This window comes from Diplotaxodon limnothrissa, linkage group LG22, assembly GCF_057381915.1.
Source record: "Diplotaxodon limnothrissa isolate DT_005_m linkage group LG22, D_limnothrissa_male_GT1.1, whole genome shotgun sequence".
In the NCBI taxonomy this organism is placed as follows: domain Eukaryota; kingdom Metazoa; phylum Chordata; class Actinopteri; order Cichliformes; family Cichlidae; genus Diplotaxodon; species Diplotaxodon limnothrissa.
In genome coordinates this window covers 18,886,510-19,030,688 of record NC_140616.1, presented here as the reverse complement: position 1 = coordinate 19,030,688, position 144,179 = coordinate 18,886,510, and the positions used below count along the sequence as shown (strand labels likewise).

Here is a 144,179-nt window from a genome sequence, read left to right as displayed (position 1 = left end):
GCAGTGCTGTGGTAAAAACTGAAGTGAAAAAAAAAAATTAAACATGACTCTCTGGACTCAGTAGGGGAGTCAGACTGCAGTTTTTCCCTATTTTAGTCAAAGGAAGAACAAAGGCAGGTATCTACAGAAACAACAAGGGGAGCGATGAGGAAAGCATGAAACGGGGATGAGGGCCAAGTCATGACACACAAAGCAAAAATCACCTGGAGAAGAAACACAAGCCCTGGGTCAACATGATGACTCCGTCATCCTGACCTAATTTACAGGGAAGGGGGTGGCAAAGACAAGAAAAACACCAGGAAAAAGACAAAAACGGTAAAGGATGGAAACAGCCCCTGGGCCTCCCATCCCCCTCTTCCACTCAGCACCCCAACGAGCTTGGAGCCCATAACCATATGGCATCCTCAATGGGAGAGACAGAGGAGAAGACAGAGTATGAGAGAAGGAAGGGACTTGACATGAGGAAATGCTGGAGAAACAAAAAAGCCCAATTTCTGAGAAGTTTCAAGTCAGGTATGGCCTCAAAATACTTAAAAACCCTATACAATAAACCATGTGCATGTTTTTAGTAGCACTGACACCAACACATTTTCTGTATCTCCAGATTACAGGATTCAAAATGACGGGGGAGCTGAGGTATGTTGGAGAAAAGAAAAAAACAAACTGCAAATATATTTAGTGCCGTATGAATGGCTCTTTGTGAAGCCCCAGCCTGCTTAGCCTGCTGATACGCATACCAGGTACAGGTTTTACTCTGGATTCCAGTAAGGGTTAAAGTGAGTGTTTGATTGAAGAAAAAAAAAAAAGTGTCCAACGCTCACAGAGAAATAAAGACAGACACTCAAACCATATGATTACAGAACAGACGGTTAATAGAAAACAAACTGCTCACAATTTTTGGTAAATGAATGAATGTTTCAGTTATTTATCAAGCACAGATACTCAAAACTAGCTGGCTCTAGAATCTTCTCACACTGGTCGAGTTACATTTATATTATAACATGAATTCTTAACAGAGAACAGTGGTAAGGCAATAGAAAAGACCGCATATGTATCGGGATATCACCAAGCTAATAAGCAACTACAGCTCTACTCCGAACCATTAATCCAGTGATTATAAAGAATAAAGAAAAGGACCAGAAGCAGATTTAGACCATTGTCTGATCCTGCTCCTCAGAGCCAAGCTACTGTTATAGACTACAGTTCAACAGTTCCTGCAGCTGCTTCCCACAAAAAAGCGGCGATCAATTCCATTCACTGGACGGTGTTTCCTGTGAAGCACCTGCAGGAAGAAGCCAACACAAAAATAATTTTATTGCACAATAAAGAAAAAAATCTGAATATGGTGACACTGAAATGGACAGCGCCAAGTCGGGATCTGAATCTTAAATCTCCAAATTTATAATTTCCTTTAACCAATACAATGCAGCTTTATCTGACATGTGTTGACAGCGATGTCAAACTAAATGCAGCAAAGTGATGTCAGCTAAAAGCATTTTCTATTGATGCTGTGTTCTGGATTAAATATAATACAATGGGTTCAATGAAGCTAAAAACTGGTGTAGGCCCACAGACTGTACATGACAGACGGACACAGCCACAAGAAAAATCACTTGCTTTTTTCTGGACTTATTTCTTAGACGAGTCCACAGTTTCATTTATTAAACCTGGAAAACTGTATGCTAACACAACTGATCACACAGCAAACCACATTAATCGTCAGATAACGCATCTTGAATACACAAACACCACAAACATGCTCTTGAGGTCCACATCAGTAACATGTCTCAGGCCCATAGGTCACTGCTTGTGTAGGTCTGCTACCTATGACCTATAAGCAGAACTGATAATGACACAGGTATCACTTAAATATTACCAAATACTAGAGGTGGGAATCACCATACATCCCACGATACGATATTATTGCAATTTTTTAAAATATTTTGCGATATTCAGATTCTGTACATAAAGGTAAACTTTAGCAATATTCATTTTATCTAATATCAAAGTCTCGCACTCAGTCTTTCTCTCATTTCAGTCAGTTTTATTGTTGACAAACTGAACGGTTTGTATTACAGTCTAGTCCAACTTAACTGAATGCAACCATCTGGTACAATTATAGCTATTCTGAACTATGCAATATGAAAACTATGCAGCCCCTTCAGCAACTGAAGAATTTGAAAGTAAATTAAAACAAAATATAATTTTACATTAAATAAAAAAGTTTTAAACTTAATTAAAATAAAACATGTCTTAAATTAAAATAAGTAAACCGTCATGTTTATTGCTGCCAAAAAACAGTTAAACACATTTGGACAGTGAAGGAATGTCAGGATTCTTGCTCAGAAAAAGTATCAACATGCTCTGAAGTCAGAGCACAAAAACCTTTTTGTAACAAAATATCAATTTCTGCTGTCCCTGTATCGATACATTATTAGCAAATAAAATATCACGATACTTAGAGCTGGGCGATATGAGATTTTTTCATATCACGATATGTTTTTTTCATTTCAGGCGATAACGATATCTATCACGATATAAGCCAAATAACTATATTTGTAAGATTTAAATGTGCCGTTGCTCACAAGTAAAATGTGAAATAATCAGCAGCTTGTTTTTATTTAAATATTTATTTCCCATAATAAGTTCAACAGGGTAGATGTACTTAAGGAACATGAGACTTTTTCAGATAAATAAAGGCAAATATTGCAAACTACACAAAAGGCAGCCGCTAAAGCGTTTAAGTTTCAAAATAGAACAAACGAAACAGACTAAATTGTCAATTCCACTTAGAAACAAAATATTAATTCTAAAAATAAATCTTAGTTTGTTTTACAGAAGAACAGACAAAACTGACTAACTTTTGTCAATATCAAATAAACTGAGAACTAAAAGGAAATTCTCAATCTCTCCTTGTTGTATAGCTTAGCTTTTCTAACAGTTTTAACAGTTACTTTAGTCTGACAAAAGCCGAATGACGAATTAGCGCTTCCAGTCAGAGACTGAGGCTACGTCCACACGTACACGGGTATTTTTGAAAACGGAGATTTTCCGTTTTCGTTTTAAAAAATAATCCCGTCCACACATTAAGGCAGAAATGAAGGAAAACGCTGCTATGAACATGCCAAAGCAGCAGGTGGCGCTAGATTCCTAACCGTGCAGAAATGTTGGCCAATCAGAAGTCTAGAAGCCTCGGTGGGAAAAAGTAAACAAAGCTGGGGCATAGAAGCAGAACCGAGTCGTATGTGTGGAGGGACAGTAACTGTGTGTATATGTAAGCATTTAAACACTGCAGAGAGTAGAATTAACAGTAACAGTATTGTAGAAATTCATTTCACCGAAACAATAACGTGGCGCACAGTGTGACGCATGCACCAGTTTATTGTATTTCCAGTAGGGCTGCTCAATTAATCGAATTTTAATCACGATTACGATCTGGGCTTTCAACGATCATTAAAAATGACTGAGCCGATTATTAGCCCCTCCCTCATTTATCCGCGACACCTTAAAGGCCGGTCCGTGAAAATATTGTCGGGCATAAACCGGTCCGTGGCGCAAAAAAGGTTGGAGACCGCTGATTAAGAGGACCCGAGGGAAGCTCGGAAAGCTAAGCAGAAGTTATTTGGAGAGTGACTGCCGTTGGTTGAAAAGAGAGTTAAAAAAAAAAAAAAAAACTTCAGTGGTGTTGCACACTATTTTATATTATTTTTTTTAAAGTCATTGTTAACCCTTTAAAGCCGGTCAGAGCTGCATGCTCCGTTTTGCATAACTATTGTTAAATCCCTGTAGAACCTGAACCGTGTAAGCTAGCGCAATAATTTGTTTTGCATATGAAACCGGAGGAGTTGTACTTACATCTTATGCCATCAGCTTGTCCTCGGTCACGGTTTCGTTCCACATATAGCTTTGCAAAAATTGCATAAAAAGCGCTTGCAGGAACAAAAACATAATATTCCAGAAACACGCTTTGCCGTTCCTATCAGCTGTTCGTAACACTTCCCACAGTGAAATGATGCACATGCTGTTTTCTTTGCAAATTTGCATCATAGGATTGTTTTTTGTTTTTCCTCTCCAAAATAAAACTATGAAGACACTCAAAATAAATTTCCTGTTGTTGTAAACTATTTTTTACAACTTTATTGTATTTAAAGTTTTGAGGGATAAACCTCTTAAATTTCTCCAAGTAGAAATATATGTAAACAAAACAAAAGCGATTTTCAATTTTTTTTGTAGTTTATTGCACTTTTTTGCAATTTATGTAATTACTATGGACTTAATGCATACATATTATTAAAATATGGGCTATAACAGTTGTATTGATGTATAGCAACTTGAAATGCTCCCACAAATGGCACTACAGCATGTAAAAAAATAATATAAGCTCTGGTGGACTTGGTTCTATAGTAGGTCTTAAAGGGTTAAATAAATATCGTCAAATAATCGTGATCTCAATTTCAGTGAAAATAATCGTGATTATCATTTTTGCCATAATCGAGCAGCCCTAATTTCCAGACTTGCTTTCGGCACAATTTACAGTGCACGCTACTCTGTTTTTTTGTCAGACTTGAAATAGCCGAAATACCTTCACACTACGGAACTTCTATGGCTCTTCCGTTCGACAATCTCTCCGGCATTGGAACCATCATCTGTTTTCTCTTCGGTCACGCTCGGTTGATTTTTCTAGTCGGCACACTCATTTCCTCCATGCGCTGGCTCCATTACCCGCTGGCTGCTTCCCAAACAAACACACGTGCGGCTTGGCACTTGTGCTGTACGTAACAAGTCACGCGACGTGACGCTGCGGCTGTGATTGGTTCGGCTCTGCGCTACTTAATTTGGATTGGCTGACTTTTTTTTTATTTATTTTTATTAAGAGGACAAGAGCGGCGAGGTCTATCGCGATAGCTTAATTTCTCTATCGAGTAAAAGTTATATCGCGATACATATCGTTATATCGCCCAGCTCTAACGATACTACACAGTATCAATTTTTCCCCCACCCCTACCAAATACCATTCCTTATTCTAACTGTAGACTGTGGTTATGTTTCTATAGGCATCTATCCTAAAGCATAGACTGTAAATCATAAGTAGATATATTATTATTATTATTATTATTATTATATTTAAATGTATACTTATTTTACTGTATCTGTTTATCTTATCAAGATGTTTGTTTACCATATAGTATTTTAATTTTAGCTACATGCTATTCCACCTATTTAACATATTTGCCTGTTGCTCTTAACTTTATTTTCACAAAGTTGGGATAAATTAAGCTTTTCTTATCTTATCAACGCAAACTTTAGTGTGTGGCATCTCTTACACTCCATTAGACACAATTCAAAGTGTTTGGACAGAGGAGTGTGGATCAGTTTGAGCAGTGATGGGTCATATGGACCTGCTCTCCATAAAGGCAGCATGCAATATTAATATTCTCTCTTCTATAGGCTCTCTAGCTTCTGTACTCTTCTGTAAGCAAATTTGATTTCCTATTCCGTCTACACAAACACACACACACACACAGAAAAGAAGCAGATGAGGCAGGGAGGCGAGGATACATTATTGAACTGATCAATAAGAAAAGGAAACAGTGAAGGGCACACAAACGCAGCCAAGAAACAGAATATTTTTTCCATTACTAAGAGGCACTTGATTGTGACACTCTTTGTGCCTGAAAGATCTCTGAAATGTATTTGTAGGTCTTGAGTTGTGTTTTCCACTCACGCTTAGCCTGTGTCTGACTCTAGTTCTTGTTTCCTTAAATGCCTCCTGTATTCATCTCCTCTCTTCAACTCTTTATCACCCCCCCCCTCCCCCCACCCGCAACTGCTGACTCAGCATGTTGCTTACAGCTTAAGGCCTTCTACCCAACAGAGATCATGAGCATTGCTAAAAGCCTGCTGTATGAAGGCCTCTGGGGCTCCCAACTCACTTGCACATCAGTGCAAAGTGACTGATCTGAGCTCGAGTTACTGGCTGTGTCATCTACATAAAAGAACAAACCTAAACAAAGAAAGATGTTAGCTTATCACAGCCACAGGAGATTAAAAAAAAGGCTATAGCACCATACAAAACCATTCACTGAGCATTTCTCTTCACTATTTTTAACAATAGCAAAAAATTCAGCTTATAAAAAGCTTTCTTCTTGAACATCTAACAGGGATACTAAGCGGACAATTGGTGAAGACTCCACAGCTGTTTTTGTACAGTGCTTCTCACAATACCGATTTCACTATTCCTAAAGTTTCCATGGTACTAAATGGAAATGAATATTAAAAGTTTTATTTAAAAGATCACAAGACCAAAATGACAATAAAGTCCAGAACACTTTCTTTCTCTAGCTGGGTGTCGTCAAATTAAAAATCTCTTCCAGAGGCTCAGATGCTTCCTTACGCTGAGCACACAATTTCCACACTCATACAGACTTTCTGAGTCCTGCATATCAGTGCAGATGAAACTAATCAGTCCAAAAAGCGACTCGAGAGTAATACTGCAGCATGGCTTTAAAAGGGATTTCCAGCTGTTATGACTTGCTGTCTGGACTGGTGTGATGTGCTGGCAGAAATGGCACATTCCTAACTCTGTCTGCAAACCAGCACATTACACACAAAATCCAGGACTTAAATAAGGAGAATACTGAGAAAATCTTGAAGAGAGAGGAGATCAAAGGAGAGAGAGAGAAAATAAAACATGGATCATAACAATGAATCTCCCAACCCCTCCCCCATCCCATCCAATGCTCCAGCAGTCTACAGTCCTAACAATGGGTCTCCTTAACACAGACACGCACACAACCAAAACAGCAGCACAAACCCAACAAACCACAGGAATGCCCCTCAAAAGCACTCCTCAATGCTTGGGTTGCATTTAAAGATGTCTGCCTCTTGTGCTCCAGGATTAGGATGTCATAAAGAATCACAGAGCCTTCTGCTTCTTGCCAGCGCTTTTGTTGGAATTTTCCAGTGCACACATTAATCTCAAAACATTAGACTTGGGTCTTCTTCATATCGTTAACAGGTCTTTAAAATGTTTTACATCATCTTTTGAAAAATATCTCAGTAAATGTCAGTGCTGTCTCTTCCCAGGTACCAGGCAAACCAGTGGAAAACAATTCACGAACAGGCCGAAGGAATGGCTCATACGATGACAGCTCAAGCTCTCTCACCTTGAAATTGCTGGAGTTCACCCATCCCGTTAACTCGTCTATAGTCTTGTCCAGCCGGGGTTTGTCCTGCTCTACGTCCGGGGAGCGATGCGGATCGTTCAGATAGTCAATAAGTTCCTGTCCGACCTGCAACCTGCGGGTAACATCTTTCTGCAGTACCTGCTGGTAAAAATACTCCATGTTGTCATGTTCCTCCATTGGGCACTCAGTGCCGTGCGGCCAGCCGCTGAAGCCGGCCGGAGACAGGAGACAGTGGTCGGTGGGACGGGGTGCAAAGAACTCGAGCTGCGAAGTGTAAACCCTTCAAGGGACAGAGACACCGTGCAGTCTGGACTGCCTCTAACTGATGTTTAGTCATCAACGTACAATCCCTTGCAATATATATATATGTGTGTATAGATCAATGTAGCATAGAAATCATCCCTCCACTTTATACGTTACGACAAAGACGAAGCTGGCTGGTTTCCTTATTAGATACCGTTAACTCAGAGGGAACTTAAACTTGGCGAAACTTCGGGAAACGAATAACCGCAGTGGCCCTCAGCCGGTTCCTTTAATATAACCTCATCAGAAAAAAATAGCAAATATGCTTGGCTGTTATGCTAACAAAAATAGCACATAGAAAGCTAGCACGGCCACCCAAACAAATATGGACAGCTTCACAAAAGCTAGCTCAGCTAGCTACCGTCAGTTATCCGCAGGCCTCAGTCCGCTGCTCTATTCCATGACCGCGGGCTTTAAAGGCGTTCAACGGTCAGCTCCGTCCGGGGCAAAGTTGCACCAAACTTCCACAAAAATAGTTCAGCTCCAGTCCGGGGGTCTCTGATTTCTCTTTAACCCAGGAATAATCGCTGCTGCCGTTAAAGCTGTTATTAGGCGCTGAAAGCTGCGCGTTGCCGGGGACTGCAGTTCACCAGGAGGCGCAACCGATCAACGATCAGGCCGATGGGTCTTCGGGCACTGCACAGCCAGCCTGCATAATGCCTGATGTAAAATGTAAAATAAACAAGTGCACTGTGAACCACATCCGTACTAAAATAGGGAAATATATACGCTTATTAACTTAAGATATATTTTTATTGATTGTGGCTGGTTAATTTCTATTCTCTGTTCTAGAAACGATAAACAAAATTACTGTTTACGTGTGGGCGTGTCCGCTGTCTACACGGCCCTCTGCTGACATCTAGCGGCGTCACGGCTGCACAGTCTCTATTCAAATTGCTGCAGTTTACTATGAAGTAGGTCTTTCAGATAAAAAACAAAATCTCACACTGCAGAGACAAAGCACAGTTACTATTAGTCACCTTTATTTATTTATTTTTTTAATTTATTTCTTTTTCTTAAACATAAAACTGTTAAAACGGCTGTCAAACAGGGCATTAGTATCACAGCCAGTCGAGTCAGCTATGTATCTCAAATCCATCCAAGTCTTCCTTGACCTTTCCATCTGGTCTCTCTTGTTTCAGTCCTATCCATTGTCCTGCCAGTCTCCCCAGTCTTTGAGCACTTGGCACTACACGATACTTATCAGTCTCTTGTTTAACACGATATTAAAAGCTGCTTTTGTTTTGTTGCATTTTCAGTGCGTGAAATGATGGTGTTCATGCCCCATACGTGTGTAATCAGGCATGACGAGACATCATGTTGAAATCCTGTTGATCTAAAGAGGTGCGTGTATACAGTAAAATTAGCTGTTGGTTTGTGGGGTGTGACGGGATTTCCAATCTCTGCTTTTCAAATTACCCCATCACATATGTTTTGTAGGATTAGATGAACCAGAATTTGTCAGGGATCAATTACATACATTGACTGGCAAGTTCCACCAGACCTGTATAACAAACTAATTGCAAATTACTACTCGCATGATTCTTTAAGTCTTGATGACAGCCAATTCATTTATGTTTCTACATCATCTGTAAATTAACATTTACACAAAGCTAGACTAAATGAACCTCCAAGTACATAAATTCATGTGATTGTCAATAAAGTTGAGGTGCCTTTGTTCACAGTCTCATACTTATCTCTAAACAAATTTCCTTTTTGCTTTTGAAGCAAAGTTGCACCAGCGTCAGCCCTGATCCAGACACACACAGCATAAATCTGAATAGTGGGTGTCACAGTCCAGTTTAAAAACAGTTGTATCAGTGTTACTAACCTATTCAGAATCAGTTTAGTAGCTGTCTGAATAACAGTGGGACTGGAAACCTACTCATGTAAACAAGTTAGTCTGTGGCCGCTAACCTAATTGAGGTTGTAAACAAATGCTTAAGTAGTAGAGTAGAAGCTAGACCACAAGGGCTACTGACAGGAGGATTGGATAAGGGCCTGCGAGCTAACGTATCCGCGCAGTTCACGGGAGAGGCCACTCATCCCAGCAGCATACAGTGTCAATATAATGCTTTTAGACACCAAGGGTCTGAATCATAGGTCCTTTTTTGTAACACAGCAACAGTTTTTCCTTTTACATCTCAAAAAGAAACACAAGCGTATCCTCCTCTCTGAATAGACAGGCATGGACAATTACAATAAGCACTGAAAAAGAAACCAAACAAAAAAAAAATATTGGCTTTCCCCAATTTTTGAGTGAGTTGCCATAAATCTTTTTTCCCCCTCTCCATTGCAAAACATTCTCTGTACAAACAGAATTAAAATGTCAACATAGGTTTCCCAGATGCACAAATATGTCACATGTTCCACTTTGTACTTCCTGTTTTGTTTTTTTGTTTTTTTTTTCTCCAGCACTGCAAAACTGAGCCAGCTGTGCCAGAGCTTCACTGTTCGTATCCAGAAGAATCTGTGGCTTTTACCCACAGTGCAGCGCTCCACTTCCTCCGTGCTGTGCGTCTATTGGTCGAAGCAGAATGAATCACAGGATGGTCGTGTAGAGGTGTCATGTGATCAGCTGAGATGATACCTCTCCACAGAGAGTGTCCAACATGAAAATATCTTTCTTTTTTTTTTTAAAGTTTGAACATGAAGCACTGTAGTTTCACCGTTTCACCCTCCCACCCCACCTGCAGCTGTCCAGATGCAGTCCTTTACCCCCGCAGGTGGGGAGTCAGAGATGTGAGGGAGAGCAGAGTGGAATGGAGAACCTGTTCTGGTCTTCACGATGAGAAAGAGAGCACGAGACAGAGAGAGAAAAAGAGAAAAACTCCGTCCATCCGTGTTCTTTCCTCCACCCTGCCACACCGTCACACGGATGGCTGCTGCACTGCTGATCGGTGAGCAAGAGGAGAGAGAAGGGGCGGGTTCAACTGATCAGGGATCAGCGGCAATCAGTCAGTGTTTTGATCAGTGATCAGGAGCAGTGAGTGGGTCCAGCCCCCTCTCTCCCCTATGCCTACCCCAGTTCCCCCACCCCACACCCCCCACCCGACATCAGCCCCCTTCTCATAGCAGCAGGACCTGTAGACAGAGGTGGCCCCCCCTGGCCCTCCACTGTCAGAGGATGATGCAGCAGCGGCACAGACGCTGGCCACCTCCATGTACAGAGGGAGGGGGTGTCACGGGGGCAAAGTAGGCATGGACTTTGATCTCTGGAAGGTGGGCCTGTATGCGGGAGAGATGTGTTAATACAAAAGACCAAAAATGTACAAACCCCTCCCGAATAAAACAAAAAAAAAATCCCAAAACAAAACAAAAAGACAAGGAAAAAGCACATGCTCAGGACTGCCTTCTGTAAAATATTTTTAGAAATGCAGCCCGCTTGTGTACATCATGAGTGAGAGTAGTATTGATTTTTTCATCTAACTCTCAGCGAGAATGCTAACAAGCACATTTTTCAAAATGTCGAGCGATTCTTTTAAAGCTCCGCTCCAATCCCCAACAAGAGCTGAAAAGCAGCATGTATTTTCCCTTCATGCCCACTGACCCTGATGCGTTTGATGCCCGCCCGAGTGACTTGCTGACAATCGTAGAGCTCGATGCGCTCCAGACGGTGGCAGGTCTTCAGGTGCTCGAGGGTCACGTCAGTTATCAGGGGGCAGTTGTCCAGCTCTACCACGGTGAGGCGCTCTTGGCCGCAGGTACTGCTGCTCAGAGCTCTGATGCCATCGTCTGTGATAAGCTCGCAATGTGACAGGGACTGCCCAAGGTGCAGGAAATTGGGTTAAAGATGCGCAAATAGAAAGATTAAACCACACACAGCAACGAAGACGGGCTGAGAAAAAAGCTGATACAGTATCAGACATTGTTTGCTTACCAGTGCTTGAAGCCGAGGGCAGTGGATTGACAGCTGAACCAGGGTGTTATCTGTCACCTGAGGACAGGCCAAGCTTGATTAATGTACTGTTCTCACATGTCTGGGGACAGCTGAGAGGATCAGTTCAAGCATTAGCAAACATGTGATATCATGATCATATCTCGTTCTCAGTCCCAGAACTCTGTCACGTCTTCTATGTCACAACTTCTACTTTTTGCCAAACGTCATTTGACAAAAATCATATATGATGAAGTATGATCTTGGGAGTAGATGAGGGAACTAAAATGTTCTTACCAAAATACATTCTTCTAAGTCCATTTTTTCAAGCTCATGACAGTTCTGTGAAGACAAACAAAAGGTTTTGAACCTGAACTGAACTCAGAACACGGCTGGCATAACTAAAGGAGATAAGAAAACATAAACAAAACACTTACTCTGGCCAGGACAGTAAACCCAGCGTCCGTAAAATGGGAGCATCGTGCAGCTTCAAGGATCCTTAGACAGACAGACACAAAGTTTGGGAAGAGTTTTTTTAAACAGCTAGTGTGAGGAAGGAATACTGAAGATCACTGGAGAACACACTGGGTTGGTCAACAGGTGCAAAATATAAGACTTCTTGTGCACAAAACGTCTAATATTTTGCATGATTTGTTTTTTTAATAGCTGAATTTAGTTGAGAGCCTCAAATAGATATGATTGTACACTATTTTTGGAAGCAACAGCAGTCATATTTCTTGGATGTATGAGAAATGTTGTGAGACGGGTGTGTGAGCTTCTTACTTAAGTCGGGGGCAGTTGAGACCCAGTGCAGTGAGAGAGGCATCAGTGATGTTACTGCAGCCAGAAACACAGAGGTTCTGCAGCTTGTGGCATCCTCGGCCCAGACTGACCAAACCTTCATCCGTTACTTGCTGGAGGCAACAGACATTTAAAAAACAAAACAAAAAAAAAACTGATTACAAAAACGCAAAAGGCATGCAGAGCCTTAGTCATGCATTATTATCAGTTGCTCCCGCTCCGCTTCCAACAACCAAATGTTTGTCTTACTGTGCAAGACTGCATATTTATGGTGGTGAGTTCTGGGCAGTGTTTCTGAAGGTGTTTCAATGCTCCGTCGTCCAGCTGGGTTAAAAAAAAAAAATTAATCAAGTATCAAGTATTTTGACTCTGTAGACAACTGCAAAGTATTTAAAGTGAAACAATCAAGATGTGACTGAAGTTCAGACTTTCAGCTTTAATTTAAGGGGTTTAAAACAAGTATTTATTAAGTGTTGGAAATTAAAGAGGTTTGTATACAGCCGCACCCATTTTCAGAGGCTCGGAAGTTATTGGACAGTTAACTGACAAAGATTTTCGTGGACAGGTGAGGCCTGTTCACTCATTATTCCATGACAAAATAAACACATAAGAGCTGAATCTAAGTGTTGAAGTTGCATTTTGCAGCTTTATACTGGAATTCTCAATACAAGGTCCAAAAAGATTTATTTAAAGTTTAAAGTTTATTTATTTTCAAGGAGAATTTCATGAGGCTGAAAATCAAAATAAACCTATAAGAGACAGCAAAAACTTCAGGAGAGGCCAAATCAACAATCAAAATCGGATATTCTTCAGTAGCCATGTCAGTCACCTGATCTCCACCCAGCAGAGCAGCTTTTCAGTTATTAAATGCAAAACCAAAGGCAGAGAGCATCTAGTGCAGGCAGCCATTCACATACAAGTATTAAAAAACAATCCTAATATTTAGAAATATAATAGTTCATTCAGTTACTTTTGAAAATGAGTGACTGGGTGTGAAACATAAGTAATTCCTAAACTATTAATACTATTAATGTTTTTCATTAAAGAATTAAAGCTGAAAGTCTGCACTTCAATCACATCTTGACTGTTTGACTTAAAATCCACTGTGATGATGTACAGAGTATTTGGATAATGACAGAAAAAAAATGGTGTCATTGTCCAAATACTCCTAGACCTAACCATACGGGTGAACGACTCATTTAAAATAAAATAAACCCCAATTTCACTTTCTAGACTAGATTCAGTTCATGTGGAAAAAAAACAACAGCTGATCACATTTTAGTTCTACACGGGCATCAGGAAAAGAATATACCAAGAAACAAGCAAATTTTCATCCCATTAGGTCTTTTTAAAAGGCTTTATTTTAACACTGTATAATGACTAGGTGGGCTTTTTTGTAATAATATGATAATTGATTATAAAAAGGTGTAGAACTACTTTTAAAAGGGCCAAAGAAGGCATAAAATAACCTGAAATAAAGAAAATAAATGTGCGTACCTGTGTGCAGCCTCTGAGGAACAGTGCTCGTAAACCAGCGCAACCTCTAGCGAGGGCCTCGATGCCATCGCGTGTGATCTGGTCACACCACGACAAGTTCAACGTCTCCAACATTCTGCAGCCATCACTGAGCATGCGCACACATTGCACAATAAAAGAGAAATATCAAGTTAAAGACATGTAAGCCCTTGTGATTTAAATACCGCAGCGAAAACAAGTGTGCTGGTGCTACCTGAGGGCCTTGAGGGAGTGGTTGCTGACGGACACGCAGGAAGTGAGATCTAAGTGTTTGAGTTTGGAGCAAAACTTGCTGAGGCTGAGGCAGGTGCTGTCTGTGATCTTAGTGCAGCCGTTAAGGTTCAACACTTCGATGTTTCTGCAGTTCTGAGCAAAAGTCCTGGGAAACAGGTGAAGTATGGAAGAAGTGAGGTGAAGGGACTTCTTTCTGACGTTTTCACAAGTTTCTATTACAAAGAAAAAAAGCCTTGCTTTGCAAAGAAGAGAAAGTATCGGTTAAATCTGCTGCTTACAGAGATGATAGAAATACATTATGAGATCCAACAGTCTCAGAAGAATATAAAAATTAAACACCCGTGGGGTTTTCTTTTGTTTTGTTAGTTTTTTGTATGTTTGCAGTGAGCAAAGAAAAAATTGGGAATGAAGACGCACACACTCGGCTAAAACTTTAAATATAATCACACAGGGACCGAAACGGAAGTAATCAAACCAACAAAAGGATGTTTGTTGCTAAAAATCAAAGCAGAAGCACGTTTATTATAACGGTGCATGTCAGAGGGTCAATGTATTCTCACTTCATTGAGGCGTCTCCAACGCTCAGGCAGCCCCTCAGGCTGAGCTGCCTCAGGAAGCCTCCACAGCGCTTTGAAATGTTCTCCACCACCCGGCCCTGAGGGCGGACGGACAGACAGAGAGAGTAATATGACTTGGGCTACAGGACAGGGAATCAGCTGTGACGTCACAGTCGGCACCAAAGCCTACTGACCCAGCACTAAGCCTTGGACTAGATAATGCTACTCAACAAGCTCTCACGTCCACACACACACACACACGCAGGAAATGCTCAAAACCCGAACCCTTCGCTCCTTTTTTTCTCTCATGAACACGACCCTCACCTCTATATCCGTCTGGAAGTTGAACAAGTCGATCTTCTGCCAGTTGCTGCCATCTAGGGCCAGGACGTTCCACGCCTGAGAGGGTGACAGACAGGTTGTGCAAAGAGACAGAAAAATGGGTCAGACAGAGGTGGAAGAAGGTGAACTGTGACTTTTTTAATCATCATGCAGCTACGGGTTTGTGTACACATCAACAGTCTCCACTGTCAGTCCTTGTCCTATCTAATGTGAGGGTTTCCTGCTCCTCTCTCTTTGGCGTCTTTGTAAACTGAAGAAGTTACATAATTAAAGATAGTCCGATGTAAAAAAAAAAAAAAAAAAATACATGAAATTCAACAGGAAAGAGATAAACTGCCTTTATAATAACATTTGTTTTGTTTACATGTTACATAGCAAAAGAAAACCTTCCTTGGGCCTTGTCACAGGTAATAAAAGTTTAATTTGAAGCTGTGGTATGAGAGGCTGCCCCAAAAGCTCTGCATTCAGTCAGTGGCTTGTAACAATAATTCACACAGATCATTTTATAAATCACTTTAAGCTGCAGTTCACTGTGGTTCCCTTTACACAGAGCCAGCAGAGGGCACCATATTATACACTTGCCCAGAGAATTCAGTAAGTACAAACCAGATTTACCTCCTTTTTAATAGTAAGGTCTTAATTAGGATGTGGCGTTGAAAGGGAGGCGCTTACCTTGGACACCTGGGCACACCGGCACAGTGTCACCACATCTAAATAGGAGAATATTCTAGAAAGAGAGACAAAGAGGAGGATGAGGTTTTCTCATATTAGTGATCATATGATCATACTCAGATAAGGAGCTCTGCTCAAGCACATGCTGGAACACCTTATTCTTTCTTTGATGCTAGTGAAAGTATGTTTTTTTTCTTATGTCTGTAGGGAACAGAACAATCTGTGGTGTTTGGCTGGTAGGCCCATAGACAGGCAGTGTTTGAGCTATGGGCTGGTCAGCCACAAAGGGCCACATGCAGCAGGCTACTGGGTCAGCTCAATCCATTAATCTGCCAATGAGTAATCTCTGGCACTCAGACAAGCAAGGCCACCAAAAGGCCGGTACAGACAGAGATACAGTATGAGCATGTATAGAAGGGCACACATACACATACACACACACACATGCGCGCACACACACACACACAACAAAGCCAAATACCTCCTGTCAGTTCTTGTGATAAAACGGTCTGTTAAATCTCACAGAAGTGACTTAAACGGAAAATCTTTAGAAAATCTGAGGTGTTAAGAGAGCTGTTAGTGCCAAAGTTTTGAGTGCAGCTGGGGTCTGATTGCCCTTTTAACCCTAGGAAACAGGAGCTGGCCATTGTTTCCTTCAAATAGACACGGACAAAGGCTGTGTGTTTTGATGTGTGTTAGGCCAGGGCATGTCAGGACGAGTCTGTATAATCTATACAAGAGTCTGGTGTCACAGAGTACAGACATCATACAATTGACAAAGCAATGCATATGCAACTTCCATGCACTCTCACGCAGGGTACACAGATCCTGGAGAGGTTGCTGGCACCCAAGGGGCCGACCAATCAAGTTGATCGTACACATTGATCTCCTTCCTAATAACTGGTTAATGGCCGCGATGCTGACCAATGATTGATTGCCCGTTTTAATCAACTACAATCTGACTTTCCACTATGTGTGCGAGAAAGGCCTCTTAGTAACCACAGAAGAACTCTGTTACTCACACTCACAGCGAAGGAATCAGTCAATCTGATTTGGTGAGTCCTGTTAACCTATCTGAAATCTGTAATTGCTACCAGCTGAGAGAGACTGCTGAACACAGATAGATCATATTACCGGTAGGGTAGGACTGACATGGACTTTTTCTCATAAGACACACAAAAGAAAGTGAAGGACGTGACATAATACAGACAAATTCAGAGCAACAACACCATGAGCATGGTATCTTTTTCCACTTTACTACACACAGGAAAGCAATAAGGGCACCTTTGAATGCAGAGCACGAAATAAGAGAAAAGCCTTGGATCACTCTATCAGATCCAGCCTGGGTGTCCCTATTTTTCGGACAAGGCACATAACAGGATTTTCATGAAGCACACTCCCATTTGTTGTCACCCGGCCCTTCAAGCATGGCTAGAAAAGGGAGAGTCGAGCCTTCGCCATAAAGTCTGGGCCTGGTTGTCATGGCAACAACTCAGACATGAATTTAGTGGTAGTGGAGAGGGTGCTGAGTCAGTGCTTCTGGGTAAGAGGACCGTGAACCACCCCGAACGCTCCCTCTCCGGGGCTTGTCTGTCAGACAGGGTTCTTGGATGTCACACAGTTTTCACAGTTTATATCTGCGCTGTGCTGGCCTACATAACGGCTGTTTACAAGTGCACCCACTAAGACGCAGACTGCTGCACAAGCAATTCAGGCTTGCTCGCTAGTGATGCTCTGTACATAAACAGCAACGCTAATATGAACACAAATTAACAAAATAAATAGCCACTACTCCTCGAGCTGCATATTTTCCAACGTGTAACACATGGTGGCATACTGCAGTCGTTATAAAATATGCATCTTGGGTTAATCTGTAATTAGAAATTAACCACAGGCGTGAATGTGAGCACATTTGGCTCTCTGCCCATGGTGTACCCTGCCTGTCACTCCATGACAGCTGGGAGAGGTTCCAGCAACCACTGCGACCTAATTTGGATAATTTTTTAAGAAAATGTATGGACGACCAACCATAAACCAGAAAGGCTAAAAAATGTAGCCCTTAACATCAGCTTATTCAGATCACTAACCCTGCAAACATGCTGGTGCGAGCCCAAGCTGTGTAATTGTGGATGAGCTGTGGGGCAATTGGGTGTGCCCATACAGGTCTGGCAGGTGTTTTGTTCTTTGGGGCCCCTATTAAGGGTTTTCTATTGGGATACTGACTATGGGGTTGCCCACAGAAAACCCATGTAGGCTCTATGTAGGTTAGCCTGTGTGGTCCATTGCAGTTTTGCCCCTCTGGGCCCTATAATGGTATTCTGTGGGCCTTTGGGTTTTCTATAGCTTGCCCAATGAAAACTTATATAAGGACCCCAAAGGGCAAAATTGCGTTTGGCCCTGTGCGGGTACACTCAGTTGGGCTTCGTATGGGATAAGTGTGGATTTGCCCTCCCCGACACAGCCCCATAGTTTGCCCACATATATCCACTGTGGGCCCGCATTGTTCATTATCAATAATGCGCCAAACAACATACAGGCAGATATGACTATTGTGGAGAACATGACCCACAGAACATTTTTTATTACACTGTCTGAAATATGTGGCTGTTAGAAAGCAACTGATTCAAAACCTCAGTAAAATGGAAGTGAAACTACACATTTTGACTAACTAACAAAAGATCGCTGGTTCAAGCTTGGGAAGTGACATAAATCATTTGGGGTTTGGATCAGGAAGAGTATCTCTACCAAATTAACTATGTGGTTACCCCTTGTGAGTAAAGCAGTGGCTAAAAGTCATGTTTTTTCTCAGAGCAACATTCTGGTCCACACTCAGTACCAATTGGTGGCGTATTATGGGCAGCCAACAATGAGCCTCGGTAGTGGCATGAAATGTGGGGCCCTCTCTTCCAATCTTTTACTGCAGCACACTGGGGCACATCTGGCCCCCATAGTGCAGGACTAATACATGTTTTTCTGACCACCAGTGGAAATGCACTGGTCATAATGGGCATGCTGGGAGAGCGTATGGACCAGCAGAAGAGCAGAGCACTGCGGAATTCCCCACTAGCTATGACAAAACTATTTATAGCTCACTTACAGAGACATACAGTTTGCATAGGCCCAGGAGTGTTTCACACATGCGTGCACACACGCATGCACACAAAAAATGCAGCTTTCACAGAGTGCACAGCGTGTCATGTGTCAGCAGAGATATATGCAAGTGCAACCCTTTCCATTCCACATAAACGAGCGTGAAGGATGAACATGGGTGACTGCGCGAGTGATGTCAGATTAATGGGTCATGTGCAGCTGCTGTGGGACAAAATATTGGTCTGTAGGTCACACACAGCTAAAAGAACCTTATTTCAGGCTGGTGGCTGACAAACATCATACTAAACACACAAATGCACCTACACCACCAACAGAGGCAGAGCAAACACACACCGTTTCAGGCTGCTTGAGCTAATGAGTAACCCTGACCTAAGCCCTCGTCCCTGGGTGTGTTGTGTTGTATGTTGTGTGTCTGGTATAATTATTCTTACCTAAGAAGAAGCTCTTTGGGGAGCTTCTTATTAATGGGGGCTTCATCGCTGTTTGAGAACACCTGTCAAGAGATAAGACAAACAGTAACAATGAGTGAGTGTCTTTGTGTGTGTGTGTGTTGATGTGCAGTGATATGAAAACATTATCATCCTCACAAGATTGCTACACTAAACAGAGCTAAACTAAGCCCAGGAATCACATAATTTTATTTCACCAGCTTGTTATACTTAAGAAAAGAAATAGACCCCTGCACAGTTTACAGCTGCTGCTTCCGTAAGCTATGCTAATAAACATGCCAGAGCTGCATTTGGATTTCCATGTCGCCTCCTCACAAGCTTATAATTCTGTTAGCCTGGTCAGCTTGTTGGCATGCTTATCTCAATTAGTCTACTCGCTGGATGTCTGGCCATCTGCTGAGTGGGACACACACACACACACACACACACACACACACACACACACTCGCAGGTGATTCCAGTCAAACCTCTCTGTGTGAAGAACAGAGGCAGAACATTCGAGATCAGGTGGGCTGCATTCAGCCATGAATTTAAATTACGGCAAACACCCACATCCACTGTGCCTCTGCAGACACGCATCCTGCCAGTGATACACTTGTATCCTCAAAGGCTCAGAAGCTGTAGCTAATGAGGGGGGACTCCCTGCTGTTGAACACGCAAACACAAACACCGAAATCTGAGAACACAAAGGGGATAGGAGGAGAGGCACGAGATGAGCAAAGGTTGATTCTGAAAATGTCTCAGCTGTAGTCTAGCCCCCTGACGACAGACGCAACCTCCTCGAAAGAGAAAGCAGCAAAGCGAGAGGGAAGAGGTGAGGAAGACGATACTGAGTGACAAAGGCAAGCCAACGGAACCGTGCTCCAGTCAAGAAGTACTGGAAAAACACGTCTGAAAGTCATCAGAGTGGAAGAAGACGAGGGAGGAGGAGGAGGGAGGAAATGCAGGCCATTTCAGAAGGAAGTGGGGTCAAAAAAGAAAAGGAGAGGGAGTTGGTCCAGTCAAGGTCCGGCAAACGATTAACTAAGCTGGTTTGAACTTTAACATCGCTAAGGGAACAACACAAGAGTGTTGTTGAACACACTTACCAGAAAAAACTCTGCCATCACTGAGGCCCACATGCCCTCGTACTGAATAATGCATCATTACACACTCATCTGAGGCTGTTGAGTAAAGCATGCTGTCATTAACTGTAACATTAAACTAACAGCAAACTTAAAACATGCGTATATCTATTGGTGAATTTAATAGCATTAGAAGGAATGCAGTGAAGGAGACCTGTGGATGGGTATTTGCTGTGGAAGGCTGCTACTTTGACCAGGCCTCTGCTGGGCTTCCTGATTAAATCAAGGTAATAAACATCAGCATGTACTGACTGACAGGCAGGCAATTTGACCTTTCAAGAAACAGCATGTTGACTCAGTGTCTCTGTAAAGCTGTTGGGGGGGGGGGGGGATAGTTTAGGACTAAACTTAGACTTAAATCCGAACCACATCTGTAACACATCACTCACCTTTGACCTCTCTTCCATCACTCTGAGGAACACAGGGAGGCCATGATGGAACGCACTGGGCTCCACACAGCATTACGCTAACATGGAGCATTCACAGAACAATAATATCATTCTGTGGTACAAACATGGTTTACTGTGTAATGAGATCAGGGTTGAAAAATGTTCAGAAATTCAAATTCATCCTTTTACATTACAGTCAAAACAAGCAAAATGACTTCGAAAACAACCTGATACTCCAATAATCATCCTTATCAGAGTTACCGCCTCAGCATTCTGGTGCCCTTGCTCCCCATGCAGGAAGAGCACCATTCCCAAACAGGAAACTCCTCTCTGAAGTCATACCCACTATTCCTAGAGAGGGTGCAACAAGCCTAACATGCAAATCTGGTTTAAAACGCCTGTGGCACGTCAAACAAAGACACCCATGAAGAAATTAAGACTTGGGTCGAGTGTTGCGTTCAATTTTAGGCCTGCAACACAACAACAACAAAAACCATAAAAAGGACTCGATCACCAACTCGTCTGTCAGTTGACCCCCTTCCCCTTTCTTCTCAATTGGACACACCAGCCTGCTTCCCCACCGTACACTGGTTCATGCTAAGAAGCTTAGAAGTCTGCTGAGAAATCCACTGATATGGCAACAGACACACGGGCGCTACTAACGCCGTCTGTTCTGATTCACTCGCACATCAGCACACATGTTCCTACTACTGACAAACATGTGAACACCTGACTGAGGGCGTCAAGTAGCATCAAGTCAACCCCGAAGGCATCTCAGCAATGTGTGAATAATAACTCCTGATAAACATCTCGCATCTATGAGCAGCCATAATCAGTCAGATGGGATGATTATGGTTTGTACATAAGTGTTAAGTACATGGTGATTATTGCACCACAGGTATGCAAAGGTTTATGAACAAAGTAATGTACAAATACTTGGAGATGCTTTGGTTTTGTTTACTTAGTAACATAATGTTTTACACTACACATGATGTACTTTTTTTTTTTAACTCCACAACTTTCAGATCAAAGTTCCATCCATCCATCCATCCATCTTCATCCGCTTTATCCGGGGCCGGGTCGCAGGGGCAGCAGCCTAAGCAGAGAAGCCCAGACCTCCCTCTCCCCAGCCACCTCCTCCAGCTTATCCGGGGGAACACCAAGGCGTTCCCAGGCCAGCCGAGAGATATAATCTCTCCAGCGTGTCCTGGGTCTGCCCCGGGGTCTCCTCCTGGTGGGACATGCCCGGAACACCAACCCCAGGAGGCGCCCAGGAGGCATCCTTGTCAGATACCCGAACCACCTCAGCTGGCTCCTTTCGATGTGGAGGAGCACCGGCTCTACTCTGAGCCCCTCCCGGATGACCGAACCTCTCACCCTATCTCTAAGGGAGAGGCCAGCCACCCTTCGGAGGAAGCTCATTTCCGCCGCAAAGTTTTTGTTCTAATAAAAGACGATTATCACGGCTCATATTTTCAGTAATATCTGAAGTAATGCAAATGTGTTGCTTTACTCAAACTGCTACAGCACAAAAATGCTGCACAGGCGTGGGTAATAACACCCAGTAGTGCCACACATACTGTCTGCAGTATGACTATTTTTTTTATATCTTGCTCATGAATCCAACTAAAAAAATTTTAAAAACCCAACAACTTCAAATAACCCTGAAAGCTCTGGTGCTTTTACTTTTTATTGGCATGTAAATATGGATAAAGTGATCTGGAGACGTACAGCATTCATCCTATGTGCAGTATTATTACTTCTTGAACACAAAGGCCACCTGTAGTGGCACCTGCCCATCACAGGTATTTTAAGGAGGCTTTAGATGTTTTCATTGCGTGTATTTAACAACAATCCATCCTCTCCATCTGCAGCCCCCCCTCTCTGAAAGCCTGTAACCTCAGGCGCCAGTGGCAACCAGCCTCGGCCCTGATATATTGACTATCCTCAGCCACAGCCCTCCTCCTCCTGTCCCGCAGTCCTGAGCTCCATGTTGTCGCTGTCTAGTGGTGCGGCAGGACAACAACAGGATTTCGGATTACCCTTGACCAACAAAACGCCTCAGCTCCTGACTGCGTGTAAAATTAGGAGCAGAGCACGGTCGACCACACACGCGCGCACGCAAACACACACGAACAGACACACAGAGATATACACACACACAGACTTTGCTTATACAAGCCCACGACTCCCACGTCTGCTAGAAACAAACACTTTAACCGTTGGTGGTCCACTCCCTCTGTCATACCTCGAACCGGCCCTTGGTGATACCGTTCATGTCTGCGGCGGCACGTCCCAGCTACACGCCGCGCAGAAACCACTCGAGTCGTTTGACGGTTATTGTTTTTGTCGCCGTTTTATTTTTGGTCGGTCGGAGTGTAGGAGCCGAGCTGAAGCTGGGTCTTCACACCCTCCTCCTCCTCCGCCTCCACCTCCCCCGCTGAGCCGCCAGCGAGGCTCCCGTACTCCGGGTCAGTGGGGTGACGGTGAGGGTGGTGGTGGTCCGGGGCGGCCTGGGGCAGCGTTGACACTCGACGTCTCGAAGACCAACGGCTCCCCAGCAGCCCGTCTCATCACAGGGCTACCAAAATAACAATAATAACATGGACGGTCTGTCAAGTGACTTCACTTCCGCCTCTCCCTTCATCGCTTCATCGGCGGTCAGCTGGCCGCAGATCGCCCAACTTTGCTGAAAACACACGGGAATCGTTAGGCCGATGTCCGCCTTTACTCGTTGCACCGCACGGTTCCCGCAGCGGACGCGCGTGTGGCGGCTGACACGAGCGCTTTCCTCAATGTTTTCTGTTTACTTGCGGGGAAGGGGGAGGGGCGACGTGACGTCATTGCTGCGGGAAAACCACGCGTGGTCGATTTGTTTTGATTGTGGGCTTGTTGCAGGAATTTTAGGAAGGGAGGAAGAAACCAAATCATAACTAATTGGGGCTCATTTACCAGCACAGGCAGAATTTTAATAAAATTGATTTTAAAAACCCCCCAAAAGGGATGGAGGGGGTGCCCTGACACGAACGCGTGGGTTTGCTTAGAGGGAACGTTTGAGCTCCACGAGCTTTTCTGCTGTAACACAGCCTGTTTCAGGCACGCCTGAAAGACACACTCAAAGCAGTCTGGGCTGAGTCCTTTGTCAAACATCAGTGCCAATAAAGTTTCTAGATTCAAATACAAGTACAGAAATTAAGTAACTAAAGGAATCGTCATGTTATTATAAAATGATTACTACGTGGCCAGCATGTGTTGGTCAGTTTAATCTGAAACCGAAAAAAACCGATCTCCACAGTAGTTCTGTCTAAGTCATAAGAATCCTATTTTACAGTACATTAAAATTCACGCCCCTATACATTCAAATGACCCACTAAATGCAACCCTCAACAAAATAGTATATAACTCAATAAAACATAACAAAACAAATATCTTTGTAAGGTAAAATTGCATTAAAACAGTTTGATTAAATTAAGTAGAAAGTTAAATTTAATTAGTATTAAAAAAGTAACGTAGAATAAAAATAATCATCATTATTTTTAATTAAATTGGCCTGCCTTTTTTTTTTCAACATTATGTTTATTAAAGTTTTACATATATACATATATAAAGTACATACACAAACAAATTTACACAATAAACGAAACACAAGGTACATTCAATGAAAGCACTTGAGTCCATGAGACCTCTGACAGATTTTAAAGAATAATTTTCACATTGCAGCATATGGTTGTGGTCCTGTACCGGGAATAGCTAGGCTGTCCCTGTCTCACACAGTAAACCAGATAGATCTTTATTCCCAATATACTGGATGTAGCGCCCCCAAATTTTCTGGAAAATTTCTTGTTTATCTTTTACAATACCTTGTGTTGGGGGGGGGGGGGAGTGTTGTGTGTGTGTGTTTTTTTTTTTTTTTTGTCTTGTTTTTATGGACATGAAGTCTGCCAATAAAGATTGAATTGAATTGAATTGAATTTTAGAGTATATGTAATTTTCTCTAATGGTAAACATAAAGACAATTCTTTGAACCAATGTGAAATACTTGGTTTGCCAAGACTCCTCCACGTTAGAGCTATCACTCTCTTTGCTTGTAGTATTCCCATGTTTATGAAGATTTTTTCAAAATGATCTATGTTACACTCTACAGGATATAATCCTAGTAGGAAAAGTTTGGGATCCATCACAAGTTTAATTGACAAAATCTCCTTTATCATTGCTCTAACCTCTTCCCAAAACTCCTTTATTTTTGGACATGACCATAAACAGTGGAGCAATGTGCCCTTATCTTCTTCACATCTATTACAGATATCAGGAATCTGCATATTACATTTGTTAAGTTTTTCTGGTGTTATGTACACTCTCATCAATCAATTAAATTGTAGCAATTTTAGACGTGTGTTCCCTGTCTGTGTTTGGGCTAGCTTACATGCTCTACTCCATTGTTCCACTGTCAATTCCTCCTGTAAGTCATACCTCCAAGCTTCAAGCTTAGCAGCAGATGAATCAGGAGAGGATGTCATCATCAAGTTATATAATTCAGATATCATCCCTCTACCACTGGGGTTTTTGGTTAGGATTTTCTCTAATGTGGACAGCGGGGGAATATGTGTAAAATCATTATGATAAGACCTGATAAAACTCCTAAACTGTAGGTATTTGAAAAAGTGCTTTCGGGGAATATTAAATTTAGAGATTAGTTGTTCAAAACTTAAAAGTCTTCCATCACCCCCGAAAGCATCCTTCACCAGTCCCAGCCCCGAGTCTGCCCACATTTTAAAACCACCGTCCGCCCTACCCGGGGCAAAATAATTGGGACGCTTGTTATTCCATAAAAACTGATTAAACAGTTTTCTTATTTTAAGGAAAAAGTCTGAGGGGGGTGGCAAGGGGATATTCTGAAACAGATACAGAAGCTTAGGGAGCACGTTCATCTTTAGTATATTTATTCTACCAATCAGTGAAATTTGGAGACTCGACCATCTCTCCACTGATTTGGATATGTCAGTCATAATTGGACTATAATTATGGTTCACCACCTCTTCCAATTTCGGGACAATCTGAATACCTAGATAAGTAAACTGATTCACATTTCTAAAATGGCAGGTGTATTTAGGTGGATTCATCCTTTCTTCTGAGTTCAAAAGCATTTTAGAAGATTTTGATTTATTGATTAAATTGGCCTGCCTTTTAATTAAAAAGAACTCAGTTATTTGATGTAAAGTATAAAAAGATCATGATAAGCATTCAAATGTTACTTTCACCTCTTAATTGAAACCGGTCATTTGTTTTTATTTACAATTTGAATGTATGACTGTTACAAATATCAAAGCTTTTCCATTTTTTCATTGGTCCAGGTATAAAAACCTCTTTGCAGGTGTTCCCCACCTCCACGGCTAGAGGGCGCTCTGATGCAGCTGGCCTAACCTCTGTTATCCTAAAAGCAAAACATGGACAGCGTCAGCATGTTCACTCCACTAATACAGTACAGCTTCGTGGAAATTCGACTGCGCATGCACAAGGATTTCCGATTTATCTTACTCTATACGGATTCAGTTTAAATGTAACGCTTATATTCAAGATTTAATAAAGTTACATGAAATATTTAAACTCAACTGTTAACGTTTACATTCAGATGTAAAAATTGATGTTTAACATATAATTGATGTAAATGTTTGTAAATGTAGGTGTAAATAGGGTAACAATGTTTGTATATAATGTTTTGAGCGTAATATGCAATTAATTTTAGCATGCTTAAGTTTACAATTAGTACCTCATAATAAGTGTAGTAAAATTATATATATATATATATTTTTTTTAATATTAGAAAGATTTCTTATTATCAAGCTAAGGAATGTTAGGTAGAGTTTTATTTTGTGTGACAGCCCCAGGATTGGCCCTATCTCCTCCTTCCCTGGTTGAATATTTGTTCCAGGAAGTCAGAAGGTGGTGCTGACACCTCATCATTGATGCAGTAAGTCAGGCTCATGAGCTGATAAGCCTCACTCTTGTTTTCTTGGACTCTGCTTCATACACTCGCGCACTACATTGCACCTCTGAACTTGATCAAAGGTAAAATTTATTTTAAATTTCAAAAAATGTCATTGTTGTGTTTAGTGTGACACAAAACACTAAAACATATTATATACTATATTACAAAACAAGCTCAGGTAGACAAAGCTTTCATAAAGTTTGACCAAATATGTAGTTTTTCATCTTCGCGCCACCCCATACCAACACATTGCTCAGTAATGAGCAATCTCTCATCGACAGTCAATTTAATTAACTCCCTTCCTTGAAAAATCCCACGCCCTTCTCCTCCTGACTCGGCTGTGGCTGGCAGCTCAGTGTTGAATGTGTCCTGCTGGTCGCAGTGACTGCATTGATGTCAAGCAGCACGGAGCCCATCACACACACAGTCTTTCAAATGGAAAATGGACCTCAGCTGTTGATGCAGTTCTTTTAATTTTATTTACGTACATCATATTCACAAGTTTTGTTTTCTTAACCATTTTCATTGGCTTTGAGAGTATTTTACCTTCTTTATTTTGTCTTCTTCTTACTCTTCACGAACCTCTCTTTTTTTTAAAGGTATTAAAAAACATATTAATGCTTATAGCACTGTAGCTTGTATGCTAATTTTATGGTAGTTTTACTTTAATGGAGAAAAACAGAATATCAACCAAAAAATTTTAAAAATCCAGAAAAATTTCATTACATAAAAGTTAAAAATTGAATGGCTTGTCAGTGAGTGAAATAAGTATTTGACCCCCTACAAACCCACCAGAATTGGGCTCCCTCAGATTATAACCAAACAATCAATCAATTTGGGATATAGTCCTAATGTGCACAAAGCACACCTGTCCACAGAGTAAAATTTGGCCATTCTAACCTCTCCACCTCCATGGGTGAGACCAAAGAGCTGTCGAGGACGTCAGGCACAAGATTGTAGACCTGAACAAGGCTGGAATGAGCTACAGGACCACCAGGTCTTGGTGTGATTATGTAAAAATGGAAAAAAATATCAAATGACCATAAATCACCCTCAGTCTGGAGCTCCATGCACCATCCTTAAAGTCGAGCATGGAGGTGGAAACTTCATGTTTTTGGATGGTTTTCTGCTAAAAGTATAGGACGACTTCACTGCATTGAGGGACCAGTTGATTGTAAAATCCATGTATTGTAAAATCTTGGACAAGAACCTTTGTCCTGAGGATGAGTGGGTGGGTCTTCCAGACATGGCAATGACCTAAAACACAAAACCAACGAGTGGCTAAAGAAGAAGCATGCGAGGGTCATGGAGTGGCCTAACCAGTCTCCAGACCCCAGTCCTGTAGAGAATCTGTGGCAGTAGCTGAAGCTTCAAGTTGCCAAGGGGTATGACGTCAGCACGAGGGGATATCGCTAATATAGTTATCTCTGGCACTCAGCTCTGGCTGTGAGCACAGAAAGCACAGCTACCTGCTGTTCAAACCTGCTGTTTGCATTAGACAGCCAATAAGAAACAGGAGGAGTTAAGACAGATTGTTTCAGACAGAGGATGAACTTGAGGGCTACACTTAAACTGTGAATCATGCAAAGCCACTCTGACAGACTCCAAGACTCCTGATTTACAAGAAAAATTAAAGACTGTCAGGAATGTTTTCATTAGCTCTGCAGGAAGACGCATGTTTGAAACATGCGTTTTACAGGATGGTGGCACACACACACACACACACACACACACACACACACACACACACACACACAGAATCAATCATTTCTCTTGAAATAACATTTTCTTTGAATGCAGATTCAGTTCTGGCCTTTCAAAGCTGTCCCTGTTTGTCTGCTTCCCACCCCTCAATGGGGTTTTAGGAGACTGTTGCCATGGAGACAGAGCCATACCTCCATCTGTCCCCGGCTTCCACTGGTATGACCAGAGATTTCCTCCGAGTCAATCACACACCTCCGTCTGGCAGGACATGTCTCACATGGGAAGTCAGCGGTCTCGCACATACTCAGAGGAATTGTGGTTGAGTATTTGTGTGTGTGTGTGTGTGTTTACCTCTACAGCACAGACTACTTAATAGGTGTGTCCTGGAAGTCCTGTGGGATTACACACCTGTGTAATGTCCGGACGAGTGTCTGTCAGAGTGGCCCCAGGACACCTGCAGCAAACATAATTTTCACCCGCCTCTCTGAGATGGTGCAGGTGTGAATCACCATCTCTCTCCCCTCCCCCCGGTCATCCAGAAATAGCCCCTGTACATGAGTCAGGATCCCAGCCCACCTGATCTCTGCGTCCAACCCTCTGTAGATGACATCCGTGACAGCATGAGAGGTGCATGAGTGCTGGCTGAAAGAATGTGACAGGAAATGTAGAGAAGAGGGACTGACATGGAAAAACGTTAGAGAGGGGATTCAAAGCCAGCAGGCAGTAATGGGGGACTCCAGAGGGATACAGGAAACACGGAAAACTACGAAAATGGAAAACATGGGATGTGAAAGAAAGATGTGAAAGAGATGACTAAGTGTGAATCTTCAATAAAGATGGCACCACTCCTTAAGGAATTTAAAAATCAAGTTTTTGTTGTTGGGATTGCTTTACTTGGAGAAAGAGTTCTGTATTTGAGGGTTTACACATCGCTCCCACAGTGCTTCTTAAATTGTTTTCCTCTTTCTGTTCCCTTTTTATTTCTCTAGTTTAGACAGAAACACAGTGAAATGGAAACAGTCCTCTGTAGAGTGGTGCAGCTGTTCACATTCACTCAGTTGAGAGCTGCAAGTTTGTGTTTTTTTTTTTTTGTTTTTTTTTTCACATTTTGTTTAAAATTCAGTTGAGTTTCAGTTAATTTCCAGAGTAGATTTGCTCATTTTGGTAAGTTTCTATTAATGTCAGCGTTAGTTTACTCTTTTGTTGAATGGAGGAGATATGTCAGAGGCAGGATTTAGGAAAACCAGCAGAGGTATTACAGTAAAACACACAAAACCTTTTAAAAGCAGTTGTTTAGATGGCAAAAGTCTCAATAAACACGTCCACCAACGCTTCATCAGCTAAGTTTTGATAACCAATTTTACAAGGTCAACAAGTACTAAAACTAAAGATATTTTTACAAATCTTTTTTATATTACTTGTTAATTGAAAAAATAATTTCATTTAGTTAACTTTCCTTAACAGTCTATTTATTTTTACTTTAATTAACTAAAATGTTTTCTTCACATATATTTTTAGTTTTTAGTTTAGTTTTAGTTAACTATAATAACCTCTGAAAACATTGTCAGCTACAGGTACTTCACAGACAGACAGTCACGGGCTTATAAATTTCCCCCCTAATTAATTGACATGCTGTTTAGAGAAAACAAGCAGCTCCACTCTTTGATATTTTTCACTGTCCTCTTAGACTAATAAATGAGTGAACTCTGTGAGGTCTAAATTTGCATCAGTAATGACCCCGATCCTAACCTAACTCTGTGCAATCAAATTAAATAACTTTTGCTCTTCAAAAAGGTTCTCACAATGACTTATTAAACAAAAAAATCACTTTAACTGGCATGCAGGTACTTATTTAGTTTTCCCCTCAAATTGAATTTCTGAATTCCACAATTTATGAGAGTAGTGTTAGTGCTGGAGTTACAGGCTTAAATGAAAAACGGTCATTAAAATAAAGCTGGCATGTCTTTGATCAATTATTTCGTGGTTGTAACAATGGTTCTTGCTAATAAATGGGATCCCTTTGGAAAGTCTTTTTATTCCCCCTTAAATAAAAACAACACTGTAAAAATAATGCTTTTATGCAGCCTTTCTATGAATAAAGGCACTGATATTTATGGGTTTGTTTGCCATTTTTCTGGAGAATGCATTTGTGGGTTGAGCAGCAGAGTTGAGTGTGTGGGTTGCACCCATGAAAAACTTGCCAAATCTTTCCTGCCAGTGCCAAACACCTTATTCTGTGACTGTCATGGTCCCCGTGCCTGCTCGGCTGGCCCTGTGTGGCTACATGTTATGTTTTGTCTTTTCTCTCTCCTCTCTCTCTGCTTGCTGCCTGGGCGGAGCTCATTGTGAGCTCCCGGCCTCCACCACCTGTAGGCAATCACCTGTGGCTCCTCACCTTGTTTGCTCCCGCTACTTAAGGCAGTGACTGAGAGCACCTCGCCGCTGGACTATTGAGTAACGCTCGTCAGTGCTACTTTAGCCTCAGCCAGTTTTTGAGCTCTGTCCGTGAAAGTTCCGTGCTAACTCTTGTTCTCTGTATGCAGATTTCTCGTGCTTGGTTTGGAGACTCTGGACGCTTTTCCCGACCCCTCTCTGCACCCCTGGGGACCCTGGCCCCCTTCTCCTTCACCTGTATATAGTGCACCTGGAGTGTGTAAATAAACCTGTTTTTCTGAGATTTCAGTCTGCGCCGAGTCCTCCCTGCTCCTCCGTGACAGTGACCAACACAACCACCATAGGTGACTTGTGATAAATGCTGCATTGAAGAATGGGATACCATCCCACAGCAGTGTGTGTGACCAAGCTGGTGGCCAGCATGAGGGGGAGGTGCCAACCTGTTGTGGCTGTGCATAGTTTTTCCACATGGTACTAAGGTCCCTGTTTGTTAAATGAATAAACTGTTAAATCACCAATGTGTCCTATTTCTTCAGACTTCAGACTCTTCATCCAACCCAACAAATGACACCAATCAAGAGTCAATAGCAGAACAAGCTGCTCAACCCACTAATGCCTGTTTCTTACAAATGTCCCAACATTTGAAGGGGAAATAAACGGCTTTCCAAAGGTGTCAGATTTATTGCCAAGAAGCATTGTTACAACACAGGAATAATCAACCAGACACAAAATTCCTTACTTTTTGTGCTAAGTTTAAAATAAAAAACAAATGTCTTTGCATGCATTTAGCTCCACGTCAAGTGCAAACATTGTTACTTACACCTCACTTCATCAGTAATAACAGCACATCCATTTTTCAATGCAATCTTACTTTTGAACTTTATTTAAAAAATAAAGCAGTCTTTATAATTTTTCTAATATCGCCTCAGATTTTCTGATCTGAGTTTGAAAACCTGAGAAAACATCCATAACTCTTAGATAAACGACATCCACTGTCAAAACTGTGTGAGATTGACCATTAGTTACCAATTTACAAACTCCAGACTGAATTTTCAACTTCCAGATATTTAAGCCGTCACTTGTAGATGAGCTTTAAAAGCTGACTCACAGGAGAGCAACCGCTATGCTGCAAATAACACCATCCTCACGGATGTGATTAGATGAAAATGGATATTTCCTGTGTTTCTGTTTACAAACGCATGTGCACGCGGTGATAGCTTTTATTTTTCTAGACAGTAACGTGTGTGTGTGTGTGTGTGTGTGTGTGTGTGTGTGTGTGTGTGTGTGTGTGTGTGTGTGTGTGTGTGTGTGTGTGTTATCTTCACCTGCAGATTCACTGAGACAATGCCTGGATGTTTTTTATGCGCTCGTGTGGGCCATTTGTATTTATCTCCCTCACCAAATGGGACGCGCACATCCACACTCGCACGAGTGCAGCTCCAGTACACCTTAATCAAGATTATTATGGTCTGGGATGTGTTTAGTTTGGGTGTACAGGTCCTCTATTTGTTAGAGAGTGTTTAATATCATCGTAAATGTACATTCACTCCTAGTTTACAGGCTTTTATTTACTCCAGCTCATAAACACTGAGCAGGCTGGATCCCTTTTAATCTGCAGCCAAAGTTTTTCTCTTTCTCTCTCTTTCTTCTTTGCCCACCTTCAAGACACTGTGGCGTGACGTCGCCTGTTTTCTAGCGGGTGCACGCGAGTTTTCACACAGGTGCTCCATCTGCTTGCCAGTGCGACTATTTGGGGCGATAACCGCCTCGCTCCTGAGCAGCTCTGTTAACATCCTCACTTGTTAACAAGCCCCTTACCTTCCCAGAGCCAACCTCTGCCACCCGCAGGGAAATAGCAGGAGTTTGCTTAACCCTGTAAGCCTGTAAATACAAATTTTTGAAGTTTTTGAAAACTTTTTCTTTTCTCTTAAAAATAAGAGTTGACAGTTAGTGTACAGCTGTGGACGGAAGAAAAAAGATGCTGGATCGCTGTTATCACAAACTGCTGCTGTTTGGATGCCTGGTTTGTCTTCTGGTGACTGTTGTAACTGCAGACGGTAAGTAAACATTTGAAATCATTGAAATAACCCGTACACCTCGTTGTAAAATTATTTTCTGATCTAATTTTGTCCGTTTGCTAAAGCTGTGGTGGTGATGTGCGCCAATTACGCGTAGCGCGCCAGCAATTGGCACCAAGCCTGTTAGAGTCAAAAGGTGTTCTAAAATAAATGTTTAATGGCAAAAGAGACAATTACACCACACTATTTCTCCCGTTAAACCCGCACTTTGTTCTTTGTTCTAAGCTGTGTGAGTGGTCTGCTTTGTCCAGCAGTCATTCTCAAACCTTTAGAGTGCACGAGAGAAGATTATTTTTTTACTGCTTTGTTGCTAAAAAGTTTTCTCTTATATTATTTTCAGTGGCTGATTAACAGGGCTGTCTCTAGCCCTTTTTATGCTCTAGGCAACTTTAGATTTTGGTGCCCCCTCGTGGATCGATAGCTATATAGGTTTTTGAGAAATTTCATTTAGTGCAGGCGAGCCCTCCAAACAGCTTAAAAAAGATGCTTCTCTTCCATGTAGCTTAAGGTTACTCGACACACTGTCATAATATCTGAGATATTTATTAAAAATGAATAATAAGCAGTCCAAATTGCATTCTTCTTTTATTTGTGACTTTGGGATCTAAAGATTCAGTGAATGCACAGAGAATAATTTATTTAGAGGAACCTAAATGTAAATGTGCTTTCATTGTTACAGTTGTTACAGTTTCTGTCTTATATAGTTATAGGAAACATCCTTGATGACACTCCTGCATATATGGACCAAATTGAGGAATGAAGATAGAAACTTAAGATTGACAAGAAAGAATATTGTGAACTTAATTAAATGGGTCAAACTTTTATTGACAATAAAACAAAAGTGATCTTGCAGCTGGTGGCAGTCATTGACTGTGACTGCTCACCTGTCTGAAACGTAAAAAACTGATAAGAAAAAATTGTTAACATCATCAAAAATTATTAATAGCTATAAATAATTACAGAACTGCTGCTGTGTCATCTGCTGCAGCTTTTGCCACAAGGTGCGGCAAAAGGACACAAATGCAGGGCTCATAAACAGATGTGTCAAAAATAAAAACCAAGTCCAATGAGGCAAACACACCAATAAATCCAAAATAGAAGCAAAACACACTCAAGAGCAGGTGAAACAGATGCAGATGGGGGAAAATGAAACCGTAAATACTCAGAGACACAGTGAGGACTAATCAGGGGGAGTGGAGAAAAAAAGAACTGAAAATAATTAGGGACAACAAGACAAGGGAAGTAAAAGCAAATACAAAACGATAAATGACTGTCAAAATAAAACAGGAAGTGATCAATCAGGGATAGAAATTTAAGCATGATGCACAGAGACACCAGGGACACTAAACGAATATCGAACCATGAACTTAAAACAGAATAATCGCTGTAACAGAATCATACAAACAAATGACAATATGTCTCCGTCTACAACAGTCATCAAAACTGAGGCTTTAAAATGATAATGAAAAGAAAGCTAAAAGTTCTTAATAAACAACCACAAAACTCAAAATAACCTAAAACCCACAGATGAAAGACAGCTGTCTTTGATCACGCCTCTGCAGATAACTCTCTGAAGTTGCAGGTATTCAGTAAACTCAGAAGAACGACTATAAGCAGCAACTTCAGCTCCCGTGCACAGCTTGTCTCACCAGTGCCCTCCTACAGCCTTTCAGCAACACATTTTTAGAGAGCTTGTCTGGCAGAAAGCCTCGAAGGAAGACTTCTCCTCTGTGCCAGATACAGCTTATTTTGGTTTATCTCAGAGTCGTGTAAATATTTCAAAAACGTGACTCCTGCGATTATGAACCTGGAGCACATTTCTGTCCTGTGTTACTGGACAGCCGTGATGTGAGAACGGGGTGGTAATGACAGGACCGGTATGCTGATGCGATCGCTCCTGCAGTCAATTAATGATCACAGGGGGGTGAGCAAAGCAGATCCTTGCACATCCACGACTGTGCCGCTGAGATTTCACACTCACGAGTGAGGCTTTAAGAAGTCCTTAAAAATATTTACTTCCTACACATTCTGCTATTATCCTGAATTTGTTTGTATAAAATGTTATTTAATGTTAATCTCCTTGCATTTCCTCAGGTCGAGTGTTTGTGCTGGACCTGAGGAACTCCTCTGACCTGCAGGGCTTCAGAGATGCTGAGCAAGCTTGTGCCTCGCACCGCGGCCGCCTGGCATCAGTAGAGGAGCTTCGTCACGCTGTGGTGGAGTGCTACTTCTCCCCGTGCACCCGCGGGTGGCTCTACGGGGGCTCAGTAGGGTAAGAATAGCAGCTGTCTTCAGAGGAGATGTCAGAGGTCATTATGGTGTGTGTGTGCGAGACGGAGGTTTCGGGAATGGATGAAAGAGAGAGGAAGTAAAGAAAGCGAGCGGGGAGATAGAAGAGTGACACATTTCAGGGGGGAAAGAGAAAAAGCAGAGAGAGGAAGCAGAGAGGGAGAAAGACTCCTCTGTTTCTTCCTGGAGGAGGAGGGAATTCTGAGATGGGGTGTCATGTCGACAACTGCCTCCATTTACACCTCTCATCTCCACGGCAACGACACTCACAGCTTTCAGAACAGAGCAGATTTGGGCCTGGAGGAAGAGGGGTACCCGGTTTGCTTAAACGGAGATGAAGCTGACAAGTGGTGATTATAGGGATAAAACCTCATGAACACTGTTACTGCTACTATAGTATCCTACACTGCAGCTCCTAATAGAAAAATGTATGAAGAGTATGAAACATGTTCCTTTTAAATGGACGCAGACACCTGGTGAACACATGCCTGCTTTTAATGAATAATAGTTGAGATGCTTTTTTGGGTCCATTCACAGCAAAGCGTGCTCTTTGTTTGACCAATAAATGGTTAAGTTGACCCTGAAATTCTCGGTGTATGTAAGCCAAAATCCAAATGATTATTAATGGTTGTTCTAAATGACACGACTACGAGTTCATTCAAAACTTTTACGTAAAAATCCCCCTTTTCTCTCAGTGTAAAGACGTTTAACTGCACATTTTATCTCAGTACGAGAAAAAGAAGTTCAGTGTCAATGCCCTCGATCACATTTTCAAAAAACATCCAGTGCGGCCCGGGTTGGCATCTCTGCCAGGCCAATTCTGACCCCCGGGCCTTATATTTGACACCCCTGCTCTACAGTATATTAGAGACTATAAAATACAATTAGTCTGTGAGTGCTGGGGTTCTTTCACAGATTTCTTGAACCTTGTTTTTCATCAAGGTTGAAGGGCATTTAGCATATCCTGCTGTAGTGACCCTTTGTGAATAAGGGAGCGGCCGACTATTCCACCTACAGGGCTGGTCAACCACAACGAAACTCCCAAACTGGAAACTTCGTTATAAAAATGAACGGAGACTTCAATGAAACAATTGAGAAATAAAGCCTTTCAGGGGTTAACCTGGTTCAAAGTGCCCACCGAGTTTCTAACATACAATAATATGCTTGTAACATATCTGGTTAGGGACGTATCATCTTTTCCTTTTATACACCGCTGGCTCTGTACATGTTGATCAGCGGACATCAGCTTTCACACTCCCTTACTGCGTTTCACACTATATCACCCTGCTACCACAGCTCCGTCTGCTGAAGTCAGGAGCTACACACCTCCTTTTTGGACGGCTTATTCGAGCAGTGACAATGACAGACGTGGAATCTGACGTATATTCAGATACAGTGAACTTTTCCTGTAACTTTTTCAGGAAACACAGACAACCTTGGTCTGTGTTGGAGGCAGTTTTGCAGAAAAGCACCAGAATGTTCTTCTAATATATCAGGAAACACAGAGTAAGAAAAGCAGTCCAACAGCTGAAGGTGCTGCAGTCATTCGGACATTATGCGCTGATTATTTATGGGCTGTGAATTTGCAGAGTGTGTGAGGGAAATACGATTCACAGCCGATTCATCCTCCTCTCCTGCGTGGTCTTCATCATAAATAAATCATCACTCTGAAGCGCAGCATGGTGGTTCCTAATATATATCTAGCTCATCAATCAATGTTAGTTAAAGGTAAAAATACATTGATTGCAGGTATTTTATTAATGTTTTTGTCTGTTTTTCTTGTCCCTCCATCCTTTTCTCTGTTTTTTTTTTCCTGTTTTGTTGCCCACCTTACCACACACACTCCCACTGGTTGTGTAAAGGCCACCCTCACCCACTCCCTCACTCACATGTTGGTTGCTTAGATGAATAATTGTGTCGTTGGTGTGTGAACTGTGATGCTTCCAGACTGGCGTCAGTGCCAGTTAACCACCTCAGATGTGTATGACATAAGTCTGTAGGTCTATTAGGAGCTTTAACAAGTGCCTCCTACGCTGACTCTTCCACCTTAACATCTTCTTCTGACCTGTCAGTCATTTTGTACCTCTGTACACCATTATACAAGAAAAATGAATTAAGGCCGTTTCAGATGAATGCATGCATACTTCTGGGTGTTCCCTGTAGCAGTCATGCACTGTCAGGTGATGGATTCTTCTCGGGCACAGATACCTGCAGGGATGAAAGTTAAATTTTTAAACAGTCGTCAGTGTTTTTTGCCTCTCTGAGTGCTTTCTCTGTGATTTCTTCTTTTCTCCTTCAGACTCTCTCCCCCATAAAGCAAAGCTAACATGGCACACGCATGCAGTCTGACCTGCTCCACTCTCTCACTGCACTGCTAGTTAAGCCTTTATCAGGACAGTACGGTTGAAAGATGAGGGGAAACCTGGGAGAGAGAGCAGGAGGAACACATGCAGCAAATACCTTAGGCTAGATTCAGACATGGGCCTCTGCAATAGTCTTACAGTTTATGGGTCGCCTGTTCAATCTGCTGAGCTAAACTGGCGCCCCTGCTAGTTACATTATTTCCAATTAGTGATGCTTTGTTTAGATCAAATGCACACCCAGTGTCTATTCTATAGAATGATTCTTAGTAACTAATATCACCAATCAAACTTGCTGTTAAAGCTCATATTTCTGAATTTTCCCACAGGACTGATTGCTACTGCCAGCCTCTGTGGGAACATAATCTGATTGGCCTTGTCTTATCTGGTGTTTTTGAATGATAAACGGGTTAATAATGTGATTATGCTGCAACATAAATGGAGTATTCACTCAGCTTTAGTAGCTTCTGCAGCTTGTAGGAGCTGTGCTCATTCAGTCCCAGTGGAATATGCGCTGCTTTATGTCCACAATGTTATGACTTCTCTATTTGAAGTTGGCTGTAACCTAAGGCTTGTTCTCTGGGAACATCTATCCATAATGTATCAGCGTGGGATAACACTGTGCCAAAGGCTACAGCCGCTGATACTGCAACATATCTGAGTCATGATGTGTGTTCCTGGACCCTGATGTCATACTGCAATAATATTTAAATGGGCAACAAATCAAGTGGTGGTGAATAAACTGTGTGCGTAGTCAACTTTCCCACATGCGCACTTAATCAGAGGTACAGCTTTAGATATCAGGGGTGGAGGGAATATGTAGAGGAATGTTTCAGTGTTAATTACAAGTTAATGACCTGCATTCATAATCTCCCAGAAAAAAATACAAAAATAAAGCCAAAAATATATATAATACTCAAAACATTTCCAATGCATTGTATTCAGAATTCTACTTTGGAGCTAGCTCTTTTTTACATATTGTTTTAGTCCACTGGTTCCCAGCATGCTGGTCAGGCCTGTAAATAAATGATGGCAGACTGGTAGACTGTAAATAATTGATGGATATTATTCATTGGTTTGCAATCCACTGCTTTGAGGCATTGTGGACAGTCTTATCTTGGCTTTTTTAAAGTGAGGTGAAGGTCTGACTAAAGAACCAAGAGCAGCTACACAGCCTCACTGTGAAATACAGCCAGACATTTGACCGCTTCGCCTTGGGCATTTTTAATCTGTAGCTCTGCTCTAAAAGAACGTACGTACCTGGGCCTGCCTACTATCCTTGAAAACGTAAAATGATTGGCTAGAAGTGTATCACAGCTCAGGAAAAAAAAGCACCGAAATAAAGCACCGAAATGTGCGCTGGTTACTACCGTTTATGTCAGAACCGGTGCCCTTCCCTAGTCACAAAGATGCTATAATAAACTTTTCATATCTACTCAGCAAACATTTCAACGCTGAATGACTGTAGCGATAGTTCTTGTTCACGGCTGAAAACTAGTTCAAAACTAAAAAGCAAACTCGATGTTGGAGACACGACCTCGACACTAATTCGAGGTACTTGTTGAATGTTGCCTGGATGTTTAAAAAAGATAAAACTTGTGTTCTACAATCTTGTTATCACTTAGATGAAACAATTAAAAAAAGAATCTGATAGAAAGAATGAGAAGAGAAATAGCAGCTCTGTGGTCATTTTGACAGCAAATTTTGATTCAGTTTTATTAGTAGTTTTTAGATTAAAACATTAATTAGTTTCAGTTGACTAAATACCATAAGATTATCCTAGATTAAATCTAAAGTTGATTCAGTTGACTAAAATGTAATGCGTAAAATTCTGTCATGTTTTTACTGGTGAGAATTGCTCCACATTGTTTACAAAGCATCTCATTTGCAATGCACCAATCTAATCTATATTTATCCCTCACTAAGAGATGTTCAAGTCAGACCATCTATTTGGGAGTGCAAACAACAACATCTTGTCCAGGTCCTGCTCAGTTTTTGGAACTGAACTGCAACCAGGTTTGACCTGGGAGATGATTTCAGGGTTTAAGCCATGTTTGCTGAATTACTCTATTGAAGTGAACATAAGTGTTCTGATAATGCTAGCAAGCTTTGTTAGCAAACTGTGCAGGTACATCACACACGGACAGAAGAGCTCAAAAATACTAAAATTATAGTAGCTAAAATTAAAGCGCAAACCTCTTTGGAGGTAATTAAATAGAATTAAATAGACGATGACTAAATTAAGAATGCTCAAAATGTGCACAAAATATAGCACAGCTGTTACAAAGAGAAAGAATAGCAACAGAGACCAACAGACGCAATTGTGAAATGCTCCTCTATAGTCAAGTCAGTGTTATGTCACGTTAATTAATGAGAGTGTGAACATGTGACTTGATTTTATGCAGTATGGATATCATGTCTGTTTATTTCCAGGACCACAGTGTGTAATGTTGTGGGCGGTGTGCTGAAAGCTGTAGAAGTGAGGACAGAAAATGGCACAGAGGACGCAACGCACCTGGACGCCTTCTGCATCAAAGACAAAGGTCAGTAAACCCACACGAAAACATACACAGTACGTAAGGATCGTAGAAGAGGAATGGTAGTAGCGATCAGGACATGAATGACTCAGGTTTGTGTGTGTGTGTAAATGTAAATGTGATGTGAAACAACTGGATCCATGAATGTGTGTTAGTTCTGATGCAGCTGAAACTAAAAGACACACATCACATCTGGCACATCATTGCCAGGTTTTGGATCAAAACTTGGAAGATTTCTCTTGTCCATGTGCCACACACCCTGAGGTTGGCAGACACTCTCTGCTGTGGGAGCACATGTGAACACTTCACATCCATTTGATACAGGCAAACCAACTACACAGCTTATTGTCTAGTTATGGTTGGGTATATTAAATACAGGATCCCTGGAGGCACCATTGTCAGGGAAACCCACTCACACCGTTACACTGAACTAATTAAAGATTCCACATTTAATCTGAAACATGTAAAAAGAAGTTGCACTACAGTCTATAGTCAAAATGTCTTTTTGAATAACCATTTGGGGGATTTTTAAACTTTATTTTACATTTTAAATCATATTTTAGTTCATAATAAACAATAAAACACTTGTTATTAGAATTTAACAATATATTATGGATATAATGCAAAACAAACTGTATTGATCTTTAATTATCTTAATTATCTAAAGTCAAGTTGGCAGCAGGGTATCCCAGATATCTTTCTCCCCAGCCACACTTTCCAGTTGCTCCTGGGGGATACAGAGACCTTCCCAGCACAGAATAGATACATAATGTCTTTAGCAGATTCTGAGTCCACCCTGGGATCTCCTCCCAACTGGTGCCCCTGAAAAACCTCCAAAGGGAGGCACTCAGGAGGCATCCTAACCAGAAGCTCGAACAACCTCAACTATCTCCTTTCAAAATGCAAGCGCAGTGGCTCTACTCTGTGATGCCCACAGATGTCTGACCTCCACACCCTCTCTCTAAGGTTAGCCAACCACCCTGTGGAGGAAACACATTTTGGCCGCTTGTTTTTGTGACCTCATTCTTTCGGCCATTACCTGGATTTCATGACTGTAGGTGAAGGTTGGGACGTAGACACAGAGATTCTGCTTCAACAGTCCGGTAAAATGTCTTCATTACTGCTGATGCTGCATCAATGCGCCAATCCATCTCGTGCTCCACCTTCCCATCACTTGTGAATGACATCCCAGGATGACTGGATTCTCTTGCTTGAGGCAGCCTTCCTCCCCATCGTTCCACTGTACTCTGGCAGAGAACCGTTGCCTTGGATTTGGAGGCGCTGATTCTCATCCCACCTGCTTCTCACTCGGCTGCAAACCGCTCCAGTGCATGCTGAAAGTCACGCTCTGATTAAACCAACAGAATCACATCATCCACAAAAGCTGAGGTTCCCAAAGCAAATACCCTGCTCACCTCAGCTATACCTCGAGATCCTGTACATGAAAATAAAAGTAGGTTCAGAGACAAAGCATAGCCTGAACATGCAAAGATGCAGACGCAGAATTCCTGGCATTCCTTCGCCTGAATCCAAAGTTCGACAAGGTTCGAACCTGCTTTCCATCACCCTTGATGAAAACTTTAATATGCATAGTTATCCACAACAATATCCATGAAGATTGGACCAGATTCTGTTTAATATTCATGCTTTATCCTCATGTTCTTAAAATTCACATAATTCTTTTACATAAAAGCTTTTGCTTCATGTCCAGAATTCATTCGTTCATTCTTATTACACATGATATACTGATATTATAAAGCTGATAAGCATTGGTTGACATTTACAGAGAACACTGTTTCCTATGGAATAAGTATAACAGCTCTATTACTAAATACGTGCATCTATATGCTTGTTGCTGATAGATGAGCCATGTGGAGACCCCCCATCTTTTCCTAATGCACGCCTGCAGAGTCACTCTGGGTCCGAGATGGGAGATGAGCTTCTGTACACATGTGTCCCAGGTTACGTGATGCCCGGTGGACACACAGCCTTTAGCCTGCTGTGTGACAGCTGTGGGGAGTGGTATGGACTGGTGCAGATTTGTGTTAAAGGTAAGAGGCTGTTGTGGTCAGAGTTTGATTCTTTGTGTTTGAACAGACTCTCAGTTGTTAGCTGGGATGGAAATGGTGTTACTGGTGCTTTAGCTTGTGTCGCTAATCCTTTATAAAGGCAAAATGCATGGCCTGTGTGGATTATTAGCTAACAGTTAATCATGCTTTTAATCTAAAGCAGTCGTTCATAAACTTTCCAGGGAAAACTACTCTAGATTTTAATTTTCTTACAATATTGGCAGCTATGTTTAGTTAATGGAGCCTCTAAAAGGTCACAAATATCTGTTTTCTACCCAGACATTTTGAGGTCCAGCTTTGATCATAATCTCAAACCATTTTTCTTTTGTGTTTCTGATTTAAAGAACTGGCTGTGTACCAGGGGAACTGGTTCAAGAGTGACACTGACATTTTGCTGGTTTGGAACAAGAATCAGTGACGTCAGGGTCTGCCAACCCAGCAGCCAGATTATGTTAGCTCAGTATGATCAGTGGAAACAGATGGCAATAGTTGGCTCCAGCTAAAGGTCTCAAAATCTATCCAGCAGTGCCACTAAATGTCATTGAAAATACACAAAACAAAACAAAAAACAAACATTTTTCTTAGGTTTTGTGTAGGTTTTATTTTCTATTTCTTGGTAGGACCGTGACTTTTCAGAGCCTTGGCATCATTATGAAGCTACCAAAGAGCGGAGCAGAGAATTTGCAATGCCTATCTACTGGAGACTGCCTTTGGCATCATATTTAATTAAAAGAGGTGGCATTGAATATCTTGGGAACTTTTGCTAACTTTCTTTGAGTCATAAAATAATAAATAATAAATGTAGATACTTGATCTGACTTGAAAGTTTACACATTTCTATTTTGTCTTTCTGCAGATGAGGTGAGTCACACAGACTACGAGGACAAGTTCACAGATTCCTACATAGAGGCAGAGCGCCAACCTGAGACACCATTAGAGGCTCATGGCGATGTACACGAGGAAGTGTATGGAGCTGCGTACCCACATGGAGAGATGAGCGTGGAGCAGCAAGAGACGAGTTTTAGAGCCAAAGCTGAGGAGGACCATCGAGACCTGAGCAGAAAGCTTAAAGTGGGAGGAGAAGTGGCTGAAGATAGTGAAATATTTGAAGGAGCTTTAGTTAAACGAGAAAAAAATGAGGAACGGGCTGGTGAGGACTTGGTAGGTCCTCGGACGAGGCAGCAGGAGAGAACTGAGGTGGCCAAGATTGATACAGTGGAAGCCACAGAAGCACCCGTCTCTCTTCTCTCCCAGAAACACATGTTCTGGTTCCCCTCTGAGACCTTCCAGGAGGAAGAACCTCAGGTCTTCATCAATCCAGCCACGCAGACAACACAGAGAACCTCTGTTGACCGATCTGAGGAGAGCATTGAGCACACGAGTCAAGAAAGGCCCTATCGTCAACATCCCGTTGATGCTGATGATCCTGATCATGAAGGAGATGATTTTGATGATCCTGACACCAGCCGCCATGATGACCAGGACGACATCCTTGAAGATGACCACCATGACGATCAAGACGGCAGCCACCAAGAGGAAGACCACGATGAGCACAAGAGGCAACCAGGTCAAGATGAAGATTTGGACAAAAGGGAAAGCCATGAAAGCTATGACGATCACGAGGAGCATTATGACATGGGCGAACATGAGGAGGACCGTGATCGCAAGGAGTACGACGATCCAGATGATACTTACGACGGACACAAAAGCCAGGAGGATCATGATGATCATAATGGAGAACATCATGAGGTCTCTGAGGAACATCTGGACCAGGATGACCATGATGACCATGATGACCATGATGACCACGATGACCACGATGACCACGATGACCGTGCCATACATTATGACGACACCCATTATGCTGACCTTGATGATCACGATGATTTTGGACACAAAGACGCTGAGAGCTATGACGATCACGATAGCCATGAAGATGATAGTCGTCGGCATGTTGTTTTTTCTGTGGTAGCCGATAAGCATCAGAACGTCACTCAGAGGGGAGCAGACGGAAAGTCAGCCACAGATGACACGTGGCTGGACGGTTACCCTGTTGTTTTCGAAAACGGTGACTCCGTAACAGAGAGGGTGAAACCAGAGGATAAAGACAGAAGGAGATTTGTCAAGACGACGCCCAGACCCACTGAGGTGGAAATTCCTAGACCTTACACCAGCTCGCCCAAGGAGCAAGAGTCTCTCACCACGGTGCGTGAATTCGAACTAGGGGTTTTAGAGGAGGTGTGGCCTGACTCCATCGGGACCCCTGCCCCTGACCTTCTGGAGCCTTCAGACTCTCCTTCATACTCTGAGACCGGAGACTACAGCACACAACAAGCAGTTCCCACCGACTCTTGGATGGCTGACATTACCGATCATCCCTTCCTTGATCATGGCCCAAGCCCTCCAGTGCACAAGGACGGCTTAGTGCTCAGCCTGCCTGGTGAGACTGGGGAGAGGGGAGAGCAGGAAGGGGAGATGGGAGAGACGATCTGTGTGGATGACGCCTGCCCTCCCCTCCCTCCGAGCTCTTCCGGTCGAGGCCCCACTGTGGCGGCCATTGTTGTGGCGATTTGTGTCATCGCAACTGCAGTCATTGTCGCGGTGTGGTGTTACCGACGACAGCAGCAGAAGAGTTCGGCGTATGAGATGAATGGGAAGGGCCAAAGTCAGGCCAGACAGGGCCAACAGATAGAGATGCAGCAAAAGGTGTAGGGGAGAGAGGTTGGCACAGACACTCTTCCTTTGGGAAGGATGGGAAGATTCAGTTGAAAACTGTTGATCTTAGGTATAAACTTTAAAAAAGCTAGCACAAAATATTGTAATGATGCTTAACATAGTGAAACTTGAATGAAACAAGATGGCAATAGTCCTGTCACTTAGTAGTTCTGAGGAAATCCACCAGTCCTTGTATGTTATCCATGATTTTTAAAGCTCTGGCATCTACCTGGACATAAACCAGGCTGGATTCAACTCCAGAAGCTGAGAAGCGAGACTTTAAAGATATTAACATGTAGGAAAACCACAACATGAGGCACAGCACTGCCTGAATATAGGAACTGAAACTTCATTCTCCAAAGCTCTTGGACATTTTGATGAAGATTTCTTGCTGTTGTTTTTGTTGAGTGCTTGTATTATTGCTGATGTGCATTGTTTGATATTCTGTGTATTGTGTTTATGGAAAAAAAAAAAGGTCTAGTTCACCACAGGAGGTTCGCGGGAGGACATGAAGAGTACTGAGAGGGGTGAGATGAAAGAAAAGAGGCTGGTGAAAGGTGTAAATAAGAGGTGGAGTCTGATGGGAGAAATATTTCTTGTCTGTGTTGGTTTTGACATTCAGCTGATGAGACATAAAGAGGCATCCAGATTGCAGACTCAGCCACATGTATGCGTGTGTGTGATAGTGTGCGTGTGTGTGTCGCAGGTCTGTGCAATCCGCCAGCCAGCAGTAAATTATGTTTGAAGGTACCGACCGAGGAAGCAGAGTAGATCCTGACATCAGTCCAACTAACCACAGATTAAACACTGTGGTGAAAAAGAACCACAGCCTCAAATAAATACAGTTTAAATAGAGTTTCAATGCAGCCAAAAGTTTAATAAAAAGTGCATTTAGATTTTCAAATGATCAAAAATAGGACTCCACTGCCCTAAAACAGAGAGATTGATATACACTCAAATACCACTTTACATCCCTTTTATTCTAAAAGGGACTGTCTTAATTCTTCATGGCATAGATTCAACAAGGTGCTGGAAACGTTGCTCTGAGATTTTGGTCCATATTGACATGACATCATAACACAGGTACTGCAGATTTATCGGCTGTAAGTCCATGATGTGAATTTCTTGTTCCACCACATCCCAAAGATTGCCTGTTTGATTGAGATCTGGTGATTGTGGAGCCAATTTGAGAACAGCTGACTCATTGTCACGTTCAAGAAAGCGGTTTGAGATGATCCGAGCTTCGCGACGTGGTGTGTCATCCTGCTGGAAGAGGCGTGCACGGGGACGAACATGGTCAGCAACAATACTCATGTAGGGTGTGGTGGTGAAACGGTGCTCATTTAGCACTAAAAGGGTACAAAGTGTGCCAAGACAATGTCCTCTACACCATTACACCAGCAGCAGCCTGAACCATTAACGCATGGCAGCATGTATCCATGAATTTTTATTTACACCAAATTCTGATCCTACCATCCTAATGTGAAAACAAAAACTGAGACTCAACAGACCAGACAACAATTTTACAGTCTTCTCTTGTCCAGTTTTGGTGAATTTTGGCCTCAATTTCATGATCTTACCTGATGAGAGTGGTACCCAGTGTGGTCTTCCTCTGCTGAAGGTCATCTGCTTCGAGGTTTGACGCCCTGTGCAAAACTTGGTTGTAACGAGTAGTTATTTGAGTTACTATTGCCTCGCTATCAGCTGTCACGTTCTTAAATCACCTCTTTTCTCCATTGTGATGCTCAGTCTTAACTTCAGCGCGTCATGTTCGCATGCCTAAATGCCTCGAGCTGCTGCTGTGATTGGCTGATTGGATAGTTCCTTTAATGAGGAGTTGAACAGGTGACCGGTGAGTGTACACACACATATAATGGCGAATGTGTCATAAGTCATTACACTATGAGCAGTTACAGAGGACTGGACTCTGGGAATATTTGCTCATGTCTGAGTAGATATCAGTGTTGTGACAATTTCTGCCAAACAGAGATGAATGCATTCAGGATTTTTAAAAATACTCTATCATTCTTTGTTATCGATGTGCCATCTTTCCATATGTGCCAAATATTTAGAAAATGTAAAAGAGCAGATGTAAATGGATACAAATAGTCATGTTTGTGGTCAAATTTCAGTGTTTTACAGTAGGAATGTAAATAAAACAGTATATAAGGGTAAGAGCATGGGAAGTGATTATAATTATTGTCAACAGGGACCGCTGATTAATAAAAAAGAAACTTAATGGTAAAGAATTTTCTTGCATAATTTCAAAATCAATAACGAACTGATTTACAGGAAATATCTTAATCTGTTTCCTTCATGGTGTCTGAAAATGAACTGACGTTAATGTGGCGAGGCCACGGGGAATTATTAAGTACCTGACGTCTGTGTGTTTCTGTGCATATGATCTGTGACTGTATTGACTCGCTGTACATACGACAGCATTACCAGTATGTGGAAATACCTTGTTTCTTGTTTCACAGGTGGCATTACAAACCACCCCTCATATCTTACACAGGGTACGCTCATCTCCGCGACGTCTGCTCGACTACCTTTTACTTCAGCTGTGATTACCGCGACTGTACTCGCCCACGCCGTAGGTTATCAAGCAACGAACTCTGTGGCAAAACAACAGGTTTGCCACATGAAGGATGCCTGAAGAAGGGTCATAAAAATAGACGTTGTTAAATTAAAAGCGTGACTAGTTATTTGCAGCATCGTCCTCTCAGCCTTATGTGATTTATGACAAGATGAAATGTGTACTGTATGTGTCTTCACAAATAAATATGTGGTATAACTCTGGCTTCTAGTTTACTTTTGCTCTGGGTCAACTAGATGCACTAACTTATAGGAATCTTCAGTTGTTATCTTTCTTTAGTATTCACAGCGGACACGGCAAAAGATGTTACTCTGTCTTTTCGTCAGGACATTTTTAATGCTTCTGCTTCTCCAAGCAAAAAGAAGCAGAAGAGAGAAATTGGTGGGATGAACTACAGCTGAGGAAGAGGTAATGAAAGAAACAGGACAGAAGGAGAAGGCGAAGAGTTGGAGAGACACAGTAATACAGAGGGAATGTTCCCCTGTGGGTTTTTAACATCACCATGTGACAAACTGCACAGAGACTCAATGTTCAAACATTATTAAACACCACAGTGTTTTCTCTGGTGGGCTCGCTGCTCAGCTCTCCTGTCTTCTACCTCTGGGTTTCTTTATATTGGGGCTCCAGTTAAAGACCAGTGAACTGGAAACGAAGAATAGCCGAGTAATTAACATTTAAGTCACTTTTAAAACAGATATTAAAATTTTGTTTTTCCAGCTTCGATACTGGGATGATTTACTGTTTGTCTCATGTGGTGAAAGAGAATCAGAATGGTTGGTAGGTTTACATCACTGTCTTCACAGTTTTGCAGAATTTCTGAGGGTCTTTAAAAACTTCTCTATTGACATTTGGACACTCCAGTCCTTGTACCTGACCTTTATCTGGAGAATGTCTGTTGTTTGTTAAGTGGCTTAACACAGACCCGTGAACCATTTAAGCACAAAGAGCTACCTAACTCAAGGGATGAACTTAGCAAAGAGCCAGTTTTAAATTGTGTCTTAAGGCACTTTTTTCATTTGCAGCCTGTCGCTAAAGCACATCATTTGTTCCCATTTCTTTAGCTGAAAAATACCAAAGACAACACAGCTTGACAGACATAAAGTAGTATTTTTTGACCAGCAGGGCTATTCCCAAAGAGCTATCATATCTCAGCGTGGTTTGCAGTGTCTCCTTGCAACTTTGAAGAACAAGTGGAGGACAAAATTAGAAGTTGCAGGACTAAAACTCTATCTACAGCGAGGGAACAAATCCAGCAAAGACCTGACACAGGATCTGAGAGATGCATCTGTGCCTTCAGTTGATCCAGCTGTTGTTCAGAAATCCTCTCAGTGGAAGTGGCTGTTGTTTTACAACATCACTGAAAAGCCGTGATTATTGGAAAGTTATTTTATTGTAAAAAAAAAAAAAAAAGTCATACTCGTGTGATTCACAAAAGACGAGACAAAATATTTCAGTTTTCTTTAAATTATTAAGCCACTATGCTGTATGTCCACTGAACAGAATATTAATGGGCACGCAGTAGGAAAGTAAAACAAACTCGATCAACCACAGACTGTAAACCCGATAAATATAAAAATTGGGAGTGTTTTGTGTTGTTTTTCAGTGTTTCGGCAGAATCTTCTCCTCATCCTCATCCAGGAACTCATCTATAAACTCGACCACCTCCCCCTGCAGACACAAACACGAAAAAACAATGACACAGAGACAACTCAGGAGGGGCTGTTTTGTTTCAAAGCGAGGTTTTTTCCACTAAGTGGATTACCATTAATCCTCACACTCGCAGTTTTATCTGTGATTTCTCATATTCTGCATTACTGAAGAGATTACAGTCAGTAACTGAATAGTATTTACCACGTACAGCATGTAATCCTGGCTTATGGGTTGGCCTGATGGCCACACTTCTTGTGCTTGCAGTAAAATAACTTAAAGAAAAATGATGCAACACTGCCACCTCACGGCTGTCTGTGATATTGCAGTCTAATAAACACTGGACACATTGTACTGAAGGTCATCATGTGACCAGCCTGAGGAATCCAGGGTTTTCCCAGTTACACAAGCTCACAGATGCAAACAGTGCAGTCCAAACTGTGATTTAATGGGAATTATGTATTTCTATTTTTATGCATAGACTGCATCTTATGTTCACTTCACTTGACCTAAGATAACCTCCCGCCTGGAAAGATCCTTTGATACAAACCACGCACCTCATCGTCGCTGGCCAGACGCTGTTTGGAGAACTCCAACATCTGAAGCTGCATGGTGGTCTGATTGTAGTACCGGACTGCCTCCTGCAGGACAACAGTCAAAGAAATGATGAGTGTCAGAGAGACCCAAAGACTCAAAAGCGGGGAAGAAACCAATAAGTCCTCTTTAGGATGTGTGTGTTTCTGTGACAAAGCAATAAACATTTTATAGGAACAGTTATACTTTTTTAAAAAATTACTGGTATATCAAAAATACATTCAGCTGGCCGCCTGCCCTCAGCTTAGATCTGTCAGAGGGTTCTTCCTGTTAAAAGATTGTTTTTCTTTCCTACTGTTGCCAAGCGCTTATTCAAAAGGGTTCGTTTAATTGTTGGGGTTTCTTTGTATTATTGTAGGGTCTTTATCTTACAATCTAAATCACATTTAGGGGACAGTTGTTGTGATTTGGTGCTATATAAATTCAGTTGAATTAAGTTAAACTTTGTTCAATAAAATTTTACTTATAAAACCTTCTGCTTTCTTGGATGGGCTGTTAGAGAAATTACCTGCACAAAAGGTAAATGCTACAAAATACACCAACACCACAATCATGACTGAGAGGTCAGCTGTGGTGAAGCCCAGCAGACAGCTGCTAACTACAGCCACCTCTGTTGGCCACAACCGTAATAATGCAGAAGCATTTTATTTCCCAGGCTGTAAACATGCTTTTTAACAAGGTAGTCCATGGCGCTGATCTCACTTTTAGAGCCAACCTCAAGTGGCTGCTGGAGGAACTGCAGTTTTTGGCACTGATGCATTTTTATATCTGTTTTTAACAATAAACCTGCATATGGCAAATGGCTTACTATATGAACTTAATTAACATTAAACGCTTGAAACAGGGTGGAAACTTCCAGGATTCACTCATGGGCACCTGTGAAAATCAATAAGAACACAGATACCCTGCAGTGCACAGACTTGTGCCCTGCTAGGCTTCATATTTGCGAACAGATCTTTTCAACAACTTTTAGGTAAAAAGGCTAATAAACATGCGTCCAAAAATGTGAAATAAGTCCTTCAGGGACTTGTCATCATCATCATAACAAAAACATAAATAAATAAAACAAGCTTTTTAAATAAATCCACAATATGCTTTCCCAGGCTGAGATGCATCAATCAGGTGTGTGCATATTCTGTGAACATATCTGAACATCACTCACTGATCTGGGGAGGAAATCCTCATCTATCAGCCCCCACTTGCTTTTGTGGAACTTGTAATACTCCACGTTGTTCTTCATGACTTCATCATTGGGGTCAAACAGCAAGTAGCTGGTTGCACACGGCACTGCGTTCTTCAAGTCATTCACTGAAAGCAAAGTCACAGTCAAACGCCAGCAAACGAACCTCAGAAATTCGAAAGAGAAATACTTCTCTGCTCAAAGCTGCCAGCTGAGTACTACTCACGCTTGTAGTAGGCGAACTGCAAGTAGTGGTACATGGTGGCCACAAACTTCTCAACAACATAACCGCCGACAACAGGTGTCAGGTCGCTCTCACACCCGGCCTTCCTCTCCAGCACTTCCATGTAGTGGTCTAAACAGAAAATAAGTTTAGGCCTTCAATAAACAGTCATGACTGCACATGAGATGGACATGAGCTGACCAGCTATCGAGGGGTAGAAGTCTTTAAAATCTCTGATGTCCCTCGGTCCCTCAGACGCAGCCAGACACTCGTCGTAGACCTTGAAGAAGTCCCTCAGTGCCAGCTCCATGTCTGACACCGAGGTACGGAAGTTTTCGCCATTGTACGCCCTCACGGCACGTATAAATAAGGTCTGGGATACCACAAGAAAAAAGGATTTGAAAACACAATCCAGAGTGTTAATGCAAACTTTGATGAAGGACTCAGTATTAATCATTTTCAACACTATGATTATCTTCTGTCTGAAATCTTTGACAAGTAATGGTTGCAGACTCTCTTTTTCCACCTTCCCACGCTTGTATTTTACATAACAACGCTAATAAATATCAAGACATATGAAATTTTGTAACGTAAAGTAAAGTGGATGTAGCCACTGAGGCCGTGCCAAGGATGCCTTAAAGTCCTCAGACCAAAACTGGCAAGTTCATATTCCCAGATATGCCCGTTTGATCTGCACGACCACAGGCTGCTTCCACGTCAGGGCACCCACAGAGCCAATAACAGAGTGGGCTGCATGCCACATGGGAGTGACACCTCTTGTGGATAAAAGCCTCGAGAAATCAGAAAGGATCAAAATGAAAGCGTGCCTCACTGTGTTTAAAGCATGTATCTGTGCCTACCTCGTAGGATTTGGTCTCCAGGTCTTTCAGGTGCTCCTCGGCTCCAGGCAGACTCTTGTAGTAGGCCATGTTTCTCTGCATCATCTCATCATCCGGGTGTTTCAGGAGGAAGGTGTGGGCAGCAGACACCGCCTTGGCCAGGTTGTCAGACTAGAACACAAAAACACACATTAAAATGATTTGTTTTTGTGCTGGTCAGTAAAGAAACCACACAAAGCCTATGTACTAACCTGAAATGAAATGAGTGTCACATGCAGCAGTAGATTTACTTGTAAGAGTGATGTCATTTATCAGTTATCAGCTGATGTTTGTCTTCACTTATTAATCTGTTTAAATCACCAAAACTGACCACAACTTATATTGTTGGCAGTGTGTTGACCCCTGTTGTTTCCTCATCACTGACATCTGCTTCAACTTCAACTGTATATAAAGCACTATAATTATAATTATAAATATAACTGCATACAATAAAGTTGAATTGAATTGATATATAGTAACTATATATTTATTACATTGATTCCAACATCTTTGATATAAAGATGATGTGCTATTAATGTCTGTGTCACGGTGTAGTCCTGTAACTTGTATATGTAAACATACCTCGTCAGTAAAGCTGATTCTGATTCCTCACACACATCTCCACTCTCATGCACATCTTACTTCACGCTCCGTTACTGCTGCATATTTTTAATTATTTTAGATTAATAGATTACTTTGCGAAACTGATGCAAAACAGTGTGTCTTCCCCCTTTTTTGGCATTGCCCTATGAGCTTAGTTGTGGCAACTGGGAGTTCAATATGATGTGATTACATTAGTTTCTATTAAAATGAAACTTTTCGGTGACCCCTTGGGACATGTGGAGGAAATCACCAGCATGGAAATGTTAAAAATACAATAACTATATTGACTAACACTTCCACATGGGATCATCTGCGTTTGTCATGTTTCTCAGCTTCCTGAACTATTCATAAATTTGCTTTAACAGTCGACTTTCTGTGACCATGCTGTGCGTGTAAAATTGACGATTCTAAGATGTCCTTTCCTTAAAAATGGACCATAAACCACAAGAGTTTAGTTCTTACAGCAGACCCCCAATTGTGCATCCGTGGCACGTAGATGACGTCAAAACGCACGTCGGGGAAAAATCACGACCATAGTTAAATAAACCATTATCACTGGGTAAAGAAAGTTTGAGACTCCAATCTCATTTAGGGGACCCCTTCGAGGCCCCCTCCTTATTAGTTCTGCTTACTTTGAAGTAGGCATATTGAAGGTATTTGTACGGCTCCCTCCTCTCAAATTCATCTATAGTGTCCCGGCTGGGCATGGTCTGCCTGAAAGCGGGTAAGCCCTGTTTGCAGCGCTTCAGACACTGCGCTCTTTTCATAACGTTTCCAAACGCCTGCAGCTCTGGAAACTCCGCAAACCTCTGCTCGTCCTCCAGCCTCACGGAGCTGCAGTTAAGGTTGCAGAAGGCCTCGCTGTCCCGCAGCAGCCGGTAGAGTCGCAGAGACACCTCCATGTACTCCACCGTCTCCTTCCACTTCTCCCCGGTGTACTGATCCAGTGCATATTTGTAAGCGGACTCCAGAGGCATGAGCTCATGCCTGGGGAAACTCCTGAAGCTGTATTTCTCATACTGGGAGTTCACCACGGAGACGAAAAATGCGACTAATAAGGCAGAAAAAAGCTGGGAAGCAGTGGAGGTAGCCATTTTTGAGGCTGGAAAGAGCTGGAAGGGTAGGCTGTTGAGCGTGGGTCTATAGGCCCGCCTCAAGTTCCACCACGTATCCAGACAAAACCTCCCCTCCCACGGGCACGGGGCTGGCAAGATCGCTCCGTCCAGTGGGAGCTACTGGAGGTGCTCCTCCCATTAAATTACAAAAGTAAAACTTTACAGTTGTTCGGATTTTCACATTACAACTGAAAAACCGGGCTGAAAATCTACATTTCATAACTTTTATTAGGGAAAGCATGAATTCAAAAAGAGTGTATTTTACCCGAAGGATTTGAGTATTTACCGTCTGCTTTACTTTTTTACAATATTTTTTTCACATTTAAAGCTTGAACCTCTTTCTTGCCTAATTGAACCCCCGGTGAGATTGTCCCCCCTCCACCTCTTCTCCTCCCACTGCCACGTAGAAACATTCCTGCTCTGTCTGCCTCCCCTCCAAAAACCTGAACACCACCAACATAACTCTATCTGTGCGTAAAGTCAGCAGCAATCGTTATGCGTGCTGCTTATTCTTACGCTTTGACTATAAATCAGAGGCGTAGCCAGATATGCAGATATTGTTTTTTTTTTTTTTATGGATCCAGGTGGATGTGTCCGCATCTGTTTGGAGACCCCAATGTTTCCACGTTGACACATAACTCGGGCAGCACTGCGCAAGAGCAAAGCGCGGTGCCCCAACTATCCCATTCAATTGCAAAGGGCGTTAAGTCAGCTGGAGCGAAACACGGAAGTAATACGTCACTGTGTCAAAATAAGAGTCTAATTTTCTAATCTAATATTGTGTGTTTTTTGCTTGTGTGGCACAGAGATATTGGACCACACGTTTCAACCTCTTGTATTTGGGTTTTATTAACAATGCGTCACATTTAGACGAATAGTCAAAGTTTTACTTGTAATATTCAAACCGGATGTAGTGCGGCTTTTTCTCTGGCTTGACACGTGATCAGTCCTATGCTGGAACCAGAAGCAGGACTTGTGTCCAAATCGGAGTAGAGGAAATCAAAGCACCGGGGGACAGGGAGTCAGCGGGCACACAGGCAGGCCGTACCCACAGTTACCTCCATCGTCTCAAATCGTTCTCCTCGGTCACAATGATCAAGTGCGCGCAAGGGGTGTTGTATCTCTCGGTTCTGGTGACGTTCGCCGCCTGCAACGCTCCTCCGGTACCGTTAGACGACATCCTCATTGAGAAAACCTCCGTGCCAGAGCAGTGTGTGCGCGCGGTCAAAGTGGGAGATTTTGTCAGGTATCACTACATCGGCACGTTTCCAGACGGCAACAAGTTCGACTCCAGGTGAGTGTCTCACATCTGCATTATTTCCCTCTCACTTTAGCACCTTTGCGTTTAGAAGACCGGCTGCACGGTCCGAGCAGCGTGCGCGATGCGTAAAAGTGCGCGTTTAGTGGTTCGCCCCTGTGAGCCACGCAGGCAACCAGACAGCCTGAGCTCTGGTGCTTAATCTCAGGGTCCAAAACTGTTTTTGTGTCGTCTGGAAAACAGACGGTAACAGGGATTACACAGGACCCCGATCTGAGAGATAATTTAGTTTCAGTTTTCAGTTTTATTTGTCATATGCAAGTTAGCACAGGGTCAGTTAAACTAGTTTTTGTTTTATGCAGATGCTTCTTCCACGACCTTTAAAGTCCCCCGAACTCCACTTTGCAAACCACTGACAGTGAAAATGTCTTGCACAGTGGTCAGCTGGGCAGACACCCAAAGCCCCACATACACTGTCACATTTGATTTACTGCACAATTGATTACAGCATAAACTATGATGCACTCTGCAGATTAAGATAACACCGTGGCCCAGTTTTAGTGAGAAATAGACTTACATTTTTGCACAAGAGTCTTTATGTTAAATCTTTAGAAATAAAAGGCTGTTAAGATGTTGAAATATGAAAAAGAAAGGCAGTCACTTTAAAAACCTGAAGTCATTGCCTCAAAGGAAATGTGATTAAAGCCAGGGAATAAAACGATTCATGTTACACAGCAACATCCTCATAGATAATTCCCTGACAGTCTGTTTTTGTGCATGTTTTAGTTATGACCGTGGCAGCACGTACAATGTCTTTGTTGGCAAGAAGCAGTTGATTGAAGGGATGGACAAAGCTCTCGTGGGAATGTGTGTCAACGAGAGAAGACTGGTGAAGATCCCACCTCAACTCGCCTACGGAAAACAAGGCTACGGTGCGTATGTCTGAATGTGTGCCAAACTCATATCAGCACATTGCTGTCCTATATGACTGATTGTTTGGAATGAGAACAAAACTTCTGTGCCAAACTCTGGGACGTTAGGGCACAGACTGGTGTTTATCCCTCTGTAGTTACTATAAATATATCTCTGGCAAAGCTAATCATAACAAAGAGAGATCTTGGTGGGATATTTGCAGGAGCACAAGGCGGAGAAGTTACAGTCTTTGATGAATGCTCTGACTTTTGTTCTGTTGAAGTCAGTGGAAGCAAAGAGGAAGTGGGCTGCCCCTAAGCATCCATGTTGAATGATGTCAGAGGGGCATCACAGACCAGGAAGCAGACCAGAGGAAGCCGCTGTGGATTTTCAGCTGTGAATGTTTCTGCATCAGCTGCAAGCAGATACACTGTCACGTCATTAGTGTGTGTGTGGAAATGAAAAAAACCTGGGCCGTTGTTCAGAAATCAGTGTGTTTGTGTGAGAAAATGCATATATTGTGGGAGTCACAGGATGTGAAGCTATGTTTACAAGAAGAGAGAGGTGTGTATATTTGAGAAAGAGCATGAAATATTTCTATCCCATTATCTAATGGGAAAGAGAGAGAAAGAGCGGGCATGTGTAGACAGGTAAAGGCTGAGGCTGTGTCCTCTACCGCTGCCTGTTTTAGAGGGATCAAAGAAGGAAAAAGAAAACAGAGCGCTGAGATAGACGGAGCACTCTGAAGTGGTAGAGGGAAAATTTTGCCAGAAGAGACTGCCAACTCATCAGTAGTAAAATCACAATGGCTACCACACACTCAGGCCCTCCATCTCCTCCTCCCGTCCCCTTACCTTCGCTTTCTTCACTTTACATCCATATCTTCTGTCTGCTCACAAAGCTTCTGTGAAACAGTAGAAGAATATTTGAAGAAGCCTATTTCTGCTACTGAAAAACAAAAAACACATTTTTGCCATTCATATCTCAAAATCTCAACTTACTAACTCAAACCCATGAAAAAATGACTTGAAATATTGAGCTATTACGTCAAAACTTTTAGATAACACGAAATTTTGAGTTATGGGTGACAAAAACTAGATTTTTGTTTCCGGCTTCCACAGAGAAGTGAAGCAGAGACTCCAGAGAAACAGTTTATACCTGCAGTTTATAACGTGCAGAGAACAATCACATTTACACACATACAGTGGGGCAAAAAAGTATTTAGTCAGCCACCGATTGTGCAAGTTCTCCCACCTAAAATGATGACAGAGGTCAGTAATTTGCACCAGAGGTACACTTCAACTGTGAGAGACAGAATGTGAAAAAAAAAAAAAAAATCCATGAATCCACATGGTAGGATTTGTAAAGAATTTATTCGTAAATCAGGGTGGAAAATAAGTATTTGGTCAATAACAAAAATACAACTCAATACTTTGTAACATAACCTTTGTTGGCAATAACAGAGGTCAAACGTTTACTATAGGTCTTTACCAGGTTTGCACACACAGCAGCTGGTATTTTGGCCCATTCCTCCATGCAGATCTTCTCGAGAGCAGTGATGTTTTGGGGCTGTCGCCGAGCAACACGGACTTTCAACTCCCGCCACAGATTTTCTATGGGGTTGAGGTCTGGAGACTGGCTAGGCCACTGCAGGACTTTCAAATGCTTCTTACGGAGCCACTCCTTTGTTGCCCGGGCGGTGTGTTTTGGATCATTGTCATGTTGGAAGACCCAGCCTCGTTTCATCTTCAAAGTTCTCACTGATGGAAGGAGGTTTTGGCTCAAAATCTCACGATACATGGCCCCATTCATTCTGTCCTTAACACGGATCAGTCGTCCTGTCCCCTTGGCAGAAAAACAGCCCCATAGCATGATGTTTGCACCCCCATGCTTCACAGTAGGTATGGTGTTCTTGGGATGCAACTCAGTATTCTTCTTCCTCCAAACACGACGAGTTGAGTTTATACCAAAAAGTTCTACTTTGGTTTCATCTGACCACATGACATTCTCCCAATCCTCTGCTGTATCATCCATGTGCTCTCTGGCAAACTTCAGACGGGCCTGGACATGCACTGGCTTCAGCAGCGGAACACGTCTGGCACTGCGGGATTTGATTCCCTGCCGTTGTAGTGTGTTACTGATGGTGACCTTTGTTACTTTGGTCCCAGCTCTCTGCAGGTCATTCACCAGGTCCCCCCGTGTGGTTCTGGGATCTTTGCTCACCGTTCTCATGATCATTTTGACCCCACGGGATGAGATCTTGCGTGGAGCCCCAGATCGAGGGAGATTATCAGTGGTCTTGTATGTCTTCCATTTTCTGATGATTGCTCCCACAGTTGATTTTTTCACACCAAGCTGCTTGCCTATTGTAGATTCACTCTTCCCAGTCTGGTGCAGGTCTACAATACTTTTCCTGGTGTCCTTCGAAAGCTCTTTGGTCTTGGCCATGGCGGAGTTTGGAGTCTGACTGTTTGAGGCTGTGGACAGGTGTCTTTTATACAGATGATGAGTTCAAACAGGTGCCATTCATACAGGTAACGAGTGGGGGACAGAAAAGCTTCTTACAGAAGACGTTACAGGTCTGTGAGAGCCAGAGATTTTCCTTGTTTGAGGTGACCAAATACTTATTTTCCACCCTAATTTACGAATAAATTCTTTACAAATCCTACCATGTGGATTCATGGATTTTTTTTTCACATTCTGTCTCTCACAGTTGAAGTGTACCTCTGGTGCAAATTACTGACCTCTGTCATCATTTTAAGTGGGGGAACTTGCACAATCGGTGGCTGACTAAATACTTTTTTGCCCCACTGTATTATATACACTCACCAGTCAATTTATTAGGTACACCTTGCTAGTACTAGGTTGGACCATCTTGTGGCGCCAGAGCTGCCTAAATGTTTTGAGGCATAAATTCAACCATGTGCTGGAAACATTTCCGAGAGACTTTGGTCCATATTGACATGATAACGTCACAAAGCTGCTGCAGATTTGTTGGTCACGCATCCACGATGTGAATGTCCAGTTTAACTTAACTAAAAATTTCAGCTACAGGAAAGAAATCAAATCAAAAGGAAGGTTAAAACACTTAAAACTGAACAATATCAGGATTTCCTGTAAAAGCTCATCAGAAAAACCAGAATCGATTGTTTATTTAATCCAGATATCCCACTGCAGAGTTTAAGAATCACCTGCCGTCCTCTCCTCCACAGGTGACATCATCCCTCCTGACTCCATCCTCCACTTTGACGTCCTGCTCCTCGATGTGTGGAACCCCGAGGATGGCGTCCAGACAAACACTTACCACACGCCCTCCGTCTGCTCCAGAAAGGTGGAAGTGTCTGACTACATCCGCTACCACTATAACGGCACGCTGCTGGACGGGACCCTCTTTGATTCCAGGTTTGTCTCGTACAAGCTGTCATTCATGCATCAATCCACCTGCACACTTACAGCCTGTTTTCGCCACTCTCTGCTGCAGTCACACCCGCATGAGGACCTATGACACTTACGTCGGGATCGGCTGGCTGATCGCCGGTATGGATCAGGGTCTTCTGGGAATGTGTGTTGGAGAGAGGCGCATCATCACTATGCCCCCATCACTTGGATATGGAGAGAATGGAGATGGTGAGTTTTGATGTGATTAGTTCCTTAAAGTCTTCTGTCAGACTGACGACCTGTCTATGGCGTACCCCGTCTCCTGCTCTACGACAGCTGGGATAAGCAGTCAAGAAAATAGACGGATGGATTTCCAGTTTCTTCAAGTTTTACTACAAACACTAGAATTTAGGTGAAAAGAAGCAGCTGCACTAATACCATCCAATATGTATCCTGTTAATCACACTAGGCTGAGTTTAGATAGATCTACAATAAACAAGACACTTTAAGTAAACGTGCCACACAATGACCTTATAGTATGAGAGAGTGCAGAGGCGGCAAAAGTACAGATATTAGGTACTTAAGTAGAAGTACTAGGGTTTAGAAGTACTCTGATCAAAGTTAAAGTACTGATTTAACTTCTTTACTCAAGTAAAAGTAAAAAAGTACAGGCTCAGAAATGTACTCAAAGTAATTATGTAAAAAGTTATTTTTTTAGAGGACTTTTCTGCACCTTGTGGAACCTTGTGGTATATTAATATAATAAAATATTAATTTAACAAAATGACATTATAAAATGGGAATAGAAATTGTGTATGTTTAGTTAGTCTGACAAACTTTGTGGATATAAATGTTAGATGTGAAAAGAGCTGACCTTTAAAAAAACATTACTCCCTTTGTCCTCCCTCCTCTTCTGTAGGGCTAGCTAGATGCTGAAGTACCACGAAAAACTTACCACAAAACTTGTGAACAGTCACACTTGTTCAAAACAAACAAACAAAAACAAACAAAAAACCAACTTTAACCCACTGGTGGTATATATTATGCATAAACGATATCGTTTTGCCTCTTTCATCCATTTATGTGCAATAACCCCGGTGACTGATACACCATTAGGATTAGTTTTCGTGTATTACTGTTTAGGCTCATATCGAATTAACGCTTTGAAGGCCCACTGTGATATAAAATAACAATAACTCCCCTCAAATGTCTTTAACTAAAGGTAATGAGCCTGTTTTGAAAATCTAAGTATACACAAATATATTTGTGTGAAAACGTATGGAGTAAAAGTACAAAGCAGCCAGAAAAATAACTTCGTAACTAAAGTACAGATACCTGAAAAATTCAACTTAAGTACAGTAACTGAGCATTTGTATTTATACTTTCTACCGCTTTACAAGAGTGATAAAAAGAAAGAAAAGTAGACAGTAAAAGTAAGACTGACACTGTTTAAAGGTAGTGGAAATTGCATTAATAAAAAAAACACTATAAACTGAAGAAAAACAGCTGCATGTGTCATGGCTACTGAACGGACCCACGCGCAGACAGTTCTTTCAAGGAAACAAAAAGGGGATTTATTTACAATAGGGATCACCTTAGTGCAAAATATATGTACAGTGAGTTGGGAGGGGGTCCAGGGCTCCAGGGAGAGAAGGGGGGGGGAATCCACACACACGCTTCCTCTTCCACTCAGTCACCGCCACCGCTCCTCCGCACACACGCACTCCTCTTCAGCCGCACTCGCTCCAACACTCCACACACTGCCCCACTTGGACAGGTCCGGTGATTCGGTCCAGAATCTACAGACAGAAGGTCAAAGGTTAGTTCCACAACATAAAACACGTGTAAGCGATTCTTCTTTGAATATGCCGCGAGCACGAACTCAGGTGGTTCAACGTTCCAGCGGTGAGCTGCTCTGTGCCACTGCCTTAAATAGCAGCTGGGGAAATCAGCCAGATCAGCCGCAGGTGGACACCATCCACAGGGGTGCGTGGGCCAAGAGTGAGAGCCCGTAATGAGCTCCACCCAGGCAGAGAGGAGGAGGAGAGACAAAAAACTAAAACGAACAACAACAAAACCTGTAGCCAGCGTGGGCCAACCAGAGAGACACGGGGACTGTGACAGCATGCAGGTAAAATAAGTTAAGTAATAGGAAGTTTATCCTTCATCCATTGCGCAGCACGGTTATGTGACTACCTGCTGGAGGAAATTAAGATGGAATGATTCACAACACCTTTGTGTATGTGAGTTATTAACAAGTTCAACTGAAACTGGTTGTGTTTAAGGGTAAGAAAACCCGCTTACTCACACTCTATCATTAACAAGCACAAACATTATTACTAAGGCTCCCGTGCTCTCATCTTCACATCACATTATCGTGATCTGATTTGCTGAAAGTTTGGGAATAGCAACCTGAGCCCAGAAAAATAAAGAGTTTAGCTTCTTCGTCATCTTCTTCTCTCCTCAGGCAGTGACATCCCAGGACAGGCTTCCCTGGTGTTTGATGTTGTCCTCTTGGACCTCCACAATCCCAGAGACGGGATCACAGTGACTAACCAAGTGGCGCCCGAGTCCTGCACGAGGAAGAGTGTTTCTGGAGACTTTGTGCGTTACCACTACAACGGCAGCCTTCTGGATGGGACATTTTTCGATTCTAGGTATGTATTCATCATAGAGGGAAACTTGTTCTCGTGGTTCCTAAATAAAAACCGTTTATTGCCCGCTGTTTCTCAAGTAGCCTCACGGTGGCAGCATTTCTCTGGAGACACAAAGAGGAATCGAAACTTAAACTTCAAGTAGAAACTTCCTGCACATCTGTGTCACATAATAGTGTAACTGTTTTAAGTTTAAAATCTCTCTTCTTGTGGTATTTCTTGTGGATTTGAAAAAGCCTGATTTAGAGCGGCATTGCTTGTATGCTAAATTTAGAACCACAAAGGACACAAATAAGAGATACAGTCAGAAACTAATTTGATTTGAAAAATCAAAACAAAACGCAAGAAAGGTGTGGTTTAGTTTTCTGAAGAAAGATGTCATATGTAATAAGATAAGATTTCATCATTTATCATCATCATTTCATCTATCAGGTCAAGTACATGCACCCAACAACTTGTTGAATCTGTGCCACAAAGAAATAACACGAAATGTACCACGAAATATTGCCAGTGAATGCAAGAAAAAAGGAAAAAAGAAACACATTTGCACTCATAGCTGATTTGCACTGTGTGCATTTCTTTGGTATCTGCGTCATATGACGCAGAGTTATTCAAGGTAAACAAACAAATGTACAAACAAATGCACGCTGTTGGTTGCAGCTTACGCCCAGTGGTTTTGAGGGTAAGATCGTTTCCTGCTGTTGAATGCATCATCACCAAATGAGCTGACGTTGGATTTTAACGTCTGGGTAGTCTCACAGCTAAGTGTCTTTATCCTTATTCCACACAGCTAGCAGCTAGCACACTGTGTCCATCACAATAAAGCCAGTAAATCTGGTATTGTTCATTTAACCTCAGTCTAAGGTAATGCACATAAACATTCAGCATCTTCAGAGAGAGGCTCTGCGGTTCTTGGAGGTTTTGCAGATGTTGAATGAGAACATTCCCTTTAGGAGCTTCTTTCAAAACAAGGGAGAGTTGATTTTAGATGCAGCAGCATTTTTTTTTTGCTTGTTTAGTATTTATTTGTGTGTAGGAATTACATTTACACCCTAAATGCAGGAAACCAATAAGCGGGTAATGAGTCACTCCTGAATTCAGTCATCCAAATCGTGAGTTAATAAGGACTAACATCTGCCTCTATTAGACTGTTTATTTTCAGCATAACCATATTTGCATATACAGTGTGCTGAAATATCGTCTCCCCCTTAGGTCTACGTGAATCAAAAATATATTTTAAAAAATTAAAATCTGCAAAACTCAAAAACTACGAGTTTTAATTAAATCAAATCACATTTATTTCTTTAGCACATTTAAAAGACCAGTGTACATCATAGAGCTTCACAATAGTACCGCAATGTGGGGAGAAACAAGGGACAAATTGAACAATTACAATAAGATGGTATGGAGTGCAAGCCGGAAGAAAGTCAAACTAATTTGCTTCAAAGGCTAAATTACACAGGTAAGTTTTTAGGCACGATTTAAACAATTGAATAGATTCAGATGTACGGACATCAACTGGGAGATTATTCCAGAGTCTAGGAGCGGCAACAGCAAAGGCACGGTCACCTCTGGCTTTTCAACGAGACCTTGGTTGCACTAAGAGCAGTTGGCTAGAAGATCTTAGTGCTCTCTTGGGGTTATACAGGTCAAGGAGATCAGTTAAATAACTAGGTGCTGTTAAATACCCCAATTCTTTGATCTTGGGCTGAAGGAAGAACAACACTGAGTGTTTAATGCTCAATCAACAATCTCTTTATTCCATACAACACTTTCCACAGGAGGGTGTCTTGAAGTGTGTGACAGTTACACATAGCTTCTTCCCCTCCCCCCTCCAGGGTCATGAAGCCTAAACCCTCACATTCTTTCTATCTTACGGCGCCTAAGTGATGGCCTTGGCTTCCTGTTTTATCTCTTCCTGATGAGATGGGGCAGAAAACCTCTACCCAGTATGCTGTGTTCTCTTTGTAATCTGAAAAAGGAAGGTCATGATTCTACACAAACAGCATTTCTTATAACTCAGCAGTGTAATGCATCATAAAACAGTCTAATAAATCTAATGTTTTCTCACCTTCTTGTAGATCTGGAGTGTAATGCAACCTAAAACAATATGATGATTTCACAATCTTTAATCAAAGGCATAATGTGGCCTATATAGCGGTATAATGAGCTGCTTTTATGCACTTTCTGGTTCAGTTTTGAAGACATCACCGTATTCAAAACACATCAATCATGATTCCTCCTCAATGGCTAATCGTAAACATAAAACAAAAATAATCTTTCCAAAACAACCTCCTATGTCTGCTGCAAATGTCAAGGCGACCCGATAACCACAATAATAGAGTATAAAAAACTATTTATACACAGAATTTAACACTGTAACCTGACGTGTGTAGATTCGTAGTCATCCCGGTCATGGTAGTGTCAGGAGCTTAGGGCACCCGACTGTCTGCCACCTACAATGCTGGTGCCTCAATCTCCACTCACATCTTGCATCTCAATGAGTCACAGGATGGTGCAAGGCCTCACAATGGTTTCACACAAAACCTCTCCTGTTATTGACCCATGCCGTTTTCACACCTTGACTCATGATTAATGGGTCAACAACTCCTTTAAGGGACAACCCCCGCTAGGGTTTAAATACCTGGGACTCTCTACCGGTTTGTTTTGCAAATGAAGAAGTTTCTCAGATGAGAGGTGAAACTTCTTCAAGAAACTTAAAGAAGTCCAGTGGCTTTCTTTCCAAGCTTCTTAGACTATAACCAGTACAAAATGTAAACATGGATAGCAGGGATTAAAGAGGAACTGTGATAATAACGCGTCATATTTCTAAAGACAATCACAAAACATGTCAGATCAAGTGTTATCTGTTATCTGTCTTATCCATTAGAGAGAGAAGTGTGCATTGTTGCCCGTGTGTGTACAAGTCTGAACTAAGAGAGCAAAACTTACAAAATTTGGGTGACACTGGTGTGATCCGACAGCAGACTGGGTAGAGGGCATATCACAAAGGAGGAAATTAAGTCCCTGGTTTGATTATCTGCTAGATAGATGTTTTTTGTGTGTGTTTATCTCTTTGTTCATTACCCTGTGTCTATAAAGGAAAACTGACTTTTGCAATGTGTTGCGGTGTTTTTACCTCCTCCATATCGGCGTGCATCTGAAACTCAAGCTTAAGCTATGACTAACTTTATTATATGAGGGTAAAAAACAAACTGTTTTTACCTTCAAAATTATTTTCCTAATATTTTCTTTTCCTCAGCTACTCTCGTAATCGTACCTACGACACATACGTGGGTCGAGGCTACGTGATCGCCGGCATGGATGAGGGCCTGATCGGAGTCTGCATTGGGGAGAGACGCACCATCACCATCCCCCCGCATCTCGGTTACGGAGAGGAGGGCACAGGTGTGTATGTGTAATGCTCAGATTCATTGGCTCAGTGAGAGAAAGATCATAAGAGTCATGAGCCATGAGATCAGAAGTGCTTGTTGTGCCATTTATCATGCGTTCTTCTTGTGGTAGAGAAAACAGAAGGTCTGCTGTAGCGACGAGACATAAACGTTCGTTTTTGAGAACGTCTTTGTACAAATGTGCACGCTTTCCACTCAAGATTCAATAAATTAAAAAGAAATTCTGGATTCTTGTTTTGACTGAAATCACAGGTAGATTCAACTCATTTTTTCCCCTTTCCACATCTCTCTCTCTCTCTCAGGCACAAAGATCCCAGGCTCAGCAGTGCTGGTGTTCGACGTCCACATCATCGACTTCCACAACCCCTCGGATAACACTGAGATCACCGCCACTTTCAAGCCAGAAGAGTGTGACAAGCAAACTAAGAAGGGAGACTTTGTTAAATACCACTACAATGCCTCTCTGATGGACGGCACATCCATCGACTCCACGTAAGTAAAGCTCTGTTGGACTCTTCTGGGAGAGCAAAAAAAAAAAAAGGTAACAGAGAAACTGAGACTTATTAGTGCAGAGTTGGGATTGACCTAAATGGAGGCGTCAGCGTAAAGGTGGGAGTTAAAATTTAATAGCAAGGCCACCTTCTTCCAGACCACCTGCAGGAGCGAAAGAATGGGGGGTTGAGAGCTTAGTGGGGGGAGGGACGACACACAGTGAACCATGTCTGAGGCCAGCTGAAATCCCCGGCTGGAACAAGGTTTTGGGGCAGAGGGAGTGCTTCGGATTTTGGCCAATTTACTCTACATCCTGATATATTAGAGAACCGGTTAATAATTCTTAAGAGATCAGGTAAAGCGTGTTATAGCTGTGAAATCAGGACCAGAGCATCATCAACATTCAGATAATTTTAAAAATTTGATTTAAAAACTTTAAGCAGTGATCACAGAGTCTCTCAAGTTTTACTTGCAGCAAGAAGTCAGAGGGTACAGATTAAGACTAAAACTTACAGCTCACGGATGCCATTATAGCTGGAGTCACATCCTAAGTTACACAATTAGCCTTTCAAAATTGTGGAATTTTCCATACATGTGCCATCATGCCGAGGCATACAATCTTATCTTTATTAGCTCCGACTCAGCCCCGTTTCAGGGTCAGTTTTCTTTTCAACAGCAGTCTTCTTGCAAGTACATCATAATCAACTGATCTCATACAGACGTAAGTCGAGCAACAGTTTAACATAATTAAAATTTTTCCTGTAATTAAGAGGGCAGCAATAGATGGCATGATAGGAACTATGACAGAGGTCACATGTAGTGGGTTGATAGCAGGTTAGTAAAGCTGTTGCTAGGTTAAAAATTGGAGGTGAGATTCAAGTCATTTTTAAGCAACTGTCGATTCAGTTTTTAAAATTCTGTTTAAAAGTAAAACATAAAAAGGGCCATTAGAGGAGAGCAGAACTCACTGAAAACAATTTATTGAAATTCTACAAAAGTGCAGAATCAGTGAATAAAAAGCGGAGGCATCCACCAGATGTCAACCAATAAGCACGTAGATCCACCACAACAGAACCAAGCTTCCCTGAGTCCTCACTTAAACACAGAGACGAGTCATTCTCTGATTTTTTCGTCACCATCCTGACCAAAAACATGTGTTATATGCACAAAAGCTTCATAATGTAGCTATAATATGTAGCCTACAAGATTATTCATGGTAAACATGACTCTGTAACAGTTTCCCCAATGTCCAGCTTGCTGGTCTGGAGCAAAGCCACGAAGCCACAGCAAGATCAGACCATGTAAAGCTCAAGAGCTACATCTCAGACTCAGTTAGCATGGTAAATAAGAGTACAGTTAGCTGTCAGGAGAAAGCCTCTTCTTTCTAAAGAGGTTCGCAAAGTTGCATCAGAGCAAACGACAAGACTTCAGGAGAAGATTTTGTTTGGACAGATGAGACCAAAGCAGAGATGTGTGATGATTTGTGCTTTTTTGCATAGAAACAGCTTCAGGCAGACTGAAGAGGGGGTGTGTCGGATTTCAGCCTTCAAACAGACCTTTTAGCAAGTTTCCTCTTACAGATGTGCATTCAAGTGCGCATAGGTGGTGGTGAAAGCGCCACTTTGTTCACGTTATGCATTTGAAAAAGAAAACTGTCGCTCTACATGTGAATTTCCTTTTTTCCCCCTTTTTATTCCTCACAGCCACTTTAAACTCCTGGTTTAGTGTCCAGCTATCACAAAGATAACATAAGTAGGATCTCTTGAATGGTGAGCTCTTTGTCTGAGCTGTGAGCTCTTTATATAGTAACGATCCCCAGCAATGAGGTCTGCAGGGTCATGTCTCCTCACTGTTTAATGGTTGTTTGAATCCACAATTGTGAGTCATCCTAGCAGCAGGTTATAATTTGCAAAAGTCTTCTTAATGCTGTGGATTCAAACCCACACCGTGATCCTCTGGCCTGCTGAAATTAAGGAAATACACATTATGTTTACAAGTTGAAACTTTTACTTATTCTTAAACAAGAATAAATAAGAAAAACAGATCTCATGTGTGTAGACAGAAATGATGGACATGCTTCCTTTAGCACGGCGACTAATATGCAGCTGTTTTATATGTTTATCTGTTTCAGGTATAATTATGGGAAGACATACAACATAGTCCTGGGAGCAAACCAGGTGGTCCCGGGGATGGAGGATGGACTCATGGACATGTGTGTGGGAGAGAGAAGACACCTTGTTATTCCTCCTCATCTGGGCTATGGGGAGAGGGGAGTCAGTGAGTCACGCACACACGCCCGCACACTCACACTCAGAATGTGTGTGTTTCATTTTAAACTAAATGTGTGTTTCATTTCATTTAAAATGAAACACACATTTTTACTGCGTGCACCTTTCTAGTGGTGCAACACATGAAAGGTTTCTTTCAGTTTCCAGTCATAAAATAAAATTATTGTAAGTATTTACTTAGTTTTGCTGTCTAGCCTGGTCAGGGATGAAAATCCACTTATCAGCAGATTTGGGAAATGCACTGAACCCCTATAGCTCCTCCTGTGGGTGGTGGGCGACACACGAGGGTCTTTCTGGTACTGCCGGGCCTGCCCAGATAAGCAGGAGGAGAGTAGCATCAGTTCTCCTCATTTAACTAAAAGGATAACCATATTTCCACATTTGTCAAATAGTTCATTGAGCACACAATGACTGTAAACTCCATTTTATAATTTTATAACTTGAGGTTAAAGCACCCAGTGAGCAGTAGAGATAGTTCTCTCTTTTCAGCGGATGTCTGGAACGAGTCACAGTGATTTATTGAGCTTTTATTTGTGCGTCCAGCTGGTGAGGTTCCAGGCAGTGCCGTGCTGGTGTTTGACATCGAGCTGGTTGACATGGAGGAAGGACTTCCCGAAGGCTACATGTTCATCTGGAACGACGAGGTGTCTCCAGACCTCTTCTCTGAGATGGACAAAAACACCGACAAAGAGGTGGAGCCCTCTGAGGTATGTCAAGTTGCTCTTATCAAGATTTTCTCTTAACCATCACCATTAATTTACCATCCCCTTTTTGTTTGCACAGTTCACTGACTACATCATGCGGCAGGTGACTGAGGGTAAAGGTCGCCTGGCTCCTGGCTTTGATCCTTACCGCATCATTGACAACATGTTCTCCAACCAGGACCGCAACGGTGACGGAAAGATCACAGAGGCAGAGTTCAAACTTAAAGCCGATGAGGCTGCTGCCCACGACGAGCTATGACGTGCTTTATAGCGCGAGGGTATAAGGCAAAGGGTCAGATAGTTGGGGAAATGGGGACTGATAGTAAATTTGTGGGTGGTAGAGTAGCTGCAGATGGGTTTGTATGTTTAAAGTGTGGAGGGGGAAATGGGCTGACAGAGATTTTGTGGACTTAGATGATAGAGTTAAAGGATGTCTCATCCATGAAGTGCCAATTGAGTCTGAGAAGAAATAACGAGTATGTAGGATTTAGAAAAAAATCATGTAATTTGAGGACTACGATGGAAATGAATGAATTTTTTAACCTCCTTTCTCATCAAAGGGTATAAAAGCACTCCTGTGTGAGAGAACAAACAAGTGCCTAGTTCCACTTCATCTAGATTAAAAACTCTTTTGACTTTACAGACTTTTATTTTCTTATTTTCTACTCAGTTTGTCCAAACTGTCTTGACAGGAGCACCGAGTTATTCATAATTAACTGTGATACACTGTGATGGAAGAAAGGTTCTTACTCAGAGCTGCCGCTGTTTTTAAAAGTGAAAAATAATAGGGTTTTATTTCCTTTATTTACATTAAACACCTCCCACTGTTTCACTTTTAAATGTCAGCCCACCTTCTGTGTTTTCAGCCGTTAAAATCATTCAGTCACCCTCCAGCTGTCAGGTCTGAAACCTCCATTCCTTCACTCGTTTTTGGTCTACTGTTTGTTCCTTTGCTTGTTTCGGTCTTCTCTGGATGTCTGGCGCGGTTTAGGAATTCGTGTGCAAGTGTGTGCGTGTGTGTGCAAGAGTGAGACAGAGCTATGCAAATAGAGGTTTTTTTTCTATTACTTTTACATTCAGGAGAACACTAAGGCTTGATGTCGCCTGTATCAGCTGAAGATTTCATTCAATTAAATGACCTGGCCTAAATATAATGCTCGCATTGTGTCTTCATTATCAGGTTGATGCCTACATGAGTGTGAGAACTGAGCTCCCTACAGCTTTAACAAATATAAACAAATATCTTTATTTACCCATGCACATGGGGAGTTGTGCACAGTGCAAAGCATCCTGCAGATCTGAGGGGTGCTCCTTCAACCTGTTACATTTTTACTCTAAGTCACACAATGCATTTAGGACACCTTTGACCTAACCCTGATCATTGAATGCATACACACTATCCCATTGCCATTGATATATGCAGTTGTCTTGTCTCCTATATCTTGCCTCCACATTCCTCCTGCTATTCTCAGAAATGAAAAATGTGTTTGCCCCTTTTCTTTCCTCCTCCTTGTTTCTTAAGGTCAGGGCAGAGAGCAGTCACCCTGTAGTGGACTCATACCTGGTGTCTCCTTTCACTACTTTATCTACCCCCACAGTTTCACATGATGCATAGTTTCACATGAATTTCCCCCTGCTCTTTTTCTGCTGCATTTCTGAAAACAGAGGCCTCTTTTTTTTTGATCCTGCAAGCCCTATTTGTTATCCACAAGCCCTTGGCAAATCTCAGAAAATTATTTTTCCACAACATCACCTTTTGGCTGGATCTGTCAGGACATGTACTGCTCTAAATGTACCTTTTACCCAGTATATGTGAAGGGAAAGCTTTTTATTATAGTCAGAAGAAGATTAGGTGGTCTAATGCCATACTCATCATTAAACATGATTATAGAGGAAAGGTTGATTAGCACTTGTTGTCAGGGGTTTGCAGAGATTAAGTGTTAGGACAATTCTCTTACCAAGTGAGAGGACACCGCAAGAGTGAGATTAAAGATCTATACGGCAAACATAGTCCAAACAGACTTGAGATATCTTAGTCACAGTGGAAAAACAAATATCACCCCCATAGGTGAAAAAACCCTGAACCATTTAAACTGCTGTGAGCAGCCTGAGTAGCACTTTCATTTCCTCTGCAGATGCAGGGGCGAGAAATGCATCTAGGCTGATTTAAGAAATCACTGCACCATTCAACCCTGTCAGCTTTTTTCTTTTTAAGAAGTTAACTTTACTGCCATTGAAATAAAGGTTGTTCAGACTGTAATCAGGACAGGCAGCCTACTTTATGTTATGGGAAATTAAGAAAACACACAACCTTCTAGTCGATAAACTCTGTGAAAATCTTCGGTATTACACAACGATATGCCGGATAACTGCTTAGTGCTCTGTGCATCCGCTCCTGAAAGTGAGAGAGTCTAGGTCTTGGCCAGGACTGCAAGGTTCGATACATTTGCATGTTTAAAACTCTGAAATGCAGGTGCAAGTATCTCGTTACAATACACAAAATCTGTTTGTCTGCAAACTCATCCTACATGATCTGGAACTTAGCAACCAAATGTGGTGCACAGGTACATCTTAGGCCCTTGAAGAGTCTTATCATCACATTGCCAAGTAATCAACTACCAAATGAACTAAAATGACCCATTTTTAGCAATTATGCACTTGTGCAATCTTATACAAGCATCAAATTTTAATTTTGGGACATTAACATTTAATTTATATTCACAAAGTATCCATATATAATGATACATATACATTATGGCCTAACAACCCACTAAGATGACCTTTATATGGGGTTATTAAAGTAGGACATTGGCATGGGCGTACACTTGTGCGGTATAAATCAAGAGACCTAACAGGTTTTAGACATAACTCGTCATTAAAAGCTTTTCCTGTGACGCTAGTGTTTCTAAGACACTGATTATTGTCACACATCATATTTTACCAATTTTTGTGATTTTTCCCCCCCCACATAGTACAAAAACCATTAAGGGCTGTTTAGCAGTGGAGTCTGACCCAGCTACACTTGGAGAGGTAGGGCAGAGCGATTCAGGCACCTGTTGTATAACAACCTGATAAATTGCTTCCAGTTCTCGCCCAAGGGAAACATTTAAACTTGACATTAAACATTAAGATAAAAGCATAAGTAAGAAACATAAAGCAATCATTTGAGAACATCTGTAAAACTGTGACACTGGTTCACCTTAAAGCCCTTTTTAACTCCTAGATTCAAACCAAGGCGTGCCTTCAGAGTGTTTTGCGTCACCAAAACTAGCACTTGTGCAGGTCCTGGAACTAACAGGTGAGACGAAAGAGCGTTCAGTTTAACTGAACTTGAAATAAATGCAGAATGAAAGGTGCTGCAAAAAACATAATAAGAGCAACTGAGCCATGCTCTCTGACCCAAGAGTTTGATACAGAAACAGCATTTCAGAGGAAAACAAATCCGTTCAGGCCATCATATGTTATTCTGTCCTTAGACACCGAGTAATGCACCAACAGCCTGCTGTTTGCAGAGCGTTGAACTGTAGGATTTCTGCATATTTTCTGCTTGGACACTTTGACATGTGTTGCTTATATAGCTGAACATATATCAACCTCAATGCATCACCTTAATAGCATAAAGTTATCAAAACAGGGCCCTGTTTCAGGAAGCCGGTTTAGTGGAAAAACTGAGTAAGTATACCCTGAGTTAACGAAAACTCTGGGTTTTCGGTTTCACAAAGCGAGTTCAGATGGAGCCTCAGTGAGTCACTATGACGACACACTCCGTGAAGCTAACCTGCCCCCTAGCAGGTTACGCAAAACTGTAAGCTGTCGTCTGTGAGGCGTGAGCAGTGTTTGTTTGTAACATAGTTCATGATGGAGAAGAAATGCTCATATATGTGGATCCGAAGATCGACGGAATTAGGCATGCTGGTAGGCCGCTCTCGTCAGAAGTAAATCTGCCTAGGCATCATTAAATGTTGTACTGTCTTCAGTGTCATGACTGTGTGCAGGCAGGCAGGGAAATGGACCCAAAATGCAGGACCCACGGAGGCGAGGGTGAACTCAAAATAAACAGCTTTATTGACAGTTTTTTGTCAGATTGTACAGGACACTAACTAAACTGGGAAAAACATAAACTAACGGACAGGCAAACAGGTTAACAGAACACACAGCAAAGTTCGATGGTACGACGCGACAACAAGCAGGGGAAGACGCTCACACTAAATACAAGAGGTGAACAGGACTAAGAGGAAACAGCTGGGAGACAGGCTGGTGCTGATTACACTGACGAGACAGGGAGAGCACAAACGCAACACACTGACAAAAGACACAGATCAAAATAAAACAGGAAATGCACAGACTGGACTCACATGGGCAGACACAAAACAGAGGGAGTGCAACACCAAACCTCTAAGAACAAAAAGGTGTAAACCCCAAGCACACAATCAGCATAAACAACAACAAAGGATCATAATGACAATAACAGAATAATAATAATAAAAATAAACACAAAACGCTGGGTAAATAAATGCACGATGTTTTGGCGGATATACCAGCTTCCACGAGTGTGACTGTTATTTTGAGCGATGAAAAATAATAAAATATAACTTTATTTTTATATTTCAAGATCACAATCTTCTAATCTTCTTTGGGTCTTTGGGTCACAAACTAGAAAAAGTTGCATTTCCTGTGAAAATGCAGTGTGAATTCCTTGTAGTGGAAGTAAAACTATGTGCTGAAAGGAGGTGAAGAAAGTAAAAATTCTGTCAAAAACAGGTGAAGAAGCAGAAATTTTTGCTGTCAACAAGTGAAAAACTGACAATTCTGCTGAAAGGGGGTAAAGAAGCTGAAATTTGTACTGAAGAGAGGTGAAAAAGTTTAACCTTCTGCTGAAAAAAGCTGAAGTAGAACTTTCTGCTGAAAAGAGGTGAAGAAGCTGAATGTACAAACTGCTCCACTGTTAAAACCTAAAAATCCTTGTGTAACAGCTGCCCTGTTTGAGGTGTTAAAATCTCCCAATTCTTTTAATCTTTGGGCTGAAGGAAGGACAATACTCGGTGTGTAAATGCTCAATCACCAATCATTTATTTCCATACAATTCAACACTTATGAGCACAAGCCATCATGATGGGGAGACATGCATGAAGAGGGTCACAGCAAGTCTCAAAATGGTGACGGGTTACTCAGCTTCTTATAACCTCTAGTGGCCCCCACCTAGTCGTAAAAGCCTAAACATTCACATTCTTTCTCTGTTACGGCGCCTAAGTTATGACCTCGGCTCCCTGTCTTTCTGCTTAGCAGTCTGAAATGTCAAGAAACAGTGTAACACATTCACAGCAGATCAAGGGTACAGGGTAATGCACGCCTGTCTAACAAATCCAAAAATGGTCACATTCTTTTAACCCAAAAATATAATGGAAACTAAGCTACATACACAGCACACAATCTAGACTAAAGGATATTATATGACCTACAGCAGTTATGGGCGATCGTGGCTCAAGAGTTGGGAGTTCGCCTTGTAATCGGAAGGTTGCCGGTTCGAGCCCCGGCTTGGACAGTCTCGGTCATTGTGTCCTTGGGCAAGACACTTCACCCGTTGCCTACTGATGGTGGTCAGAGGGCCTGGTGGCGCCAGTGTCCGGCAGCCTCGCCTCTGGGCAGTGCGCTGTGCACAGGGTGGCTGTGGCTACAATGTAGCTTGCCATCACCAGTGTGTGAATGGGTGGATGACTGGATATGTAAAGCGCTTTGGGGTCCTTAGGGACTAGTAAAGCGCTATATAACTACAGGCCATTTACCATTTAACATAATTTAACTACAGATATAAGATAACATATGATAACAGAATAATCTCACAGAGGTGATGAACCGTAGAAGAACACCAAAGCAAACATTAAAAGCCACCAGATCCCGAGCCGTCCATGTTTGCACCCCTCTGCCACATGCTTAATATGAGCTTGTGTGTGTTTTTTCTTTTTTCCAGCACACTGCACCATTCAGACATTGATCTAACATGCTGACATAAACTGATAAATAGACAGACATTTTAATTTGGGTCGCTACACGTTCCATACAGAGAAGTCTCTCGCTGTGTGCGCACTGCTGAGAAAAAGAAAGCTCAGTCCAGTTCATTTCTTCTCTGTTCCATGAATGTGTCACTATTATTGAGGAGCAAAAATAAGTGGGGCTTGACATCCATCCACTGTGCCAATTACACACTGGTTCTGATAACATCTCATCTCATCTGATCTCCCTCCCTCATCACAAACAAATAAATAAACAATCCTTGAAGCAACGATCCCAAGCACAACAGGAATAAAACTTGCTTTTTTGTTAGTTAGATTTAAGTATGTTAGTCCAGTTTAGTTATTCTTTTCATGAAAGGGAAAGTTCCACAAATACACATGCCATAAAAAATAGCTGCTGTGGGAGATGTCAAAGGTCACTATAGCGTGGGATAGATGACAACTTACTCTTCATTTAGTTTATGTGGAGATTCACACACACAGATAAACAAGAAAGCTAGGCCTTCACTATGGTGGAAGGTAGAAATTATATGATACAAATTGATAAGCACGCATGTAGGAGTTAGATAAAGTATTACATCCAGCACCGTACTGTACTCTCATGTAGAGTAGAATAATAGGCACATAAGGATGCGTGCTTAAGAGTAGACATGTGACAGGATGCGAGTTTGTCTGTGAGGTTAGAAGGAGGGGGTACATCGCAGTTTCTGCATAACAACAAAGATAGGGAGCATGTGGTTTCAGATCAGCGTGTTATGACATTTGCAGCAGGCATAGGAGGTTGTTTTTGTAAGATTGTTATTGTTTTATGTTTATGCCAAAAAGTTGATTCTGTTCTGTTGTAGCATTTTCATTGGGAGAAACATTTCGTCACTCATCCAAATGACTTCTTCAGTAGCAGTTGACTGCAGGTTTCCCCAATCTTATAAACAGTACATTTGCATTATTACTGAAACTAGCACCACTGAGTGAACAAAGGGCTATTCCGGCATTCAGGAGGAAACGTGATTGACGTGTTTTGGGAAGAGTGAGGTCTTTAAGACTCAGCCAGAAAGTATATAAAGTAGTAGCTGAGGAACGAATCCTCAGATCTGCACAAGTCTCTGTACTGTGTTTGATCTCCCAATGCGCATTGGTAATAAAGGGATTTTGTATTGCAGTAAGGTGTGCCAGAATTAAAAGGATCGGGAGCAATCGAGAGAGGATCGCGACACTGCAAAAATACCTCCACAGCTTTCCAACCTTTTCATATTCTACCTTTTTTTTAATGAACGGATATTTTCCTCGTTTATGTCACCTGCATAAAACAACACTGTGTTGCGTTTCACAGTACGTCGCCTTCTTCGTTTCATTACAGGAGCGACACATTATTTGAAATGCTTTATTTTCTTTGAGTACTAATAAATTCTCCGACAAAAAGCGGTAGAACGACAACAACACTCTCTCTCCATGCCCGCGTTTCACACACAACTTCCTGCCGGTACGAACTGAGCGTCAGAGGAGGGAGGAGTCAGACCGCTGCTGCTTTAAAAAGCAATCTCCCGCCAGCTAAGCCCAGGTTAGAGCGAAACAATTCGCTCCGTGTGCTGGTGTTTGGACTGGAGCTGTATGCCGATGCCTTAGAAGACGACTTTTTTCCCCCTGTTTGTGTGGGGTTTTTTTTTTTTAAACATTTCCTGTCTGGAGAGAAGAGTTTTTAGTTGGTTTACAGCACCAGTAAACTGAACATGGAGTGCAGCTTTAAATGCCAGGTGGGTGCATTGATTGTTGTATCAATATCAGGGTATCGCGGCGATAACGGGCGTCGTGACCAGGCTTCTCTCGTGGCTGTCCTAAGGTTTCTGGTAGTGATGAGGGAATTCCGGCTCTTTTTTGAGAACCGGCTTAATTGGCTCGATTCACTAAAAAGAGCCAGCTCTTTCGGCTCCGGAGCGGCTCTTCAGGTTGTTTTGTTGCTTTAATTAATTTATCCGGTTGTTCAGTCTGACGTCACTAGCCGTGTCTGGGTCTAAACTCCGCTGCAGGTCCATATATCCAACGATCACTATGGCATTACTGAGAGTTGGAAAAACAGTCTAAAGTCTTTCATCTTTAATAAAATGATCAGCGTTCTGCTCTACCAGGTGTAACAATTGAGTTTAACATCCAGGCATCCATGAAAATGGAATTTATGACATTTAACGGAGTTAGAAGTTAACAGGAAGTTAGCTCGCTAGCTTCTATCTAAATACAATATAGCATGTCCTGACTGCGGGGTTTTGGAAACAAATTAAAACGTACATCTCTGTTATCACTTCCAACATAAATGAAGACAGAAAACGAAACAGCAGTGACGTTTGTAGGGTTACTGAAGTTTGGCTAGCTGGTATATAATGATGTGCTACGTGACCGCTAGCGACACAGCTATGCTAGCATAATATGAACAAGCTAACTTTTTTTCCACTCGATAAAAGTTAACGTGAGTGTTTTCGGTGGTCAGGAACAAATGTAATCGCATGGCAGGATGCTGTAAAAGGACCAAACTTCAGCCAGGAGAACAACTGAGATAATCCATCCACAATACGAGGTTAGTCATTCATATACTGCTGCATGGGCTGGGCTGTAGTTACATCCTAAGGTTTTAAAAACTGAGCTTAAATAAATGATTAGTGGTAATAAAAGCCGAGGGAGGTCAACAGTGATCACTGACTGTTTTAGGAGCTTTTTGAGATCAAATATAAGAAAATACAAAACATTAAACATGTTAACAACACAAAATCCATATTAAACGCAGACTACTTTAGACCCGGAAGTAGGATTCGTCGCGTTATCACTGAACAACCGGATTATCAACAACAATATAAAATTATGCACAAATGAATTCGTAATGTAAAAAGATGTTGTTTTTTTAAAAATGGTTTATTATATAAAATATTTTTATTATGTAAATAAAAATAAATGAACACCCAGATCTTTTAATTTAGGTAAAGTTTGGCATTTAGAAATACCAAGTGCCTCAGCTTTGAGGAGCTGATCCGGTTTCTTCTATCAGGAAGAAACCAGATCAGATTCTCTCAAAGGGGACTGATGTTGCCACAATGTAAGACCTGGATAAATGGAAGCCTTGTTCTCCTACCACAGGGGTGGGCAATTCCAGGCCCCGAGGGCCGGTGTCCTGCAGGTTTTAGATCTCACCTTGGGTCAACACACCTGAATCACATGATTAGTTCGTTACCAGGCCTCTGGAGAACTTCAGGACATTTGAGGAGCTAATTTAGCCATTTAAATCAGCTGTGTTGGTTCAAGGATGCATCTAAAACCTGCAGGGACACCGGCCCTCGAGATCTGGAGTTGCCCACCCCTGTCCTACCATCTCAGTGGGTCTGCACTTCTCTGGCAAAGGGGCTCATCAGTGTAGTATCTCACTTCCAGTACTACATCTGGTGAGGGATTCCTTCTGGTAGTGTCTATACTTGCAGAGAGAGAGATGACTGTGTTGATTTTGTCTCTTGGTGTCTCCTGCTCACGTTCTCTCTCACCTCCCTGCTCTGTTCCTGTGGTACTGCTGCTGCAAGTGTAACTACTGCCCCTCCTCCTCTACTCAGCCCCTTCCCCCTCTACTCAGCACAAACACAAGGCTTTTTGCACCCTTCCCCCTTCTGCTCAGCGTAAACACAAGGCTGGCTCACATGCGGCGAGAGAGAACACCCTCCCCCACTACTTCCAATAAGGAGCCGGCTCCCGTCGTTCACTTCAAAGATCCGTCCCTAAGAGCCGCTTCGTTCACGACCGACCCATCTCTAGTTCATGGTACAGATGTGTCTCTACCACGTGTTGCTTTTTTGTAGCAACAGCTGTGAAGGTATAAATAATCCACTTGAATACAAATACTACTTGAACTACAAATGAGTAGCTGACGCAGCTCTGGACACTTGGAGGCTAGATTAAGGCCATGTCCACACTAACACGTTTTTGTTTGAAAACATCTTTTTCTCTCAGTTTTGGCCTTCCGTCCACACTGAGATGGTGCTTTTGCAACTTTGTAGTCTTGTGTTACTCGCAGCAACAACTCCACCTTCTCATTTAAAAAAAAACAAAAAAAAAAAACTGTGCTTTTCCTCGACATTATGCTGCAAAGTTTCAAAGCACTGGAAAGTAAATAAACAGCAGACGGAAATGACGCAGAATCATCTTGCATTTCACGCATGCGCAGTGCAGGAACATAATGGTTTTCAGTTGTTTCAGTGTGGATGAACAACTCTTCGAAACGTTGGAAAATGATAATGTGGACGTGGAGGGTTTTTATTTTTTTATTTTTTTTTATTTATTTATTTTTTATAAATATAAAATGGTGTGAAGTCATTGTCTGTCTTTGATGGCCACCAACAGCAAATATAGATTCAAGGGTACTTTTTTTTTTTTTAATTTTCTTACATATTTCTATACTTGTGCCCCTTGTAACAGTTTTCCATGTACCTTTGAATTAAATGTTTATATTAACTCTTTAGGCAACTCTCAAACACTAGGGGTGCTGCAGCTGCTAGAATAAAAAAATCGAAGTCTCCGAGGACCACTTTGAACCATTTACACACAGGTCATACAAGTGCATCTAAAAATACTACATAATGCTTTTCATGTTCCAGACAGTCATGTTCAGTTTTAGTTTTTTTTTTTTTAATTAATTTTTATCTGTCATACTTGGCACAGGGTCAACATTGCAATGAAATGTGTTTGACGAGCAGAAGAAAAGTCAATCAGCAAATAGTAAAAAGTGTCAGGAGTGAGCAGCAGTACAAGATTTCAGAGTGTCAGTTAGTACAGTATTGGACAGAGTAAGGGTTTTTATTTTGGCAGAACAGCTTCCATACCAAACTGTAATGTTGTTAGTGCAACTATCTTATTTAACCAATCTCATGGACACAACTCAGTGCTGTGCGGCATGCAGGCATGGTCAAGATGACTTGCTGAAGTTCACACCGAGCATTACAATGGGAGGCTGAAGGAGACTGTCCAGAATGTTACATTGGCCCAAATAGCCAGCTGTTACAACCCAGGTTTTCAGAAGAGCATCTCTGAATATACAAGATGTTGAACCTTGAAGCAGATGGGTAGCAGAAGCAGAAGACCACATCAGGTGCCACTCCTCTCAGTTCACCAAAATTGGACAACAGAAGGTTGTGAACTCATTGCCTAGTCTAATGACTCTTGACTATGCTGCAACAGCTCAGCCTGCTGCTGGTGATTTAATGGGGTGGGGACATTTTCTTGGCATACTTCGGACTTATTAGTACCAACTCAGCATGATTTAACCACCACAGCCTACCTGAGTATTGCTGCTGTCCATGCAGGATAACACGCCATGTCACGAAGCTGAAATCATCTCAAGCTGATTTCTTGAACATGACAATGAGTTCCCTGTACTCAAATTGGCTCCACAGAGACTGGACCTGAATCAAACAGAGCTTATTTTCGATGTAGCAGGATTGGAGATTCCCATCCTCGATGTGCAGCCGATAAATCTGCAGTACCTGTGTGACGCTATCATGTAAATGTGGACCAAAATCTCTTAGGAATTTTTCCAGTACGTTATTGAATATATGGCATGACAATTTAAGGAAGCTCTGACAATTTCAGGAAACTCTGTAAGCAAAAGGGCGTCCAGCCTAATACTAGAATGGTCTGGTTCAAAAAGTGACCAGTGAGTGAAAGTGGCTTAATGTCCTCTCCCCCGACCTCCCTCTTCACCACGACGGACCGGTGCAACCCATCTGTCGATTTCCGGCTCCCTTCTCTCATCACTCGCGAACAAGACCCCGAGATACTTGAACTCCTCCACTTGGGGCAGGAACTCATCCCCGACCCAGAGTGGGTACTCCACCGTTTTCCGGCTGAGAACCATGGCCTCAGATTTGGACGTGCTGATCCTCATTCCTGCTGCTTCACACTCTGCTGCGAACCATTCCAGTGCGAGCTGGAGGCCATCACCCGATGAAGCCAACAGAACCACATCATCCGCGAAAAGCAGAGACGAGATTCTGGGGCCACCGAAGTGAAAGCCCTCCGCCACTTGGCTGTGCCTAGAAAATTATGAACAGAATCGGTGACAAAGGGCAGCCCTGGCCGACCCCATCACCCACTGGGAACGAGTCCAACTTATTGACGGCAATGCGAACCAAACTCTTGCAACGGTTGTATAGGGATCGAATGGCCCGTTGCAATGAGCAAGACACACCTGTAGTTAGAACACACCCTCCGGTCCCCCTTCTTAAAGATGGAGACCACCACCCCGGTCTGCCAGTCCTGGGGTACTGCCCCTGATCTCCATGCAACATTGTGGAGGCGTGTCAACCAGGACAGCCCTACAACGTCCAGAGCCTTCATGAACTCGGGGCGGACCTCATCCACACCAGGGGCTCTGCCACGAAGGAGTTGTTTAACTGCCTCAGTGCCCTCGCCCCCGGAAATTGGCGAGTCATCCCCAGACTCTGCTTCCTCCTCAGAAGACGTAGCAGTGGGATTAAGGAGGTCCTCGAAGTATTCCACTGCTAGCATGATGGACAAGTTTTTGATGGGGCTCTTACACAAATGCAAAACAGAAGATGAAGCATCGCCAAATATGCTTCCAAACAACTTCCTTCCGTGCCAAAGACTAGAAAATATGATTAAGCATATCTTGCCTTTGGCTTCACCTGCACAACAGCGGTGCCATGGTAGGTTTCACCGACAGAATTAGTTTCCCCTGCATCGGGATCATGTGCTGGGTAAAAAAACAAAAAACAACTACATGTGAAATAATTAATTGTGTGTGTGTGTTTTTTGCTACTTGTAATTTATTGCAGTTTACTTTTAATTGTTTACAAAAGGTTTGAGGTGCACTGCAATGGAATCTGAGTTTGTGTGTGGCTGGAGGATGTGTTTGTGTTGGGGGGGGGGGAGAGAAGATTTTATTGTAAACACAAAGGAGGGCAAAAGAAGTTTGGGAACAGCTGCCTTAGATGGGCAGCTCTAGGTTAAGGAATAGGAAATTGTCAGCTGGGAGCTCTAGGGCAGATCACAGACTCAGCAACTGACGATTGCCCCGAAGAAAGGCCAAAGGTGGAAACCTTTCAAGGGCCCTTCAGGAAGCATGTTACCCATCATGTGGTTGAGAAGGTGGCAAGGTGCAGCAGTGGAACAGAGGTTCCTTAGGGAAAAACTGTCTGGCAGTAGAGCTGTCGGATCACTAAGTAGATGGGATTCTAATTTAGGAAAAAAAACATTTCTGAAAGAACAGGTAAGATAAAAGTCATCTCTGAAGGAGCTGGAGATAACTGCAGGAACAGCCTTGAGAACAGGGGAATATCTGCTCACGGATGTGCATCTGTACAGTTGATCTCTATATATGTGACCTTCCCCAAGGGATACTTCAGCTAATCAGAGATGGATATTTGCATCCTCCGTCTGTCTCCTTTGAGTGAAGCATTATGGCGGTAATGCTATGTTTAAATATTGATTGAAAAAGAAGGGAGACCATAGAAGAGTTTACCATAAAGACAAATAAGTGAAAAACCCAACAGTGATCAAAGAAATGTACAAGAAGAAAAGGCTGTATTTGGATTTTTTTTTTTTTTTTTTTTTTTTTTTTTTTCCCTTACCTTGCGGTTTTAACCCAATACAAGGTTCTTTATTTTTCCCCCTGCTGAAGAGAAGACCTACATCATAAAGTACCAAAGACGGGAGCATGTCGACGCAAGTCTGCATAGCACCTTCAGACTACCATGTCCATCAAATTCAGGAGCAGAAAGACCTCAGCTACCACAGAACCAATGTCAGGAACGTGAACCGGCAGACACTTCGGCTGGCACAGGAAGACCATTTTTCTCTTGTTGACTTTATAGTATTTTTTTCACCCAGAATAGGCACAAGAGCCAGAAAGAAACTGCCAACTTTGGTACAGAAGACATAGCAATTGACCTGGATGATGGTCGATTTAAAAGACACATGGTAACTTAACTTGGTAGATTGAATCAGGAACAGATTGGAGAGAGGGGCCACCAGGCTGAGGTTAGGTGTCCCGATTCTTTGATGTTGGGCTGAGAACAACAGCGCTGCCCCCCCCCCCCCCAAAAAAGCGTCAGACAGCGCTGTAAACAACGGTAGACTGGTGGGTAATAAGCAAGCAAATATTACAGAAAACAGATTTTTCATGGCGAATTTTTCTTGACGTACACTGAGAGAGAGCTGTGCATGAAGTGTGATTTATTGTTGTTATTATTGTTATTATATTTTTTTTATCGTGGTGGAGGCAAAACTGCAAAAGTAAGGGGGAATTCATGACAATGTTTATGTGAAGCATAGTTTGGATCTTCTCTTGCGGCTGGTTCAGTCAATTTTGGTTGGAGAATGATGAGCTCGCGGCCCATGTTGCGGCCCGCATAATGACGTGAAATATTTTTTTAAAATTACTATTTTAAAAAAAAAAAAAAAAAAAAAATGAAGGCAATAGGCAGAGTGTTACAGGCATGGCCCTAAAGAATGTAGCCTCATGGGCAGTGTAGTCCGTGCTGCAGGGACAATGGACTGCCATACCCGTTATGTGTCTGTGAGCGCGAGGAAGGGAGAAAAAGGAGAGTCAAAAAGTACAAGTTGTCATCAAGAAAAAGCAGGAGATGGAAGCATGTAAATCTAATAATAACCACTGCAGCCAAAAAGAGTGCCTGACGAGCCCAGCTTTAAGTAAGCTATGACCCAGACAACAAAGTAAAGCTAGTTTTCGGCTACGAGCCCGACACAGACTCCGATGTATTAGCCAGAGGTCCCTTTACTACAGTTCGGAGCCACGGACCTGTTTTATATACGCGCGGAATAGTTTCCTATACGAGATCGCTGCAAAAAGTGCAGCCTTACCTAATGTCCACCCTACTGTTACCAATTTTATATTAAGATTTAAAAATCTAGTTGGTTTTGGTATGGCGAGTAACATTCAGTTATAGTAATGAATCAAACAGCAATAACGCATTCATGTAGTTGTGAAAAGTATGATAATATATTAAATAATCCAAAGTTCAGAATACGTTACTCTCATTGAGTAACGTAACTGAATACGTTACGAAATACATTTTGGGGCATGTATTCTGCAATCTGTATTGGAATACATTTAAAAGTAACCTTCCCAACACTGTTCAGGAGAATACTGTGGCAGCCTCATGTGCCTTATCAGTGGGTATAAATGAAATAGTCTTTGACAAGGTTACAGTCTGCAAGCAGTTAGCTGTAGCCATTCTCCTGAAAAAGAATTACCCTAATTTGGTGTTACACAAGATAATATATTCTAATATAAGCAATTGTGCTTCTAATTGGTCAAAACGGGGGAGAGGCTACGGTTTGGACTTGACTCACAGGCTCCCCCCCCCCCCCCCCCCTTTTTTTTTGGGCAAAGTCATAAATTGCAAAACCTTCAGAGAGGTGCAACTGTCACGGGGATATGCATACCCACTCTGGGCTTCATCACTGCTTACCATGTTGCAGGCAAAATCACAACAAAACAGATGAAGTAAGATTTATAGTAATGCTCGACCTCAAACACAAATGCCACAACAAATGAGGACATCGAGGCAATGGTATAGCAGGTGTTTGGTTTATGGCTTTTTCTCAGACTTGGGGGCCACGGTGTTCTATTTTGTGTAGCCATTTCCGTTGTTGCTGCATTTCAAAAATGGTGTTTTGATTTTCGTAACTCATCATGCGATTGCCACTGACAAGCCAATTGGTGACATGCAGTCTGACATTATTTTTGGATTGCTTGGAGCCCCAACTAAGTGGGAAAACAAAGTTCCTGGTACTAGGGCTGGGCCATATTATAGTGTTCACGGGAATACCGGTATAATGTTAGGCAATGATAAAAAAAAAGAAATTGCGATAGAATATGGGTAAAACACGCATGCGCAGTGCCTTGGTTTTAGTATGCATATGGCGGAAAAAGTATAGCGGCGACAGAGAATGAGAAGGGCGGAAGCGGATCGTTGAATGAAACGGATGAACCAGAATTGTTTTTTAAAAACATGCAACTTCAGTGATGTGGAACTGGTTTGGTTTTTGTCTGTCAGATAGCCACAAAAGCACTTTATGTGGTGCACGGCACTCTGTCAAGATTTGTCAAAAAATGTTTTAGTACGACTTTGGTAAGCTACGAAGCCGCACCGCTTAATAGACTGTCAGAGCATTACGGCTCCCGTAGTCAGGAGCCTTGCGGAGTACTGTACTTCAACATAATATTACCGTATTGTAGAGATGGCACAATACCACTTTTTTATGTCCGATACAATATCATAAATTTGGATATCGGCTGATACCGATATGAATCCGATATAGTGTGTTTTTTTTTTTTTTTTTTTTTTTTTTTTTTTTTTGTTGTTTTTTTTTAAATATCTTGCTGCATTTTGTATAAGTTCATACTCAAGTTTTAAAAAACAAACAAACACTAAAGCTATTCTGTTATACCTGTATGCAAAAAAAAAAATACACTGCACCCAAAATATTTCATAGTTCAGCAATACTGATCAATCTAATAAACTTAAACCTACTCCATCCTCCCTATTCTGGTATTTTAAAGAGTAAGCAACCTAACTAATAGGGTTGCAAACGCCCAGCTAAAAATAAAAATAGGGAACCACCCCACCTCATGATGCTTAATCGATGTAATCAACTTTAATTTGATGCAGTGTGGGGGGGGAAAAAACAACTATTTTTCAAGAATAATTAAATAGATTTAACATCTTTCTTCAACAGAATTGCAGACTGCACAGATGGTACCTTCCCAAAGGAAAAAGTACTATAGCTTACTAGGGTATATTAGACTTAATAGCTACTATATACAGTAATGGACTTCTATACATTTTACATCAGATTAAAACTTTGGGTGTAAGATTCAGATAATTATTTATTAAAAGCTAGACATTTTTAAATGAGAATAAGAAAGAAAAGTATGTCTTTGTGCCCCCTTTTCCCCCGTTCATGCCCTATCGGCCCCCAGGCTAAACTTTGCTAGATCCGCCCCTGCACAGTTATCAGCTGTCAGCTACGTAGAAAAAGATCCTGGTGTAGAAAGTAATATTAAATAAATTCTAACCATAGATTATCAAGCTTAAACGTGCTGCTGTTGTTCAGCCGCTGATTTCCTCTTTCTGGCGCGAAGTGGGCGATAAACAAACAAGAGAGACGGACTCGCGACAGAAAAGCCGATCAGCTGATCATTAATCAGTTTCAAGTTTGAAGTAGCAGCAGGAGAGGGAGGGGGAGAGAGGCAGTCACTCCATATATCGGTTGTTAAGCTTAACGCTGGAGTGCTTTACAAACATTCAGAGATGAACTTACACACTTGCTTTACTTCTCTCTGGGATAACTTTCTCGGAGATGAAATGCCGGTTTGGTAGCGAGGCTACAAATACTCAACCAGACGCCAACAGGTCTCGCACGCCACAGCTGCTCTATCACGTGATGCATACTGCTCCGACGTGTTACGGTTATGAGCTGAGTTATGACATGTCCAAGTTTTGTGAGGTGCTTTTTTTTTTTTTTTTTTTTGATATTTATTGGATCGTATTACATTTTTTATTTCTCTCCGATATCCGATCCAGTAATTTAGGTCAGTGTCAGATCGGTCCATCTACCGTGTTGTACGTTTATAAGGACCCTAAAATGGCACCTGCTAAGAGACATATGAAGTGGATTTCAAACTCTATCAGTCACACAGTAGAACATGGGAATAGAGCAGCTGCGAGAGAATTCAGCATTAATGAGTCAATGGTACAGAAGTGGAGGAAGCAAGAAGAATGAGTTGAGTAAAGTTCGCCTTATCTAACTGTTTGGTTTCGCCTTATAATCCGGTGCACATTATGGCCCAATAAATATGGTAACTTATCTTTCTTGTAGAAATGTGCTCCAAATTAAAAAAAAAAAACCTTTGTGTTGACATTTTGTCTCGCATCAGTTATATCGTTATCGCAAATTTTCTAATATATATCGTGACAAATATTTTTGGCCATATTGTCCTGCCCTACCTGGTACCAGGTACTACCACCTGGTGGAGAACACTAAAAACTTACTCGAGCCATGCTGAGCTAGTGGAAAAGGGCTATATGTACAGATATTCAGTGATACTTTTAGCATCCCCCTGGGACTTGTTGCCACTGGCTCCAGCACCTTTTGGTGCTAGGCTCAGTTGTCTGCTCAACCTCCTGCTGATATCTAACTTATCACCATCTTGGATAAGTTCAGGGATTGTTGGGTCATTGGGAGTTTAATGGCTGGGTTCTTGGAGGTGTAGAGGGCAAATCTTTGACGAGGACCTGTCTAAACTTAAGAAACAACGTTTTCCGTCTTCACTTGCTGTTTGCTGTTTGTCAGAAAGCTGGTGATCAAGTGACAGATGGCAGTAGAAAATGTCCCGAATTCTTTGATGTTGGGCTGAGAACAAACAACCACTACTCAGAGCAGGTCCAGTTAACCAACAATTATTTATTAGCATACATGTATGGGAGATTTACACAATGGCACCTTCCGTGTTGATCTCAAAGAAAAGCACTTCAACCTATTGTTTTATATGTCAGCGTTTACCCTCTTCATGCGTAAGCAGATAACATAACATGCGTCAGTTACAGTTAGATACAGTTCCTTTTTTGGTAATTTTCTATAACAAGCTATCAACTGCCTTTCATACCAGGTTTTTCCTGTTGTTCTCACTACGAGGCCCAGGATCATATGGCGGCACACATCCTGAGTACATCCTGTTCTGACTGTGCAGGCACGTAGCCAGTTACAAGAAAAATACTTCTTCTAAGGCCCTATGCTTTGCACATTCATTAGCTTCTAGATTAATATGTCACAAATTAAAAGCCCTGCCACATAATAATATATTTTCCACAAAAACTTCAGTTAGGAGAGTTCGGTGGAGAGAATTCAAAGGATGATGGATATGTTTAGAGCTGTTTGATATAACGATATATATCGGATGATGTAGAGCTGGGCGATAGAACGATAACGATATGTATTGCGATATAACGTTTTCTCGATAGAAAAATTAAACTATTGCGATAGACCTCGCCGCTCTTGTCGTCTAAAAAAAAAACAAAAACAACTAAAAAAAAAAACAGCCAATCCAAATTAAGTAGCGCAGAGCCGAACCAATCACAGCCGCAGCGTCACGTCACGTGACTTGTTACGTACAGCACAAGTGCCAAGCCGCACATGTGTATTTGTTTGGGAAGCAGCCAGCCACCGTACCGCCCGGGTAATGGAGGAAATGAGTGTGCCGACTAGAAAAATCAACCGAGCGTGACCGAAGGTTACCGAAGAGAAAACAGATGATGGTTCCAATGCCGGAGAGACTGTCGAACGGAAGAGCCATAGAAGTTCCGTAGTGTGAAGGTATTTCAGCTATTTCAAGTCTGACAAAAAACAGAGTAGCGTTCACTGTAAATTGTGCCGAAAGCAAGTCTGGAAATACAATAAACTGGTGCATGCTCAGGCTATGTCCACACGTACCCGGGTATTTTTGAAAACGCAGATTTTTCTATGCGTTTGCACCTTTCGTCCACACGTAAACGGCATTTTTGGTCACTGAAAACGAAGATTTTTAAAAACTCCGGCCAGGGTGGATATTTTTGAAAACTCCGTTTTTGCATTTACGTGTGGACTAGAAAAACGGAGAAAACGCAGCGTCAAAGGTGTGCGCATTGTTTGACGTCACACTGTGCGCCACGTTATTATGTTCTTCAATGTGAATCTTATTTATTTCAACTTTGTTTTATTAATTTCAACAATGACATACAAAGTTAGCAACAGCTAAGTCCATCTTGATTTCAGAACAGTGGTATGTCCATTATACCCTCCAACCCCCCAACCCAAATTCTCCCCCTACCAGGTCTACAATAGACAAAACACTGCAGAAAACCAGTTTCTGCCCACACACACACACACACACACACACACACACACACACACACACACACACACACACAAAAACCCAAAAAATAAATTTAGAAAAAAAAAAAACAAAACAAAAAAAAAAACCAACACCTCAGGACCCATACACATAACAAGCATAACCCCCAAAAAACAGCAACAACCACAACTCCCCCCCCCCCCCCGCCCCGTAACCAAACAGACAAACAAAAACAAACAAAACAAAAACAGAGAAAACAAATAACAGAGAAAGGACCAAGCAAAACAAAAGGAAAAACAAATAGATAAGGTATAAATAAGATTTAAAAAAAAAAACAAAAAAACATTATAATGTAGCTTCGCTCAGTTCACTGCAGACTCAGGAAGTAAAGTAATAGTGTCGACCAGCAAGAGAAATGATTTCCAGATTTTATTAAATTCCCTAATAGAACCTTTTAGAGAGAATCTAAGTTTTTCCAGCTTTAAGTTAAAGAGTACATCTCTCACCCAATGGTCATGAGTTGGGGGGTGGGGAAGCTTCCACTTCAACAGAATAAGCCTCCGGGCCAGTAAAGTGGTAAAGGCTAGGGCCTGTTTGAGGGGACCAGATAAGTTCAAGTCAGGAGGAATGCCAAAAATTGCAGAGAGTGGGTTAGGAAGGACAGTCTGGCCATATGCTTGGCTAAGTGTGTCGAATATATTCCTCCAAAATGCACTCAGTTTCGAACATGACCAAAACATGTGGACATGGTTGGCAGGCGATAGTCCACATCTGCTACAGGCATCACTGATGGTTGGATAGATTTTAGATAATTTTGCGTTTGTATAGTGTACTTTATAGACCACCTTACACTGAATCAAAGCATGACGAGCACAAATTGAAGACGAGTGAATCAATTTCAAAGCACGATCCCACTGCTGTTCTGGCAGGGTTGTCTGAAGCTCTTCCTCCCATCTCAGCTTAATATGAGAAATGGATTTGGGGACCAAAGCATCTAGTATTTTATACAAGGCTGATATCAGTCTGTTTTGATGAGGGTTCGTCTGCAGGATGATATCCAGATTTGTTTCTGGAGGCCGATTGGGAAAGTGAGGGAACTGCGTTTTTACAAAATTTCTAGCCTGAAGATAGCGAAAAAAGTTGGAGTTAGGCAGGTCGTATTTGGACGATAGGTCAGCAAAAGATAGAAAGGTGTCCTGACTATACAAGTCCTTAACAGTCCTAAGTCCGTTATCTTTCCAACTACTAAAGGCCGCATCAGTGTTTGAAGGTGCAAAATTAAAATTTTTTGATAAAGGTGTTAGCAAAGACGGTCCAAGTAGCCCGAAGTATTTTCTGAACTGTCGCCAAATAGTTACTGTTTCCTTAGCTATTAGATTATCCCCAACAAGGGTTGGAGAAAAAGGGAGTGGTGAGCTGAGTATTGATGATAATGAGTAACAGCTAGATGCAGTTTCCATTTGTACCCAGGCTGTTACAGGGGGGTCGTTATGAACCCATTGTAAAAGTTTTTGTATGTTAGCTGCCCAATAGTAGTGTCTAAAATTGGGCAAACCAAGACCACCATCACTTTTAGAGGACTGAAGAATAGACTTGCAAATTCTAGCTTGTTTCCCTCCCCATATGAAATGTAACAGAATCTTTTCTAACTTGTCAAAAAATGCCTTGGTAAGAAAAATCGGGACATGTTGAAAAAGATACAAGAATTTTGGGAGGACACTCATCTTTATCAGGTTAACTCTCCCTGCCACTGACAATGGTAGAGAAGTCCAACGGTCACAATCTTTCCCAACATTTTCTAGTAGGGATAGAAAATTCTCCCTCATCATTTTATGTATAGAAGAGGAAATAAAACCCCCCAAATATCTAAATCCGGTTTCTGTCCACTTAAAAGGCACTATTGAGTGGGGAAGAGCTCTGGCCAGGGAATTAAGGGGTTGCAACTCACTTTTTTGATAATTGACCTTATATCCTGACAGTGTACCATATTGGTCCAGTATGTCAAAAAGCACCGGGAATGAGTTTAGAGGGTCAGAAATGTACAGGAGCAAGTCATCTGCATAAAGGGAGAGTTTGTGAGTCACACCGAACCTTGTAATGCCTTTAAATCTATCCTCTGAACGCAGCCATATTGCAAGAGGCTCGATAGCAATGGCGAATAGGAGGGGTGAGAGAGGGCACCCTTGCCTAGTGCCCCTCTCAAGTGGAAAAGGCAAAGACAAGTTGTTGTTAGTACGAATACAGGTGGATGGCGAGGAATATAGTAGCTTAACCCAGAGAATAAAGTCAGCCCCCAAGCCAAACCTATCCATCACCTCATAGAGGAAGCTCCACTCGACGCGGTCGAAAGCTTTCTCCGCGTCAAGAGATACCACAACCTCTGGAATTGAGTTGCACGATGTATGGATAATATTCAAGAGGCGTCTTGAATTGTCATATGAGTGCCTGCCGGCCATAAACCCCGTCTGGTCAAAGGCGATAATTTGTGACAGAACACGTTGTAGCCTAAGTGCGAGGATTTTAGATAGTATTTTAAAATCAATATTTAAAAGAGAAATTGGTCTGTAACTACTGCACAACAAAGGATCCTTATCCTTTTTCAAGATTAAACAAATAGTAGCTTCGGACAAAGTCTTGGGTAATTGACATTTTGAAAAGGCTTCATTATACATATCTTTCAACAACGGTGCCATAAGATCAGAATTGACTTTATAGTATTCTGCAGAGTAACCGTCAGGGCCCGGCGATTTACCTGTGTTTAAGGATTTAATGGCTTCTTGTACCTCTACTACAGTGATAGGTCCCCCTAATCCTTTCGTCAGATCTCTATCTATTCTTGGAAAATGTATATTTTGGAGAGTTTCTTCTGATAGAGGGGGAGAACTTGAAGTGTACAGATTGGAATAGAAACTTACAAATACTTCATTAATTCCCTCTGGGTCCGATATTATGTCACCAGCAGCAGACTTGACCTTTGGGATTAGCTTAGAGGTTGCTTCGGCATGGGCTTGATAAGCCAGAAGTTTCCCTGCCTTGTCGCCAGATTCAAAAAAGCGTTGCTTAGTCTTAATTAATTGAACCATAGCTGTTGCGGTGGTGGTTAAATTGAGACTGGCTTGAACTTTCACACGTTCTGTATAGAGGTTAGGATCTGGGTTTGATGCATATCTGCCATCTAGATCTTTGATCTTATTCAATAAACTGGACGTGTAAGTTAACTCTTTCTTCTTTAAATTTGACACAAATCCTATAAGCTGGCCTCTCATGTAGGCTTTCGACATTTCCCATAATACACCTCTTGACACTTCAGTAGAATCGTTCAACTCAAGGAAAAGTGAGAACTGTGATCTCAAAAAATGTGTGTAGTCATCCCTTATCAACAGGCTAGAATTAAATCTCCAATGTTTAATGGGTCGAGACGGGGTCGCTAATACCACATCAAAAGAAACTGGTGAATGATCTGAAATGGCGATAGCATGATACTGACAATGGCTAATTTTACAGAGAAACCTAATATCAACAAGAAAAAAGTCTATACGTGTATATGTACGGTGGGGATGAGAGAAAAAGGAAAATGCCTTAGTAGTGGGATTCGCATGTCGCCATGGATCCACAATCCCCAGCTGAGTTTTGAAAAATTCTAGGGTTTTAGCAGATTTATTCAGGGAACAGGCCTTAGTTGACGATCTATCCAGCAGAGTGTCCTGAACCAAGTTAAAATCACCTCCAATAATAAGATGATAGTTTTCCAGATTTGGAAGTGAAGAGAAAAGTTTAGCTATAAAAGAGTCGTCATCCCAGTTCGGCCCGTACACGCTAGCCAGTATCACAAGTGAGCCCTGCAAGTTTCCTGACACAAATGTGAAACGGCCATCTGGATCAGCAATAACTTTATGTTGCTCAAACAGAATATTATTACGAATAAGTATGGCTGTCCCTCTGGCCTTGGCGTTAAATTTGGAATGATATATATTGCCGATCCAGTTTCTCTTGAGTCGCCTCACTTCTCTGTTGCAGAGATGTGTCTCTTGAAGAAAAAACACATCTCCTTTAAGCTGCTGTAAATGCGCCATAACTTTGTTAACTTTGGTTGCATTCCCCACCCCTCTCACATTCCAGGAGACAATTCTAAGACCATTGATTGTGCTCGACATACCTTACTATATTCAGACAGGTCTTTGGTTTGACAAGTTGACCGTGGCCAGGGGAAAGCTGGTGTCTGTATTTGAGGTAGTAGACTGTGAACAGAACAGGGGAAAAAAAAAAAAAACAGAAAGAAAAATAAGTAAATAAAATAAAATAAAATAAATAAGACACAACAACATAAAACAACATAAAACAACAACATAAAACAAGGCAATACATACATGCAGATCGAACAACATAAATTGGACCTGGATACCCCCGAAAACAAAACTTGCAAGTGTCCATTGCACAGCAGGGTGTAAACATTCCCATGTGAAGACTTCGCCATCACAACTCTTATCAAATGGCTTGCTTCCCTGTGGCGGCAAGGTCTCACTATGAAAATATGCCTTGTCAATATTCTGCTAGAAAAAATTGAGGAACTAGGATGTATCTTACTATACAAAAACGGACAGAAGAAAAGCACAAAAAAGGCAGGCTGGGGTATTGTTGTCCCCCATTTGTACATGGCAGGAATCAAACTGTAGGAGAGGCAATAATAATGAAAAAATGTGTGTTTATATAAAGTAAAACAGTATATACATATATGTATACGTAGCAGACTAGCGTGCCAACAGTGATATTAGAACAAAATATAAACAGGGGTATTATAAAGGAAAATGAGAGAAAAACAGAAAAAACAATGAGGTTAGAATTACTCAAACCATGCTGTCCTCTAGGTACCAAACATCAAACTAAAATGTCATGAGCCCTTCTATGGAAGTGGCAGGATCCAACCATGACCCTCAGATCAGGTTTCCAGAATGTTAGAACTCAGGGGACGGTGTAAGGCGATATAGCTCCGAGCGTCGCCTGGTGACGCCAGTCGCTTCCGGTTCCCTTCGTCAGTCATAACGAACAGTTTGGCCGGGTAGCGAAGCTGAGGCTTGAGTCCAAGATCGTACAACTCCTTCATAACTCCGCGGTAAGCGGACCGTTGTTCCAGCACCTCAGGGCAATAGTCCTCGACAATATGGATGGGGGTGTCCTTATATTTCAGTTTACCCCGCATTTCCCGAGCTTTGCGCACAACGAGCTCACGGGTCTGGTAGCTATGGAAACAGACAACAACCGCTCGGGGTTTCGCGTTGGGGCCTGGTCTTGCCACCAGTGCCCGGTGGGCTCGATCCAACTCCGGGGCCGTTTTCAAAACGTCCACTCCAAATATGTCCACAAGCACCTGAGAAAAGAACACAGTCGGCCTGGGCCATTCAATATTTTCAGGGACCCCCAAGAGGCGAATATTGTTGCGGCGGCTCCTGCTTTCAACGTCGATTAGCCTAGCTCTCAGCTTCTCGTTATCCTCCGCCACCACCGCTAACTTAGCCACCACGTTCTGGAGCTCCGCGCTCGTAGTTGTGGCCATAGTTTCCAAGGCTGTAATCCGTTGGTCATGGTTGTTGAGAGTCGTTTGGATGCTGTCCAGCTTGTTTTCAAGTCGCTGAACGGATGTCTTGAATTCTGCCGAAAGCGAGGCTTTGTGCTCGTCCAGCGTGGTCTTTAGCATAGCCATGATGGCTTCATTAGCCGCACCGAGCTTATCTCTTTTTTTGCTCCTGGTTCCTGGTGTTTCTACTGGTCATCTTGGCAGATTATGACACCAGACACACAATACCACCAATACAACTCCACACTTTGTTGTGGGTAGTGAGAAATTATCAAGTAGTTGTGATAAAAGTAGAAGCCCTGCGAAGAGCGACTATTTCGACATGCCGTCTACCGGAAGTCCTCGCGTCTTCAATGTGAATCTTAAACAAATGTATAGGACTGGGTTGTTGTATTTATTATCGGGCTGGTCTAAAACAGCCCCTTTGTTAAGATTGAATTAGGTGATTGTTGTCAGGATAAGGAATGTTATTTTACTGTCACTGTGTTATCATTCACGTGTACTGTCATTATTTCATCATTACTTCATTAGTCTGCATCACTTATCATCAGTTTATCATCAATATTATCATGTATCATTTATCATTTAGTAAATCTGCTAACGGTGTGGTTACTGAATACTCTTGTATTAACACGCAGAATAAAACACATTCTAGAAAGCACCAGCATGGCTGTAGGTCCAGGCAGTCCGCAGTCGGATAAGGACACCGAACTTTCGTTGGCCTGGACCTACAATCTCACAAAACTGCACACTCGTCTACACAATTGGTTATGTTCCCAGATACCGATGATGGAAAACATCTGGTTTCAAGCCTGGGAAAGGGTTGTTGTTCTGAGAAGAGTTCCAGGAATTGTCCTGACGTCATAATGGCTATAAAGCTTTCTGTAACGGGCAGAGAGACGAAGACTGGCTTCCCACACTGTACAGAGTGTGTGTGTTTAATAAATCACTTTTTTGACACCTCCTAGGACTCTGTCTGCGCTTATTTTTCCTTCCAAATGAAAAGAACCTTACATTGTGGAACTGTAGATGGTATCATATTGCTAGCATGCCCTGTGTTAGTACAGCAGAAAATGGTTATAGAATAGAAGCAGCATCACAGGAAAGTGTGCAGAAAGGCAGCATTAACTGCCGTCTGACACATCTTGATAAGTATAGGCAAAAGCAGAACTACGTAAGGAGCTTGACACGCTTAAAGACCCCACATATAACCACCCACGCTCATAGAGAATGAGGATGTGCGCAAAGAAAGGGAGACAGAGATGATGGGCAGAACCATAAAAGGAGAGGTGAATCGATGTGTAAGACTGTAAAAGGAAAAGATAAGAATGTTAAATGAGGAACGAGATGTTTTGATCGAAACCGTCCTGAATAACAGGAAAAGTAGGCGCTGAATGAGAAACCAAAAAAAAGTATAAATGTAACAGACTGAGGAAGTGCCTTTCAGATCTGCTGGAGACTTGTGGAAAAATGACAGTGCGCCTTATGGTTCTGGTCATGCTTAGTGACCTCAAACCGATTTTATGTGGTACACAGCGCTCAAAAATCTGTCAGATATTTTAGTACGGCTTTGGTAAGCTACGAAGCCGCACTGCTTGATGGATTGTCAAAGCATTACAGCTTCCGTAGTCAGGAGCCGCGAAGTAATCGGGGTCCAAACTCGGCTTCAGGTCCTAAAGTCAAACGAACACTGTGGCATCGCTGAGCGTTAAAAAATGTCTAAATGCCTTCGTCTTTAATAAAATGATCAGTGTTGCTGCTTTACCAGATGTAACAATTAAGTTTAACATCCAGGCATCCATGAAAACAGAATTTATTAATTTTTACGGAGTTAGAAGTTAGCAGGAAGTTAGCTCGCTAGTTTCTACTAAATATGACATACCATGTTCTGAGTGAGGGATTTCAGAATAAATTAAAACGTACAGCTCTGCTGTCTCTCCCAACATAAATGAAGACGGGAAACAAACAGCAGTGACGTTTGTGGGGTTACTGAAGTTGGGATAACTAGTATATAATGATGTGCTATGTTATCGCTAGCGACACAGCTATGTTAGCATAACATAAACGCAGTGAAGCTGGAGGATGAATGCTAACTTTTTTTCCACACGATAAATGTTTATGTGAGGGTTCCTATCTATCGTCGATCATTTTTACAAGGGCGATTTATTTATTCTTTTTATATTTGCCCATGAGTAAGTTTGCTAATAATGTTGTTTGAAGCTAACCGAAGCAACCATCACAAATTAATAATAGCACTGTTTTAACGGCACCCTCCTTCAGCTGTGAGCAAACGCACCCTCCTCAGAGGGCGCACAAATGCAGCAGCGATTCATTTACTCAAACTCACAACAGAAAGAAAGGCAGGAGCCTATGGCCACAAAAAAACAAAAACATTTTATTTTAATAAAAAACCACAATGGTGGTGAGGGAAACAAAGAGAAACTGGCTTCTTTTTCTACTATAACCGTGTTTACAGACCATTCCAGTGTTTCTGTCTTACAAACTTGACCAAACAACAAATACAAAATTAAACAAAAAGTAACTTCAAAATCAAATCTCTCTTCCAGCGAAAATAAAATAAAGTCTCCAATGTAAAGTTATGTTTGGTTTCTGTAATCTGCCTAACATAGCAGCAAGTGTTATAAATGTTCATGAGTGTAAACAATAAAAGCAGCCTACAGAGGGAAGGAACTTTAAGTGGGTTGGAGGCAACTACTTCCCTCTCACGAGTGGAAAGTTGAGCTCTGTGTGATCTCGTTCCTGATTGGATTTCTGTTTATCCAGCAGTATCAGAGGTGAAACTCTGACACTGGTGTCACCTCGACACTACCTCTGTAAAAAGTGAAAAACCTGTTGATCTAGAATGTATCATGGCATTTAAATACACATCTAAATGGATGTTGTTTAGGGAGTCTACATAGCAGTTTCCATGGATCCTTTTTTCATTTTACATTGCCTGCATGGTTCAGGCTATAAGGGTAGCACACATTGCTCCACAGTGGCATGGCTACAATTTTAAGTGGCAATATTGTTTTAAATCATTATACCGAACCTAGATTGCACATTGGGGGGAAAAGAGAGAACTTTGAATGTGTGCTGATATGGCTTTGGTCATGGGCCTTATGTTTGTTAAATCCTAAATAACCTGTGTAGAAGATAATTTTGTTATATACTAAGATGCAGCTTTCTTTGTCCCGTACCTGTGTTAATCCCTCGACCCCTACATGTAGAGGAAGTTCTGGCTTGCAGGATCTTCACAATTAAGGCAGTATCTTGCTTTATGTCTCTGGAGAAGAGAATACTTGTTTAAAATGACTGGATTTCTGCCTGGCAACAGTGTAAAGCACTAAATTTCCATAACATCTGCCAAACTCTCAGCTGTGTAGCAAAAACCTTTGACTAATGCACCTTTTGTCTTTTTTCCACAGCTCTGCCTCTACAAATTTAGAAGGCTGTTTGATTACAAGAAGCACATATTTTCAGGTGTACATCACCAGGTGGGCATTAGACTTAATATACATTTGGTTTTTTTAAATCTATTTATTTTTTTGGGCATGACATTCTTTCTTCAGTAATGAACATAAAAACAGCTTTATCTATAACTTAACCTTGCATTGGTTATTGTCTCGGTGTGTTTTTTTTGTTTTGTTTTGTTTTGTTTGTTTTTTGTTTTTTGTTTTGTTGCATGTAAACACACCAAACCAGTATAGAAAGGTGCTAACCAGCCAAAGGCTAAATGCACCTGTTATTTTATCTCTGTAATGTGGTAGGAGGAGAAGGAGAATTAATTTGAGTGAGAAGATTAGTTAACTGTGGTACAGTGTAATAAGACAGTCCCCACATTTACCTAAGTAATAATAAACCATCTCTGCATGTTTCCTGTTCTTTACCCACAGAAACTGAAAGACCTTTTCCCAAATGGTAATGCTCAGTTTTTACTTGACATTAGTGTTCATGTGAACTCTGATCTATTATACATTTTCATCTTTTCTGTTTTTCATTTTAATGTTTACCTCTTTTCAGATACGTTTCAGAATGTTGGTAAGTTTGTTTTTTTTTTTCTTCCTTCTTGGTGTTAAGTGTTTTTATTTTGTATTTATTGCTGTGCAATGTGTAGAGTTTTTGCACTGGAACTAGCAACTAAAGGCTTACGATGGTCCTGAGGAGGTGGTTGTCTGAAGTTTGTCTTTTTTTTTTTTTTTTTTTCTTTAAATAAGGTCTAAAAAGCAGGGTGTAGAAGGCTCCCCTATTTATTGGAAGCTTAAGGTAGTCCGTTCTTTCACTTTGACATGTGTTTTTGCTTTTTAAAGCCAAAGGTGTACCTCATATCATTTTTGCGGATCCAGAAAAAAAGAATTGCCTCAAACATCCCATTGTGGGTGAGTACATTTTCTCAAAGTGCACCTTGTTAGATTTGTATTGTTGATTGTCATTTATGCTTAGAAATATCTACTCATATATGCTTAGAGTTGTATAATCAATGTCATGTTGGTAGAGGTTTGATCCTTAATAGTCTGCAAAGACTTTGTGTGCATTCCAGAGTGCTCTGGGATTCACACCCACATCCTGGGAGCATGGGAGAGGTCGTACCTTCTCTTATTATTTTATGGCAGGATAAACGTATCTATGTCTGTTTTAGTCTAAGTGCCTTTTGTTTAGATGAACTGCTGGACTTCCAGACCAGCAGGTTTAGGGAAGTCATTTATGGGGACACACACACACACTTACACAACGCACAGGCAAGGTACTCTTTGTTTGTATGTAGACGTCATATTGTATGTTAATGAACCTATGTATATTCATGTAACCTCAATAAAAGAGCAGTGTTACGGGGGTGCGGACGAGAGCGACTGAGGTTAAGCGAAGGAACAGCGCTTGTCGTGGTTCTCTCCCTCATATATGAGTAACACAAAGAACTTTGCCTACTTGGTGTTCAATGCTTTTGCTGTGTAGTTGAATTGTCTTGAACGTTCCAGCGAATAGGTTTGTAGCTTAAACCTATCACACCTACCCTGCTCTACAGGTTTGGTTTTGTGGGTGTTGGGTTTTGTTCGCCATTTTAGAGAGATTTTTGTATGAAAGTTCATGCAAATATGTGTGAGTGTTGAGTTTTCATAAGAACTGGAGGAACCTTTTATTAATGTATTTTAATTCATGCGAGAGATATAGTAGTGTTCTCTGGGAAGGATTTTAGTTGGGATAACATCTTGGCAGAATCAGCTGATGACCAAGACACACTTGAGTGTTTATATGTGCAGCACAATATAGATTAATGTAATCTGTTACTGTCTTTTTAGCCCCTATATGGGTATTAAAAGTAAATCGTCATTGATTTTTACACTTGTTTGCCTTTCGCATTACTGTAGCAGCATTTAAGCGAGTTCAGGAACCTAAATCTTAAGTTTGCTACTGGACAAACATAGGATTTATCACCTAGATGTAGATGAATGTGAAATTGTATTACATCAGCCTGTTTAAAACAAAAGAGCTTGTTTGATGTTTGAAGTAATCGTCCTGTTTCAAATTGACTTTCTTTCAGGCTTGTCTGCGCTGAGTCTGTGTTTCAGTCCAGAGTCACGGACCTCTTTTTACTTGTGTCACATCTGTGGTGAGAAGAGTTTACCTAGTAATGTTTTAAGGCACTTCTTTTCTATGGACCATTACAGCAACTACATTGTGAGTACTGAACAACATAAAATATAAAGCAGGAATATTTAGTGTTTAATTTGTAAGATTAATTCTAACTTTTTGCTTTTTGATAAGAATTGCATGGATCCCAATGCAATGAGTTTCTCCTGGATCCCCAGCAAGAAAATGAAAGAGACTGAACTCAAAAACAGAGTAAAAGAAGAAGCGTCTATGGACTTGCAGGTGTGTGTGTGTGTGTGTGTGTGTGTGCGTGCGTGTGGAAGTAATGTAAGGCAAGGCAAGTTTATTTGTATAGCACAATTCAACAACAAGGTGATTCAAAGTGCTTTACAGAGACATTAGAAACAAGAACAAATAAAAAGCATGATTTAAAATTGAATAAAACAAGCAAATAAACTAACTAACTAATTAACAAACAAACAAACAACAGTATATAAAATCAAAACAGATAAAATCAGAACAGTAGATAAAATCAGTAGTTAAATGTAAGTTTTGAAATTTAAGCTTAAAGTGTGGATTTGGTGCTTTATTCAAATGCAGCTGAGAACAGGTGAGTCTTCAACCTGGATTTAAATAAAATGAGTGTTTCAGCTGATCTGAGGCTTTCTGGGAGTTTGTTCCAGATATAAGGAGCATAAAAGCTGAATGCAGCTTCTCCGTGTCTGGTTCTGACTCTGGGAACTGATAAAAGACCGGATCCAGATGACCTGAGGGATCTGGATGGTTCATACTGGGTCAGGAGGTCATTGATGTATTTTGGTCCTAAACCATTCAGAGCTTTATAGGCCAGCATCAGAACTTTAAAGTCTATCCTCTGACGGACAGGCAGCCAGTGTAAGGACCTCAGAGCTGGACTGATGTGGTCCACTTTTTTGGTCTTAGTGAGGACTCGAGCAGCAGAGTTCTGAATGAGCTGTAGTTGTCTGACTGATTTTTTTAGGTAGACCTGTAAAGATGCTGTTACAGTAATCAAGCCTACTAAAGATGAATGCATGGACTAGTTTTTCCAGGTCCTGTTGAGACATCAGATCTTTTATCCTTGATATATTCTTGAGGTGATAGTAAGCTGACTTTGTTATTGTCTTAATGTGTTTTTCTAAGTTTAGGTCTGCATCCATCACTACACCCAAATTTCTCGCCTGGTTTGTGGTTTTTAGATGTATAGATTGAAGTTCTCTGGTGACCTGTAATCGTTTTTCTTTGGCGCCAAAGACTATTACCTCAGTTTTGTTTTTGTTTAGCTGGAGAAAATTGTGGCACAACCAGTCATTGATTTCCTCAATGCATTTACCAAGAGCCTGTACAGGGCCTCGGTCTCCTGGTGACATTGTGATATATATTTGTGTGTCATCTGCATAGCTGTGATAGTTTATTTTGTTGTTGTTTATAATCTGTGCCAGTGGGAGCATGTAGATGTTAAACAGAAGGGGTCCCAAGATGGAACCTTGGGGAACTCCACATGTGATACTTGTCTGCTCAGATGTGAAGTTACCTATTGATACAAAGTATTTCCTGTTTTCTACGTATGTTTTGAACCAGTTTAGTACAGTTCCTGAAAGACCTGTCCAGTTCTCCAGTCGTTTGAGTAATATGTTGTGGTCAACTGTATCAAATGCTGCACTGAGATCCAGTAAAACTAGGACTGACATTTTTCCACTGTCTGTATTCAGACATATGTCATTAAACACTTTGGTCAGAGCGGTTTCAGTGCTGTGGTTCTGTCTAAAACCTGACTGGAAGGCATCGTAGCAATTATTCTGTTTTAAGAAGTAACTGAGCTGTTGGGAAACTGCTTTTTCAATGATCTTACTTAAAAACGGGAGATTTGAGATCGGCCTGTAGTTGTTCATTTGTGTCTTGTCAAGATTGTCCTTTTTCAGTATAGGTTTGATTACAGCAGTTTTTAGTGATTCTGGAAACACACCTGATAATAAAGAAAAGTTGACGATCTGTAACAGGTCTGACTCTAAAGTCTTTGAGACCTTTTTGAAAAAACTTGTTGGCAGGACATCTAAACAGCAGGAGGAGGAGTTCAGTTGACCTAAGATGTCTTCCAGGTCTTTGCTGTTAATAGGTTGAAACTGTTTCATGGTGTTTAAACAGTTTTTTGGTGGACACAGTACATATCCTGGATCTGCTGTTGATGTACCAATTGCTTGTCTAATTTTTTGGATTTTTTCAGTGAAGAATTTGGCAAAGTCATTGCAGGCCATGGTCGAATGAAGTTCAGCTGCCACTGACACAGGGGGGTTTGTTAGCCTGTCAACTGTAGAAAATAAGACCCGAGCATTATGGCTGTTTTTAGTGATGATGTCAGAGAAGTAGGACCTCCTTGCACTCCTCAGTTGTAAATTATAATTGTGAAGTTTCTCTTTATAAATGTCATAATGAACCTGGAGGTTTGTTTTTCTCCATCTGCGCTCAGCTTTCCTACACTCTCTTTTTTCATTTTTCACCAGTGTGGAGTTTCTCCATGGAGACTTTTTCCTTCCAGAGATAACCTTCACCTTAATGGGAGCAATAGTGTCCATTACATTTAACATGTTAGCATTGAAGCTATTGATGAGCTCATTGACTGACCCTCTGGGCAGGTCAGGTGTTAATGGGAAGACCTGGTTAAAAATTGCACTACTGTGTTCAGTTATACACCGTTTTGTGATCACTGTTGTTGATATATTTGTGTGGGCTGAGATTTTACTTTCAAAGAAAACACAGTAATGATCAGACAGGCCCACATCAGACACAGTAACCTTTGAAATGCTCAGGCCTTTGGAGATCAGTAGGTCAAGAGTGTGTCCTCTATTATGTGTGGCCTCTGTTACATGCTGAGTCAGCCCAAAGTTGCCCAGAGTGTTACTCAGGTCTTTAGTCCCTTTGTCCTGAGGGTTGTCCACATGAATGTTAAAATCCCCAGCAATAATTACACAGTCAAAATTAACACAGATCACAGACAGCAGTTCACTGAGGTCATTAAAAAAGTCTGTGCAGTATTTGGGAGGCCTGTAAACATTAAGAAACACAACTTTGGATGGGGCCTTCAGCTGTAAAGCCACATATTCAAAAGACTGAAAACTTCCAGGAGATAGCTGCTTACATTGAAATGATTCATTAAATAAGACAGCAACCCCTCCTCCTCTCCTGCTCGCCCTGACCTCACTGATAAAACTGTAGTTAGGAGGGGTCGTCTCGATGAGAACAGCTCCACTGTTACTTTGGTCCAACCAAGTTTCAGTTAAAAACATAAAATCAAGGCTGTGCTCAGTGATTAAATCATTAATTAAAAATGTTTTCCCAGCTAGAGATCTAATGTTTAATAAAGCCAACTTAAGTGTTTTAGAGGTATTACTTGTCCCCTCGTGTTTGGGAGCAGTCTGTGGCACACAAGGTATGTCTACTATGTTTAAAGATCTTTTAGAGTGCAGCTCTCTGTGTTTTGACCAGGCCACATGTCTCCTGTCACCTAAAAGTACAGAAATTTTAAAACCTTCTAGTAAACAGGGTCCCAGCTTCTCCTGGGAAAAGTCATCACTGCCATAATCCTCACAGCCCGGACCCTTCACATATCACATATCAGACTGCGGAGACAGGGCATGAAGAGGAACTAAGGGGGGCGAGGCTGGGCAATGTGACTTCGATTGCTCTGTTGAGGGTGGGGCTCGATGGCGAACCTTTGGCCGCTCTGGTGGGGGGTTTATGGGGGACAAAAAGGGATTGGGACGGGGGGTAGATCTGAGCCCAGCATTGACCCGCTCCATCATCTCCTCAGTGAATTTCAGGTGTGGGGAGGAGGGAGAAAGGAAGGGGGAGGAGGGTGATGGCCTGTCAGGGGTTTGGGGGACTGGGGAAGGTCGTGGTCCCTTGTCCTGGTCGTTGGTGTTGTTGAGAGAGTTGGAGGCAAATAGGGACCCCTCTTCTTGCCTTAGATGTCTCTCCTTTCTGAGGCTCTTCCTCAGATGCCATGGATGTCTCTCCTTTCTGAGGCTCTTCCCGGGTGGGGGCAAATGGAGCTCCTCCTCAAGGTTTCTGCTGGGCTTTGTCTGTTCTTGGAGTACTGTTTGTTCCTCTTTATGAGATAACTCCTCGTTTATCTCAGCCTTGGCACCAAGCACAGATGGATGACGTATGGAATAAAACAAGTTGGAGGTGAACAGTTTCACCCCTGACTTGTTAAAATTAAATCCATTTGCTTTGAACAGATGCCTGCGTTCCCAAAAAATATTAAAGTTGTCGATAAAATGCACTGAGTGGTCAGCACATGCTGATATAAGCCATTTATTCAGTGTAAACAACCTGCTGAATCTCTCGTCTCCTCCTCTGACCGGCGGTACAGGTCCACTGATGAATACAGCTGCATTCAGAGAGTTTACAGTATTTAATAATCCAGTAAAGTCCCGTTTCAGAACCTCCGACTGTTGTTTGGACACATCGTTTGACCCTGTATGCAGAACAATGTTTGTCACAGTTGGATATTCATCTGCAATTTGAAGAATTCTCTCCTTCAGGTTGTTGACCATATCGTTAGGAAAGTAGAGGACTTTAGTGTTCTTACCGCACATCCTTTGTACATCCTTTACAGCAGAGTCACCCACAATCAGAGTTTCAGGCCTAGCCTTTAGCTTTCCCTGTGGCCTTTCACTTTTCAACAGATTTTCAGACCTTATTTCGCTGCTTTTAGATGGATGGTTGTCCGATATAGATCCAGGGTCCTTTGATAGTGGAGCAAATCTGTTCTGCAGTTTCACATTCAGTTGTTTTGGAGGTTTGTTGTTAACCTTCCTATTCACGGTTGTCCAGTCCTGTTTCCTCCTGTATACAGGGGTAGAAGAGCTTCTCTGTCTCGTAGGAAGTGAAGGCCAGTCGGTTTCAGAGATTTCAGCTCGCTGTGCCCTGCCTGTGATACGTCCTCCCCCTTCCAGGAGACATGATTTATGTCTTGGTTTTGCACCAAGACAGTCTAAGGGGGGATTATCACTTGAGGATTTATAATAATGCACAGAGTCTACTTTCTTGGTCATGTTATCTGTGCTCCTTAGCTGTGTACTAGCTTGCTCATCGCCATTGTTTTGAATCAAAGGCAAGGTTGTTTCATTTCCACACAGTCCATTTACCTCCACGTTTACTTCTAAGCGATGAATTTTTGTCTCCAGTACTGCAATCTTCTGCAGGAGGCTGTGGTAGTCATCTGTGGAGAGGGAAGGCATCTTGTTGCTAGTTAGCCTAGCGGTTAGCACCTTTCCAGGCTATTGAGGCTGCTCGGTGCCCAGACGCTGTAATCAGGCTTCAGCTGTGTCTAGGCCACAGACACACGGAGCGCTGAGGATAAGGTAACCATAAAACGTTGCTGTTTCTGTTAAGAACACTCTAGTCCTAATGATCTACAAGTGTCCAGAAGTTATCGCAGGTAAGCTCACACGGAAAAAAGGGAAAAAATCAGCATAAAAATCAATATAAGAAGCAAAGCATTCAAGAGCAAAGAGATGAAGGAGTATTTCTTCAGCCAATCACATGGCAGTAACTCGGTTCATTTATGCATGTAGACAGAACATATGGTGTGGTTGCTGGTGCCAGACTGGCTAGTTCAGGTGTTTTAAAGCTGCTGATCTGCTGGGATTTTCCCACATGACTGCCTCTAGGGTTTATACAGACTTGTCCAAGAGATTTGCAGTGGCAGGGGGCAAGTTGATACTAACAAGATATGCCTAATAAAGTGTCAGTTGCTGTATATCCAGCACATAACCCTTTTGATTTCTAGTAAAAAAAAAAAAAAAAATTAGGGAAATTGGTTTGTTTGTCTATCAGGTGGATCACTCTGTTTTTATCTGGTATACGAAAATATCTTAAGAAATGCAGGCTGATCACAAAAGTGTTTTTATTTTTTATAGCTACTGTTCAGTTCTACAGTTATATTCTGCATTTTCTCTCTGCAGATGCTGCATTTACCTGATCGTCTTATGGAAAAGCTTAAAAGCAGCACCTACTCAGAAGGTATAAGATCGATCCATGTAGTGTTTGTGTGACAGTTTTATTTAGTTTTGCACTGCTGAAAATGATCTGAATCTTCTTTGCAGTGATGCTCACTCTAGGTGAAAATGAGAAGCTTCTCGAGCTGATTCAAGGTTTGTGCATTTTTTTTTTTCTCACTGATCAATCAAGTTGTGAATTCAGTGTTTTAACATCTGATTAATTAGAATCACAACTGCTGCCATCTGCTGTTTTCAGAGGTGGTTTTTCTCAATAGAAATCATCTTCACCACAAAGTCTGTTTTGTGGCTAGTCTGACACTCTTCATGGTATCGCACATATCATGTTTAAGCCACATTACGTGGTTTGTTTTTATATTATGACTCAAAGCTTTGTCATTTATCTTGTTGTGGCACCTTTATTTACCAAATATATATCTGTTCACATTTACTCTTTATTACTGTCTTTCAGTCAGTGTTTAATCACTTGAATCTAATCATTTTCCCTCTTAGCTTTCAAGCCAGGGAAGATGACGATCCTGGCTTACCAGAAAGACAGCAACAGGAAACATCCGCTTCTTGGTCAGTAACAACCACCAAAATAACAAAGCCATATTTGTTTTCAAATAAACTCATTCATTCATTTGCTCAAGTAAAAGAATGCTCTTTTTTTTTTGGAGCACTTCAACAGCATGATTAACAATCTCTTTTTTCGTCCTTGACATACCAGCGAGGCAGAGTTTGACAAACTGGTTCCCTCTCCTCTAAACTATCTGTGTCATCGTGATCTTACAGGCATGCAGCACCTCGTCGAGTGCGTTTGTGTCGGAGCAGATGAGAAGAAGCATTACCTCTGCACGCTCTGCGGCCTAACAGTCGGCGCCCACGTGATCATCAAACACGTCCTGAGCTTTGACCACATCTTTTGGTATTTTGTAAGTAGCAGTGGCATCAAAGACCATATTAATTAAGTTAATTGCTTGAGATGAGTTGTAACTTAGAGGATTTCAAATTGTACAGTTTGAGAGTTCAGCTGAGTTGTTTAGAAGGCAATCAGATGATTTGAAGTAGTCGGGCTGATGTAATGGGAAGTTAAGATTTGAGATATGAGTGGATGCGTCATCATGCAGACTTTCAAACTCTTCATCTTCAAATTAAACTACAAGACTAACTCACACTGAGCTCACACTCCTCACCTATCTCTAGCCCAAATCCTTCAAAGAGCAGCTGTCCTCGTCGCCTTTTTATTGACAACTGTTACAATACACATCACAGCAAAAGCACCCCCCCTTGGTTACAAAGACAAGGTACTGTGTGTGTGCGTGTGTCTCTGTGTGCGTGACTTCCTGCTCACCAAAAGGATCATAAAAGCAGGAATTAACATCAAACAGAATCTTCACAAGGGATGTGCTTGTGATAAAGCCTCCCCCAGCATGGAGTGGCTGGAGAGGTGGTCAGAGACAAAGGAATGTCTTGATCCTATAGATTGAACTATAACTTTACAAATTTAAGAAACACAATGACACATTCAACAATTAGACTTAACATAAGGGGTCACTACAGGTTTTCGCTTTGGCAGCGGTTGTCCTTCTCTCATGGATTGGCTGGAGCTTTCTTTTGGCGCCTTCCCAGCTTTGACAAAAGTCCAGCTGGGATAACCACATTTACTCAGGGCCTTCTTGGTGTGAGGTTCCTCTTCTTCCCTGGCCACTGTGTCTGTGGGGATGGTGTTCGCTCTATGTTGTAACATCCTAATGACACCCAGTTTATGTTCCAGTGGATGATGAGTGTCAAACCTTAAATGCTGATCTGTATGTGTAGGTTTACGGTACACATCAGCTTTTAGAGGTCCCCCATTACTGATGGAAATCTCACAGCCTAAGAAGGCTAACCTGCCACTTTTCATATCCTCCCTGGTGAATTTGATGTGTCGATCCACCGAGTTAATGTGATCCGTGAAATGTGGTACGTCCTGAGATTTGATTTTCACCCAGGTGTCATCCACATACCTGTTTCTGCCTGTAGAACTGACACTTGTATGTGAAGTAGGTGGAATTAAGACCGTTCTAAAAGGAAACACACTTGGTTTGTGAATGGTACTCATGGCCATTGATCAGTGGGCTTTGATCAGTGGTTGTTGATCAATGGTTGTGAGAATTTGCATAATTATTGATGAAAAAACTGACCTCCCAGCCCATTGTTCCTTCAGTGGGCTGGCTTCAGTCATTGTGCAAATGTACTGTTTATAAGATTGGGGAAACCTGCAGTCAGCTGAGACTGAAGAAGTCACTTGGATAAGTGACGAAACGTTTCTTCCTCTGAAAACGCTACGTCCAGATGAACAGAATCAACCTTTGGTGATTTACTTACCTGGATGATTGAGCATGCATCAAGAAATTGAATTTGTGATACCACTGGAAAAACAAAGATCCATCTGTGGGGTGGGTGATGACAGTATTTATTTATTTATTTACAATTTTACGTCAAGCAAATACGATTCTTTGATTCAGCTCCTGGACCTAATTGTGGTACGCTTGAACATCACTGCTAGACTCTTTCAGTCAGTCAGCAAAATGATCAATAGATATAAATTTATTAATAAAAGAAATTAAGCACACTTTTTCCACCTCAGAAGTCAATAATACCCTTTTCATCAGAAAGATCTTCTTGCGACTGCTTCGCGGTAGTGTCAACCACTTTGGCACCAGTTTGCTTGAGATTGAAATCTAGGCTTTGATTTCAGATTTGATTTATGTTTGGTTCACTCCCTCCACCCACCAAAGTCACTCTGTGTCCCTCTGTGACATCACTTCAAACGACTTCCTGTTTTATTTTGTAAATTCCTTACCCTTTGTGTCTACATATGGTTACTCCTGCTTTTGTATCTTTCACACATGTGGTTGATTATCCAATCAGCCCCCCCTGTGTATAAGTTTCTTGATTTGCCCATCTCATTTGCTAGATTGTTTGTGTATGATTCAGTACTCAAACTTTCCAGCCATTCCTGGTTCAGATTTTTTTCCTTGTGTGTTCCTGTTTGGTGTTGGTTTTCTTTGGGGATTACTTGTTTTCACCTGTTGTGTTTTGTTTTCCCTTTTGGCTCTCTTGCTATGTTTTACTTGACCAAGTGGTTTTTGTATCAGCTTTCTGAAAGAGAAGCTCGCTTTTTGTTAAGTTCCTTTTGGAATTGCATGTGGATCGTCTGTTTGAACTGAGCTGGTCACAGAACAATTTGGCAAACAATGGATACAGCGGACCGTGGATTGCTCCTGCAGAGAGCCGAGAAGGTGCTGTCTTCAAGGAGAAGTCTCTTCTCCAGCATTAACATCCCTGAAGAGATTCAACGCAAACTGAAGCCCACTGTATTGGTAATTTTTTCTAAGCTCAGGTTTTTAGAATACCCGCATGTGACAGATGGGTGCCTTTTGTGCTCGTTTTGGAATATTCCAGTGACTTTTGAAGCCAACGATGGTCTCCTTTCCAGTCAAGCCCCGAGCCTCCAGTTTGTTGGTTCCAGCCTGCTAGCTTCCTTTTTATCAGCTTGCAAAGAATCTTTCAGCTTCCCTTCATAATTCCCAGGAATCCCCTATATGGGGAATGCTTCCACTACTATTTGCATCAAACCTTCCAAAAAGATTCTGTCCCTTTGGATCTCAACTCTCTCTCTTCCTAAATCCTCCCTTCCTTTGTGTCCCTTCCAACTTTCACCTGTCCTCAGCATCATTGGAGCAAAACTGATGGCAGGTGTCGTCTCACATGGCCAGCCGCCTTCTGGCTCCAGAGGGTGATATGGTCCGTGACCTCCGTTTAGAGGAGCATCTTCAGGCAGATTTCAAGCATTTGCCTGTCCTGTGTCCAGAGGATTCGTCTTTGCCTTCCAGCTCTGCCTCTCAGCCCAGCTGCACTCGACTCACCAGACCGTTCCACAACAGTCTCTTATCTTTGAGACACTTCTTAGAGCGTTTACATCTGCCACATGCCCAGCCCTGAGGCAGAGGCAGTCCATTGTATTTTTACCACGTTTTCAGTTTTATAGTTCACGAGGTTCCTCTGCTTTAAACGACTTACTGTTACTATGATGGGTAACCAACTCTGTCTTTGATTTGTCTGTTTGCCTGCGTTCACTGGTAAACTATAGTTTATACTTAAAGTGTACTTGCTTTTTAAAACGAAGGCTTTTCCCAGCATACTTCCTTTACAAATCAAATGTGCAGTCGTCTCTTTCTGATGTAGATACAAGGACTGTGAGTTGCTTTTAGCAATGAAATTTGGAGGTTTTGTATCGGTTGATCTGCTCTTGTGGCAGCCTGTTGATGAAAAGTGGGTTAAAAGCCTCAGGCCAATCTGAATGACTTCACTGTCAGTAGAAAGATTTACAAGACAGAGTGGTGGGGAAGTGAGTGCTGCGTAACAAAGTTCATTGGTTTGAATCTCTGGTTGGCTGGGTGGTAGGGAGTTTCCTTTTTTCTGTGCCTGCGTGCACTGTCCAAGGACATGCCGGTTTGGTTATTTATTGTTTGACAGTTTGAGTATATCAGCTCTGTGCTGGGCTCATGCTCATGACGTGTGTGTGTGTGTGTGGTCATTTTAATATCTATCGCGCTAACTTGCTTGAATTACTGCATCTAGGTTAATGTGATTTTCACAGAACAGCAATTATTTTCTTGTGCAGATAAAATGGGAAAGTTATTTCCATTTCGATTGAGTGTACTTTTTTTTTTTTTTTTTCTTCCCCCATATGAATGTACCTGTGGTGCTCTGTCATTCCTGCGACTCTGTAACGATATGTAAGAACAGCCATGTTTGGCCTTCATTGTAGAAAGGTGGGGAGTAATATGTAAATTACTTTGAATGTCTTTGCAGAAAGTGTGGCATCCCTCTACATTGTTGTCAAAAGAGTGCTACTCGCTGTACAATCCCTCCTTTGAATCCATGATGCTTGACTTGGCAAAGCAGGCGGAGAAGATTCATGGAAAAAATGATTTGAAAGTATGTATATGTGAGGTTTCTATTCAGGCTTTTAAGATGATTGGAGGCGTTAATTTTTCTTAATGTGAAAATACAATTTTATTTATTTTGTTGCTGTAGCAAGTGAGCCTGGAGCCCGCTGAATTCAAGTCCGTAAACTTTAAAAGCTACACAGAAGGTGGGTGTCTAATTTTAAACCTTGGTTTAGGATTTATTCATCTGCACAAACTGGCTTTTTAGTGCAGTGTAGAGTAATGTTGTGCCAATTGATCTTGTAGCTTTGACGACCCTGGAATATATCAAGAAGTGCAGCTTGAAACCAGCCATCAAACCAGGGGAGAAGCTGGGTAATGTATCAGGGAGTCTTATGCTATCAGACTTGAGTAACTGCTGTGTTCAGCACAGCTATGTCAAACTTGGAGATGTTCAAATTGAAGTAAAAGTATATTTTGTTACTGTACATGTGTAGAGTTTTCAGCTACCTGTAGCCAATATGACTATTTGTAATTTTACTCTATATATTCTATCTGAATGCTGTATACTCTGTATCAGTAGGAAAATGAGAGCAAATCTGTGACAGAAAAGCATTTTTTACCAATAATGCTGAATGCTGTCACTTTGCAACAACACAATTTACAGCTGAATATCTAGCAGGGAAGACTTTTCCCAAGCATACCAGCTGTAACAAGTTCCTCTTATTCCAGTACCACGTTCAAATCCAGTGAGCTCCAGAAAGCGCCCTGTTCGTTCACAAGTGTTCATATGTTTGATTGCATGGCTAATCAGTTGATCTGATACAGCTGTGGCAATGCAACTGAAAACACCTGAATTTGATGACAGGTCTGTCCCAATACTCTGGTCTATGCAGTGCATCTGTACTTCTAATTAAGTGAAAACTGGTTATAGTTAAGAACATAAACCACACAGTTGGCTCACCGAGACTATATCGGCACCAATCGAGCTGCCACACCGCTTCACCTAAATGTGGGCCACAGACACACACTAAGGTGGACACGTGTGTAAAATGGCAGCATAATAAGTTAGTATAATAAACTGACACACTGTCTAAAGAAGACAAAATTTAGGACCTGCCAAAAATTCACCAAAACAAAATAAGTTCATTAAAGAAATCAGTTGACAGAAAATCCATGTTTTTATGTCCTTTAAAAAAACTGTTTTGAAGGTTTTAATGTCATTACAATACTTTCTCTTTTCAGAGTATCATGCTGTCAAAAATGAGTCGGCCCCTGCAAGCGAACCTTCAGAGCTGCGCGCATACTACCCAAGATGTAAACTGCTGTGTCAGGTGATAATTTGTCCTTAATAGCCTTTATGTTGCTGCTGTACCGCTGGCTGCTTTTTTTTTTTTTTTTTTAAATAAAAAAATTAAATTTCCAATGCACCGACTGTCTGGACAGTCTTGTTTCACATCTGTCTCTTTGCAACAGGACTGCGGTCTGATGTTGAAAAACATATCTCAATATCTCAATCATCTGTCAAATCCAAGACACAGGGAGGTACAGTGACTGTTTTGATTTTCTTAGTGTTTTTTTTTTTTTTGAGATTTGCTAATTAAACGTGTAGTAAAAACTCTGTTTTGATCTTCTCCAGATGTTGTGGAAACTCTTTGAAGGTACTTTTCTTTTTCATGTTTTGTGTAATAAGAGTTCAAATTAGATCTTAACTTTTTTCTTTTCTTCTTACAACAGAAGGAATTGAAGGCTATGAGAAAAAAGGTACACATACGTATTTGATTTGCTATCACGGAACTCATTATTTTCACATATTTGTATAGTTGTATTTTAGAAAAGTCACAGATGGCCTTCTGCTGTTGCTCAATTCATTCTCTTTATCACAGCTCACTTTTTCCTTCACTTACACTTGTATGTCATGGAGTGCTTCAAGAAAAAACAGCCAGCCATTGGTAAGTTTGCTCGCTGTGTTTTCATACGGTAGATTTGAAAAATGTTTGATATAATTTTGTTTTTTGGTTTCTGTTTTTCTTTTAGGTACAACCTTGATTGTGTCCTGCATTACCACAGAAGTTGATGCAGAGCCTTTTTACATATGCTTTGCTTGTCAGGAATGTGTCTGTCAGTCCTTGATTGAGCCACACTTAAACTCCCGAAAACATGTTGTGCACACACTGGTGAGGTTTTAAGTTATTATTTACTGCATTGATTAGTATAAGCGACAGTGATGTAGCTGAAATTATATTTTTATTTGGGCTGTTGCTCCAGTGTACTGATATCACAAGTATCACATTAATTCCTACATTTAGTTCATAGCTTTCCTTACAAAATCAAGAAATTAGGGGCAGCTCACGCCCCTGATCGCACAGTACTCTATATTACATAGACGGGCTCTGATGAAACATACAGTTTGTAATGAGCGACTCTTGTCTTCTACTCTTAGCTGTTTGAGAATCCCTGGCGGCTGCCTTTCGGCTGGGAGAATCTGCAGGATGATCAAACACTAAAGGCAAAGGCGTGGGAGGAAGAGATTAAGGCAAGACCAAAGGAGGTGGTTCTGAAGGTAAAATGCAAATTAATGAACCAAGGGGGCTCAGCTCTTTTTATAAATCCAGAAATTAAAACTGAACTAACATTCACTTTATGTGAATGAAGATGATAGGTTTGTAGCTTGAACCTATTCGTTGGAACGTTGAAGACAATATAATTACACAGCAAAGCAAGACACGACGTAGGCAAAGTTCTTCATGTTTCTCGTGCACGGGAGAGAACCGGACAAACGCCGTTCCTTTGCTTGACCCCAGTTGCTCTCGTCCGCTCCCCCGTAACACTGCTCTTTTATTGAGGTTACATTAATATGCATAGGTTCATTAACATACGACGTGTACACACACAAAGAGTACCTTGCCTGTGTGTGTTGGGGGGGGTCAGAGTGTGACCCCATAAATGACTTCCCTAAACCTGCTGGTCTGGAAGTCCAGCAGTTCATCTAAACAAAAGGCACTTAGCCTAAAACAGATATAGCCACGTTTATTCTACCATAAAACAATAAGAGAAGGTACGACCTCTCCCATGCTCCCAGAGTGCTCTCTAATACACACAAAGTCTTTGCAGACTATCAAGGATCAAACCTCTACCAATCTACAACTAATTATAAAACTCTAAGCATATATAAGTAGATATTTCTAAGCATAAATGACAATCAACAATACAAAACATAACAGAAGATATGTTTCAAAATTAAAGCAGGAAAATCCCAAATTTTTAAAAACACCAGTTAATGTAAGGGGAATCATTTCCTGCTGACTCTATCATTAAATTTTTCTGTTTTTTGTTTGTAATATAATATATTTTAAAAACAATGTAATCTTTGTTTCCCAGGTTCTTGATATGCCATGGTCAGTATTTTACAGGCTCAGCCCTCCTACTTTTGGAAAAGGTAAGAACTATAACTATATATATTTTTTATATATATACAGACAGCTTTAGTTTAATGCAAGGCATTGTAATAAAGTAGAAAAAGGTTCTATTCACACAAACAATACTGAACCTCAGAGCAACACTATGACCATTGTGCAGTTTTGTGTTCTGTTGATTATTTAAACCAGGTTGTTTTTTTTTTTTGTTTGTTTTTTTTTTTTTGTTTTTTTCAGGTTCTTTGATTAAAACAAAGAAAAATGATCTGTTCAGGAATGAGCATGTTAACAGAACTATATTAAATGACCTTTTTTGGGGGGAGGAGGGGGTCAGAAAGGAGGCAGTGGCTCCATACAGGGAGTGCAGAATTATTAGGCAAGTTGTATTTTTGAGGAATAATTTTATTATTGAACAACAACCATGTTCTCAATGAACCCAAAAAACTCATTAATATCAAAGCTGAATGTTTGTGGAAGTAGTTTTTAGTTTTAGCTATTTTAGGGGGATATCTGTGTGTGCAGGTGACTATTACTGTGCATAATTATTAGGCAACTTAGTTAACAAAAAACAAATATATACCCATTTCAATTTATTTTTACCAGTGAAACCAATATAACATCTCCACATTCACAAATATACATTTCTGACATTCAAAAACAAAACAAAAACAAATCAGCGACCAATATAGCCACCTTTCTTTGCAAGGACACTCAAAAGCCTGCCATCCATGGATTCTGTCAGTGTTTTGATCTGTTCACCATCAACATTGCGTGCAGCAGCAACCACAGCCTCCCAGACACTGTTCAGAGAGGTGTACTGTTTTCCCTCCTTGTAAATCTCACATTTGATGATGGACCACAGGTTCTCAATGGGGTTCAGATCAGGTGAACAAGGTGGCCATGTCATTAGTTTTTCTTCTTTTATACCCTTTCTTGCCAGCCACGCTGTGGAGTACTTGGACGCGTGTGATGGAGCATTGTCCTGCATGAAAATCATGTTTTTCTTGAAGGATGCAGACTTCTTCCTGTACCACTGCTTGAAGAAGGTGTCTTCCAGAAACTGGCAGTAGGACTGGGAGTTGAGCTTGACTCCATCCTCAACCCGAAAAGGCCCCACAAGCTCATCTTTGATGATACCAGCCCAAACCAGTACTCCACCTCCACCTTGCTGGCGTCTGAGTCGGACTGGAGCTCTCTGCCCTTTACCAATCCAGCCACGGGCCCATCCATCTGGCCCATCAAGACTCACTCTCATTTCATCAGTCCATAAAACCTTAGAAAAACCAGTCTTGAGATATTTCTTGGCCCAGTCTTGACATTTCAGCTTGTGTGTCTTGTTCAGTGGTGGTCGTCTTTCAGCCTTTCTTACCTTGGCCATGTCTCTGAGTATTGCACACCTTGTGCTTTTGGGCACTCCAGTGATGTTGCAGCTCTGAAATATGGCCAAACTGGTGGCAAGTGGCATCTTGGCAGCTGCACGCTTGACTTTTCTCAGTTCATGGGCAGTTATTTTGCGCCTTGGTTTTTCCACACGCCTCTTGCGACCCTGTTGACTATTTTGAATGAAACGCTTGATTGTTCAATGATCACGCTTCAGAAGCTTTGCAATTTTGAGACTGCTGCATCCCTCTGCAAGATATCTCACTATGTTTGACTTTTCTGAACCTGTCAAGTCCTTCTTTTGACCCATTTTGCCAAAGGAAAGGACGTTGCCTAATAATTATGCACACCTGATCTAGGGTGTTGATGTCATTAGACCACACCCCTTCTCATTACAGAGATGCACATCACCTAATATGCTTAATTGGTAGTAGGCTTTCGAGCAAATACAGCTTGGAGTAAGACAACATGCATGAAGAGGATGATGTGGACAAAATACTCATTTGCCTAATAATTCTGCACTCCCTGTAGTGTAGTGGTTAACACATAAGATCCTTGGTTTGTCCATCCCAGTCAGGAAGACCATCTAGTGTGCAAAATCAAAATTTGCAGATCCATCTCCAGACAATGAAAAAGACTTAAATATATATATATTTTTAATTATTTATTCACAGATGGGTCTGAACCAGAACCATATATTGAGCATGCAAACGTGCCCAAAGCTGGAAGTTCTTTATATGGCCGTCAGTATGTGTGTTCAGGGCTGTGCCTATGCTGTGTGTCTGTGTGCTCATGTCTGTATGAAGTTGTATGTGTACATAGGGATGTGTTTAGCTAGTGTAGTAGGTGAAAGGAAAAATCATCAAGAAAATGGTGTGGGAATTAAATTAGGAAAGGCACAAGTATTCATGTGAGGTCTCAGTTATGTCGAAGTAAAAACCAAACTTCCAAAACATTTGTTCTCAGACTTGAAAAATGAGACGGCGTCGTTGTCGAGATCCAAGTTAGAGATAAAAGACTAAAGTAACGTTTATATGGTTTGAAGGTGCCGAAGAATGCAGTAGTACCAATGAAAAGGGTTTGGAACCACCAGCAGTCTTTTAAGACATGGCTGTCCAGCCAAACTGACTGCCTGCTGCACATTCTTTCAGTTATTCATTACTTATTCTGATGTTGTGTGATCCATGTGTTAAGAAGAACTTTGTTAGCTAAATGATTTGAGCAAGACCATATCTGTCAAACTGGGGGGGAAAAAATGATTTGGGCTTGACCAAAAATAAGTACTCTGCTCTGAAAAACAACTCCTTATACGGAGATTACAAAACTTGTGTTTTAACCTAAGACTCAAGAAGGAGATTTTATGACTGAAAACTGTGCCAAATAAGACCTGAATATAATGGGGGCGACAAAGCAGGAGTGTTTATTTGTACACTGGGGTGGGCATGGAAGAGTTCATTTCTGTAAGAGACTTTTTTTTTTTTTTTTGGTAAAAGACCACTTTTGCCAAAGCGCCCACTCAAAGTTTGCCACAAACTACCTGAATATTTCACAGAGCATGAGAAGCAAAAAAAAAAAAAAACAGTATTTGGCCAAAGTGGGAAACGTGCATCAAGGATTGCTACAGATGTGCATAGCTTTGGCAGTTCTTAATGAAAACCTTTTCTGCTCAGGATCTCGGCCTGAGCAGTTAAATGCTTCAGCAAAAAAAACTTGCCATAGAGAATCAGGCAAACCGAACAAAGGTGTGCCACATTTGGTAGATCGATGCTGCCAGATAAATTTTACTCAAGTATAAAGTGAATAAGTACTGAATAAATATGTAAATTTCACATTGGGTTTAAAATTTTGTAAATCATGCAAAATACACCAAACAGTTGTGGAGTATGAGTGTCCTTCCTACATAAGTATGCAATTCAATGCTTATAGAAAGAGGTGCTTTTAGCTCCTCCCTGGGAGTGGGGTGGATCCATATTTGATTTGGTATGCTGGGTACCCATCCTGACACAACCTTCCCATTTATCTGAGCTTGGCGCTCATGGCCCACACAGGCTGGGTTTGTTTGTATCTCTGCTCAGTCTCACCCTGGGGTGACCTTTCGTGCATAAGGCGACTGTGCTAACCACTACATGCTCACATTGCACTGTTGCTAGTGATTCATGGTTAACATCCTGTTTTTGGTCTGTGGTAACTTTGAGCAATACCCTTTTTTTTTTTTTTTTTTTTTTTTTTTATATTAACTGAGTTGCTAAGCTGTACTTGGCTATAGTGATTGAATAACAGGAAGAGACCAGAGATGCTGAGCAGTCCGTTCTAATATCAAAAATAGTGCACATGGTGTGTCTATTACAGCGGTCCCCAACCCCCGGGCCGGTCCGTGAGTCATTTGGGACCGGGCCGCGAGAGTTGAGACTGGGGTGTGAAATGTATGGTTTTCAGGGTTTTTATCGTTTTTTTGTTTGTTTTCTTAGCGTTATTTCGTTAACTCTGTTTTCCTGGGTCTTTTCACGTGTGTTATGAATAAGTCTTCTTTTTTCGGTACCGGTACTAGTTTTATTTTGTTGTATTTATCCACGACTCCTTAAAGGACGGTCCGTCAGGCACAAACCGGTCCGTGGCGCAAAAGGTTGGGGACCGCTGGTCTATTAGAAGCAAACAAGTGGGGGCTTTTGTGTACCCTGCTGCTGTGCCTGCACACTTTTATTTTTGTTTTATATTTGCCAGACATTCTGTGCTTGTTGATGAGGGAAATGTTAATACATTTTTTTTTATTTATTTTTTTTTTAAAGATGAATCTGAAACTTGAACATGTAGAAATGTTTACGTGTTTGATAAAATTCTGTATGCACCCTGTAGTGAACATTGCTATTAGGGGGGGGGGGATTAAAACAAAAAACAAGATTTAAAAATTTTTGTTTTGACTGCAGTACTGGAGGGACTTGAACAACAGCACAAGGTCTTGAAGAATGAAGGTTAGTGATAAGTTGGTTTTGATTTTTGTTTTTTAAATTGAAACTTTTTTTCTTTAAATAATGATTTTTGGTTGTTTTTGTTTATGCCTCTGCAGTTCCACCTTGTCAAACATATAGCAAACTCCAAGGAAATGAATCATTTCCTCTACTTGGTAAGTACTACTAGAATAAGACTGTCAAGGTCTCTATTAAAATATTCTTATTATGACTCAGAAGAGAGTGAATATCACCAATTCTGTATCCCACTGTAATGATGCTGGTTGAGTTGAGGAAGGAGATGATAAAGAGTAATTCCAAGAAAGTCTGAGATATTTATTTCACACACAGGCTGACATCTCCCATTCTACAGTGCAACAAAAGATTTCCTCGCTCCCATCCATACTTATATTCATAGTGATCCGCACACGTGTTTGCCCTAAAGAGGGGATCTGATGGCGTCTGTCTCCCCCAAACATGCTGGCACTATAACAGAAACGGCTAAAAAAATAAAATAATTTGAGACTTGGGTTTGGTTAATGTTTTGTTTTTGTGCTTGGGTATTTTGTTCTGAAGCCCTTTGGGATGTTTATCTCTAAAGGTGCTATAGAAATAAATTTTTACTCAGATTGTAACTGCTGTTTTCATTCTTCCTTTTAATCTCTTCATTGCAGGCATCGAGTTCATCGTGATGTATGATTTATATGTCAAAGAACCCAATTCCCCAGAAGCACATTTTCTGTGTTTGCTCTGTGAGAGGAGGCTGTCAGAGCACGAATGCTACGACCATGCATTCAGCCGTGAACATGTGGCAAAATTCCTGGTGAATATCTTCTTTTTATTTTGAATATCCAAGTTCTCTTTTTTTTGCAAAAATCCCAAGTAGATCAGCAGTTTCTGAAATACTCAGAACAGCCCATCTGGCAGTGGCACCAGTAACCAACTTTAATCACTTTCCTTCTCCATTCACATGCTCTGAACTTCAGCAGGCCCACTTACCCATGTCTGCATGCATCGATGCATGATACTGATTTGGATATTGGATACAAAGGAGTAAAGTGTGTACCGTGGAAGAGTGACTTGTATATTTTTGGTAAACTCTAAATTTAGACAGGAGGAACTTAGGACCCTGGGGGAAAGTATTGACTCCATGTCAACTTAATTTAATCACTTTAGGTTTTATTTCTATTTAATTTCTATTTAACACTTAAACAACTGCCAAAAAGACACCACTAACAGATAATTTATTTAAATAAGTGCAAGCAGCAGCAGGTTTTTTTTTTTTTTTGTTTTTTTTTTTCTTTTCCAGGTGAGTGTACAATAATCTTTAGTTTAATTTGTTAGCTACCAGGCATATTAGCCACAGTAACATCATCCTGTTAAGCTAGTCAGTAGTTATTAATTCAACAGATGGAAAGAACGTGATTATGTAATTATGGGACAGCTCTGTATCGAGTTACTGGTTTCAGTAAATTCAATAAAATTAGGGTAAAAGTAATTTTAATATTTTCTAAAAAAATTAATTCTGCATTACATTTATTTTTTAACTTGTAAACATTGTTTCCGCTGATAAAATGTCATTACTAAGTCAATCTTCAGAACAGGTGGTGGTCGCCACCCGCCCCACTTTTTTTGGGCTTTTGTTTTAAATGGCTTTAAAATGTGGACTATTTTAAAGTCATCCCAAAAATGTTTTGATGGTCAATCTCAGCAGAGTTTGAGATTTGGAAACCCCAAACTTTGAGGTAGAGAACTGATAATTTGTTTAAACTACACTTGTCAAAATTATCCCTAATTTATTTTAAAGGGTGCAAAAAATCCCACAGGATGGCAAAGGGGATTTTTTTTTTCTTTTTTCAATACAAGTTCACTAAACTGAAAAGGCTAGACAAAAAGCACCTCCAAATTATTGAAGCTCTACCAAGGTCGCTGAATCAGTGATTCCCTAATGCTGGGCAGACACTGTGCGATTTTTGGCCCATTTTGAGCCGATTTTTCAGTTGTGCGACCGTTTTGGTGATCGGCCCGATTTTGGCCTTCATCGTGCATCCTGTAGTATACGTGGGGTAACGAGAAGCGATTAACACCTCACGACCAGCTCCCGTTCATCAACCGTCGTGAGCTCCTGCTCAAACTGTACGATTGACTCGCAGGGGTTAGAAGTTCATAGGTCACGTAGTGAGGGTGTCACTGCAGCTTCTCACACTGCTCACGCGCAAACATATAAAAGTCGGTGAAAAAGACGGAGTAGCACGGCAGTGCAGCGTGTGATCTGGACACAACCAATGGAGGCACTTTTAGAACTTTGGAAAGCTCATCCGAGCCCTTTCGATGTGGCCTCAAAAAATTATCACGGCCACAACAACCGTGAAAATAGTTGGATTTACACTGCTGCTCAGTCACAGCTGCCTGATCAATGTTTTAAATTAGCAATTTAGCAAAGTTGATGGTGGTGGTGTGTGAGTGAAAGACAGAGGGAGAGCAAGCGACAGAATTTCTGTTATAACCTTCAGTTTATGGATGCACAGTTTGAGCACTCAGGTCGCATCAGAGCATCGGGCCGTATAGTGTGAGACCCTGCATCGTGACCTACGAACTTCTAACCCCTGCGAGTCAATCGTACAGTTTGAGCAGGAGCTGAATCGCACGACTGAAAAAAATCGCACAGTGTCTGCCCTGCATTACCCTGCCAGGAATTCAGAAATTCTAGTACTTTCCAGCTCTCCCTATATGGTTCCAGCTCTATCTCCTACGAGGCCCCTTGGCACTGTGTATCCCAAGCCAATTATCTCATCTGCCTGCTATCAGAGAAACTTGAGGGTGCATGTGGTCTCAATCTCTCACTTCAGTTAGAGCTGTATGTGGAGAACTCTTGGTACGATATTGGTACATACACTTACACACTATTCGTCTTACACCTATGTGTTGTGAGATAAATACATTTTTTATAGTGCACTCTCACTTTTCCAGTATGAATTATTTTTACTTTCATGATTTGCAGTAAATTAGAAGAAAATGATGACAGGAGGTACCAGAAGCAGTGTATTCTTCCTCCTGCATTTCTGTTCTCAAATCAAATCTGAGACTATTTCAAAATGTTTAAATAAAATGGTTTATAATGGGCTTTTTTTTTCTTCCTCCTTCTGTAACTGTTTAGTAAAACTAAAAAGGACTAATGCTGAGTCTTTCACTTAAAGAATCAGTCTTTGTAACAAAGTTTAGAAACTTTTATTAGCAAATGTTAGCTGAAGACTATGTAAAAGCTTGCAGCTTGGAGTCATATGAGCAACTGCAGGAAAAAGGAAGCTTGAGTGATGAAAGTTGGAAATGTTGTATCAGGTTTAATTCCTACTGTCTGAAGTGTCCAGTAAATGCAAATAATGTAGAGAAATGAATCCCAGAGAACTGAACTGAAGACATGTCAATAAAGCTTGTGTTCATCTCTGTGCGTAGGACCGTTTCCACCCAGGCTCACTGGATTCCAGCGCTGATGCAGAGACATTACTGGACTTGGCAAAACAGGCAGCAACAATTCACAATAAATCTCACATACAGGTATTCTCTACTAGGTTGATAAAGATGGTTGATTTAATTTAAACTTTTGCTCTTTCCACACTTATGCTTTTGAATCGGTCTTCTCTCGAAGGTAATATATTTGCAGCGTCCCATTACGGAGCCATACCCCTACGTTATAGGTGAGTATTTATGTTGCAGTTAATGTTTTTTTTCAGTGGCATCTGCAGATACATTGGGTTGGACACTTTTCATGTGTTCTTTTCCAGCAACAAAAATCTTGGAACGTGTAAAGTGGAAAACTGAGAACAAAAAGCTTAAACCCCAAATAAAACTTCATAGAAAACTGGGTAAGTACACTAAAATGTTTTAAGAATCATATAGATGTTCAGTATTGTCCAAGCAGAAAATGTGCATGCGTGGCTCCCAGGGTGGCATTGCATTGTCTTTATTTGGAAAGCTGACTTGCTGTTTTTTGTTTACAGAATGGATGCCTAATATGACAACTGTACTCAGACTGACTTGTATATCCTTTTTTTTTTTGTCTCAGTTCCGAGGATAACTGTAAAAGACGAGCAACGCGTGAGAGGTGTCTGTCAGAAAAATGGCAGCACCAACACAGTCGGTGTAGAAGAAATCAAAAAAGAGCGTGACACACCGACACAAAGTGAAAATGACTCGGGGTTGAAAAGTGAAGCGGCTTCAGAAGTGATGAACAGTCCAGGTGAGGTGTGTCGGGCGATAAAGCAGGAGCCAGAAGAGGCTAAAATAAAAGGATCAGCTGGGGCGAAGCAAAGCTGCCACAATGCCAACAAAGATAATGGTGCAGACTCTGGGATAGAAGATGGCAGAAGTAGCAAAGATGTCCCAGCACAGCTGAAGAATTACAAAGAAATGGAAAGAAAGAGACAGCACAGTGTGTCTGAAACATCGCAAGAGGACTCGTGTCCTACTGAGTGTGTGGGGAGAGAAATGGGCCCTAAAAGACAGCGTCGGACCTCCAGAGAAGACTCGTGTGACAAAGCCCCAAAAATGTCTGATATTAGCATAAAGAAGGAGAACAATGAAGATGAAGCCTGCAAAGCGGCAATTGACAAAGGTTTGGAAGGTTTTACTGACCATCTTACTGTTTTTGTTTTGATATGTCAAGAGAGTTGGTTTTCTCCTCTGTCAGGGGTAGACATTTGTTCAAACACAAGTAAGAGAAATAAGACACTGCAGACCGACTCAGAGAGTATTAGAAACGTGCGCACGGGTGAATGACTCTGAGAAGACACACACACCGAGTGCAGGCTCGGTTGCTTTATTTATAGTGAAAGTAAGTTACATAGTACTTCCTCTTTTAACAGAAAGGGGAGAGGTCAGGCATTATCTCAGCTTATCTGACCTTGCACACATACACTGAAAATAACAATGCAGAAGTATATCATGCTTATCTGACATCACACACTGAAGTAAGGAATGCATTATGTTCTCTTTAACAATAAGCTTGGTTATGTGAAAATATATGAACACACAAAATATAAGGCACACTTGATTATATTGTATTATAGAGATTTGGCTATATTGTATAATGTAGAAAATCTCTTGACATCCTCTTAGCTCTCAATAATGTGTAATAGATTTTTATTTATTTTAATAATTATGCCTTTACTTGTTTTTTGATTATAAGGAGAGCTAAGTATTTTTATCTAAAAATATTCTAAGAAGGGGAAAACATGGATGGTATTGTCCCGATTCTTTGATATTGGGAATAAGAACAAACCAACACTGGCTCCGATGAGTTCAATCAAACGATGATTTTATTAAGCACACGTGTGGGAAGATGTATACTGTAACATCAGCATAGATCTTTGCTAAAAAGCACACTTCTTCAAAATGGTTTTAATATGTCAGGGTTCGGCCCCTTCTTGCGTCAACAAAGAATATAACATGCTGTTTGTTTCAAAAGTCTCCCCCTCCAGATGGTTCCTGTTGACTTGTTCATTTCATGCTTATTTTAACACCTCTTGCATCAACTGTTGCTATGCAGTTACAAGCAAAGTGTATCTCTCACCTCTGACCTAGAACTTCATCTACAGTTAGTTGTGTCTGTAAGCTTGCTTGCCTTGGCCTTTTTGTGCTCTGATCACCTTACACAATAGATCACCTGGACATTCACGCCAGACAAAGCTTATGACCTTCAAAAGGACTGAGCGCATTTGCAAAGTGTATAAAATAACTACAACTACGCACTTGATAAAAATTTTAATAAGGTGGCACTAATGCAAGCCAAGTTAGCAATGAGATATTTTCTTTTAATTCCACAGTGTTAGTGGTAAACAAATGTGTCCCACAGGTTTTATCGCTCTGCTTAAATGCTGCTGTCCTCAGCATGAGCCGGTCTACCTCTGCGAGTCCTGCTCTTTGAAGGTCTCAGAGAAGGACATCGTCAGCCATCTGACTGGATTTGACCATCACAAGGTGCCACTGGTGGTGAGTACATGTTCAGTTTTAAGTTGGGCTTCTTTTTTTATCTCAGTGCAATGCTCATATGTTATATTTGAGCATTGCACTCTGTGTCATATTTGACATCGAAGTTTCTAAGACTCGATTTAACAGAAGGATCTAAGAAGCTGATATGCTGCCTAATTTCTGAGATCATATGGTTGGGAGCAATAATTGAAGTTTCTCTAACTTTAATTGTGGCTTAGCTCTTCAAGAGGAAGGAAGAATATGTTTGACAGGCTAAAAATATTGTGTTCACTTGAACTGGAGAAAGGGGAACCAAAATAAAAGCTACTTGCGATTAGCATAAAAAAATATACAAGCTCAAGTTTGGTCTTAAATATATTATATTTTCACACTAATATCCAAAATTAAAATCTTCATTTGGGGTACTAATTTTATTTCTGTTTTGACTGCAGGATGTTAATGTAAGTGAAGAAGTTTACAGTAAGGTCTCAAAACAAAGCTTTCAGTCGGGTAAGGATGCACCTTGCTTTCTGTGTTTGGGTTGTTTTGTTGTTACTTCACCTTAGTGAAGCTAATTTGGAGAGACAGAACTACCAAAGTGCAGAATTTCCTCATTTTATCCCACTGTCATTACAGCCATAGAGACAGTCAAGGCATTTCAAACTCAGCAGGACATTGGGTCTACATTCCCTTCATCCTCAGCTCCTACCTGCGTAAAACCTGTGGACACTTCAGTCGACCAACATGATGACAATACAAAGGGCAGCGTGAAGGTAAGTGAAGTGTATTATGAATAGAGTTTATGCGTGATATTCATGTGAGATTTGCAATAATGGAAAATTCTGAAGTAAAGGCACAAACTAAAGAGATGAAGGAAAATGTATTCATGTTAGAGCTGACCGAGCTCTCCTTCCCGGCTCCATCCAAACCCTGTTTGCCTGCTAGCTGGTACACATAGGATCAGAGACTGACTTTTTAAACAGAGATACTTGCACAGATTCAAACAGATAACATTGGTACCAAACCTTACTGCATTGATGTGCGTGGTCGAAATCCACAACCTGAACACTGCATGCTTGTGTCTGCTTAAAAAAACTTAACTACTGCTACTAAATGCCATTGTTTCATTGTGAAGGTGGTGAACATGGTGACTGATGCCGACCAAGAGGAGTCTGCGTTATTTAAAGGCACTGGAATAACTCAAGTCCTCCCTCAATCAACTGAAGAGGGCACAAAGAGTAACAAAGCCCCCAAGCCAGCTAACAAATCTGTCACTTGTTCAGTTACTCCCAGAAGTGGAGAAAACGTAAGTCTGTGTGTGTCAAATGCAAGTGGCACAAAAACCGCCTCCAAAGCCAGTATTACTCCAAACACAAAGTCAACTGCAGAATCTGCAGCAGTGTGCAGAACCGGAGCTCCATCGAGAGTGACGGCTGCTACTTCAAACAGAATACCTCCTCAGACTGAATCCACAGTGGTGCGAGAGGCTACTTGCAAAACTGCACCTTCCTCCAGAAGTGAAAAGTTTCCATCTCATCAGTTAAAAACAAAAGCCACCCCTCAAATGGCACCTGTGGCTAAAAAGCCCAGAACCTCAGTTAGACCTGAGAGTGTGGAGACTTCTGCAAAGACCGTACATGTGAAGAATTCAGTGGGGCCAAATGCATCACATTGTCATAAAAGTAACAAACCTGGCGCTCCTCATCAGGCCACGGGCACGTCTGTCAGGCCTGAACACAAGAAGCCACCCACAGAGCCACCCCAAACCTCCATGAGTAATAAGACAAAGCCAAGTGAAGGCCTTCCTAAAGTAGGCAAGTATTAAAGTTATTATTTCTGTTTGTAAAAAGTGAATTTCTTTCCACTATTTCATTTTTAACCAGAAGCCTGTGTTTTTGTTACTTTTTAGGCTTAAATGAGCTGATTGTGGTATCGTGTGAGGAGAAGCAGCAAGTCTACTGTAAGCTGTGTTCAGTGAAGCTAACCAGTTCCAGTGACTATCACCTGATCAGCTTAGACCACTGGAAAAAATATGTGGTGCGTGCTTTTAAGCGTCTATGCAGTGTAGCTTGTGAAGCAGTTCAGTAATATAGATGTTAATTGGATCTTGTTTGTTTTCTTTTTTTTCCCTGATTAGAAAACGAAGTATCCTGATTGGACCGCAAAGCCATCAGAGATGGAGAGAAAACTGAATGAGATAGCGATCCCCTTGACCGAGGCTGAGAGGAGTCTCGGACCTCGCAAACCACAGGTCTACCAACAGACAATTTAAATCACAATTAACAGATTTTTTGCATTTTTAACATTATGTGTGGCAAAACGAATACACATGAGAGTACAACATTAAAGTGACAGCTCATAAGGTAAAGCTTTCAATTACAGTTGTTTATATTTATCCTGCTAGATTCTGAAAGTGAAGAAGGACGTGTATGAAAAGCTGGCTCATCTTCCAGAAGATGAAGGTAAAGAAAGATTCATTTTTTCCTAAAATGGAGAACCCAGTCTCTTAATGCTTGAGACTGTAAACGTGGCACACAGCCCAGACCTTGTCTGGGGGGGAGGGGGAGACTTTACTGCTTGGTCAGAATGACTAAGCAAACATTCAGAGAATCTGAATTGAGTTGAGTTTGTGCCATGAAGAATTCACAGTTGGCAATCAGAATCAAACTACTTTATTAATCCCTGGGGAAACTGTGTCCAGTTGCTTCAACACAATAACAATGGTAAATGATACATTATATTACAAAGTTACTAAATAGATATTGTAGTGTGTACTTTCACTTTACATGGAGTTGTACAGAGAGATGGCCACAGGCAGGAGTAACTTGCTGTGTCATGCAGTGGTGCAGTTGGGTAATCAGTCTCTCACCAGATGTGTTCTTGTGACTGGCCAGCATGTTATAGAGTGAGTGGAAGGTGGTGTCAAGCATTGTCCTTATCTTGGACAACAACCGGTCCCCGACATCACCTCGAGTCCAGCTCACTCCCCAAAACGTTACTGCCTTTGCTGATCAGTTTATTGAATCTGTCGGCATCTGCAACTGTCAACCTGCTGTCCTAGCATGTAAACGCATAGAGGATGGCCACAAAAGACACATTGTACAACAGACATTAAAAGATCTTAGCCGCCTCAGAAAGATGTACAGTAACTAATTAGCCATGTATCTGATGAGTGTACTGTATGTGTAGTTTATAGACAAAGAAGTCACAGATTTGAACTCTTTTCCTGTCCATCTTTTGATTCTCAGCTGTCAAATATGTGAAGTCAATGAATCAGAGAAGCTTGCGGCTCTCATCAACCTCCCCAGCTGATTCTGCCTCTGCCAGTCCATGCGACGTTTCAAGCTCAGATGATGGTAAATAAGACAGCTCCAAACAGGTCCTAGTTTATGGATACCAGCAGCTGATTTCAAAAATGCATTTATTGTCTCTTAGGGATAAATAAAATGTCAGAACTTTCTACTTACGAATGTCCAGCGGTGGAGAACAAAAACCAGCACCAGGCACTGTTGATCCAGAAAGAAGGTGAGACCCCAAATGCAAATGAATATATCTTTAAGAAAGGTTTTGAATATGATTTTTCTATTTGTTTCTGTTAACTCAGAAATGAGCTCGAACTCAAAAGTGGAGGCAGACCTGGCTGCATCGAAGCCAATCGGACACAGCTCGGAAGGTGAAGACATACAATCTGATGACATGATTCTGGACGAGCTTGAAGACGAGGAAACTGCAGGTAATGCATCCATGCTTGTCACTGGCTTTTTAAAAATTTTTTATATAGAATCACACATAAAATAAATGTTTAAAGTTGAAGTAATAGATCTCTTCTACATAATTTAGAAATTGAGGATTTAGAGGAAGATGTAGAGATTCAGACTTGCACTGAAGTCATGTCTGAAATGCAGTGTCCTGGTAAATATAGAGCATTTTTACATATTCTGCTTCTGTAACATTTTATAGGTTCTCTTCTTGCTTTAACTCATTTTAGCATTAGTCATAATGTAGAAACTTTGTTTTGGCAGAGCTTCGTGGCGGCGCTGGAGACCACAGACCAAAGCAGCCGAAGAGTGAAGAATTTCAGGACAACTGGACATTGCCAGCATGCGCACAAAAACCTTTGACTGTCAAATTCAGCTGCTCAGAGCCACTCCCTGTAGCTGCTTCAGCTCATCCAGAAGGGCAGAACCAGCTGAGACCAAGGCAGAAGATGGACCACGTGTCTAGAGGCAATCCAGTATCAGAAGAGCACAGTGCATCACAGGCATTCTTAAGAACTCCAACAGGTTGGTGACGGTGGTGTTGATGGTGTTGTTTCATTTTATGATTGAAAGTAAAAACTCTGTATTGTGTCTGTGCTACCACAGAGGGAAGAAATCAGCGCTCTACTTCTGACAGCAATTTGTCAATCTTCTTGAATACAAAGGGACTGGATGCTGAACCAATTGTTGGTAGGTGTCTCCATCCTACACTGAAACTCCTTTCCACTCTCATTACTTTATCTCACTCTTTGTGCCCCCTGGTGTTTCTCCATCAGGTAAGGGTTATGTGTTGGAGTGCCGCGGGATTGCTTTGGAAACCCTTTTCTTATGCACGTGCTGCGAGAAGGCGCTCTCTCACCGCGACATCTGTCAGCACATGGTCAGCTCTGAGCACCAGCTCGAATACATGGTGTGTATTGTCCTAATAATGGTTTTTCAAATGTTTGAATAATAAGTGATCAGTATATGTTCCTACAATTTTAAAATATGTCTTTCAGCGGAAAGTATACCCTCAGTTTCTCCACAAGTTCTGGGATGAAGACCTGCCTTTAGACAAGAAACTGGAACTCTTAAAGAAAGTTTCCTGGAAGCTCTCAGAGCGGGAGCAAGATGAAAGTCCAAAGGTAGACTGTTAAGACCATATACTATAAAGATTGGCTCGATTCATCTGCTTTGACATCAGTGACAATAGTAATAATATTTTCCCCCTTTTTGTACACAGGTTACTACGCTGAGAAAGGAGTTGCATGAACGTGTTCAGACGGCTCCATTCAGTGAAGGTAACAATAAGATCAAGTTATAACTGTCCACACAGTTTAGGTGAAGTGAATACACAGTAACTGTGTTTGTTCTTCAGCTATAAAAATTTTGCAAAATATGCATACGGACAAATCAAGTAAACTGGGCCTGGTGCAGGACAACGATGAACGCAGGGTCTTGGTACCACAGCACAACAGTGAGTCCAAACGGCTAAATCGATGTTTCATCTTCTTTATGTTAACTGGAGGAGGAGTATGAAGTGTGACCTCTGCTTTCTGTTGCACAGGTCAGCGGTCTGATGAGCGGCCAGTTCCAAATGAGTCTCTTTCCACAGAAATGCAATCAGCTCATAGAGCTGAGCGATACCAGAGAAGTGACAATGGTGAGAGGGGTCGCTTTTCCAAAACTGAACTTCTTCCATAGGCTCAGGGGGAATTAATTATTTGATGCCCAGCTGAGTTTTTTACTTCTCTAATTTTTATGTAAGTTTTTTATTGATGGTGAGAGACTGAATGTCAACCAAACTTTCCAAAAAATTATATGACATAAAAGTTGCAGTTGATTTGCACGTCATTGAGTGAAATAAGTATTTGAAGAAATATAAAATGACCTTCAGTCACCCTCAGTCTGGAGCTCCATTTAAGATCTTGCCTTGTGGGGTGAGGATGATCATGAGAGAGGTGGTGGATCGGCCCAAAAGTAAACACTAGGAGGTTGTTGCCAAGAACATCACAGTGTAGCACGCTATTCTGTGATAGACTGACAAAGATCTCCTTGCTCAGGAAGATGCATGTGCAGGCCCATCTTAAGTTTGGCAGTGAACATCAGAGAAGACTTGGAAGAAAGTGCTGTGGACAGATGGAAATCAAAATTGCACTCTTTGGTAACTCGACCTGCTGTGTTTGGAGGAAGAGAAATATATGAACCCCATCCTCATTGTCAAACTGGAGGTAGAAAAGATTGTTTTGGGCCAGTTCCTGGGTACAGGATGACCTCACTGCGTTGAGGGGCCAATAGTCAGGCCTGTGTACTGCCTAGACCTCAGATCTCAATCCTATTTTATAAAAAATAAAAAATACTAATAATAAAATAAAAGGGAGGTGAAGTGAAGTTTTGTTTCTTGGCTCCTGCTTGGCAACTCAAAAGCTTTATTTCAACTTTATTGTTTTAGTTTCTGTAAAGAGTGGTGGTCCAAAATCACTCTGGAGATTTCTGACCTGGGGGCCAACTACAAGAAACGTCTTACCACTGTTATTCAACAAGGGTTTCTACTACTAAGTCATTTGTTTGTGTGGTGATCAAATGCCTGTTTCACTCAATAGCACACACATCAATATGTAACTTTTATTTAAGGTGTTTTTATTGTTTTTTGGTTGATATGCTGTCTCTCCATAAAATGAAACTGCCCTCAATATTAGCTAATATTTACTGGTATTTCTCTGTATGTGAACAAGCTTACAAATTCAATGGTAGTTGTAAATAATAATATTGTTCCCAACTACATAAAATTTGACTTGAGCTCAACGCAGAACCATGTATGAATTTCTTGTATATTTCTGTTCTGAGTTTTAAATTTGAACGTGCCAATATAAATTAGATTTTTGTGCTATTTAAAGTGGTTGATGGGACAACAACTTATCCTCTATTGAGTAACTAGTTTTAATTTGAGTTAGAGCAATACAAGCAACTATTGACAACAAAGCCTGCAATGTTGTTTTTGTGCTTCACCTATTGCAGTAATTTGAAGTGTAATGGTTTGAGTCAGGTGAGCTAACTCTGCATTTGGCTTTCTCTTGCATTAAGCTTCACACTTAGATTGCTTTGGACAGGAGGGGAGAGGAGGCTCAAAATAAAAGTGAGGTGAAGCTTGCTAACCTGGCTCTGCATGTTTCCATTTTGCGTTATACGCCACTGGCAGACATACCGTATATGTATATATTTAGTATTAGTATATTAGTGCTGTAATCTGATTGGTTTACCAACCTCACCTGTGCTGTGAACTGCATGAACAGTGACAGTTTAACCGTGTGTTTGCGAGTGTATGATGAAATCAGCCAAATTCAGCGTGGCATCTACATTATACTAATGTGTAATATACGTTTTTGAAATTAAGAAACTTCTCCATGGGTTTGGAGATGGAGACTATTCAAAGAGTGTGGAAAGAAATTTATTTTATTTTTTATTTCTGCAGGCTCTAATTGTGTTGTGCTATTCTGTCCTTTTTTTTCCTTTTTTTCTTTTTTTCAGCTCAACTCACACAGGAGCCTCAGTTAGAGGCAACTCAAACGGTTGGTGACTTGGATGGGTTCAAAGAAAGAGGACTCCAGAGTCCTCTCAATGTGAGCGGCTCCAGCTCAAAGGATGATCCTGTTGCCTCACTGTTGCCCCATCCTGGCTCATGTCTCAGCCCTGAAGAGACCTGCTATAAGCCTCCTGTGCAACCAAAGCTCACGCCACCAGTCTCTGACTATCAGCAGCCTGCCCTCTGCTTGCATGTGAAACAGGAAGAGGCGCACTCAGAACCAGCATGCTCTTCGGCTGCTAATCCTACTATCAGCCAAACGCTGTCAGTGCCTCCCAGAGATCAGTGTCTCCCATCCAGGGAAAGGCCAGCTGATACTTTGCCATACATAAATGATGTAGACTGGAGATTGTTTAGACACCTGATTGCTGTGGTGAGAGAATGTAGAATGAAAGCTCCTGTTACTGTTGATACTTTGGACTCCTGTGCTGCCGGTTCATCTGAAAGTGTGGAAAATAGGTTGAATTTGCATACAGTGACAAAAACTCCAACTTCCTCTGGCTCATTTAAAAGCATGCCTCTGACAGGAAACCCTGCTAATGCAGGCAGTGAGAACCAACGCTTCAGTCTGAGTGGAAGCTCAGAAGACACTTCATCTTCCCTGGACCATTTGATGACTGGAAATCCTTTTAAGGTTGAAGCTGCATCTGGTGCAAGGGCTACTACCGCCACTGTTGAGCCCAAAGACCCACAGCATCCACCAACTATTGCTGATCAAAGAGTCTTTGAACATTTCAGCCCTGTTTGCTATACAGACACCAGCCATAACCCAGGACAGATCCCACAGCCACATGCTGACTCAGAGGCTAACAGCTCTGGAGTTGACCAGTTGCCCATCAGTACCATTGTAACCGAGAGGCTGACGCAAAGGTTTATGGGACATTATACAGAACAGCCCCACACCGAGGTGAACAGCAGCCATCAGGGCAGTTTCCCTACAATTTCTGGAGACAACCCCACTGACTTTTTGGTGCCTTCAACCGGATACGAGTCACACAGCCAAATGCCTTATGTCGCAAGTTCACATCCAGGGTACGCACCGCCTCAGGCCGTATTAGGTTACACAACAGGAGAAAACCCTCAAGTTTATACTGGAGCTTTAAACCCAAGTGAAGGATACTCTGCAGCGGCAATCTACCCGGGAAATTTTTATCCACAGCTCGCCATCAGCCATTCAAGTTTGCAGTTATTTGGGCAATCTGCGGTGACTCCAGGATGGGTGAGCTTGGATATGTTGCACTACTACCCATCAGTGAGGAGATAAGTGACTGGTTTTTTGTTTTTCTACAAAAAAACATTTGCTGTTGTGCGTTTTGGCATTTGATTTTTCTCAAACTGTTTTTTGGGAGGGGGGGGGGAATTAAAAAACAAAAACAAAAAAAAACATGCCATATTTAGTGAGTTTTATTCTTTCAAAGTAATGTTTAAATGGATAGTTTAACATGCATGTTTATTCCTTTCTTTTTTCCCCCTTTAAAAAAAAAGAAAAAAAAGAAAAGAATTCATTATCTTATGGTTGGGCACTAGCTATCGTTAGCATTTGGAAAGCCTGAGGTGCAAATTGACACATTCACTGCCTTTTTCTCAGTATTTCTGTGTTTTCACTTGCCCTCCTGTACAGCATATGTTCTGATCACATTTAAGAAGCTAGATTTAGCCTGTTAAAACTCTTTGTTTTGTGTGTTGTTTTTTTGCCCTGTGGTTCATTTTGAGTAAAGCGCACAGATTTTCTGTGCAAGTAGCAAAAAGTTATGTTTAAAACTGTTTATATTCAGTATGAAGAGTGTGACGAAATCTCATTTATTTGTAGCTTGTTTTTAATCTGATAATAGCAGTTTTATATATATTTGTGGGTTTTTGTTTTGTTGGCTGATTTTTGATTTAAAAAAACAAAAAGAAACTTGATGTTTGATTTTTGACCAGTTAATAATAGATTTTGTTTGTCTGATGAATAAAAGGGAGGTAAACTTCCTCTTAAACAAAAGTATTTTTATGGGGTCTGAGATGAAGTGTTTTGCTGTGTGCTTGCCTTTACACTAAAGGGAGATCTGTGTATGATTGGGCACAAACTTTAAGGGGAAGGGAGAGAGACAATTCTCTATTTTAATATTAAGCTTGAAACTTGCCTTTTTTTTTCTTTTTTTTTTTTATGGAGTTTATAGTGAGTCCTGGATCAGATGACTGTGAATCCTCCCAGTCATGCTGCACTAGGTCTAGCCTGCTTATCTGCATGTCTCCCAGATTGCAAGGTTTCTTCTTCACTCACTTTTTAAAAACACTGCATTTACTCATTAGTTGTTATTAACCTATCTTCTCCACGGTGTGTCTTTGTCCAGTCTCCCTTCCTGAACCTGGGTCTGCCAAAGGTTTCCTCCTGTTGAGAGGGAGGTTGTCCTTCCTGCTTTTGCCATAGCAATTGCTCATAGGGGGGCATTTGAGATATTTTCCCAGTGTTATTGTAGGGTCTTTACAATATAAGCCTTGAGGTAACTCTTGTGATTTGGTGGATATAAATAAAATTGAACAGAACTTATGAATGGTTACAACTGCAGGCATAAAAAATATATCTATATATTAATCTCATATAGAAGAGCAACATTTTATTTACACTGAAATAATGAATTAACAAGTTGCCAGGTAACAGATGAGGACCCAGATTAATGGAAGGACACAACTATTGTTGGTTTCTTCACAGCCATCTATAGGTCAAGGGTCCAAAAATAGGGGGGGGGGGGGGAAAGGTGGCAGATCTCTGGGAGAAAACTCCTTGTTGGGACATAAAGGTCAGAAGTGGATGCAAACAGTAACTTGCATAAGGTATGCAGAAGAGCATCTCTGAAGGCACACTGAAGATTTGAAACCGATGCGCTGCAGAAGCTCTCACTGGATGTATGCCTGTCGCCTCAGAACAGGAAACTGATGCCATTGTAACCACAGTGTACCGATCTTGTAACAAAGCTGTTGCTCCCTTTGCTCTATTGCCCTGCTGATTATGAAAGAACACCGCAGTGTTATTTTGTTCTGTCTCTATATTAACAGCGTTTGCGCCTAATGAGTATGTCAGGAAGTACGCATTCTGTATCTGAGGTAGAGCAGGCAGGTTTTTGACTGGTGATGTTATGTGTACCCACAGACGTTGACATAGATCGTTTAAACTGTGTAGGGACTTGTGAAAAGACGCCGTGTTTTCCTGGAAAATGTGCAAACGCCAGATATTAAAACTTTACACCAAATGACAGGTTGGAAACGTTAGGGGAACATACACTGTTTAAAAAAATAAATATTTAAAAAACTTCATATGGGTTATGATTTTGGTTCTGATGTGCAATGTAAATGTTCCCTTTATATTTATATTTAAATTTTTTAGCAGCATCGTTGGAGGGCAGAAAAGCATAAATGTGTTTAGCTGTGTCTGCAGAGTAGAGCGCATCAAAGCACTTTGAGACCATTCTGAAACAGCATTTTCTCTCTGCTACAGTAACAGTAAAGCTAACGCTGTAGATGATGACCCAGAATGTGGAATTAACCTGAAGGTTGAATTTCTTTCTTGTGCAATCTTTAAGAAGATGAACATGACCTTGACAACTGTGCTTAATACATTCAGGTTTATCCACTTGTCCCCCTGTGCTTTTGTTTATATTGAAAATGAGATATTTCTCAGTGTGGTAGGAATATAAGCGTGGGAAAGAGGAAAGGAGAGCATGTCTGAGGCAAATTGGGAGGGTTTTCATCAGCTTGTGACCGGCCTCCCACACATGTGAGGTATTTGTTGGAACTTTCAGGCCAAGCAAGGCCAGACCTTGGAGAACTTCACAGCAACTACTTCCTCATAAATCATGCACAGTTGTAGCAACTTGACAAAAAAACCCTGCTACCTGTCTGTTATGATATCAAAGCAGATTTTTCCCCTTATGTCTCACTGTGCATGATGCTGTGTGTTGCATAAATATAACCTCTGTGACCTTTGGAGTTCAGTTTAAAACATTATGTGTCAAAACCATAATCATTATTCATTCAGGAATCATCAGTTAATCCATGTGTTTCAAGGAGCTTTATTGTCCTTCGCATCACATGTTAACATGAGGTGGAATGAAATTATGTACACATGGTCCCAGAGTGAAAAGAAACAAAATAATGAAGAAACAGAATTTATTTATTTATTTTTTTTAAGTAATAAATGAATAGTTGGGGTTTTTAATTTTATTTTTGTTTTGTTTTTTTGTTTTTGCTTTTTAACAAACAGGAATGACAAGTCATAAAACAATACAAGAAATAATACTATAAGTAGAGTGCAGCAACCTGAGTACCAGTATGGAGTATGGGTATCGAGTGTAGGTATAAATATACAGGGAGTGCAGAATTATTAGGCAAATGAGTATTTTGTCCACATCATCCTCTTCATGCATGTTGTCGTACTCCAAGCTGTATAGGCTCGAAAGCCTACTACCAATTAAGCATATTAGATGATGTGCATCTCTGTAATGAGAAGGGGTGTGGTCTACTGACATCAACACCCTATATCAGGTGTGCATAATTATTAGGCAACGTCCTTTCCTTTGGCAAAATGGGTAAAAAAAAAAAAAGGACTTGACAGGTTCAGAAAAGTCAAAAATAGTGAGATATCTTGCAGAGGGATGCAGCAGTCTCAAAATTGCAAAGCTTCTGAAGCGTGATCATCGAACAATCAAGCGTTTCATTCAAAATAGTCAACAGGGTCGCAAGAAGCGCGTGGAAAAACCAAGGCGCAAAATAACTGCCCATGAACTGAGAAAAGTCAAGCGTGCAGCTGCCAAGATGCCACTTGCCACCAGTTTGGCCATATTTCAGAGCTGCAACATCACTGGAGTGCCCAAAAGCACAAGGTGTGCAATACTCAGAGACATGGCCAAGGTAAGAAAGGCTGAAAGACGACCACCACTGAACAAGACACACAAGCTGAAACGTCAAGACTGGGCCAAGAAATATCTCAAGACTGGTTTTTCTAAGGTTTTATGGACTGATGAAATGAGAGTGAGTCTTGATGGGCCAGATGGATGGGCCCGTGGCTGGATTGGTAAAGGGCAGAGAGCTCCAGTCCGACTCAGACGCCAGCAAGGTGGAGGTGGAGTACTGGTTTGGGCTGGTATCATCAAAGATGAGCTTGTGGGGCCTTTTCGGGTTGAGGATGGAGTCAAGCTCAACTCCCAGTCCTACTGCCAGTTTCTGGAAGACACCTTCTTCAAGCAGTGGTACAGGAAGAAGTCTGCATCCTTCAAGAAAAACATGATTTTCATGCAGGACAATGCTCCATCACACGCGTCCAAGTACTCCACAGCGTGGCTGGCAAGAAAGGGTATAAAAGAAGAAAAACTAATGACATGGCCACCTTGTTCACCTGATCTGAACCCCATTGAGAACCTGTGGTCCATCATCAAATGTGAGATTTACGAGGAGGGAAAACAGTACACCTCTCTGAACAGTGTCTGGGAGGCTGTGGTTGCTGCTGCACGCAATGTTGATGGTGAACAGATCAAAACACTGACAGAATCCATGGATGGCAGGCTTTTGAGTGTCCTTGCAAAGAAAGGTGGCTATATTGGTTGCTGATTTGTTTTTGTTTTGTTTTTGAATGTCAGAAATGTATATTTGTGAATGTGGAGATGTTATATTGGTTTCACTGGTAAAAATAAATAATTGAAATGGGTATATATTTGTTTTTTGTTAAGTTGCCTAATAATTATGCACAGTAATAGTCACCTGCACACAGATATCCCCCTAAAATAGCTAAAACTAAAAACAAACTAAAAACTACTTCCAAAAACATTCAGCTTTGATATTAATGAGTTTTTTGGGTTCATTGAGAACATGGTTGTTGTTCAATAATAAAATTATTCCTCAAAAATATAACTTGCCTAATAATTCTGCACTCCCTGTAGGTGTAAATAAATACTTTAGCAGCAAAGGGCATGGTGACCAGCACTGATAAAATGACAGTGTCAGTAGTGATTAAGGTGCTACAATAGCAGTTCTTGTCCATTTATGTATTGAGAAAGTCTCACAGCTTCTGGAATGAAGCTGTTTCTCAGTCTGGTGGTTTTGCACTTGATGCTCCTCAGCCTCCTGCCAGAGTGGAGCGGACAAAGAGTGTGTGTGCTGGGTGAGTGGGGTCCTCATGATACAGGTGGCCATCTTCCTGCCTCTGGAGGTGTATATGTCTGTGACGGTTGGGAGGCTGCCTCCGACAACTCTCTGTGCAGCCTTCATCACCCTCTGTAGAGCTTTCCTCTCTGCCACAGTGCCGTTTCCGTGCCACATATTGATGCCAGAGCACAGAACACTCTCCACCGCACATCTGTGAAATGAGATGAGGACTGAGCTCTCCATTCCCACACGCTTCCACTTCCTCAGGAAGTAGAGCCTCTGGTGAGACTTCCTTATCAGGCTGGAAGTGTTGTTTTTCCTGCACCAATCCTTTAAGTGTTCCACCTACTTCCTGTAGCCAGTCTCATCATTGTCTGCAAACTTTACAATATGACAGCCTGGGTGGTTGGGTGAGCAGTCATATGTAAGCAGCGTGAACAGGAGGGGGCTTGGCACACAGCCCTGAGGCTAGCCAGTGTTGAGGACTATGGAAGATGAGGAGACGTTGTGGATCCTCACAGACTGCGGTCTGTTGGTCAGGAAGTCCAGAACCCAGTTACAAAGAGAGGAGCTCAGTCCCAGGGTCAGCCATTTATGTTTTTGATTTTACATCATTTACACTAAAAATAAATAAATTCTGGAGTCTTTAAAATGATATATACAAAACACAGACTGATATGTTTTTTACCACCTTTATACTCCATTTGAGAACTCAAATCACTCCCTACTGTAAGTCTTATTCAACGCGGACACCCATCGGAGCGACTTAGTATCTCAATATATTAATAGGTACGACTCATCAATATAGTAAACGTGAGTATCTGCCAGAGAAATATTCTCGGTGTGCTGTGTTTTAATCAACAGAGTTTTCATGGCCACATTTTGAATTCAGTGGAAGGTGGACGGTGCCTGTGCTCCTCTGATGGACGATGCTTTGACTCGGGAGTGAGATAGTGGAGTCTTACAGGTCACCTTTTTACCACTGATAGTGGTAAAAAGGTGCCTGGAAAGCAGTTTTTTTTTCATAGCTGAACTCCAACAAGGGACGAGATCAGGATTTTCATTTTATAGAAATTAGGCTGAGTAGTTCACTCGCCATAAAAACGAGAGCAAAACTGTATGTGTGTGCTGTTGGGGAAATGAACAGTTTTCCACAGGCAAGGTTAGAAATGCAGTTCTTTAGTTACATAGTATCATAGTACATATAGAGTCATAGTATCTTTATTGTTTACAAGCATGGACAGAAACTTGTACAGTATCCCTTATATCACAAATCAGAATAGGATTACATTTGTATCGCATTTCTTACCATTCCTCAGGCTGTCCTTAGACTGGTACCAGCTGGCCTAAACAGCCTCCCTCATGTTTGTTGAAACATTTTTGCTTTGTCTCCGCAGCATTTGTGGAAGACACAAGGTCATTCTTCTCATGAGATAACACTAAAGTCTGTGCAAGGCCCCTTCTGGCTTTGTTTTCAAAGAAATGTTAGCACAGAGGCGATTCTAGGATCAGAGCTTTGAGGGTGCTGAGAACCCAGAGAGCTGCCCAGCCATGCAAGATCATCTTTACTCATCACGATGAGACTTCTTCCCTGTCAGTCCCTGCATCCTTAAATGTCTCCAGTCGTCCCGAGTTCTCTCTGACTGTCTCCTAGGTGCATTTAAACCCCTCCTACTCAATGTCCTCGTCGTCTGTTGTCTTTGTGTCTGTTATCAGTCATCATAATTTTACCATCTCTGTGCAAGTCTGCAATTTTTTTTTAAATTAAATCATAAGATTCTTAAATTCATCAAGTCTCTCTGTGCCTGGGTCCTCGTCACAAAACATCACATCGCTGTTTTGTGCATTTTAACACAATTTCAATCAATCAAAGCTTTATTCGTCACATGCAGGTTGCCCTGCAGTGAAATGGGACCCCCCCCCCCCCCGACCTTACACATATAGCACAAACATTACATGGGGATACAGGTCGGAGATTGGTAGAATCAGAGAAAAAAAACCATTGAAATGTACACTACAATGGGGAAAGTACAAGAGGAAAAAAGAGACCCCTACTCATGCTATGCTTCCATGGTAGGACAGCATGAGAACAGGAAACAAAAAAACTCCTCTGCACAAAAAAGCACATAAATGTCCACAGCACAACATTGTGAAGACATGACAAGCCACAGGGGTGGGTGGGGGGTGAGGAGTAATCCGAAGCGAACACAGCAGCCGCCCTGCACAGCGCTACCATTCCAGCGCGGCACACAGACCCGCCGTGTTCCCTCGCAGGAAACAAGCATAAAAGGCGTTGGAAAGGGAGGGGGGATGAGTGAGTGCCTATCAGTGTAAGTGTATGTGTGTGCGTGTCCATAGTTCAGCTGAGACAGTGTCCTTCGCCCTATCAGGCTAAGTAAACAGTCCTCCAGCCAATCCAGGTGTCCTTGCATGGGATGGGAAGAATAGCCGTAACACAGTTGTTATCAGGGAGTGATTGTTTGGCTCCAGCCTTGGGCCTGCAGCTGGCGCCGTGATGGGGATCCGCAATGTTCATGTTGATTTTGTTGCGAGCAGCCCAGGAGAATTTTCAGGCTGCCCTAACACCGACACTGGTCTCTCGATCTCCCGTTGGAGAGTCGCGAGCCTCCCCATGATGGTATCAAACTTCTGTTCCATGGTGTTATCATTCTTTTGATTCTGAGACCTCACAACTGCAGTGATCCGTTCCGCGATGTCTTCCAACTGTCGCTCAAGGGTCTCATTTTGAGCAGGCCTCTCTCTGATGTATCCCCCCATACGCTCAATGGTGTTGTTTTGAGCCTTCACAGCAGCTGCAAGCGTCTCCAAGGTGTTGACCATATTAGGTTCGTTGTGAGAGGTTGCGCCTCGTTCCATTGCTTCGATTCCAGCGGGCAGCCTTGGGGGGGTTTGAACAGCCGGTTCCGCTCTCTTCCCCAAATCCCCACATTTGTGAAAGAAAAGCAAAACACTTTTTTGAAAAGTCTGTAACAAAACCATCAAATCTGATAAAGGTTATTTAAATAATCTTAAAAGACTACTATTGCAAAAGAAGAATGGATTGGAATAAAAAAATACATATCCTAATCTTAATTACTGGGGGAGAATAATGAATGATGCTCATAGTGAGTAAGAAGTAAAGTGAGTGCATTTTTTGGACAGAGATTCACTTTTAATGTGTATGTATAATATAATACAGATACATAAAAAATACACTCCAAAAATAGAAGTGTTATGTATGTGTGTGTGTGTCAAAAGGTGACCCTGCGAAGGCTCCCCAGACCTGCTGGCACTAGGGAGTCCAGCAGTTCACCTAAACAAAAGGCTCTTATACTCAAACAGATATAGATGTGTTTACCATACCACATATCAGAAAGAGAAGGTGCGACCTCTCTCATGACCTTAGAATATGTGTGGTATGCCAGGACACTCTGTGTACCATAAAAGAGGAGTACGTTCACTCTTTTCCAGAGTGTCCTGGCATACCACACATAGTCTTTGCAGACTACTAAGGGTCAGACATTCTATCTGTGAGAGTTGATATTTTTTATATTGTCATTTATGCTTAGATATATATAATCATTTGTATGCTGATAAAAATCATTTTCATTATTAAGTCTGATCAGGTCTGCACTTGTGTACCATGAGATGAGAGGAAGCGGCCTCGACATTATAATTTCCGTTATAGCTTTAGAAACCAGACTGTTCTGTTCTATAAAAGTGTGAGACTTCACACCTTTAAATGTTCATTTGAGACATGAACTATTGCAAGCTCCTGTTTTTATCGTTTAGCAAGATGCTTACTTCTGCTTTTCTGCATACCTTTTCTCCATACCTCATACACACACATTAAGTTCATTGAAAGGTTGTATGTCTATGTATGGTATGGCTGAAAACACACACATCCCCACACACAGAATACAGATACATTGATACAGATATGCCTGCTTGAGAATGTCACGTGTATTTGCAATCGCATATTCATGTATGTGACAATAAAAAGGGCTGTAGCGAAGGAGTCAGTCGAAGTTGGCCGAGTTCAGGTGAAGGGATCTTTTAGATTTTTTCTTTTATTTTAACCTATTTCCTGTTTCACTTTAGTAACAGGTTGGAATTTTGTGTTGTAAGATTTATGAGTTTCATGCTTTCATAGTGGTACTTGGGAGAGCTTGACATTTTCTCACTGTTTGGCACTTTCTGATGCGCAAATGTGGTGCATGTACTACAGCAGTCATAAAGACAACTAGATGGTCCAAAAGTTGGCCTACCTATTATTGGCTGCGGTTTTAGTAGAGTTTTGGCTGAACCACATTAAAATATATCAATAATTTTAATCTCCCCAATCAATTATAATGTTATGTTGGAATGTTGTTAAAGAGGGTAAAAAAAAATGTATCAACCCGGTTTGTTTTTCAGATTCCTTATAGCAGCTTTAATATATGGAGAACACAACTTCCTGATTGTATGAGTAAAATTCAGTCTTTTTTTCTTTGTCAGTTTAACAGTTTCTGTTGTGCCTGTCACTGTTCCCTGTCTGTTTTCTTACCTGGTTCTTCCTGACCTTGCCCTTTCTCCTCACGTTCCCCTCTTTCGTCTCTCCCTCTTTGGACTGACAATCATACACAAATAGATTGGATTCAATTAGATGAAAAATTACATTAATATGAAAACAATACTATTAAGATCACTAATAAAAAAGTCATCTCTCGGTGTACTTTCAACCAAAAGGCAAATAACCAAACCACATGTACACCTAATAAAAGCAATAAATATTGAAACACTGATCCAACATTATTCTTGACTGACGGATCATTTGATCTTACACTTTTACCTGGATGTGGCTCCTTTTTTTTTTTTTTTTTGAAAAAACTCCCTTATATCCATTATGAACCTGGCTGTCTCTGTACACAAACACACACACAACAGGAGTTATAAGGCTAATGGGCATCCAGTCAGTTAGCTAGTTAGTACCTTGGGTTTAATATCGTCACATGACAAAATAACCAACGGACTGTAGGGTAGCAAACATCGTCGTAAAAGTCGAAGGAGCTTGGAAAGAAAAGCATCTGGACTTCTTTAAGTTGCTTGAAGACGTTTCACCTCTCATCGGAGAAGCTTCTTCAGTTCTAAGGTCAAATGGTGGAGAGTCCCAGATTTAAACCCTGTGGGAGTAGTCCCTCAAGAGGGACAAAATGGACCCCCTAATGATCCTCTACCTAATCACATGAGCCAAGGTGTGAAAACGGGAGTGGGTCACAATCAGCCAGGGTTTCGGGTGAGCTCATTGTGAAACCTGGCCCCACCCTATCATGTGATTTCTTGATGTCAGATGGCCCAGGGTGTGAGTGGGCATTAAGGCGTCTGGGAAGGGATCTCAAAACTGGATTATAGATGGCAGACAGTTGGTGTCGTAAACCACCGCCTCTGTTCAAAGATGGTCGCTCACAATGGACATAAATGGCATCTTTTACTCCTCTTTCAAACCATCTGTCTTCTCTGTCCAAAATGTGAACATTGGCATCCTCGAAAGAGTGACCTTTGCCCTTTAGATGCAGATAGACTGCTGAGTCTTGTCCCGTGGAGGTGGCTCTTCTATGTTGTGCCATGCGCTTGTGAAGTGGCTGTTAGGTCTCTCCAATGTAGAGGTCTGGGCATTCCTCGCTACAAACTAAACTCAGGAGAGTTTTCTCCAAGCACGACATCCCAGTGTATTACAGACCCAGCAACACACTCAGACAAAAACCAGTTCATCCGAATGACAAAACTCCTGAACACAAACTTAACAATTAGTGTATGCTGTACAGGATGACTGAGAACCTTCACAGACATATCGTCGAAAAAAACGTTTTCAACACTGCAGGTTACCTGGGTGTAATGTTTTTCAGCTAAAAAGAAACATGGTCTGACTTCTACCTATATAAAGAGTAACTGAAGGTTAAATGCAGCTAACATGTCCTGTTTTAAGCTACGCACTCACACATCCGCTCTGCTGCTTCTCGGCCACCATCGCTCTGGCAGAAAGGGCGCTAGAGTCAGTTAGGGGAGAGGTGGGCTGGACCAAACCATTTCTTTTGGGGGGGGGATAGCTATACTTTTGTTGTTGAACTATTACGTCTCAACCAAGCACTGTATGGTTTTTATAATTTTAGTAGTGTGTCACACAAATAGCAAACATTCAAACAGTCAAAAAAAAGTAAAAAAAAGTTTCAGGTCGATGAAATAATAGAAAGCATAGAAATAAAACAATAGCCAACTGAAAATTGGGTATTAATGTATGTAGGCTCAAAGGGGGGAAAAAAAACAAGAAAGCTAATATAAGTTACAAATAAAGATTTCTCAAAGACTCATATTGAACAAATTGTACATTAATC

At 41.5% G+C, this 144,179-nt stretch overlaps 6 protein-coding genes across 6 annotated transcripts in view; 3 read left to right on the top strand and 3 right to left on the bottom strand.

Moving 5' to 3' along the window:
* The window catches only part of clasp2 (cytoplasmic linker associated protein 2), a 66,498-nt gene extending 58,415 nt beyond the window's left edge, over window positions 1-8,083 (bottom strand). The window contains exon 1 of the mRNA XM_085346461.1: window positions 7,167-8,083. Coding sequence (XP_085202587.1) covers window positions 7,167-7,364 — 198 coding nt within the window. The 5' untranslated portion in view covers window positions 7,365-8,083. The remainder of the gene's footprint in view (window positions 1-7,166) is intronic.
* Window positions 8,084-10,610: 2,527 nt separating this feature from the next.
* On the bottom strand, window positions 10,611-23,343 carry fbxl2 (F-box and leucine-rich repeat protein 2). Its single transcript, XM_085346129.1, has 14 exons — window positions 22,810-23,343; window positions 19,031-19,092; window positions 15,489-15,543; window positions 14,799-14,873; window positions 14,478-14,572; window positions 13,898-14,062; window positions 13,666-13,792; window positions 12,418-12,492; window positions 12,151-12,281; window positions 11,805-11,865; window positions 11,665-11,709; window positions 11,371-11,427; window positions 11,041-11,253; window positions 10,611-10,718 (listed from the first exon to the last, which is right to left on the bottom strand). The coding sequence occupies exons 1-14, from the start codon at window positions 22,837-22,839 to the stop codon at window positions 10,611-10,613; spliced, it is 1,299 nt and encodes a 432-aa protein (XP_085202255.1). The 5' UTR covers window positions 22,840-23,343.
* Window positions 23,344-32,623: 9,280 nt separating this feature from the next.
* Window positions 32,624-44,690, top strand: susd5 (sushi domain containing 5). The gene is made up of 5 exons (XM_085346895.1): window positions 32,624-32,702; window positions 34,818-34,995; window positions 39,806-39,915; window positions 41,772-41,960; window positions 42,835-44,690. The coding sequence occupies exons 1-5, from the start codon at window positions 32,624-32,626 to the stop codon at window positions 44,688-44,690; spliced, it is 2,412 nt and encodes an 803-aa protein (XP_085203021.1).
* A 4,063-nt stretch (window positions 44,691-48,753) lies between these two features.
* Window positions 48,754-53,523, bottom strand: crtap (cartilage associated protein). Its single transcript, XM_085346333.1, has 7 exons — window positions 53,047-53,523; window positions 51,794-51,943; window positions 51,135-51,306; window positions 50,937-51,065; window positions 50,693-50,838; window positions 49,494-49,577; window positions 48,754-48,957 (listed from the first exon to the last, which is right to left on the bottom strand). Exons 1-7 carry the CDS (start codon window positions 53,506-53,508, stop codon window positions 48,889-48,891), a joined length of 1,212 nt encoding a protein of 403 aa, XP_085202459.1. The 5' UTR covers window positions 53,509-53,523; the 3' UTR covers window positions 48,754-48,888.
* Window positions 53,524-54,605: 1,082 nt separating this feature from the next.
* Window positions 54,606-69,029, top strand: fkbp9 (FKBP prolyl isomerase 9). Its single transcript, XM_085346032.1, has 10 exons — window positions 54,606-54,823; window positions 55,574-55,719; window positions 58,912-59,101; window positions 59,181-59,326; window positions 61,545-61,734; window positions 64,994-65,139; window positions 65,447-65,636; window positions 67,768-67,913; window positions 68,468-68,631; window positions 68,708-69,029. Exons 1-10 carry the CDS (start codon window positions 54,621-54,623, stop codon window positions 68,885-68,887), a joined length of 1,701 nt encoding a protein of 566 aa, XP_085202158.1. The 5' UTR covers window positions 54,606-54,620; the 3' UTR covers window positions 68,888-69,029.
* A 7,180-nt stretch (window positions 69,030-76,209) lies between these two features.
* Window positions 76,210-132,967, top strand: LOC146609792 (uncharacterized). The gene is made up of 48 exons (XM_085345827.1): window positions 76,210-76,390; window positions 97,540-97,608; window positions 98,008-98,032; window positions 98,135-98,152; window positions 98,422-98,490; window positions 99,651-99,787; window positions 99,875-99,982; window positions 105,688-105,745; window positions 105,829-105,876; window positions 106,234-106,302; window positions 106,516-106,655; window positions 110,584-110,709; window positions 110,809-110,866; window positions 110,967-111,035; window positions 111,906-111,994; window positions 112,137-112,205; window positions 112,300-112,321; window positions 112,398-112,424; window positions 112,547-112,612; window positions 112,698-112,837; window positions 113,104-113,223; window positions 114,042-114,099; window positions 118,381-118,425; window positions 118,521-118,577; window positions 119,076-119,224; window positions 121,855-121,956; window positions 122,048-122,096; window positions 122,184-122,264; window positions 122,465-123,013; window positions 124,253-124,389; window positions 124,821-124,878; window positions 125,005-125,141; window positions 125,504-126,182; window positions 126,278-126,405; window positions 126,506-126,619; window positions 126,773-126,830; window positions 127,617-127,724; window positions 127,804-127,893; window positions 127,973-128,101; window positions 128,209-128,280; window positions 128,391-128,651; window positions 128,733-128,816; window positions 128,903-129,036; window positions 129,125-129,250; window positions 129,349-129,406; window positions 129,484-129,582; window positions 129,673-129,768; window positions 131,634-132,967. The coding sequence occupies exons 1-48, from the start codon at window positions 76,367-76,369 to the stop codon at window positions 132,950-132,952; spliced, it is 6,528 nt and encodes a 2,175-aa protein (XP_085201953.1). The 5' UTR covers window positions 76,210-76,366; the 3' UTR covers window positions 132,953-132,967.
* Window positions 132,968-144,179: the final 11,212 nt, after the last annotated feature.

What these genes read in the sequence shown, in the direction of transcription:
- fbxl2 (XM_085346129.1), bottom strand. Translation starts at nt 22,839, where the DNA reads ATGAACGGTATCACCAAGGGCCGGTTCGAG. An exon ending in CCCAAAGAGCTTCTTCTTAG is followed by an intron (nt 15,544 to 19,030) that starts GTAAGAATAATT and finishes CTCTCTTTCTAG; the next exon opens with AATATTCTCCTATTTAGATG. An exon ending in GTTGGAGACGCCTCAATGAA is followed by an intron (nt 14,063 to 14,477) that starts GTGAGAATACAT and finishes CCTGTTTCCCAG; the next exon opens with GACTTTTGCTCAGAACTGCA.
- susd5 (XM_085346895.1), top strand. Translation starts at nt 32,624, where the DNA reads ATGCTGGATCGCTGTTATCACAAACTGCTGCTGTTTGGATGCCTGGTT. An exon ending in GACTGTTGTAACTGCAGACG is followed by an intron (nt 32,703 to 34,817) that starts GTAAGTAAACAT and finishes GCATTTCCTCAG; the next exon opens with GTCGAGTGTTTGTGCTGGAC. An exon ending in GGTGCAGATTTGTGTTAAAG is followed by an intron (nt 41,961 to 42,834) that starts GTAAGAGGCTGT and finishes GTCTTTCTGCAG; the next exon opens with ATGAGGTGAGTCACACAGAC.
- crtap (XM_085346333.1), bottom strand. Translation starts at nt 53,508, where the DNA reads ATGGCTACCTCCACTGCTTCCCAGCTTTTTTCTGCCTTATTAGTCGCA. An exon ending in TGGAGACCAAATCCTACGAG is followed by an intron (nt 51,307 to 51,793) that starts GTAGGCACAGAT and finishes GTGGTATCCCAG; the next exon opens with ACCTTATTTATACGTGCCGT. An exon ending in AGGATTTCCTCCCCAGATCA is followed by an intron (nt 49,578 to 50,692) that starts GTGAGTGATGTT and finishes GTTGTCCTGCAG; the next exon opens with GAGGCAGTCCGGTACTACAA.
- fkbp9 (XM_085346032.1), top strand. Translation starts at nt 54,621, where the DNA reads ATGATCAAGTGCGCGCAAGGGGTGTTGTATCTCTCGGTTCTGGTGACG. An exon ending in GGGACCCTCTTTGATTCCAG is followed by an intron (nt 59,102 to 59,180) that starts GTTTGTCTCGTA and finishes TCTCTGCTGCAG; the next exon opens with TCACACCCGCATGAGGACCT. An exon ending in ATATGGAGAGAATGGAGATG is followed by an intron (nt 59,327 to 61,544) that starts GTGAGTTTTGAT and finishes TTCTCTCCTCAG; the next exon opens with GCAGTGACATCCCAGGACAG.
- LOC146609792 (XM_085345827.1), top strand. Translation starts at nt 76,367, where the DNA reads ATGGAGTGCAGCTTTAAATGCCAG. An exon ending in AAGCAGCACCTACTCAGAAG is followed by an intron (nt 105,746 to 105,828) that starts GTATAAGATCGA and finishes TCTTCTTTGCAG; the next exon opens with TGATGCTCACTCTAGGTGAA. An exon ending in TGAAGGCTATGAGAAAAAAG is followed by an intron (nt 112,425 to 112,546) that starts GTACACATACGT and finishes TCTTTATCACAG; the next exon opens with CTCACTTTTTCCTTCACTTA.